Source organism: Dreissena polymorpha, chromosome 16 (genome assembly GCF_020536995.1).
Source record: "Dreissena polymorpha isolate Duluth1 chromosome 16, UMN_Dpol_1.0, whole genome shotgun sequence".
NCBI lineage: Eukaryota > Metazoa > Mollusca > Bivalvia > Myida > Dreissenidae > Dreissena > Dreissena polymorpha.
The window spans coordinates 38797970-38942148 of NC_068370.1; the positions used below are offsets into that span (position 1 = coordinate 38797970).

Sequence of the window (144179 nt, forward strand, 5' to 3'; positions counted from 1 at the left end):
TGTACATGTAAATAAACGCATGTATTGTATGTTATAACAATACCATCTCGAAGCGTAAAGCTAAGGTTAATTAAGTTAATATTATGTAACTACCAAACCATATTTCAAAGACATCTCTGATTTAAACAAACAAAAACGTGTCACAGTTCGCTTAATCTCATCGTGGTGAACGTGGATTAAATTATTTCTTTGACCATTTCAGCAACAGCAAGTTAATAAATATTCCGTGTTGTCAATACATGTCAATACATGTCAGAAATGAAATGCTAATTAGTTCTAGAAGAATGAGCGTAAACTACGTGATTTGATGCATATGAAAAATACTGGCAGCCCATGAAGTAATGTTTGTCACAATGCCGATTTGTTGATATATTGAAAAGTTATCGATTCAATATCATTCAAACAAATATATTTATATTTATCATTACTTCATAGGCATTTGCAGTGTGTCTGAGTTGAAGGCTTAACCATAGGTTGCTTCAATGTCATCAAAATGTATAACGCTTAGATGACCACACTTACATTATATTTACAAGAGGTATTATGCGTATGAGCTTGTTGGCCTTTGTATGGGTTTTGCATTAAATATTTACCAAAAGGCGATGAGACAAATACATTGATGTTTTATACAATTCGAAATTGTATTTATCGGTCGTGTTTGTAAAATATCAGGGAAAATTGTATCGTTACATCGATAGTATTATGTTATCAAAAGAATCAAAAGGTGAAAGATTGTCTCTGAGGAGCGTAGATTCCAATGTGTCCATGTTGCAGAAATATCAAGAAATACTCACTGGTGGTGGTTATTCCTTTAACAATCCAAAGATCGGAAACAATTTGCTGATATTGATTAACAGTGCTTGCCAAGACTTTACTCTTACCGTCCAAGACAGCAAATTAGTCGTCATCTGTTCGAGCTATATCTTTATTTCATCAGCAGTGTTATTCGTATTGATTGTTTTGTGTGTTTTCTAAATGAACTTACATTATATAGTTAAATCGTTTTTTGATTTTACCTTTACTATTATTTTAAAGGGGTTTGATGTGTCGCGACATCATGAATTTAGTATTTACTTTATTGTTGAATGTTAGTGGTTAGTGACGGTTTGTAATTTGCGTTGCGTTATTGTTAATGGATAAATGTGTAGAATGACATGTGTTGTTTATAATTAGATAGTTATTATTGAGGTTGACAGTGTTTCTAAACATCAATAATTTTCTATAAAAAGTAACACGCGTGGTGAAATGGAATGAATATCATAATGCGTGTTTAAAACTATCGCATACTATTACCAGGGCAAAGACTGAATAGAAAATGAGTAAACTATGGGTATTTCAAACATTATTATGAATTAATATACCATCATATCCATACTAAAAGCCATAATGCGGACTGATAACCATGATGATGCTTAACAGATTAACACGTAAATCGAAGTCGACCGTTCGTTTATGAAACTACATCATAATTGATAACCAAAAACTACGAAATGGAATTTTGAAATAATCTGTCCGTTCGTGCTTTGTTTACCCCTACTTTAACTCAGTCAAATCATTAAAATTTATATTGCGGAAGCGCTTTACACGAATACCATAGAAATCATTTGACTTGGGTATAATGTATTCGTTATTATATCATTATTGTCAAATTAAATCCGTTTGAATCCGATTTGTAACTATACAATTGAGGCTTCAATTTGGCACATCTTATGTCAATTGTTTAATTTTTAGAATAGAATTGCCTGTTCTTGATTTATTGATATTCTAACTAAACATTTAACCCCATGTCGTTTGTCACATTTAACGCTTTCCCAAAACTGACAAACAGCCTTTTTATTATACAAATTCAATAATATTCTGCATTTTATTGGTCTTTTAACTGTCGAGAAATCTACTCCTGAAATTGCTGAATTTTCGATATTATTTCCGATTGTTTTCCGTATTATTTCCAATGTTTGCCTTCTAACTCTTGATGCGGTATATCCTCAAAATTGGTATTGGCGGGTGGTCCCGGTGATACATCACAACTGCATATTTTAAAGCGCTGTCTAAACCGTAAGTAATTCACCAATATAGAACATCCATTAAGAGTAGTTCACCAATATAGAACACCCATGAAGAGTAGTTCACCAATACAGAACACCCATGAAGAGTAGTTCGCCAATATAGAACACCCATGAAGAGTAGTTCACCAATATAGAACATCCATGAAGAGTAGTTCACAAATATAGAACATCTATGAAGACATAGCGGGGGCGTGTATGCCTGTTCAATCATTTTTTTAGTAGTGTAAAGTAATAAAATTCTGAATAAATTAGCAGGCTGGTAAGAAAAAATATATATTATTTGTTGAAAAACAACATTACAATTATATTTAGATAATTGTTTACCTGTAATATTTCCTAAATACGTAAATCATTATTGAATGTTGCCGCCGTGACGATAAGTAAAGGTGCATACAACGCGTATGATGTGTTTTGTAAAGTGACGTGATAGCGATACACAACTCATCTCAAAATAATACTTGGTTCTAATACGAATAATATTGTTTTATAGACAATTTGCATTCACAACAATGTTTAAACAATCAGTTGTTGAATGCATGTACTTTTATATCAAAATCGTCTCTGAAATGCTTTGTTTATAATTCGAACCGAGGCTTATTGATTTCTACATTCATTCAAACAATTAGAATACTGCAGTTTCCAGTATCACGAGATTAAATATTTGTTAGCATTTTGATGCAAATTCACATTAATTAATTTCAGGAAATGCACAGAGTAACATGCACCATTTGATATTCCCTTGTCGAATATACATTTCGCCTATGGCATGGCAATACTACAGACCGAATCTTATAAACTTATGCTAACAATCTGGTGTGTCTGTATATACTATTTCGACGTAAATACCATATATATATACAAATATAGGTGAGAGGATATGTGTAATTCAAATTATCCGTTAATAAAATTATGTCAACAGTAAGTCATTAAATCCAACAGATATCCAATCAATTTAACATTGAACGACTTATGTAAGTTAAGGTGCATGTATTGAAATAGCAGAATTGTAAGCATACAACTTATCATGAGAGGTTTCAAACTTAAGTTTTTATTACCAACACCAAAAGGGACTTAGATAATTAGGAAATGGAAAACACAAACGGTTTGATTGGATTGTAAAAATATAAACAGTTGTAATAAACATTGTAAATTGTAAATGTAAAACTTTGATTGTGTGTATATTGTGTATTCCGTGTTATATAATTTTCTATGTTTGAAATTTATTGAATGAGTCGAAAATTACTTTCCCTTCAGTATGAATTTGCCGCTAGAGGCGCTCTAGAAGCACGAGGTTTTCGTGCATGGTTAAAACGTGGTCAGTTTTCGTCATTCAGCTTTGGGAACTCGCACGGTATACATGTTATTTTTTAAAATAATGTGTTAATATTTCATATTATGGAAATTATATATGAAATTGAATAATTGATATATGTATTGAACTAAATTTACATAGAATGTCACTGTATGATGACTGTTAGAAAGATTGTATTATGTGATGTATGTTTGACGTTTTGATGATGGTTATTATGTTAAGTATAATAATAAATGGACAGCCGGTATGCGAGTCCCTGCGGCTAGTACCAAAAACAGAGTTTTTGTTTGTTTGCTATATAGGCAAAGGAGGGATGTAAGGGAAGAACAATTATCACAGATTTGACGATCAAAAACTCGCTATACGGTCTAATGTATTATTGAGCGGTAAATTGTTTACGTAAAACATATACCTTAAGTACTACGGATTTAAAAATGAAACAATGCATTTGTTCAATAAACATTAATATATTGCAGTTAAATAAACGTTATTGTAACGCTGCAATTTGTAAAACAAATATTAATATTTTGAACGAAAAATACATTCATATTTTATCGACAAAACTAAACAATACAAATGCATACAATTTCTACCAGACTATAAATTACTAGCAATCAATTGTCAAATAAAAACGATGATATGATCTAGCTTTCTCTTGCACTTGCAAAAGGCTTAGCTTTCATGGAAAATATGTTGTCAAACGATTTATGGAAAACGTCCAAGACAATCCAGAGACTCATGTATTCATGCATATTTCTCCCATGGCAAGGAATTTATTATTTACACGTCAACCACCATGCATCAGCATACCAGCGTTGATAAAGTATTTGAGAAAGTGAAAATATCCTGAATGTTTTTAGGCGTTTGCATGGTGGTAAAATGTTTTACATGCAAATAACGAGCTAAATGACATTGGTACAAAAGTACTTTTGACACTTAAGGGAAGAGATAAAACAAATCAATATCAAAGTTGTCTCATGTTTATGTATAAGAACGTGAATTAATAATGTTTTCCGTGCATTTATTAAATATCAAACACATATTAAATACATTTTATATTTTGGTATAGTGTCAACGAACCTCGAGACATGTTTTGAAGGCAAAGAACATTACAATATCACTATTTAGTTGCTTTATGACTGGTCGAAAAGTGTTCCTTCGTTAATTGGTCATTGGAAAAGTTGGAACCAATTTAAAATGCTTAGTCTGATTTGATCTGTTGGTTATGGAAAATACGATCGATGTTATTCAATTACAAATATCTCGGCAGATATACAAAGTTTAAAAACAAATACACCGTATTTAAGTGTCACTGAGACATCTTCGGACAATTACGTTATGCAATAAACGTGAAGTGACATCTCAGTACATGAATATTTTGATATACAAAGATACATCTGAGATCACGAGAATTTTGATATACAAAGAGACATAGAGTATGTTCAGAAAATCATCCATCCACTGCAACGCAGGTTTATAATCAAGGTTATGCAGAGTATGACGTCTTAAATGGAATATAACAAAATAACTATGCTGTGTACTGGACATTTTATGTAATTACGTTATAATAAATTGTAATGTATTTTTTTGATGTCTCATATAATTTTCTTAACAGACATATTGAACAATAGCATTGTGTCTTCATGAAGAATGAGTCAAATCGACATTAAACGTTCAACTTATAATTTGAAAGCAACATGTATTTCACAAAAAATATTTGCATTGCACAAACTATGAATACAAGTTATCACACAAATTGAATTTACATTCCTAATATGTTATTAATTCAAATCGCAGTTACTCAATAGCCTAATGTATTATACATTATTCAAAAGTTTCATAATGCATGTGCGGAATAAAGGACACTACTGCGGTTAATTTCAAAATGGTGAAAATCAATGGGTGCATATTATAGTCTTACCTCCACAATGAAGCGACGATGTACATCGAATTATTTTTTCTCAAATGGCGCGAAAGATTAGTTAAAAATCAGTTTGAAGCGCAACCAATAGTAAAACGACACATATTCATGACGTGATCGTTTTGGTATGACATTGAGTTTAAGCACTAGTGTCCATTGAAAATATTCATGAACCCCTCTGAAAGTCGTGAATTACGATCAATTATATCGTAGTCTAACCAACAATGTGCGTTTATTTAAAATAAATATATAGAAGAACTCAATATGAGCTAAATACATAACAGTCACTATTATTTTAATTACAGTGCTTGAATATATATCTAATTAAAATAACACTTGTAACTGGGTTGATTAAGATTTTTTCATTTTCTATCATATTAATTACATATACGGGAAACAAGCTTTCTCATTGATCAAGCTCTTTTACTATACTGGCTAATCTTGAAACCCATGAAAATATAAACATGAATAAAATTCATCCGATTATATCTATAGTTTTTAACTATTCCTTGTTCAAGCTGCCGTAGCCACGATGAGTTATACTTATGTGATTATAATGTTAAACGTTTATGGTAAAGTTATAAAGGCTGTAACTAACGTGTAAATATTTGATTGTTTCTAGTTATTTATTGCATAACCAATTAAATGAAATTCCTACTGCATACATGTATCACTTTTACCAATGCCGCCTTGCTATCTAATATTATCTTTACGGTTGATGTATAGTTGTGTAATTACTATAAATTTAAATCAAGCTTTACCATAAATTCGAATACCGGAATATGTAAGTTAACAATATTACTTGGCAAGCGCACATTTGCATTTTTGTAATTCTCGAAAAAGTAAAAGAAACATGTATTATACATGCGATGCGCAACTCAAGTATCCGATAATGTAGTTACCATAATTGTTTCAAGAAAAGATCAATATTTCTTGCATGTAGAGCTGTGGTTAATTAAGAGAGACTGGTTACTCCTTTGCCGAACGTGAAACCGATAACTTGAAATGTAATACAGCGTGTGTTGAGATCGAAATACATTAAAGGTTAATTAAAAGTTGTTTCTGAATAAAACAAACACCGAGTACGGTGCAGATCGATGGTTATTGTGATATAATAAAGGTTAGGTTAATTCTGACTTTCAAATTAATGTTAATTTACGACTAATCTTTCGTATTGAAAGTCAGCCAGTGCAATGATAGATTGGCATGTTTAGCTTATAAATAACTTTCTCTTATTGATTGCGAAAATTTGTTAAACCTTCTGTTTCACCGACCAAGTTCGAACTTTTCGAGAATTTGCCATTATCTTTGTTGTCATTAACTATGTGCATATTATCAGAAGAAAGTGTTTCACGTATTGACTGTATATATTTTACAAAAGCTTGTTCTAGAATTTTTGATTTTAGTTGGCAACAGCAGACTATTGATTATTCAATTCGACTCAATATTCTGAATAGTCGGATGCCTTAGATGAAGTATCCAAGTGAAATCACGTACGTTCTCAATTTTCACTTGAGTGGGTTATTGATGATTTATTCTCACTGCATATTTAACAACGCTGTCTCGACTTATTGTTCTAATTCTCACTGCATATTTAACAACGCTGTCTCAACTTATTGTTCTAATTCTCACTGCATATTTAACAACGCTGTCTCGACTTATTGTTCTAATTCTCACTGCATATTTAACAACGCTGTCTCGACTTATTGTTCTATGTAATGCCGGTGGATGAAATACACCATAAAGCTGTGTTAATTCAAATTAGCATATAAAACAACATTAAACTGTGTACGTTTTTTTAGGAAAATGCACATTTACATTACATTCAGAGAGATTATTTATTTTTATACTTTCGAAAAGCATTTATGTTTTTTGATGTGGCTTTCATTTGTAAAGTAAATATACATACCACGAGTCTTAGTTATTACATGTTAATATAAATGATAGTGATACAATACTGATCTCAAAATAACCGTTGGTCCTACTCGACTACAAAAATAATAATTTACAAAAGAAATGTACGATTCAACAATGCATTATTTTGATGCAAGTAAAATCACTCCAAATTGTTTGTCTTGCATTTTTAGTTTGTCATCTGTGCATATCTATACTGGAATACGCGAATGCATTCGAATTCATTTAAACTATAGGATGTTGATGCAATTTCCATAAAAAGCAACCAAGTCATGCGAAAATGTTGCAACAATGCATACCTTACCCGTATACATTGACATATGTATAGGTAAATTAAAGCTCACTTATTTTTCAATGTATATTTTTGTATTGGGATGTCGTGCTGCAAGTAATCTATGTTTTTCATTTAAACAACGTTTTATTTACTATAAACTAAGATGCAGAATGATTACTTAAGTACTCCAATTTGTAAAAATGTGGAATATCACGCTAGCAATTGTTCCAAGAGTATATATTCTTAGAGGTGATTTGGTTATGGCTTATGTGTGACGTGAAATAGTGCAAGCCACAACAGACACATAGTATTTGAGCTAGAATATTATATCGTTTTTATATACACTCCCATACTTTTATTTTCTGAAAATGCAGTATTTAAGTATACTAATTGTTAAAGAACAAAGGCTTCGTAATTTTATTTATGCAACAACAGTATTATAGGCAGTAAAAGAAGTCCGCATAGTGAGAAAATTAGAAACCAAGAAAAAAACATGAAAAAGGAATAGCACAATAAGGATTTTGTATTCAGTCCACACTTCTATCACTGGTTAATAAAGCATGTATATTGTTAAGATTAAAATCAGTTTAAATCACTTTGCAAATCGTTCTGTTGGTAACTCTCTGGGTGTGAAGGTTTCAAGGTGCTCTACCATAGCAATAGGCAATCTATTATGTATATGCTATCAGTGTAATTGAAAACAATTGAACTGATTTAAGCATTTTGTCACATCAATTATCGTGAATCAACAGAATGATGCTGTTGGACTGTTATATGTTCAAGTAAGTAACGTTAATAATAAAAAATTCCTGTTTGTGTCTAGCCGCATGCTCGATTGTAAAAGCAGGTCGCGGCTCGCAATATCATAAACTGCCACGAGCTCTCATAATGCCTTTAAAACACGAAGAAAGGAAATAAAATGAAACCAATGCATGTTTGTGTTGGCATAAGTCCCTAGTCAACAGTGTTCCAGATAACAAACGATATAATTTTAAAGGGGCGCGTTGTAGTTCAGATATGTTCAGTAACAATTTAACTCTATATGATGTTGTATACAATATCAGCGTCAAAATTTACCGTCGAATATATTACAGTGTCTAACAAATCGACTCAATTTGATTGTTGTACGATTCAACACATATGACATTGTAAATTGGCACTAGCTGTGCTTCAACAACAGTGTCCAATAGCACAATTAGTATTGTATAGACCAAGCAACAGATGACCAGATCCTGTGTCCGCTCCTGCAGGTAAACTTCGAGCGAGGAATGACATTTACGCAGTCCTCTGATCCACACGTTTTAATGGTTCCGATCCAACTGAAAAAGTGTGTATCTTTAAGAAAAACATCGGTTAAAGCATCAATAGTCACCATATGTTATCAATGGAGTAACTTATTAAAGTATCGAGACGGCTTATGACGATATTTACATGTAATGACATGCGGACGTACAACACATAGCCCGATTTATGAAACTCGGTAAAACGTTACGACGCACGTATTAAACAGAGGATATTAATTGATAATCGCCAAAATAATAAATTTAATTGAGTATTATGCTGACATTATTTTTATACGTAACATGCCTTTTATTTCAGAAACATACTTATTGTCCACTTGCAGTTAGCAAGAAATTCAGTTGTCGATTAAAATTTGCCGTTATTCCAAATAAGACATGACATAGATTGCTTTATATCTTATATATAAAATCTTCCATTAAAAAGCAATTCTTCGAGAAAATTCGCCTATGTGTTTTGGAAGTGGGTCTGTTGTTATAACGAACACCGAAAGTGCCTGAAGTTATTTGTTAATGGAATACAATAAAGGTTTGTGTCGATGGTCAATTATTGACAGTGGCTGTTCAAATTACAATTTGTAAATTTAACACATAGTTTGGTAATGAGCCTTCTTCACAAAAAATGTTATTTCGGACATTGGGTTTCTAATATTATACTAAATTATAATAAATATTACTAACTATTACAGATTGGGCGCTCAACAACTATATAATAATACTATACAACTTTCTAACTAGTGAAACATCATACATAAATACAATAGCTATTGTACTGTGGACTCGAAGTCGCGACGACACATAAGTTCAAAATCGGTAATATTTCGATGTTTAATACATGTTACATAACTATGAAATGTTTAAAAACGTACTTGTGAGTTTAAAATAACAATTAAATGTGTAATTTATTACATATTTTAATCGGCAAAACTAAATGACACAAATGCATGCAGTTTGTACCAGACGATAAATTGATTACGAAAGGTTTCATAACAGCACGGTGGTAAGATGGCGCTTTGTATGTAACTTGCCATATTTGAAGCGGTCATTGGCAATCAAATCAATTCTTGGAAAGCGTCCCAGACAATCTTGTGATTCATACAGTTCATAAATATTTCTACCGACTACTGGAAGTTATTACTCACACATACACCATCATGATTAAGCACACTGATGATATCGATGATCAAGTAATTTAGAAAACGACAATGTTCGAGATGTTTCTAGGTGTTGACATGCTGGTTAATTTATTGCGTTACAGTGAACTCAAGGGCTAATTGACAATAGTTATGGCATTGCTTGTAAAGAGTAAACTTGAAATGTGATATTTCATGTTTGGGCAAGTGGCTTTACGTTCAGGGCAAGTAGATTTTCTATGTACTTGCCCAGCAGGGCAAGTTAGTTTTTTGGTTAATGTTGAGCCCTGTAAGTAAATTGTTTAGTTTGCCTCAGATGGTTTTGTTACAAGGACTAACACGCTGAACAAAAAAAATCTGATTGTGAACCTTGCCGAACTGCGGAATTTGAGATGTAAAATCGCAATTATACGTAGAATGTATCACTTTAAAGCAATATGTGTTTGCAATGCATAATCGCAAGACATAATTTACAAATATCAGGTATGAAACATATTAAATGTGCATTCCTTATATGTTATTGATTAAAATTGCAACTATACATTAACCTTAAACATGGTACTTAAATAAAATCAATGGATGCCATTGCGGTTCATTTCAAGTTGTATGTTTCGTGTAAGCAAATACGGTTAAACTTAAAAAAGGAAAGGACTTAAGCCTTAGTGATGTAAATTGTATAAAACATATATGCCTTGAAAAGTTAATTAAAATATCTTTGAAATTGTATCAGCCACTAAAAATAACATAACAATGACGTGCTAGTGTCGTTATACACTCGTTTTTAAGCACTTGTGATCAGAAAACATAAATATGCCCACCACTGTAAGTCGTAAAGTATGATCAATGTATCGTAATCACACCAAATATTATTTTATTTTAATTACGTTTATAACATAATGCATTATGAAATCAAAATATTGCTGTGCCAGCTGTTTAAAAAAAATGCATGGGTATATTTTATTGAAAGAACAATGAACAGTGGGTTGATTAAGACTTGATCATTTTCCTACACGTTTCACGGCATATGAAAGTCAAAACCCGAGGCCTTTTTGAGCGTCGAATCGAATCTAACACATGCGCAAAAGTTGTACAGAAATAGGTGTTATGGGAAAAATCGTTCAATATGATCAACATGAAAAGATCTTAGCTCGAGAACAATAAAACAGGCCATACGTTAACATGCGTTCTTGTAAATCTATAGTTATCAACTTTTCCGACTGAGTTCTCGTCGCCGCATCCCCTCTACGATGAGTTCAACTTATGTGTTTATTATGGAGATATTGCACATTCAAGGAAAAGTTATGCATGCTGTAATGTTCGTGTGTCTGCGTGTTATTAACTTTGTAAAATAGCCTCAGAAGATTATACATTTATACCTTCATGCACGTCTACATTTAATCACTGCTTAAACTGGTACCTTACAGTATCTATACGACTTTACATTTGTGTAATAACTGTGAATTTGAATTAACCATTCGGGATTTTCGTTACTAAAAAGTTGTCTTCCATTCGGGGAGGTATCACGAGTATCCCGGGTAAAAAGCGGTCCGTCTAAAATGCGTATATGACTCATATATGTAATACATGTATTATATAAACATTATGAAAACTTATACAACAAAACATATGTGTTGTCGGCGTGGTTATATTGTTTGTGGTGTGTAGCCCTAAAACAATCTTCTGACACTTCGTCATGTTCGCGGATATGAATTTAGAGTTGGAAAAATGATTATGTCTATTAAATTGTTATATTTTGAGACAATACTATCATATTTAACACATATTGTGTATTTTTTGTATTAAACATTGAAATAAACATTGCAGAAAAAGTGTCGATATTGCCTGTATTCATCCATATCCGCACTTTTCGGTCATATCCGCGGATATGAGTCATATACGCATTTTAGACGGACCGCTTTTTACCCGGGATACTCGTGATACCTTCCCGAATGGGAGACAATTTCTTAGTTACGAAAAGACCGAATTGCGATTCTGCTTAATAAGATGTATGTGAATATATCAGGTGAATTTATTACTTGCAAGCGCGTAATGCACGTTTGTGTTATTCTAGATACACTAAAAGACACTGAAACTATGTATACAATACACATAACCAGTATCAGAGGTATTACTTTCCATGAGATTGACTATGAATAATCATCAATATTCTTGCATGTAAAGCTGTGGTTAATAAAGAGAGCCTGATTTGTCCTTACCTCAAGTAAATAATACAGCATGTCTTGAAATCGATTAACATGACGTTCGTTTTAAAACAAACTAGAATTAATCTGTAGATCACTGGTAAAAGTGGTATACTTATAAAAGTTTGGTTCTATCTAAGTTTAAAATAAAATAATGTCTATTTGAGGACTTATCTGCTTTTGAAATAAAACAAGTATTATCATAGATTGTCATGGTATACCTGGAAAAACGTTCTCTTATTAATTGCACAAGTGACGTTAGACTTTTCTCTCACCGACAAAGCTCGAACAGTTTGATAATTAACCGTTAGTGTATAAGTCATTAACTAAGTGCATTTCAGCAGAGGAAAGTGTTTAACGTATTGAGTGTATACATTCATACACGGGTATGCTCTATAATACTTGATACCGTTTTCAAAAGAAAACATGTGATTATTTAATTTAAGGCAATATTCAGAATAATCGCATGCCTCCGATGCGATTTCCTATTATAAACCCGTAATTTCTCAGCAGTTCTCTTGAACGGTTGTCTTGGTGATACATCATCATTGCATATTAAACAACACTGCTTTAACCCTGAGCATTTCCGCAAGTATCCCAAATCCATAAATACATGGTGCGCGCCTGCAATTCTGTTAAAACCAATTGCAATATGAAATACTATATACAGTTGTGGTAATGCAAATAGGCAGATTTTAAAAATTACAATACCGTTTTATACGGGTTAATCAGGAAATATTAAGTTACCTGTCCAGCTGTTTATATACTCTGGAAGTAATTTAACATCGCTAAATGTTGTTGCTGTGGGTTACGCTTGTTAGGTAGAATGCATGCCACGTATGAGGTATTTTCTATGTAATGTGACATGTATCACGATTATTTTGTGTTGTAGGTCGGGCATGATAATAATATGATATAATAGAAACTTATTTTTGAAAACGTTGATTTAAGAATCGAGTATTTCGATTCATGTACATTTATTCCGAATAAGTGTCCTTCATGTGTTTTTGCCATTAGAAACGCAGCACATATATACTGTAAGACGCTAATTCATATTAACTATTAGATGTAGTTGGAATTTCCGTAACAATCATACTTGATCATGAGACTTTATATTAAAAAGCATTTTTCTGGCAATGCACACGATTGAAATTAGTGAATTCATAGAACCGACGACATCTGATATTCTCTTCTTGGATATTTCCTTCTCCAGGCGACATGAAAAGAATCCTAGCCGTATCTTATAAAAGTATGCGGAACCTCGCGGATGTCTGAGAAAACGTTTATACACTGAAATACCTAATAAATATTACAACAAGTCGCCATTAAATTTTAGTGTTGAATCATATTCTTGAGTCAATAAAAGCCTCTGAAATTTGTTAATAGGGTTTGTATGTAATTAAAAATATCATATTTTAAATGGGTCATTTAATGTGTTCGCGAATCGAACACCATGCACTATTCATTGTGTCATTGGTAGTCATATCATTGCTTATTTCAAGTTTGTTGTTTAAAAAAACATTCCTCATCACCATTTCTTGATGTGTTGTTACAGCAACAACGTGTTTGTTACGTAAAGATTTTTTTAAAGTAAACCATATAGCACCTTTATACACATTGCGGGGTTACCTGCAATACAAGACATAAGAATATTCGATCGCTAGAATATTTTTTAAAGTTTTTGAAATAAGGTGTGTATTACCGTTATACGATGTATAATATGTATGTATAGCTCATTAAAAGTACAGCGTTTATGTTTGCAATTGCCTGTCGATTGGCAAGGAATGTCATATTTGTTTATTAAAATGCTCTAAAATACAATACATACTTAAAATTACACCCATTGTTCCAAGAGTATGTATTCGTCCGTTGACTTGTGTTATGGCGTATCACGTGAGATGATCCGCTTGTCCTATGACTCAAAATCGTGCAGGCCACGACTTAAACATACACCTATCGTAATGAGTAATACTCCTGTTATTTTTATTCTGAAACGTAGTTAATTATTCTAATATTATGTAAGTTATTTCTTAGTGTATATATGTTGCAGCCACGATGTTGTATGCCAAAAATGCTTATGTGCTAATACTTAATCAGAAAAAGAATAGCGAATATGCATTCCCCTAATTTATAAAGCTTTATTATGTTTTCAAGATTTGAATCAGACATACAATGAATTTAACATAGTTATATTTGGAACATTATTGGTATACATGTTTTAATGTGTTCTGCTATTGGAGTTTGAAATGAATATTCTAGTTGTAATCAGAATAATTTAAACTAATAGCCTAATTTCAATATTGTAATTTCTACAGACAATTGGGAGTGCATGTTTGCATACCAATTACCGTTCATCAACAGACTCGTGTTAATGGTGTGTTATATGTCATAGTGAATGAAATATATGATTTATGTATGTGTTTTGCTGCATAAAAAATTGTCAAATCAGATGGCGGTGCGTAATATGCTGAACAGCCGAAAAATACGATAATCCATATCATACTTGACGAAAATAAATAAAATCACATATAAACAATAACTGTTCATGCTGATGTATTTGCTGCTCCAACAAGGGTCCAGACAACGTACGGTTTGGTTAATGGAGCACTGTTTAGAGCTCTAAGTAAAAATTGCATTCTTACAACATTAACGTCAAGTCATAATAAACTTATATTAATTATAATATATTGTTCTAGAAATCCTCGTTCATTTATTCTTGGGTGCTAAAATACATATAATATATTGGAATTAACTTGTTGTATTTCAGCTACCGTGTTTAATGAAAAATGTTGAAGTGTACAGTATTGTATAAACAAGTTTAAAGATAACCTTATGTGTGATTCTATAAGTCGACATCTTGCTAGAAATGGCTTTTCCCTAGCCTCGGATCGATATGTTTAAATATGAAGACGTATATATCTCTAAGAAGTATACCGGTTTAAGCATTGATTGTCATGAGCTGTGATCAATAAAGTAACGAAAATTAAGAATAACTGGACGGCTGAGGATGCCAATATACTGTCATTAAGATCTACAACAGGTATCTCTGTTATGTATTATAATACGACACATGTTCGTTATGATGCACGTTGTTTATGAATCTAAATGCTAAGCACCAGAACGCTAAGGTCATATGAGTATCCTTTTGATATAATGGTCATCTGTTGTACGCCCTTTATTTCGGAATCATAATCGGGGATTTTACATTTCCACTTACAGTGGGCAAGAAATGCAGTACTCTCTTCAAATTTGACATACGTCTTTACTAAGACATCGGCTAGATGGCCTTTTATCTTTGATATGCACACTCTCTAAATAACAATATTTATCGAGAATGCGCCCATGACTGTGTCTGTTGTAAAAATCGAAAACGACTCCGATAATTACAAAAAGGCATACAAATACGGTTGGCAGTTCACATCGTCGTAAATGTTTCACCTATGATCCTGTATTTACAAGCCGTATTCACTAAAATTGTCTTGTCGAACATTGTGTTTCTTATATCATATAACATTATATGTATTAAGTGGATTTAGCGTAAACAATAATTACATATTCGATGATCAAAACATGTACATGTATGTGCGGTAAAATGTCTAAACTGTTTATGCATAAGTAAAATACTGAATATACTTTAATTATATTCAGAGCTGGGACGACACAATATTTTTGCAGTTTAATAGTCGTACTATAACTATGGAAGGAGTAAAATGTAATCTTGGTTTTAATAATAAAAATGAAATATGTTATTCATTCAAGTTTTTATCGACAAATTAACACGCTAAAAACCACGAAGCTTCTACCAGAAAATATGTTGAAGCGAGCAGTTGTCAAATCAAAACAAGGCTAAGATCTAGCTTAGCTCACGCCGGGTATGCGAATACTTCGTTGACGGATGGCACTTCACTAACAGAGAACAACAAAAGCCAAGCGCGAGAGGTGAGTTCTTCAGCTTTTTTGTATTTATGTTCTGTTTATTTGGTTTTTAGACACAGAACATTGTTTGGGTGATTAATGGTATAGCACTTCGTATTGCGAAGAAAGAAATTCGCGGAAAAACGGTGAATTATTAAAAAAAACGATAAAATTCCATCGATAATCAGCATGAATTGAATGATCAGTATTTTTACAAAATAAACATACTTGAAAATAAATCAAGAACGTGCTTACTATTCGAAATAAAAGATCAATATATCCAGTAATGTTACAACATGTTACATTTTAGTTTACTAATGTTTTTGAGAAAATTCAAATGTTTTAAGAGTCGCATGCACATTTTTCATCTGCACTTCGTTTACCGATCATCTAAAAAACAATGGCTCTTCATTTCCCGACATCTAGACACTTTTTTCCAGATATAACACACTCGTTTTTTTGTGAATCAAAAATGCAGAATTCGCTGTGGAATACTGTTAAAGTAAGCAGGCAATAAATATAAATGTATGTACTTAGTACGCAAATAAAAAACGAATTACCGAAGCATGTTCTTATCCCTTTGAAATATGATTATGATTTGGTATAAATGTGAAAGATAAATGTTAAACAAATTGGATATGTCTAATGAGTAAAATCTATATGACCATATATTTTAAATTACGTTCTAAACGGTTGATCTAAAGCATTTATCTTTATGTCCAAATGAAGGTACTAAGGTTATTTACTTATATATTAGATAGCATGTCATGAATAATCACTCCGCTTAGTTCAAACATGGGCTATCACTCCGCTTAAACTGCGTCTCAGAGATTAATATCAGCAGCGATGCAGGTCCGAAATTCTATTGGAACTTTTTGGCTCAATGCCAGTAAACGAAAATAGCAATAAAAGAACGGGCGGGGTCGATTTAATCACACGACAGTGATGTAAAAAGTTATGCATATCCGTCTTTGTTTTTAATATAAACACAACACATGCTGCATATGAAGTTGCATAAAAGTGACACAATTATTTATTACAGTATGAGTGAATCGGTGCTTATGAATGCCGCCGACGGTTCGTTGTTGGACATTAGTTTACTTCAATAGTTTTCCCCTCATTCTCCAATCTTATGGGAATTATCCCTTCGTGGGACTTCGACTGGTACTTAAGCAATCCAGTTTCGCTTTGAAGAAAAAGCTCTCTGTATTTTAAAGTCTGGCATTTGTGGCCTTTTACACAATGCTCCACAATTTCCGAATATTCATCTGTTTTGTATGTAGGTGATGTACAATAGAAGCACCTATACTTCGAAAGAGTCTTCTTATCCATGGGTTCAGATCCTGTGAAAAGACAAAACAAGAATACATTTGAAAGAACAGACGTGACGAATACCCCCACATGCCGCATTGACACAGAATATTTTACGCGTTGTCTTCATACAAAAACAGCGGACTATATGCTCAATGTTTAAAACGCACTTAGTTTTGACACCGCATAGCCCATGTTTGAACTTTGCCTATACATCATCAAAATACAACTTCTGACCAAGTTTGGTGAATATCTGATGAATACTTCTTGAATTAGAGAGCGGACACCATGCTGAATGTTAAAACACGCACCAAGTGACCCCGTAACCTAGTTTTTGGCCCGGCATGGCCCATGTTCAAACTTGGCCTAGACATTATCTTAATACAACTTCTGACCAAGTTTGGCAAATATTGGATGAACACTACTTGAATTAGAGAGCGGACACCATGCTGAATGTTTAAAACGCACTAAGTGACCCCGTGACCTAGTTTTTGACCCGTCATGACCAATATTCAAACTTGACATAGACATCATCTAGATACCACTTCTGACCAAGTTTGGTGAAGATCGGATGAAAACCGAGAGAGCGGACACTTAATACGGACCGACCGACCGACAGACCGACAGACAGACAAGTTCTATCCTATATAGCACCCTAAACTTCGTTTGTGGGGGTATACTAAGTGCTGACTCCATAATATGACATTAAAACATTTTATGTACGCATTCCTTTTTTCCAGAATCAGTTGTTTTTACGATTTAATTTTACCCGTGTTTCTTTTAACTCAACCAATACAGTGATTTAGGGTCAGGTGAATCGCACTTCGAGCAAACGTTAGCGTTGCGTGAAGGGAAGTGCTCCCTATAAGCAGGGCTCAAAATTAAGGGAGTTTTACCATTCTCTTTTTAATTTTGTTGCTACGCATAAGTATCGTCTTGATGATGCGATTCAAATAAGCACAACCGACATAGGATTTTATGAAGAACAAATGTGTATTTGCCTCATAAAGACCCCTTCACTACCGTTATCTAGAGCCCTGCTATAAGTAAAATTAAACACGATTGTGTTGATCCGCATTATCCGTTGTATTTTCATTTCTCTGAATCTCAAGTTACCAATAAAAAACAAGTTCATTATGTACACATTTATTTAATAATAAATATTATCTTATTTGAAAATTGCAATTATTATAAACATAGTATAAATTAATAGTAATGTGATTTTTGAAAATTATATTTTCAAAATGTTTCGTATTAATAGCCATAATATAAATAAATGCATTTAAGGTAGAAGATAAAACTCAGTTATTAGAGTGCCCGCTTTGTTAAAAGTCTCCGTAATCTGAAGTGCCCTTTATCGGTAAACAAAGTGCCTGCAACTTTATGTATGCCACCTATTACAACATGCACTATCTTTGTTTATATTTCATTAAATACTATCAAAATTTCAGTATTTGAAGCACAGTGATTACTCTACATGCTGGAATAGCGAACAATGTCTTGCAATAATTCTAAGTAGTTTTATTTTGTTAAAATGTTTACTGTTCATCCAGTTTATGCTGTTTTACGATCGATTTTTCTATTTTTTGGGCAAAACTGTACCATTCTTCCGTGAAATTGTGTATTTCCAATACAAAAGGATACACCATTTATCAACTCGACCATGTGTCTTGTCTTAAAAACTAATCTTTAGGATATAACTTTAAATAAAACAGAGAAACTTACCTCTCGCGTGTGGCGTTTGTTGTTCTCTGTTAGTGAAGTGCCATCCGTCAACGAAGTATTCGCATACCCGGCGTGTAGCTGGTAATTAGGAAATTTAATCAAAGCGCTGAAGGCACTGAAGATGTTCGCTATTGCATAATTTAACACGCAATTCATTTTTCAAAATCAATCGCAAGTTTGAAATGAACACACGCCATTCAACTTTAAAAAGTGTGTGTCATAGCGCACGGGTCGAGTTTTGTGTGCACTTTTTATCATCCTTATTATTTCATAGAAATAACTAAGACAAAATAAAAACAGCATGCTTTTTTGGAAGTTCTGAAAGCAAAGAAAGTATGATGAAAATGGTAATGAGAACTTAATATAAAGAAAATTTGCAGTCACCATCATATTAAAGGAATATTTTTTCTAATATCAAATGACTATCTCACCAAGAATATAAATTCATAATGAAAGTTCCGTGTACAAAACTTTTGATTTTTGACACCATATACAAATTCAAAATATACAATAATCTTCGTATCTTGTATATGGAGGAATAAAAGTATATAAACATTGCTGTTTATGCTTTACTTGTTACCCGAGCAGTTCACACGGTGTCAACAACGCTAACATAAACATAGGTATAGAGCACTAATGCGCTTTTAGGCGAAGCTGTTTCAGTTTTCATCTTAGTGACTTTAACATAACGCCAACAGACACGCATGAATATTTTCGAATATTTAATAAGCTGATTCGAGATACAACCTCTGAATTTTTGCTACATCACTGCGTGTGTGCTCAATTCAAAGGATGTAGCACTGTTCAGTGTAAGGAATTCCGGACTACTCTCTGTATGCTCAAACGACACAAATTGTGGCCCTGTTACAATTACGCGTTACAATCCATCTCGCAGAATTTCAATTTCGCCTCCAAGATGAGAAAACAATCATTAGCGAAATAGTATAGTGTCACGATAAGTGAAAATCGTTTAATTATCATACCACAATGTTTGCCGTACTTGGTCAGCACGTCTGGAAATCATTCCTTAATGCGTCGATAGGCTGCCATTATTAACAAGTTTGCTATTTTGAATTCAATTTTGTATCAAAAAGCATTGTTTTAAAATGTGGGATTTTCAATTCGCAATGAGATTTGTAATGACCCTCGTCATGCGAAAATGAGTCTTATTCCATATGCGCCCATCATATAAATAGCCCACTCAGCTATCCCTCCTTCTGGTAAGGAGAAACATAACATATTGAGTGATTTTAAAGCGAACAGCGTCGCCTATGGCCTGACTGCGCAAGAGCACATGTTGGGTTTAACAAACGCTTGCCGAAACGCATAAGACCCATTTTCGCATGACGGCGCTATTGACGTGTGATTTAAATGTGACGAAAGAAAACTGCGTTTAAATCAAATATAAAGTGATTTAAATGTGACGAAAGAAAACTGCGTTTAAATCAAATATAAACATACGATATATTTCGATAATGAAGAAAGATACTCATAACAAGGCATATGAGGACACATATGAAGTGCTCTCCCGTAGTATATTTTTTATTTACTCACACTAATGTGTGGTTTGACAATGCTAACACACATTTCATGCGGTGAATATGCAGCTTACAAGTGAAAAACACAACACAATAGTTTAACTTTTGTTTAATTGTATTCAATTATTTAGAAAAGTAAATTGCTAACTTTATTTCAAAGTCGGCGTATACGCCGACTACATTTTTAAAAGACATGTATTGTTATAAATATATTTAATATAATATATTTAGTTGTTTTCGGTTTTAGCGATTATAAAGCATTTTCGAGGTTGCCTATAGTATGCCTGAGTAATTGATGAACTCATATCCAACTGTCAATGTATTGAGAACTGTGAATATAAACAAGCTAACCCTTCTACTAAGCTTCGACTATTGCGTTGCTAGCACCCGTAAATACAAAAGATCGCCGCTATGTGTTGAGAACCAAGAACGCTTTCCAGAAATACCCGATGTAGTAGTTTCAACGAGGTTATGAAACAGGTCATTCGTATTATTATTATAAATTATTTGTTATATTCGGGTTAAGCGATTATGATTTTTTTTTAGTCTATCGTATCGCTGAAGTTATTGTTGAACTTATGTTCAACGTTTTATAAATTGAGAATATAAATAAGCGTCAACTTTTTCCCAAATCTCTCAATTTACGACCTGTACTACGTCATTGAGTTGTATGTGAGAGCGTAACCTATTGCGTTGTTATCGCCCGAAAACTTTCCTTTGTTTATCGACAGGCGCATCTATTAATAGCCTCATATCATGAATGCCAAAACACCCGCGAAAAAGAACCACGTGACCAAATAGGACGCTAAACGCAAATACCATGCGACTACGACTTTAATTATGTAAGAACGCTCCGCAATTCCTCTGAAGCCGGGGCCTTGTGATTGCTTTTACGTAAAGAATTGACCTCTAACTGAAGTAAGCAAAGGAAACGCAGCACCTAATTGACCCATTCCTTCTATGTGCGAAGGCAGATTGAATTTTACTAATGTACGGTTTGCCTATTATAACACACATTATAATGCGGTAAATATGCGACTAAAAGTAAAAAACACTATAATTAAACTTTTGTTTTTAATTAAGTTATTTAGAAACCAAAATTCCAAACCTTATTTCAAAACAGCAAGACTACATTTTTTTTAGAGAATATTCTTGTTATATTTAAACAAAGACCTATCAATATATACAAAGATTGGTAACATCCATTCAGACCTATAGAAATTATCGGAAATTCGAGCGGCGGAACCGAGATCTAGATCACGTGACATCAATCGAGCAGACGACGTCATTTTGAAGCCGAGTCGTGTAAACAATTGCCATCATCGTTATCGTTTTCACACCTGTCTTTATTGACTTTAAGGTTAGTATTATCGAATATCAATTAACCACCCATCGCTGTATTGTATCAATAAGTGTTAACGTCAATAATTAAGCTAATTACGATGTAACTGTGCAGATAATTTGGTTATTATATCGCTATATTGAAATACAACGTAGTGGCAAGCGGGTGGGGGAAGGTTTCGCAAATCAGCTTCTTTCGACTAGTTTCCATAGTCATTTACGAGTAAGCTTAAAACAACTGAAAACTAAAGAATGTCTTGAATGTATTTAACTTAATATCTTCGCCATAAAAAAACCTTTGTTATAAATTTATATAATGTATATTGATAGGTCTTTGATTTAAATGTTTTTTAACAGTTTCAGCGATAATGAATCATTTTTATGTTGTCTATCGTATCCCGGTAATAATTGTTGAACTCGTGGTCAACGTGTTATTAATTGAGACCTGTGAATATAAACAAGCGTAACCTTATACTAGTGCGTAATTCTCACCCGGACTCCCCTTTGTTTATCGCCAGCCTCAGATTTATGAATGAGATGAGCGAAAATACTACGTCACGCAGACGCAGCAGAAAGTGGACTATTTTAATCATTCATAAACAATCTCCTCCGCGACACGTGCAATACGATCATTGTTTTTTTTATTCTCTTCTATAAAACACCATTCGAAACTATTGCATTTAACACGATATTAATATAATGTTTCCATTTGTGAATAAACATAATTGGAGAACTCAAACCTCTTGCATAAATTATACAACTCTTTCTTCGCGCGTAGTGTAAGCGGGAATTGGGCTAATCATACCCAGGCCGTATCGACCTGAATTTTACATCAAGCACATTAGACGGTCGCTAAAGCGACCATCTAAAAATCACGAATGAGTTAATTACATACAAATCTAATTGTGTCATGAACCGGTATCAAAATGGGCATACATAATAATGTTTGTGCAAATAAATATCAACCAAAATGTATATACATGTTTTATTTTTTTTTAAATATATAATTTATATATCATATATTAATAATGATAGCATTATAGAATAAGCTTTTTGGTGCTTTATGGTTGGTCGAAAATTACAGAAATGGCAGAAAGCTACGATCGATAGCATCGTCATGCAATTTCAAAGTGGTGCATGTTTAATTGTTATCCCCACGCTTTTAAAAACGTGGGGATATTGTATTGATCTCCGCTTTCAGTCCGTCTGTCCTGGACACTATCTCCTCCTACACTATTAGCACTAGAACCTCGAAACTTACACATTTGGTAGCTATGAGCATATCTGCGACGGTGAACTATTTGGAATTTTGATCTAAGTCAAACGTTATGAGTAAATAAATGGGTAAAATGGGTAAAAACAATCTATTTTTACTAACATCATGTGACGCACATGATTATTACTTTTGACCCAGGGGTCAGATCAAAATTCGAAACAGTGCCCCGTCGCGCATATGCTCATAGCTACCATGTGTGTAAGTTTTAAGATTCTAGTGCAAATAGTGTAGGAGGAGATAGTATCCGACCACGCCCACCCACAATTTCTTTTAAAATAAACTCTTCATTTATTCACCAATTGACATTGAGGATATTTGTTGGATTCGGTAATATGAAAAAAAATTGGCATATGTTTTCCGTACCCAAAATGTTCGTACTTAAATTATGTTCGTACCACAAATTTTGTTTTAAAGGGACCGTCTACCGCGATTTACGAAAATATTATAGTTTTAAAATACCGCATTTTGACAATTATAAGTTTATATTGATTAAAATATCACGATTGGTATATTACATTACTTGAAAAAAGTTGCTAAGTTTTCATAATTTTAGTATATTCGGTAATAAATTTTACTGGGTACAGGTACCAGGTAACTACCAGTTTACTTTAAATAACGCAAGTACATTGATCATCATCGTCACGTGGTCACCCAGGAATGCAAATTGTGCATGCGCAGTGAATTATATATATTTTATATATAAAATGATCGATCTACTTCCGTTATTTACAGTGTGTATATCGTTATGTCACCTATTTTCGCGATGTACTTTCGAATTCACATCGCGAAATTTTATTACTGAATATATTAACTTTTTTCAAGTAATGTAATGTACCAGTCGTGATATTTAAATCAATATAAACTAAGAATTGTAAAAAAAAAAGGTATTTTAGAACTTTTCTTTTTCCGTCAATCGAGTTTGACGGACCCTTTAACATAACTTCTTTTATTCATCAATTGACTTCAACTTATTACTGAACAATCTCTTATGAGAACACGGTCTATCTCGACCATCCATGTCCACATTACCCACCGCAGGGCCATTGATAAAAGTAAAGGCAGCTTGGTTCCCGTCCTCTTTCAAATTTATCGAGAGTTCCAAGGGTACTACTTCCCCGTACCCTTTCATTTGTTTTGTACCCAAAGATTTTCGTACCCAATTTTTTTTGGTAATCACAATTTTTCATACCCAATTTTGTTTCGTACCCAATCTTTTTAGAACCCAAATTTTGGTTTATACCCAAATTTTTGTTTGTACCCAATTTTTTTCCGTACCAAAAATTTGTTTCGTACCCATCTTTTTTGGTACCCAAATTATTTTTCGTATCCAATTTGTTTTCGTACCCAAATTTTTTTCCTACCGCAATTTTGTTCCTACCCAAATGTTTTTCCCTACTCCATTTTTTTCGAAACTAATTTTTTTTTTCGTATCCAAATTTTTTTTGTACCCACATTTTTTTGGCATGTTTTTTTCGTACCCTTATTTGTTCGTACTCAGATTTGTTTCGTACCAAAGTATTTATCGTACCCCAATTGTTTTTTTGCATTATTTTTTCTACCCAAAATTTTCGTATTCAGATTTGTGTTCGTACCAAAAATTATGTTATAACATAACTTCTTTATTTATTCACCAATTGACTTCAAATGAATACTGAAAATCTCTTATGACAACACGGTCTTTCTTGACCATTCATGTTCACATTACCCATCCCGGGGCCCCACCAACATAGGCCTTGCCTTACCAAACTTGCCTTTAAATATAACATCTATGCGGCGTGGGGATACGCGTTGGCCTCTGCCGCGCCACTTCTAGTTTTATTTGTATCACCTAACGAAAATTCAATTACAAGTATTCGGCCACAGATACAAACGGCAACAACAAATGGCTTGGGTCAGTAAATAGATGTCATATAGACATAACCGGGCAATAGTCGTAGACGTACACTGCATTCTGATATTCGTTATACTATGCTCAATGTTATGCAGCCTATGGTGTCGCTATGAACGCAGAAATCGACTTAGATACGTCTGCTATTGGAACGTAATTAAAACAACGCTTCGCATGCTAAATATTAATAGTGACACCAGATATAGCAACATGCAGATCAATAAAATTGTGCATCTTTATCTTGACTTACAACAACTTTGAAGTTTATAAAGAATATGTAAAATCAATAGTTTACGCAGTATGTATAAATTGAAAGCAACATGGATTTGAAATAATATTTGCAATACATGCAATATAAAAACCACTTTTAACACAAATTGATTGTGCAAGACTTGCATCTAGTTTAATAATCACAACTTTACAAAAACCCAATCTTATAAAATAATAACACATTTTAGAAAACCAACGCATACGTTGAATAATGGTTTAGACCATACTCTTAGCTTTACGATGAAGCCGACGATCTCCATCGAGAAAGTGCTTTTTTATGCCGCGATATGTTAGTCAAACCAGTTTTAAGATAAACCAACAGTTAAAAAGATACCATAAAAAATGACGTGGTAGTTTCGGTATACAATCATTTAAGTACTCTATATTATATGACATAGGTATGCACACCACTGAAAGTCGTAAAGTACAATCGATTATATCGAAATCACGCCACACATATGATTTTGTTTAAAATTTGTTTCTACATAATTCAATGAGAACTCAAGTCATCGCAGTTATTATTGTTTTAAATCAAATGCATGAATTAATATTTGATTGATACAACAAGTGTTGGTCGGTTGACTGGTTCACTGCATAGGAGAATCCCTATCCGAATCGCAAACATAAGCAAAATTTGTACAGGAATTGAACTGACGGTAACAATACTTCTATGTGATCAATAAAATGTGAGGAAAGCTCTTTATACATAATCGTTAAGCTCGAGAACCATCGAACCGACACATAATAAATATTCTGGTCGCCGTATTTCCACTGAAAGCCACGATGAGTTTTACTCATGAGTTTATTAGAAGATGTTAAACATTCATGGCGAAGTTCGTTTGGCTGTAACTATCGCGTATATGCGTGTTAGTAACCTGTTATATATAGCCCAATTAGATTATAAACGTACATACACGTATCACTTTTCGGCTAGTGTACTATTGTGGTATTATTGTTAATTTGAATTAATCGTTATCATATGAATTTTTTATATTTATGGATATTTCACATAAATATATTACTTGGCAAGCGCATAATTTCCATTTTTGTTATTCGTGATTAAGTAAAAGAAACTGATAGAATGCATTCAATTTTGCGCGAAACGAGTATCAGATGTATAAGTTACAGAGAGCTTGAAAAGATAATCAATATTCTTGCATGAAAAGCTGTGGTTATATAAGATAGACTGAGTATTGCTTTGTCGAATGAGCAATCGAGAAAGCCAAAAAGCAAAACAGCGCGCATTTACATCGATTTACATATAGGCCTACGTTTCATTAAATATCGATGTAATAAACACTACATATGTACATCGATGGCGAATGTGGTATTGGCTATAAAGTTTTGGTTATATTTTAATTTTAACCCGTGTATGGTTGAGGACTAAGTTTCCTTTGAAAATCAGCAACTGTTAAAATATATCGTTATTTTAGACGTGTAACCAATTTTCTGGTATAGATCGCGCATGTTCTTTGATGTTATGTAATAAGATGCGCACTGTTTCTTTAAATCATATTTTATCAGAGAAAACTGTGGGGGTGGTAAATTTCGTCGAGATAAATTTCGAAGTGATAAATTTCGGTTAAAGCAGAAACGAACCCATTGTAAAAATACTAGCTTTCCACTGTTATGATATGTTTCGTTTAAAGAATGTATTTTAGCAAAAATCCAGTTTAGGCGAAAAGTGTCGTCCCTGATAAGACTGGGCGAACGTCACAGGCTAATCTGGGACGACCCTTTACTTTTATGCATTAAACCCCTTTTTATCAGAGCACGGCCCATAAACAAATAGCAGGGAACACAGAAAAATGAAGGATACTTCAGAGGACTTCAGACGTCTTCACCAAACATCGACAGAATTGGATATGAAGTGGGTTGTTTCAAATCCTTATTAACATGTCGTTGCTATTGGTGTCGCATATGATTTATAAATGCATTATTGATTTTCTCCTCAGTTAAACAATTATGCGCGGTATACTCAAATACGCACGTGCTATCAAGCACCGAGATACAGGCGCTGATTAATGATGTACTTGAAACTGAAGACAGACAATTAAGTTATCATTTAAAGATACCGTTAACGAGTTTGAAAAGCTTTTAGTTTATTGGAATATTAGTTATCTTTGGATGAGTGTTTATTAACAGATCGATCAGTAAAGAATGTATTACAAAGCTATAATCTGATATTTCAACGGAAATATCATTTGTGCAAGTCAGTCTGGCGCGTTGTTACTTGGCAAAAAAAGAAATTCATTCCAGATAGTTACAGGTGTTTCATTTACAAACGAATGGTTAAATGAGCTCATGCTTCTTCTTTGCGTTTCAAACTGACATAAGGGTCTTGGAATTGTTGAAGACAAAAAAATTACTTCCTATTTTACAATATTATAATTATAATTATAAAGTGGAACTGTTCAACGAATTACTGTAACAACTTTTAAATGGACCTTTTTAAAGGGACCACAGATTTGGGCATGTATTGAAATTTATCATTAAATGCTTTACATTGATAACTGTAAGCATTCGATCTAAAAAGCTCAAGTAAAAAACAAACAAGAGTAAAATTAAAGAAAGAACAAAAGTGACCCTCAACTGGACTCGAACCACTGACCCCTGAGGTAAAAACCTAATGCTTAGACCACTCGGCCATCCGTGCTCATATAGAACAGAACAGAACTTTATTTCGACTTGTACATAGTACATCGTCTGTCTTAGCCATGTTATATTATACATTTCAAAATGTCAGGTGAAAAAGAAAAGTGGGTGTACAATAATAATAAGTGTACATAACGTTTTCATGACAGTTGTTGGAAACAATATAATCAGTGATGTATTTTATACTTTATATATTAAGCAGTCCTCGTAGTGTAAGAAAATGTAATGACAACAACAGATTTCTCCAAATTATTCAATCACTTCGCGTTGCAACGCTTTATAATTTTAGGATTTTAAATCGTCAAAAGATGCATATAATGGATATTTAAGAGCATGGTAAATGTTATGTATTAGTGTTACATCACATATATCATAACTACAACGACAATTTGCAAATTTGAAACAATTTATCCTTAATTTGTCAATTTACTAAAACGTGAAAAGCTCCATTTAAGTTATACTAAAACTATGACTATGATTTAATACCCAAAGTTATTCACACTAAAAAATTATTGATTTAAAATTTAATAAAAAAGGTACTGAATAAGAATTCTAAATTTTAAAGCTTGAAACCGTGTCCGTATTTAACAGATGGCACAGAGAAGTACTTTCATGTGTTATGTATCGTTAATATCCGAGCGACATTCGGAGCCCCCATTCAATTTTATGACACGCCGAATTTGCAAGTTTGTCATTCCATGTTATTATGTGCTATATTTTTATAGTGATTTTTTTCGTTAAGTCGTTTATACTTAAATGCATATGACACGACTGTGATTTTCGGTGATTTGTATCGCACTTTTGTCATCGCTTTTGTGAAAAATAAAATATCGGGCAATTATAATTGTGTGCGATATACCGGTAAGTAACCGAAATGCCACCGTCATGAAATATACCTTATGTATTGTAATTACGAAAATATACATAAAAATAAACAAGAATAACTGATACATGGATTCATATCTTACCACAGTATCAAGATAAAGATTATGATCGTTTGTTGATCCGTTGTGAAAAAAATCGAAAGAATATAATGTGATAAATGTCTAAATCGAATGAGAACGATATGTGTCATCGATTTTACATATAACCGTACATTCCGTTTACGACCGTTAGTGCCAAGTATGTCGCTGAGATAAAGTATTGCTATTGTAAAGCAAATTGATAAAGTGCATAACAAAAGAAAAGACTGCCAAAACCAATCGACAAATCGACACTACACACTTAATTAATTGAGACTCGTTCTCGAAACACGGGCTTTATGCATGTGCGTCAAATTTGTCCCAGATTAACCTGTGACATCCGCACAGGCTAATTAGGGACAACATTGCCGCCTAAACTGGAATTTTGCTACGTAGAGATTCATTGAAACGTAAAATTCCATAAAAGCGGAAAGAGTCGTCCCTGAATAGCCTGTATGGACCGCTAATCTGGGACGGCAATTGACACACGTGAATTAAGCCAATTTTCCCAGAGATATATCTGTATTATACAGTTACAGCAAATTCTGTCCCAAGCGTTTCAAGGAAATAATCATTTGCAGTCGTGCATAATTGAAGTGAACTGTATCGTCGGGAGATTTCTTATTGCAAATGAATCACACGCGTAAGTTTATGGTTGGGATATTTTGTTTACTGGTATGCTCTGTTTCATCTGTCACATTGAACGCTTTAAACGTTCTAAAACTTGTTCGAAACATGGACCAAACAATGACAGCTTAAGACGTTGTCGGAGTTAAACACGATTGTATGTGTCAGTTCACTGTTAGATACAATACTTGCTTTGTCAAAAAGATGTTTTTTAAACATGACTTGTATTAAGCATTAAAAACCATTCGTTATCCAAATTGATGCACAAAAGCAGTGTGATTTTATATTAAAACACATCTTGAATTAATACATCATCACGTGGATTTGTTTTTGGTATAAACAATTGTAGAGTTTCGTAATGATTTAAGCTTTATGGTCTGATGATAATTTGAAATGTTGCAGGATTATTTTACATAATATTGCCCTACGTATCAATGTATTGTGTGCATTAAAGGGGCCTTTTCACGTTTGGGTAAATTGACAAAATTGAAAAATTTGTTTCAGATTCGCAAATTTTCGTTTTTAGTTATGATATATGTGAGGAAACAGTCATACTTAACATTTACGATGCCCTAAAATAGCAATTTTATTCATCTTTTGACGATTTATAAACCCGAAAATTATAAAGCGTTGCAACGCGAAACGAATTAATAATTTGGAGAGTTCTGTTGTTGTTGTTATATTTTGTGAAACTACGAGGATTGGTTATATGAAGTATAAAATACCACTGTCATTGAAGGAAAGATAGCCGAGTGGATTAAGTGGGAGATTTTTTACTCCAGGGGTCAGTGGTTCGAGCCCTGCTAAGGGTTACCTTTTTTTCTTGTTTTAATTGTATTCTTGATTTTTTTTTACTGGAGCTTTTTATAAACAATGTTAACATTAATCAATATAAAGCATTTAATGACAAACTTCAAAACATGCCAAAATCTGTGAAAAGGTCCCTTTAAACACGTAAAAACATGTTTGGTGTAAAATATACATTGAATCATACATCCCGCAGTGAACACTGTAACGACGATATTTCAGATATCTTTATTCACTGACGCTGGTTACAGCAAAACTTACTGTCCGAAGTCTTTCCATAAGATACAATTTCCGGTGGGTTTAACATACAGTGTAGCATTTCTTATTATATATGTAATTCAAATTTGCATTAATGAAAAATAACTGCTGTTTACCTAGCAACTCTCGTTATTCTAGGAAACTTGCAACGTTGGTTTTAAATCATTAATTTGTGTGTAGTTTACTTATTGGATTCAAAATTAAATATTGTTGTAAATAAATGAACTCGTTTGTGTAAAATCAAATGTTGTTGTATATTGTCCATTATTATTGCAACAAGCAAATGTTACATAATTGGATGTCATGTTGTGCAGAAAATGTTATCTTAGTTGTTAAAGTGTATATGTTAACCTGAAACATATTATGTTAAAATCACTTCATATTTTGTTGTTCATAAATAAGTAATTACGTAAAGTGAAAACTGTAAATTTTGGAACAAACAGTACATATGGATAATTAAGTCTTTCTTTAAAACGTGTACGTGTTTTTGTAAATCAATTGTAACAATATATATAACGAATTAAATGAAGTCCTTTAAACAGAAAAAAAACTTTGTCGTGTGTATGTTATAAAACTTATTATGGTACGAACATTAAAAGCGACTTTAAGGATATGCAGATAAGTGGACGCCAGCAGCAGGCAAATATGGCGAAAATGATGAAAGAGGCGGACTAAAGTCTGCGCTTCTCTATGAAGCCAGCGATGTGCACAACATACATTTCGGTCTTGCTCTGTGAAAATGGAGTTCAATGCATGTGCGTAAAGTATGGTCCCAGATTAGCCCGTGAAGTCCGTACATGCTTATCAGGGACGAAACTTTCCGCGTTTATGGTATTTTTCGTTTAAATATAGTCTCTTCTTAGCAAAAATCCAGGTTAGGTGGAGAGTGTCGTCCCTGAATAGCCGGTGAGGACTGCACAGTCAAGTCTGTGACGACTCTTTACGCACATGCATTTAATTCCCTTTTAACAGAGCGCGGCTTATTTTTTTTATTAACCGTTAAAAAACATAGCCATTTTATTTATACTTCTCATGAACAGTACTCAAATTATTGGCCACAATTGTTACAAATTAAATTCATTAATGTTATATACTTTTTAAAATTAATATACGTGTATTGGTTATGTGTTATTTTTTTAAACAATACTTATTTTTCAGATTCATATATAGTTTTGTTGGAAGCAGACTTTAACATGAAGCATTTAATTGCAAAATAGAAAGCACATTTTTGGGGTCGTAAATTAAGTTCACTCACCTAGCCCTTTATAGCTGCCCAGTAATTTTTGAAGATTGATGTCCCTATAAAACGTTCAAAGTCCATGTTTAATTGAAAAACCTAAGTATGTCTACAGCAAAATTTAATACAACACTTCGTAATGTACTCTATGTATTTGGGTTAGTGGACGCCTACGCTGTCTTTTGACACCTGTGTATGTTATGTGAATCAGATGTATTTTGTTCATAATAATTAGCCGTGCCGGTATATTAATTTGTACCTTCTTTATCAGTTTGTATTAATTCTTTATTTTGTCTTGCGGTACTTGCATTATGACTTGCGTTTTTTGTCATTTTATGACTAGTTTATTTATGATGAGCGAACTCTTGAATGTGTATTCTGCTTTCTTTTGTATGCATGTGGTTAATTCATTATGAGCAGTGGAATTTTTGCAAGGGGTTTTGCTGTATATATTTTGTTTCTTGTTCTTTTCTTATGACGCTTGCACTCTTTATTTCGTCTTGTGTAATCTGTTATATGTTTAGACTTTAGAATATAAAGAGTTGCACAATATGTAAGAAAATGCCAAACGTTGTGTCAGCGTTTATAGAAATAATTCGACAACATTTCTCGTTCTCGTCAATACAAGAGCTTATCTCAATTATTGTTTCCGTGTTCGCAAATGACTTACAAACTTGTTTTGAGGAAATATATTATGTCCAAGGGACAACCATATCCAATCATTCGCACATCGACAATCGTCTTTCTATACTCCTCTATGGAAATAAAAGAATATTTATTGAGAAAGCGATAAATAATTATAAAATAGATAAATATATATGCATACAAATGCAACAACCAATAAACTAATCATAAGTACCACAAAAACAAAACTAAAAGTATTTGCTTAAGGCAGGCCATCACGATGTGAATATGTAACGTCAGTAAAGAAATAGTGGACGAATTTTAAGGCGTTTTAAGAAGTGTTTTATTTGATAAAATGAAATAACTTAAAGCTAAGCAAGCAACCAAAGCTGTATGTTGCCTTATAAAATAGTTTTAATCACATCACGTTCAGATCGTTTTATTTGACATATTTTGTTAAAAGATATGTTTCTGTATGAATGTTAAGTGCATGTATATGGAAATAACTATGTTTTAGAAAAAAAGTCTGATATATGGCGTGACCGATGTTTTACCTTTGCATTTATATTTATATACACATGAGAAGTTTTGGGGCAAAGTAAGTTATCCCACCGTGTACAAACGTGTCAGTCACTGTATATATCATCTTCTAAGTTAATATATGTAAAATTAACGATTGAAAGATAATGATTTTGAAAGGATGAAACATATTTTTAAAATCTAAATGAACAATGGAATGACCAATGTATGGAAAAGCCACAAATATCTTTCATAATAATCACCTGAATTGCGTTGTATGAAATACTCGTATACAATATGCCCAAGTGCTTTGGGTGGTGCAGCACAAAGAAATAGGTCTAAAAAAACAATTCTAATTGCGGAAAGAGTATAGGTCGATGTGCAGTTGAGCATCATATTTAACATTTAATATGTTACTTGTGGTTGTCTTGTGATAAGTGATCAGGATCATCATCTTCTGCTTCATGATATACATCGGCAACAAAATTGTTTTAATGAAAATGTATTATAATGTTCCATACCTGATTCATTATAAAAAGCTAGTTTGCAAGCGTGAACATTCGGAAAAAATATTAGATAGGTAATGTTGTTTACATTCAGCATCATAATTTACGATTCAACCGCTTTGTAGATTGCCTGTCAGACTTTCTTTCTATCGGACTTTGGTGCCTCCTGACACAATAAAAGTGCTAGATTGATCCGACTTTTAACACATTTGTTACAGACTTACCAAAACCGGGAACTGTGAATCTGGCCTTTGTATTTTGAAACAGTTTGTGCCGAAATGAGAAGAATATCAGCATATAAGAATGACAATAAAGGAAAAGCCTTACTGTCGGGTATAGCTCTAGTGTTACCGATAGAGTGAAACCACCAGTACGCCATTGTAATAAAAAAGCTTCATACATAACACAGATTGCACAAATCACACAGAAAAGAACACTAGTCATAAAATGAAAGCACACATCAAAATAAAAACAATGACACTCCTGATCGTCCATACCATTAGTCCTAATAAAGAATGCACGCTGCATAAGAAAAGAAGCACAGATTATACTGAAGAAATCGCTCACCACGGGAGATTCGCATAATGCTTGCAACTAGCGCACTTAAAATCTGCTTATGATATATAAGGTTCCACGAGCATTTCAATGAGAAAAAAAAACAAAAAACATTTGCATGTAGAACGGTCTTTAAGTATAAAAGATTGGGTATCTGTAAAGCGCATGTAACTCTTTAAAACAAAAACAAATTCCGATACAGTTCACATCTGAGGTTTTCTTTGTATCTAATACTAATCACAAATCGTAATATTTAAAGACACTTCTCTGATATATCGAAGACATATCATATCAGTGTATCGTGTGTGTGTTTTCAATTAAATGCTAAGAGATAATTATCAGTAACACGATCGACTCTGGGAAGCAAATGTAATAATATGTTCCTTCTAGCGGATATTAAAGTTTTAACTCGAGCGATTGATTAATACGTGATTGTTAGTTCATATGTAAACTAAAAGCATCAGTTCTTCTCGTAACTTGTTGCGCCCCAATATTGCAAAGGAACCTTAATATTTAACAGACCAGGAACATGTATTGTTTGATGTGATTTAACTGCTTGTCTGCAGCGAGTTCAATACACTTGTTCCCTTGAATTGCATCAAGTTATTCGCTATAATAGTGTGAAATGACTTAATTTGTGCTAGCACGGAGCGTAGTCCGTGGTGCTAGATTACGTTTTCAAATATTTGAAATACATCGCTTTAACACATTTTAGTTATGCTGATACTGTTGTATGAGTTATCAGTTTTTAAACATGTTCAATGTTGTATTGCTAATACATTATAAGGCGACGCGACGATTTTATATTGATACAATTTGTAATTAAATGGCATGATCGTATTGCCAAAAGAAAATGTTATAGGCCAACATTGCTGTGAATTGATCAATAGCATTAATTGGGCAATCATAAAATCATTTCCGCAGCGCGTAGAATCTTTCTTGGAATCCAATCTTTTCGTGCCGAAGCAAGACAGGAAAACAATCACTGAAGCTGGTTATTATTATCCCTCTCCCAGACTTTAGAACAATATTCTCTTATTGATTGAGTATATTTGCCAAGACATCTATCTCTTCAACCAAGTTCGTAAATGAGCCGTAATCTTCGGTGTCGGTTCAAGTTATATTTCATCAGTGGAAAGTGTTCCACGTATCGATTGTTTGTACGTGCTTGCTAAATTATCTAGCCCCCTAGTGTAATTAACTCGTGTTTTTATATTTATATTTAGGAATATCAATGCTAAAATCGTGAAGATTTATATAAACTTTCAGTTATTATTTGTTTTTGTGTTTCTGAATAAAAGCATCGAATATTATACTAAATACGAACATTTTGTTTCTGTGTTTTCTCTCGTTATAGAACGAGCACACATGTTCGATTTCATAATTTGAACTTTAATTCAGACGTAGGTATCTATCTGTGTACGGTTGTGTTACATAATATATAACAGCGTTCTGTAATTATGAAATGTATAGTGATCGCAACGTTGCGTCGTTGAGTATTAAGTCATTTTAGTTTGATCACGATGTTAGGCCTTGTTAGTGATAAGTACTGCTTGCCATTGTACACATTTTGAATTACTTATGTATATAAAACATTAAAAGGAAAAGTACGGACCATTGTTTGCATCTTTATGAATTGTACATTACTGGTGCTTTACCTGTAATAAGTGCTATTAATGTCTTGTTTATATTTCATTTTCAAGTAATTGGCATGTATATACATATTGTAACACCACCGACATTTAAAATCATCTGGCGATAGATGGGAAGCTTTAGATAAAGAAATAACACATAATTCGTATCGCACTGATTAAGTATCACTATTCCAATGCTTAAAAACACATGTGTAGAGAATTTGTATCGATCAAGGGACAACACTTTTTAATCGCTGAAATGCATGATGTTAGTATCAGTAATCTACCTTTATGTAAACAATACGTTTCCGTTTTTAGTTGTGAGCGTTAGCTCACGACTAAATTTACAGAGCATGTTTTGCCAATCAGTATGTGCTTAGGGACAGGGGATATATTTTTGACCAAATTTCGAGGTCCGAAAGGCCACAAACAGTCAAATCCATTTCATCAATACAGAAAGTGACACCACAAAGCCTTTTGTGTCAGTGTCATAACAACGGCAACATACATTGAAAATGCAACCAAGGACACGGCTGGCTTCTTCACTTGTGAAACAATGGCCCTTGATCTTTCCCTCCACCCACCTCATTTTTAATGAAAAATTGAGAAATTTAACCCAATTCATGGCATGCACAGTACATTCGAACAGAATGCAATCCTAGTTTTTGCTACATTACTCATTAATATCATCCCTGTGCTGTGTTTATTTACCTAGAAACGTGTCTCTCATACGTTTAGATTTTTCAAAATTTACGTTCAAAGTTCGGTTCTGTTTCTGCAGCGTGAAATATTGACTTCCGCCAAAAGTGAAAACCTCCTTTTTGAAGATTCATAATTTCCTTGCTAGGGAGCTGTCGCTAGTTTCAATGTTTTTTTCAAAATATTTGACACATTCTTTCTAAAACCTAACACAAGAAATACATCTTATAAATACCTAATTGATTTTTAAAGACCAAAGGTAACTCCTACCCTAAAAATATGTAATTTTCATGGACCCTCCTTTCACTGATATATCCCCTGCCACCTTAAGAAGCCTTAGCTACGCTAAGAACCGTAACTCACTATGCTAGGAACGATTACCGCTGCCTGTTTGAACTGCAGACGACGAATGCTTAGGAGCGTCTGCATCTACTACTGCAGTGAGTGTTTTTACCAGCTTGTAAGACGACATATGGCTAGTCTAGTGTTTATCATTGAAATCTGTAAATATTTACATATTAGCTGCTTTCAAGGAAAACGGGGCTTAATGCGTGTCAACTAAGATTATTAGCCTGTGCACACTGATTAGCCTGTGCAATGCGCACAAGCTAATCAAGGACGATTATTATTATAATTATAATTTTATAAATGTATATGATTAATGAAATAAATAATAAAAACATAAGGGAATGGAAATAATAAAAACAAAACTGTGTTTTCAATCCTTTATTTATTATACATGCATAAGTATTCAAACATTTAAACAAAAGAGCACATACATAGATAAGGTACCTGTTAAAATACTACTAGCATATTTTGCAAAGTTTCTATCGACCCTGGGAATAAAGACCACCTGTGAACAAAGACCACAACGACCAAATCCCTTGAGTGGTCTTTATAGACAGGTTAGACTGTATTTTAAACTTAATTTCTGTATATAACATGCTCAATGTATTATAAAGATTACTTATAGAGTCGAACGTGTCAGTAGACATGCAGTAATATGATAACTTTAACACTTTCTTATATTTAATGCATTGCCATTTCTATTCATTTAGCAATATCTTCATTCACTTTACTATTACTAATATTTAGCCAATCTGATCAACTCCACATGTCTCTCTAAGTATGTCGTCAAATAAATGATGTTCATGTTTGTATAGGGTATAGCATTGCACACCATAAAGATTTAGTATACTGTAACTATCGCGAAATACATGGTTGTATGTTAATGAATATCAGAAGACAATGTAATTTGTTTAAAGCGAGATTATACGATTTTTTATATGTTTTAGATTGTAATATATTGATAAAATATGTTACAATAACACAAAATAAGCAAGAAAAAAATATACATTGAAGATGAATTTCATGAAATGCAGCAAAGACAAATTTGCGCCCGAGCCGATTGTGACGAAGATATTTCGTACATGTTTTCTTACAATAACAAAAGCATTCGTCTTTTTATTTGGTGTTCATGTGTCGTATGAATAGATATCATTGCAGGAATTTAGAATGAGCCGTTAAACTCAATTTAGATTCACATCGTACATGCATGATCTACATGCTGGCGAATTCGACTGTACAGCCTTTTCCGATTTCAGAATTAAATAACCGGCTTATTTCGCATTTTTCGACACATGTTCTTCTTAAGTTTTATTTTAATTTTTATTGAAATACATGTTTAATAAATTTTTCCACATTTTATATAAATTAATAAATATTTGACAAAATCGTATAATCTCGCTTTAAGTGTAACAGGATGAATGGTAGTAGGTTGCAATGTAGTTAAAGAAGAGGAAGTAGATAAGAGTAAAGCAGAAGAAAATGTAGCAGGTTAAATTATAGCAAAAGACAAGGTAGTAGGTAATGGTATATCGAGACTTTGTTAAATGTTACAGTATTGCAAAAGATATGGTTCTAGGTTACAGTATAGGGAAGAAGACGATAGTAGGTACAATTTGACGAATTATAAGGTCGTAGATTAAAGTATAGAGAAACACCCGGCAGTAGGTTAAAAAAATGTGGTGTTTACACTTACTTATTAATCCAGTTTAAAAGGGCGTATCATATAAAATACTAGTAATGACATGCTATGTAGTGAATGTCTGAATAAATAAAAACGATGATGCATATCATAATGGATTATGTCACACTTCCCATGAAACACTAATGTCAGTTCTTACTCCTATATAAGTGCTTGTGTATTTGACATCTGAATATTATTGTTTTGTTAAATAACATGAAGAAAATGTTGTCAATTTATATAAACAACTTTGAGAATGCCTATTGAAGTCAAATAAATAAGAAAATACCAAATATTTTTATTTTAATAAATAAAAATGGTTGAAATTATTCATACACAATTTGCAATTATGCATAATTTTCTTCGACTGAAACGTTCTTATGAACCTGCCTGAATAAAACTACTAGGCAAATATCAACTTCAAAGGAACAATGGTGTTATCTTTTCAGTGATATGCTGATTACCTGTGCAAGAGGAAAATGAAACCAGACAGATTATGGACTCAAATTCAACCCAGAAACAAGCTAGGAACTTGCAGTCACTGAGTGTTCTTGTTAACAGTCATGTGTTCGATGCTGCAACAATATAAATATTATAGCTGGCTCTGGACTCAAACTTATGCATCTTAGAATGATCATTGAACGTGATGGTCTCAAGAACATTTTTATAATGAATAACTCTGGCAGTCAGCCCAGGGTCACCAATGCCAAGCGTCTTTTGGAGACACTTATTCCAACCTGTCGAAGTTCTTAAAAAAAAAACATGACAATCATGTATTTGTTTTGTTTGTCATAATAAGTTTAATGTTATTACTAGTATCACTACTCATTGATAAATTGATAAATCTATTTTCCTTTAAACGTGTATGATTGAATGATTAAATGTTCCTTGTTACTTAATTAGTAATGTTTTTATTTCCCTGTAACATTTTTTGAGTCTTATTCATATCTAGGAACGCATTTCACGTGCAATTTCAAACTAGGTTAGCAAATCTTACTGCACTGAGTAGGTTCCATGTCACAAATGATATATGAGATGTATGCATGTTAATATGTTTAGGCGTTTATTATAGGCCTTTACTTTTTTTTATCTATTTATATTAATTTTTGAACATTTAGCTCATCTTTATGCTCACATATAAAAATCTCAAATGGCGTTTCTGGAAAAGGGGGGTACCCTTGATTGTAAAGCAGGAACTTTTCGTTTTCACTGGTGACCCCCATTTGTTTCTTTATTTTTCATTCAAGCATACATTGAAGAAGATTTCTATGTTGGAATATTGTAATTTCCTTTTGCCATTTTTTGACAATTTATTTAAAAAAGACTCGTGACTAGAGATTGCAATTTTTCTCGTTTTCCGAAGGATGATGACATCACTTGTTTGTTTATATTTTCTTTATTCCTTTTCTCACATGTTATAAACTATCATATTTGTATATATTATGCATTTATCTATTAATACATACTAAAAAAGTGTTGTTTGTTCAATATTTGGATTAATGAGAGTGACTTTTGTAAATACATGGTTCAGAAAAAATGGAGATAAAAAATTTGGGGGTTCAAAACTGAAAACGTCCACCAAAAATTAGTGTACGGTGAATTGTATTTAAACTTAACTGATCAATGCGGAATACCTCAACACTAAGAAATATGCGAAGAAAAAAAGGAGAAAATCAACATTTTCCATTAGAGTGCTAATACCTTAAAGTATAGCAAAAGACAATGTAGTTGGATTACGGTATAACGAAAGACAATTTAGTAGGTTGAATTATAGCAAAAACATGGTTGTAGGTTAAAGTAAAGCGGAAAACGAAATAGTAGATTACAGTATAGCAAGACACGAGTTACCTGGGTTTTCGATGGTAGCATAGACGATACGAAACAGTTTAGTAAAGTGCAGAGTGAAATTAGTAAGTTATAGTCTAGCGAGAAACAAGTAAGCAGAATCAAAACGTAGTGGAAGACGAGATATTAGATTATACTGCACCGGGAGACGAGTACATGTAAGTAGGCTACAATGAATTTGGAGACAAGTTAGCAACTTATAGCGTAGCGGAATACGACATCCGATTTAGTAGTTTATGGTTTACGGAGTACGGGGTACCAGTTAGAAGGTTATAGTTAAGCGTGCATTAAAACGTAAAACTCATTAATTGGAAAGCAATCGTATCAACAACAGAACCATTTATCATCTCGTAAAAGCAAAGTGTTGGACGGTAGTCAAATATAGTCCGGATCCGGATTAACGTAATTACTTTCAACGTATTAACTATGGCTTGATTGGTCATTGTCGGCTCGGGTACTACTTACATCTATCTCGGTTACTCTTAAGTATACTTACATGTACCCCGGGTACGGTATATATACTTAAACGTACCCGGTCGATATTAGACTGTTCCCGAGTTGTAATCCCGCCCCAAATCCGATGTCGTAAAACGCGCTACCGATTACTGTTATCTTATCTTACCGTTTGTTATCTTAAAAAAAAATTCTCTTTAAAAACTGCATCAAGGTGCTTTTGAGTATGATTTTCGATAATATAGAGGCCATTTACCAAATCTAAATAGCCGACAACGACCGAGTAAGCGTTAAAATTTCCGGGTACGTTTTAGTATATTTACCGTACCCAGGGTACATGTAAGTATACTTAAGAGTACCCGGGTACATGTAAGTAGTACCCGAGTCGACTCTGACCAATCGAGCTTAACTAAGCCAGTTACGCAAGCTACGTTAGCGACACAAACTTGCTTTTAAAATTATGTCCAAAAAAAGATTAAAGGATCGTAATCGGAAACATGCGTGCCGATGTTAGAACAATGCAGATAATATGTACTGTTTAACCCATTTATGCCTAGTGGACTCTCCCATCCTTCTAAATTGGATCAATTTATTTCCAAAATTAGGAATGTCTAGTATATTTATTTCTATATTTAGAATTTTTCATACAGAAATTCCTTTGAGAAAACAGCGCAGACCCTGATGAGACGCCGCATGATGCGGCGTCTCATCTGTGTCTACGCTGTTTGCCAAGCCTTATTTCTAGACGCTAGGCATAAATGGGTTAATACGTAGCAGTGAATGAATATTATACTGCCGCTTACTAAAATAGCAAAGCAGCACTTACATTGCTGACATTGTGTGGAAAAAAAGTTATGTACTGAAGAACAGGGAAACGAATACATGGTAACATGATTATGTGTGATCGAAGTACTAAGTGTTCATGTCCGAAAATGTAGATGCTTAAAATATTTCCCAAAATCAGCGTCCGAAAGTTTAGAGACACACTAAAAATACATAATGATTTCGATGTTCCTATTCCTGTGCTTTACATCAAATCTGAATAATAGCGCGTGCTTGTATGTACCACATTGTTTGGTATTGATAACAAAATTATATGTTTGAAACGAATTTACAATAATTTCGTAGTGTTTTACTTTGTTTTACAGAAATATATGCTAATGTGGTATGAAACTGTAGTATGAATTTTTAATTTCCATGTAAACAAACTGTTTTTTTTTTATTCGTTGTCTATTAGACTTAATAATTTGTAGCGGTAAACATAAACATTATCTAAATACCGGTAACGCCAATGTTACGGTCTAGTGATTTCTCGCATACATCTCGTAGGTTTTATGACCGTTATCAGGCTGTAAAACACATAATTGGTTGTGTCACCGGGAGAACGCAAAAATAGGTTGATTTCTGATTAAAATGAAAGTGAGAGGCGCTAATTATAGGGGCATATCTGGGTTTACGTCAGAAAAATCACAAAATAATTCGTTGCTTAAAAGAGGATGTCCGAAAGTGAGATTTGGTGTAAATGCTACATGTTATTAAATAATACTGTTGTAAAAAACATCCTGGATAATACATCAAATATTATTTCATGCAATATTCAATAACTTAACACTGTTTTAGAAAACAGACTCAAGGACTGGTTATTATCTCGAACCTATAATTTTTTGCATGTAAAAATGCATAGACTTTAATTGTTCGCCTCCTAGTTAAAGTTCAACACTTTATGTTGGCAAAGTCAGAAAAAATACAAATAAGAAAAAACTTCGGCAATTCTTAAGAAAAAATATTTTACATAAATTTAAATGTTTTATGCAATACATGATTTAGAAATAACAAAGTGATGTCAACTTAAAATTATTTGCTATGAGTGGATATATATCTAAAATATTATTTTTACTCATCTTCAGCGGGGAAATAACAGCTTCGAAGAGTGGCGCTGCCAGCATCATCTGGGCCAATATGTACCTCTTCCTGGATTCATCACGTCTACAGGTAAACTGAACGGTCTGGTAAATTGAGCGTGACGTGTCAAAAATAGACAAGAGCATCAACCAATCGCACTCGAGAAAAGAGATCTCAAGCGGTGTTTATCACACGATGTTCTCTGGAATCTCGAGATAACACTACGCCAGGATAAGAACTTCATGGCGGATTAAGTTAAATACCTACACAACACACTTCTACCCCTTTGTGTTGGGATTTAGGTGTACGCATTAGGCCGTTCCAGTCCTGGTTGTTTTGTTTTACGTTACTGCTGTTCAGTTGGATTTAAACTTGAATGGAAAGAACGGCTGCTTCACGAAGATATTAATTTCTGATTACCTAGCAAGAATTGGTGGTTGTAGAACCTGGGAACATCTGTTTGGTGGAATATAATCAGTAGCGCGCTGGCATAGGATTGGGAAAATGCGGTGGTGTGTGTATGTGCGGTGTGTTCTATGTGTGTGCCTGGTGGTGCGGGTAGACGCTGTTCCGCTGCGTCTGTTCTACCCCTACGGAGAGTCGCGTGGGGACGAAACCCTTGACAGGGGCGATGACGTCAGCTCACAGGAAATTCAGCTTACGACCCCTATGTTCTTTTACGACGGGTTTTACCCAAGTGTATTTGTAAGTATATCGTCAACAACTGCTAAAGAGTTGATTTTAGACAAAGATCAAATCCAATAAACAGCAGTTATTGCTCCGTTTCGGTCCTATACCCTGTTGGGTAAAATAAAAAAATGCTCGAGATTAAACAAATACGAAATAACCCCGAATTTAACAAATGTGCTCAATAATGGTTAGAAACAAATGGGTACATTTCAAAGATACTTATTGTAATATATATGTCATAATTGCTGGCGCATTTGGCTGTATATAAAATGGTTCACAAAACGTCTCATTCATTATACTGAAGATCATATACTTCGCTATGGTTCGTTTTAATTGAATAAGTAGTAAAGGAAATAATAAAGAAGGCTACAAACTAATTGCTATTAACAATTCGTCACTACTGGTATATTTTACCGCATACGAATGCTTTTTAAGGCAGTTGAAAACTTCGAAGGGATTTTATACGTTTTTGGCGTTTAATATGTTAAGTTTATTGTTTACGTTAATATGCAAGATTAACATTTCTTAACTGTTGTCATTGTTAATCGCCCTATTGTGGCTGACATGTATACCAAAGAGGTGTGTTATTGAAGTGCGTGTTCTTGTCATATTATGTCAGTTACCTGCCGGGATGTACAAACACTTATCCTGTATAACACAAAGGCGACTGTATAATCTAAGCTTATAGTCTCGATAATTCCTTTATCGGATAGATTGGAGAAGACAAATCTTGTATTTACAAGTTAACAAAGAGAAAGAAAACGCTTGCGCATCGAATATGGGTCTAAATAGACCTAAAACCATGAAGGGATTGTACCTAAACGTCCCATGTCTTTAACGATTTTAATTTGCATGATTTTACGTATTGATCACATGCCATACCCTGTTTCCCATGTAATATAACCAGTACATATATTTTTTATCTTACACATGTAATAGACTTTCTTAGCGTTTTCATTGACTTAGTTTTCATTTATTGACCAATCGCATTTTGTTATTTTGCTGAAATGACGTTGCAACGTCAAATGACGTCGCGAAATTCTGGATTTATCATTATGTTTGCGTAAATATTTATTTTATTTGCTCATTTAAAAGCATGTGATAAAAAAGATCTGACACTCGTTGTCATATCATACCATATTTCATCAAACTCGTCCAGGAATTTCGTTAGAAAGCTCGCCAAAGGCCTGCTTCCTAACAACATTTCTGAACTTGTTTTATAAAATATGGTATGATATGACAGCTCGTGCCAGATCCTATATTTATTTGATTTAAACTTGTTATACCGCACATCGATGTTTGCTTTAATCTCAATGTCTGCCCATGCTCATTTTAAGCTCGGCTGTTTTCAGAAAAAAACCGAGGTATTGTCATAGCCAGCTCGTCGTCCGCCGTCAGCCGTCCGCCGTAGGCGTGGTGCTAAAACCTTAACATTGGCCCTAAAATCAAAGTGCTTCCACCTACAACTTTGAAACTTTATATGTAGATGCACCTTGATGAGTTCTACACGCCACACCAAATTGTGGGTCACTAGGTCAAAGGTCAAGGTCACTGTGACCTCTAAAAAAAATCTGACAAGCTTTCGCAGCCGAGCGTTGGCACCCGTTATGCGGTGCTTTTGTTATATTTCCATCGGAAAATAATATTGCTGTTTTTCAACACATTAAATTCATTTTAATACAATAGTGTTTCACTAAAGACTGGGGCAAATATGAAATGGGCCGTTTTGATCCGACACCGGTAGAGTATCTACTCAGTATAATTACATATCCGCCATCATCGCCATTATTAGTATTTATTATATTGGCATTTGTCTCATCATGACAAAAATGCGAAAATGTCAATGTTCATTAGTATCATCAGTTCAAATCATCTGAACAATCAGCCGCATAAAATACTTAATCTTCATCATAAGCACCATTATTATCGTCAGTCAGAAACATAATGATAATAACAACCATCAGCGCGATCATCATCATGATCATCATCACCACCACCATCATCATCATCATGACATTATCATCATCAATATCATCATCATCTGCAATCTGCATCATGATCATAATCGTCAACAAACCTAAGCAGCAGCAGCAGCGTCCAAAAGGCAAACAATTATGTATTTCAAATATCTCCGCATTAAGTAGGACAAAGCATTCGTATTAGAACGAAATACAACGTGAACATTACCATTGTAAGCGCTTCTGTCTGGAATTATCGGAAATAGTACAAATAATGATAACATAATTTTACAACGGGACCGTGCTCTGTGAAAAAGGGTTTTAATGCATATGCGTAAAGTTTCGTCCCAGATCAGCATTTACACAGGCTTATCAGGGACGACACTTTCCGCTCTTATAAAAAAATGTTTAAAAAATGTATCTTCCTAGCAAATATCAAGTTAAGGCGGAAAGTGTCGTCCCTGATTAGCCTTTGCGGACTGCACAGGCTAACCTACGACGACACTAACCTTTATGCACATGCATTAAACCACTTTTTCACAGAGCACGGCCCTGAATATATATCAAGATTCAGATAGCTGAAAGGATCATAAAATGCTTAAACTAGTTAAAATGGAACAATATTTGTAATAACTTTTGTATTTTTTTCAAATAGATGCTAAAATGAATGAACGTATTGAACATATAAAATATTGCAACCTTTGGCGAATATACATTTGCGATTGGACAAAACTCCTCTACGTACCGATTCGGAAAAAAAGCGCGGAAAAAAAAATAGAAATTCGGAAAATTCGCGTCGTGAAATCTTCAGACTGTGAAATATGGGTCTTTTAAATTGCTTGGTATGAACAGGGCAAATCAAATAAAATATTCGTTGATATGCGTTTTAGCTCTAATTGTTAAGTTTTATTGCTCATTGTATTTGTTAACTTGCTGATAATGGCGCGCTTTTGAACCAAAATTGTCATAACTTTCCTTCCTTTTGGGAATTTTTCAGACGGCGATTGGGACTTATGTAGTTTTTCCTCAAATGGGAAATTGCCTTATACGGATTCCTTATAAAGGAGGAAACACATCGCTGTACAAATAAGACTATTTTGAGAATGCATTATATATTGTTAGTTTTCTAGTCGAGGAAAACATGCATTAAACCTTGCGAATATTTACGATACAATGAAAAAATTAAACCACCAAAAGTACGATCTCTGCAGTTCAAAAATACACATCTTAGTATATAGCCTATAATATACCCATAATATTTTTATTCGTCGGAAAAGCTGAGTTTCAGCATAATTATAACCAAGTACCAGCAGCTATTGATAAAACTTGAATAACGTCCAGACGGTATGCTGTAGACGAGAATAAGTACTTTTGTCATAAAGCACCACAACCCGTGTAGCCCCGCGGTCTACAACACCAGCAGATCCTTCTTACAATTAATTGACGGCCTGCTGTTATTAATTAATTATTTTGGGGCGCGTGTGGAAGGGGTTTGTAGGTGTTTAATAGAAGATCTGTTATGAAATATTATAGGTCAAATTTCGTCTGGTAAGCCACTTCGGCTTTGTGGTTCACTGGCTATGAAACAGCTCACATAGTGTTCGTTTGTTCGTTAAAATCAAATAACGAATATTACAATTATTCATAAAAGCTGGAAACAAGTCACCACATCGAATTATAGCAAATGTTTACATCAACAGGTATGTCTATCTCCGTGGTTTATTCATTTGTTTTACAAATAAAATAATCAAAATGTCTAATGGATGAGAAATAAGCGCTGGCGCATTCTATAGAAAAATAAGATACACAGGAAGGCTGGCACTCGGCTGTCTGGTGAACCACCTGTCGGCCGGGAACGCTACGTGAATTATTTAATCTGTGGAGTGCATTGGGTTATCGGAGTATTCATGCTGGTGTGCCAGACGCGCGCGTGTGTATAATTTATGTACATTTTGTATATCAAGTTCTTGAGCAACATTCATGAGTGTCTGTTTCTGTGACTAAGTTCAATACATGTGGTTGCAAATAATGGCAGCTGTATTATAGGGCTTAGACATACTGAAATATGATATGGTTTAGGGAGCGGGTGGGGGCTGAATAGGGGCAGGTTGATTGTTATCGTTAACAATTGGGGGCTGAATAGGGGCAGGTTGATTGTTATGGTTAACAATCGCCGAATGGTATTCTGTAAACATTGTACATTAATACCTTGTGCTGTTTCCACTAATACACTTATATTCAATAATTTGTTCAGTTTATTCCGCTCTATCAGAGAAGTAGATAACTGTTATCTACTTCTCTGGCTCTATTTCTTTTGTACGAATGTTAAAGAATCTATGATTCGGACAAGATGCAAACGTTTTGTTAAAGGGGCCTTTTCACGTTTTCGTTAATTGACAAAATAAGATAAAATTGTTTCAGATTCGCAAATTTTCGTTGTAAATATAATATTTGTGAGAAAACAGTAAAATTTAACATTTACCATGCTCTGTCTGACATATGCATTATATGCATCTTTTGACGATTTAACAACCTGAAAACTATAAAGCGTTGTAACGCAAAACGATTGAATAATTTGGAGAGTTCTGTTGTTGTAATATTTTGTGATACTACGAGGATTGCTTATATAAAGTATAAAATACCTCAATAGTGTGTGAGCACCGATGGCCTAGTGGTCTTAGAGATAGGCTTCCGCCTTTATTCCAAGGGCCAGTGGTTCGAGCCCAGTTGTGGGTTACTTTTTTCTTTCTTTAATTGTATTCTTATTTTTTACTAGAGCTTTTTAGATCCTATGTTTACATTTATCAATATAAAGCATTTAACGACATACTTCAATACATGCCAAAATCTGTGAAAATGTCCCTTTAATGCAGCGACTTGTATATGTTGAAAGCAGTCGTTTGATGTCGTTGGCGATTTAAACAGTACGAAATTTGCAGATCACACAGGCAAAACGTCGATTTTTTTTAATTCATTACATCACTCCTTACAAAGGTCCACACGTTTTAAATGTGTTGTGAATGTATGTCTCTGAACATTTGTGGATGAAAAACTATTCTCTGAAACGCACAACACTGCCCGAATTTTTAAAGCAATTCGAAATACTTTATGTGGAAACAAAATTGGCTAATAATATCCACGTCCGTTGTTACACCGGGCAGCGTTAATCTTGTTTAAGCTTGGACATGTTCTTGAAGATATCATAAAATGTAAAATCCGTTTTTTTTTCTGAGGATTAAATCTATATGATGGTTTAGTAAAAAAAAAACGTAAAGACATTATAGTCAAATTTGAAAGCAATACATGGATTTTGACAGATCAAACCTTAATCAAAGTTTACATCGTTCAAGTGCCAGTCGAACTTAACCCATTTATGCCTAGTAGACTCCCCCATCCTTCTAAATTAGATCAATTCATTTCCAAAATAATGGATGTCTGGTAAATTTAATTCTATTTTTAGAATATTTCTTACAATTCATTTAAGCAAACAGCGCAGACCCTAATGAGACGCCGCATCATGAGGCGCCTCATCTGGGTCTGCGCTGTTTGTCAAGGCCTTTTTTCTAGACGCTAGGCATACATGAGTTAATGCTCGTGCAGGACATTTTCACCTCCTACACATAATTGGTCATGCTGAAAACTAGCAATATTGTATACAACAAATAATATACCCTGTACGAGCATTGTTTCAAAAGTCACGCACCTTGTAAAATGACCCCAGCATATGGGAACAGCATCAACAAACATCCACAGAACTACCAAGCATGGTGTTAATATTAATAGTTTGCACATGTTATCAATTAAGCGTCCGTTTTCAACTAGTTTCTCATCATAAATCAATTCGATATCTTTTATTCGTTAATAGGCTTCATAACATAGAATAAGAATGGGTGGTCAAAATGGATTTTACATTCAAAATGCATTGTTTTCTGTCATAACTGTGCAAGATGTTGAAGCAGTGGATATACGGGCATGCTGTTCCCGTTGCATTTGTCTAGGGATTTCAGTGAAAAGACAAACGCTCAGTTATGATCAATGTAAGCTATGTCGCGTGTGAAACAATTTAATCTATGTCGCATGTCACACGTTACTATGCAAACATCAATTGTTGCAAAACTGTACGTCCATGTTGGTTTAGTGAATAACACATTTCTGCTCACCATATTTACATTTTATGCGTACATCCACGCTTTTTTATGTCTCAAGGTTAACTCAAATGGGCACCTGTCGTTCGAGAGCGAGTTGCCTGGGTACCAGCCCACCATGGTGATGCCCCTGGGTCGGGAGATCAAACTTATAGCCGCCTACATGGCCGACATCGACCTCAGCGACGCCGGGCAGGTCTTCTACAGGTGACCATTAGTTTATTATAACTTGGACTGTACTGCGTAGATAGGGGCAGTCTATGTAGAAAGTTAAGCTCGAACTTATTTATTGTAGTTGTTATGCATCGAAAACTTTACTTATGCGTATACGGACACTTTCTCGTCCGTTTCTGGAGAGAACCTGTGATTTTTTTTTTAAAGGGGCCTTTTCACAGATTTTGGCATTTTTTAACTTATTCATTAAATGCTTTATATCGATAAATGTAAACATTGGATCGTAAAAGCTCCAGTAAAAAATCAAGAATAAAATTAAAAATAGGAAAAGAACATTGCCCGGGCCAGGTTTCGAACCAGTGACCCCTGGAGTCCTGCCAGAGTCCTGAAGTAAAAACGCTTTAGTCTACTGAGCTATTCCGCCGAGTACATACATTAGACGTATTTATACCTTATATAAGCAATCTTCGTAGTTTCACAAAATTTAACGACAAAAACAGAACTCTCCAAATTATTCAATCATTTCGCGTTGCAACGCTTTATAATTTTTAGGTTTTAAAATCGTCAAAAGATGCATATAATGGCTATATTAGACCATGGTAAATGTTCAGTATTACTGTTTCCTCACAAATATCATAACTAAAACGAAAATTTGCGAATCTGAAACAACTTTTTTCAATTTTGTCAATTTACCAAAGCGTGAAAAGATCCCTTTAAGTAACATTACTATTCAAAATCAACGAAAATTTCGTTCAATTGTTCGTACAATAAACTTACACCAATTAGAAATCAGTGTTCCTTCTGGCAATAGCCAAAATTTCAACGCTAGATGTGGTATGATTACAAAGATTTGTGTAGATACAAAATGCTCGTTTATTGTTTTGCATATCTATTCATACGACACATAAACACTAAAATGGTATTTGTGTGTCGTATGAATAGATATATTCGCGGGAATTTATTGTGGTCATAAATTATTGGCTATTGCTATAAGAAACACTGATTGTTAAGGTGTTAACTTTATTTTACGAAATACTTAACGAAATTTTCGTTGATTTTAGCGTTATAGAGACTTTAATAGCCGTAAAAATGCTCTTTGATTTGGAAACGAATCCAGAGCCTCTCAGTTGCACATCGGACCGTTATTAAAGTGTTATTATGAGCATTTTACACTGTTGAATTGAGCTGAAAAGAATAATCTGGTCAAATGAGTTAGTTAAAAAATGGTTACTGACCAATATCTTCAACTCATCTTGCTTCCTTTTGTTTATAAAATATATATATTATATTCGATATTTTACATGACTGATGAGTCCTCTAAGCCAAAATGATCCGTAAAACAAAATAGTGTCTTTGTGTCGTATGAACGAATCTGAACTAAACCGTAATTTAGATTCACATCGTCAGTTGTCAAAACGAAAGTACGGTTGAAATTCAAATGTATTATTTTTCTCTTTCCGGGATATTAATTTAGTAAGTTGATGCTGCATAAACAAATATAAGTGTATACAATGTATGCAGTCAAAAAACGCCAAAAATAAACAACGGGCCTTTTCACGTTTTGGTAAATTGACAAAATAAAAAAAAAATGTTTCAGAATCGAAATTTTTTGTTTTATTTATGATTTTTGTAAGTAAACAGTAATACTGAACATTTACCATGTTCTAAATATTCTTGATATGCATCTTTTGACGATTTAAAAACCTGAAAATTATAAAGAAACGATTGATAATTTGAAGAGTTCTTTTGGTGTCGTTATATTTTGTGATACTACGAGGATTGCTTATATAAGTATAAGTATAAAACATCTACCAAATGTGTGTTAGAATAATGGTGTAATAAAATATACTATATATTGAAGTTCAAAATATGACTTTTTTTCAACTGAATTGTCCGTTTTAAAATAGAATGACTCATAAAATACATCTCTCATTGTATGAGCACGGATGGCCGAGTGGTCTAAGCGTTGGACTTTTACTCCAGGATTACAGTTTCTAGCCCAGTTAGGGATTACTTTTTATCTTCCTTTATCATCATTTATTCTTTTTTTTTACTGGAGCTTTTTAGATCCGATGTTTACACGTATCAATATAAAGTATTTAATGACAAACTTCAATACATGTCAAAATCTGTGAAAAGGTCCCTTGAATAAGGCCCGTACGGTTTTAAAAATATCTATGTCCAGACCATAATCATTAGTCTATGGTAACAAGGCTTTTTCTGTTATCTTAATCGTCGTGTGGCATTAATTACACAACTTAACATAACTGTAAGCTTCGCTCAATATTTACGTTCAAACATTGTGTTTACCCAGTACCATCTGCATACTATTCTGCATCAGTATTAGCTCAATTTACCACATTGACAGGGCGATTGTGCTCGCTTGCAGTTGCCAATTATGTGTTAAGAACAATAGAGACTCTGAAAACGGCACTTATGTGGTCAACATGGGCATCTTTTTTCCGTCACAACTAAACTCTCAGATCTTATTGTTTGTTACGTATAAATGTGAATTTTCTTTATAAATGCATTACCCTCATCGGCAGAGTTAGGAAACGGTTGGGACTTTGGTTTGGGCATGCCTCGCTCACCTTGCTCATGGTGCGAGTGAATGTAATGTGTGCGATATTGATACTTTTAAATATCGAACCAATAGTCACAAGATACCAACCACTGACTCTGGGCGAACACATCACACTAAGTCTTTTTAATTTAACATTCTGTTGAAATCACATACGAACTTATCTATATTAATTTAAAAGGACTAACCTTTATATAGAAATGAGGTCGGCATTTATTGATTATTACAGTACCTAAGAATTAAATGTTTATTTTTAGAAAATTTGGAGATTTGAATTTGATTGCAGCGATTTTGACATGCCAGGGTTGGCACCAATCGACCGCCCCCGGTTTTAACCGGCGGTTTTTACCGGTTTAAACCGCCCGGTTAATACTCCCAAAGTGGTCATTACTGGTCAATACTGGTCGATTGAACTTTACCCCTAATTTTGATTAATATTCCATGCTTAATTAACAATATTGATGATATAAATTAAACAGACATGTTGGCATTAATGTCTTAAGCTATTAATACCCACTATTTTATACCTGTTCATGCAATTTGAAGGCCAATCTCTTAAAATTTTGCAAATAAGTCAAAGTTGGTCAACTGGATTTTTCTGGTTGATTGACAAAAAAATCAATTCTAATAAATTAAGAATGATCAGAAAATTATGTGCTTGATTCAACACGAACCTGTCAATTACTGTGTATTACTTGTTCTTCGTGCCCCGCTGTCCCCAGTCTTCTCACAGTCTTCTCACCTATACAGGTTAGGGCACCCAAAACGGATAATAGGGCCTTAAATGGCACCTTTTTGACACAACCCTTACTTGTCATGTATTCTTGCCTGGATTTCTTTAAGTACTTTTTAAACAAAATAGTGAAACCATATTTTATTTTCCATTGATAAAAAAAAATAAAAATAAAACATAATTTGAAAAAATTATTAAAAGAAAGAAATAATTGACAAGAGTCTAGAGTAGACCCACAATTGGTAAACATTATTTGTTAGCAAAATCAAGAACTTTGATTGCTTATTCATTTGAAGACCAATTGAACTTTAAAATATGAAAACCCTCTTAATACAGAAAGGAGACAAGTTAGAAGTAACTTTTAAATTAATAGCAAGTTATCTCCTTTTGTGTGAGTGAAATGAAATAGCCTAAGGGCAGATTTGCTTCATTGTCACTTTCAGAGACATAACACTGCATGCATATTATTACCAATAAAGGCTTAGGGGCCAGATTTATGACCCTAGAAACCACACGAGTTCTGGTTGTCATTCTGCCTATCAAATAGATATATCAATAGATCAGTGAAATACTATGGTAACTACAATTGTAATAATACTTTAGTAACAGATGTGATACACTGAGATAAAATTATTGCCTTAGTTCTTTTGTAATTGAGGCCGTTTCCATAAATAATAAAGAAGTAATTTGTTACAGCTTTAAAGATTTTTTTTACAATAAATAACTCAAAAAAAGTTTATCAATTACAGAATAATGATTGATTTAATATAGAATAGCTTATATTCTTCCTTTGTCATGTTTAAATGCTTTAATTTTCAATCGACCAGTATTGACCAGTATTGACCGGTTTTCACCGGGTATTGACCGCCGGCCCGGTCAATACTCAATTGACCGGTCAATATGCCAACCCTGTTACATGCTTATGACAATCAGTGCTTACCAAATCGTGTATATATGTGTTGATTTGTGTTGTATTTTCGTACTTTATGTTAGTGTTATTTTTTCATTTCCACAGAGAAACCAACGACGAGGCCCTTCTACAGAGGGCGGGCATGGACGTGCAGGCACACTTCTCACAGTTTCCATCTTTTGAGCCCCTCGGTCTATTTATAGCAACATGGGAAGGCGTAGTACCGTACGGTAGCCAGAACACCAGCCAAGTGAGTATAAACACGTCCCAAGTGGTATTGGTTTACTTGAGCTAAGAATTGTTAAGCCTCGCTCTGGAAAAATCGTGGTTTAGGCAGGTCCGTATAGTGTCGTCCCATATTTACATGTGCAGTCTGCACAGGCTAATCAGGCACAGGTTTTTAAATCGTCAAAAGATACATATAATGGATATTTTAGAGCATGGTTAATGTTCAGTATTACTGTTTCCTCTCAAATATCATAACTACAACGAAAATATCCGAATTTGAAACTTTTTTTTTATTTGTGTCAATTTACTTTTACTTGAAAAGGCCGCTTTAAATACATGACGCATACATGTATCTAAAACCGTCTCTATAACGCTCAAAATCAACGAAAACTTCGTAAAGTAGTTCATAAAATAAAGTTAACGCATAAACAATCAGTGTTCCTTATAGCAATAGCCACAATTTTAACGCTAGATGTGGTATGATTGCATAGATTTTTGTAGATACAAAATGCTCGTTTGTATTTATTTGTGACCACAATAAATTCCATGCTAATTTCCTGCGAATATATCTATTCATACGACACACGAACACTAAAATGGCACCATGTTAAAACCATAATGAAAACGAGCTTTTTGTATCCACAAACATCTATTTTACCAGACCACATCTGGTGTTGAAATTTCGGCAATTGCCATAAGGAACAATGATTTTTGATTGTTAAGCTTTATTTTACGAAATATTGTACGAAATTTTCGTTGATATTGAGTAGTAATGTTACTTTAAGAACAGCTCTAAACCTTTATTGTTTATACGAATCAATGACAACAGTTTAATGTTCATTGTCATTGCTTTTATATGGTCATAGCTAGGATTTTTAACAATAAGGCAAACCACTTCCAAAAGTTTTGTTTTCACTGATTACCAAGAAGACAAGCCTCTAAATTTAAGTAAGACGCTTTGATCATTTTGATTTTACGGTCTTGGGCTCATTTGTTGATGATTAGTAACATGTTCTCACGTGGAATGTCCCTTTAGATTATTTATATATAGCCCGTCGATGAAACAAGTTTGGCAGACACATTCCATATCGTCACGACCCCTTTTATTGGCGTCGCACTGAAGTGCGGCGACTAGTATGTTATACGTTTTTTAGCTCACCTGAGCACAACGTGCTCATGGTGAGCTTTTGTGATCGCCTTTTGCCCGTCGTGCGTTGTGCGGCGTCAACATTTGACTCGTTAACTCTCTAGAGGCCACATTTATTTCCAATCTTAATGAAGTTTGGTCAGAAGATTGGTCTCAATGATATCTTGGATGAGTTCGAAAATGGTTCCTTTTGCTTGAAAAACATGGCTGCCAAGGGGCGGGGCATTTTTCCTTATATGGCTATATATGACTATAGTAAAATATTGTTAACACTCTAGAGGCCACATTTATTGTCTGATCTTCATGAAACTTGGTCAGAAGATTTATCCCAATAATATCTTGGATGAGTTCGAAAATGATGCCGGTTGGTTGAAAAAAATAGCCGGCAGGGGGCGGGGCATTTTTCCTTATATGGCTTTAGTAAAACCTTGTTAACACTCTAGAGGCCACATTTATTTTCCGATCTTCATGAAACTTGCTCAGAAGATTTGTCTCACTGATATCTTGGATGAGTTAAAAAATGGTAACCTTTGCTTGAAAAACATGGCTGCCAAAGGGCGGGGCATTTTTCCTTAAAAGGCTATATATGGCTATAGTAAAATCTTGTTAGCACTCTAGAGGCCACATTTATTGTCCAATCTTCATGAAACTTGGTCAGAAGATTCATCCCAATAATGTCTTGGACGAGATCGAAAATGATGCCGGTTCGTTGAAAAACATGGCCGCCAGGGGGCGGGGCATTTTTCCATATATGGCTATAGTAAAACCTTGTTAACACTCTAGAGGCCACATTTATTGTCCAATCTTGATGAAATATGGTCAGAAGATTTGTCTTAATGATATCTTGGATGAGTTCGAAAATGGATTTGGTTGCTTTAAAAACATGGACACCAGACGCGGGGCATTTTTCCTAATATGGCTATATATGGCTATAGTAAAATCTTGTTAACACTCTAGAGGCCACATTTATTGTCCAATCTTCATGAAATTTGGTCAGAAGATTGGTCTCAATGATATCTTAGATGAGTTCGAAAATAATTATGTTTGCTTGGAAAAAAGGCTTCCAAGGGGCAGGGCATTTTCCTTATATGGCTAAAGTAAATTCATGTTAACACTCTAGAGGCCACATTTACTGTCCGAACTTCATGAAACTTAGTCAGAAGATTCATCCCAATAATATCTTGGACGAGTTCAAAAATGATGCCGGTTGGTTGAAAAACATGGCTGCCAGGGGGCGGGGCATTTTTCCTTATATGGCTAATGTAAAACCTTGTTAGCACTCTAGAGGCCACATTTATTTTCCGATCTTCGTGAAACTTGGTCAGAAGATTTGTCCCAATAATATCTTGTCATCTCAGGTTAGCGACTTTGGGCCTTTCTGGCCCTCTTGTTTCGCTTATGGGAGAAGTTATTTTACGGATCAATGTATATATTTTTGTTGTCATAATATCTTGCATAGTGGTGATTTTTTGTGTAAATTAGTGTAAATAAGTACTGCATTTGTGCCTATTACATTTACTACAACATTTATTGCCAATAATGCAAAGCTAATTCTTTTAATTAATAACTGATCACAAGGACTGGGCAATAATAAAAGATCACAGGGACTGGGCAAATGCGCGGACGGTGAAACTTTCTGGTTTTGTATAAAAACAAAACTTCTTTGTTCCACTATCCTAGCAACCACCTAGTTACTAATAAAGGCGCTATAGAGCGCGACGCGCGACACGTATTACATGTATCAATTGTAATAATGAGTCTTGATAAAGGAAGCAGCCGCTTATCAATGAGGAGCACCATCACAGCACCCCAGTCTCATTACTATCAAGTCCTCTAACAGGTTTTTTTAAGAACCATATATAGAAGGCCGCAGGGTTGACCCGTATCTTGCCAGTGATATGGACCCTTTTGTATGGACCTTTAACCCCGCTCACTATCCAGCGTTAAAACTTCCGGGTTTAAATTAAAACCGACTATTAATAGCGTATTAATATCTTAGTTAGAAGGTGATTTTTCAAGCGGTTCCGCAATGTAGTGGTTACAGGTATCCGGAGAAGCGCCCCCCCGGAGAACTGCCCCCCGGAGAACTGCCCCCTTATTTTAAAGGTGGCGGAGAGGTGCCCCCCCATCAAATCGGTAGGGGCGGAGAACTGCCCCCCTGTCAGAATTTAGTAGGCGGATATCTGCCCCCCCCCCCATCAAATCTGTAGGGGCGGAGAACTGCCCCCCCCCCCCGGTGTCATATTAGTTATTAGTTACGTAGTGAAAACAATACTTACGGGTAATTTTACGTTATCGCCGTACACATTTTATCCGGTAACAATTTAATTTCAGTACAAGTATATTACCATTTATCGAACTGAATAACACAAATTGTCTAGAGGCATGTGATAATACTGTTTAAGGCCCTTGGTGCGCATCTGCACCACTCACTATACATGAATGCCATGTAAAAGTCGTGTTTTAATAAGAGCGCGAAACATAGTCGAGATCCACACAGGAAACGCGTGCGTGTTAATACTGGCCAACTGTCGCAACTAAATATAGACGTGCAACCCAGTACTTATGGAGGAAAAGTTACATCGGAATTAATTTACATTATAAAGGTAGTATTGACCCATGGAAAAAAACGTAAATTTACGAATAAAAAAGGAAATTAATAGGCAAAGCATTAATTAAGCTGACTTGAAGAAAAAAGTAGAGTGAAGTCGAATTTATAATCAATTTATTTATGTTGTTTAGTTAATTCATGTGTCATACAAAATAACATACATAAATCAGTGTCCGACAAATTTCTTATTTTTCAGGTAGCCCACTGGGCTACCAATAAAAATATTTGGTAGCCCATAAAATTTTCCGACAAAATGATAAACGGCAGGTTTTCATCTTTATTTTATTTCTTCATTTACATATACATAATATGTATACATACATATACATAATACAGCAAGTAGTCTGATGTACACAGTCAATATCGTCAATCAATGTTACAGTACAGGCACCGTGTACTTAAATGTAAATGTACCAAAGAAAATCATATACTACATTTAGATATTACATGTATGTGTACTTAAATTCGGACAGCACGTTAAGTCGGAAACGTAAATAAAGCGTTTAGATGATCAATACGATTGACTCGTATGGTGTTAATCAATGAAATTGCCCTTTTTAACAACAAATACCGAGTTTCAAGAAATCAAGAGTATTAAATCATTTATTTACTTGTGTCCGACTTTAAGTACTGTCCGAATTTACGTATTGCATCCGTATGTTACGACACTTGTTTGCAGTCAGTATACAATACAATAATTGTTTCAATAATGAAGGAACTGATACAGCGTAACGGTAACGATACAGCGTGTTTACATTATATTTTATTAAGAGGAAATGTCAATGCCAAATAATTCGCGAGATAACCCGGTACTTTAGTTGAAATTCACAACGATACTTTTAATGGAAATTAAATGATCTCAATGTTGTACCAGCTACGAAATTTTAATTTACAAATAAATACACTAACGCCAATTTTCGCGCGCTTTTTATCTGGACAAAGAAATTCATTTATTAAATGTACATGTAGAATTCTGCAACCTAAAATAGCTGTACACAACGCGTGCAAACCGTGGCAGGTGATTTACGCATGTTGCAATACAACGGTCTTGATTGGGAGCTTATTTCATCATATCTTTAAATAGATCGATATGACGAAATTCATTTGACACTTTAGAAAATTTCAAACGTTTTTGTTTATGACTCTTATCGTCTATATTACCCACCCATAATTTGGTTTTAAAAATATAAATCGGGCATATATGGGATTATTGATTAACAGTCGATTAATCCAATTATTAATTGACAATACAAACTAATTAGCAGGTGTCAACCGCTTTCACACCGTTGTTATTAATATTCATTTTCGGTTTCGTTACCGTTTTGAATCATCCGCTATTGTTTTGATTTATTTAATGTTCGGCGTCCTTGGATATTTAACGATTTCAAAAACGTTGTCGCTATTACTCATTGTTGCGGTTAACAAAGAATTCCATACTGCGAAATGATGTTGCATCATGTGCGCCAACTATCCAACCGGCTCTCATTATATTATTAACAGACGACAAATGTTGATCTGATTGGGTGATTAAAATACACTGTTACTGTTTAGGACATTACCGCAAGTGATCGGTGACTGATTACATAATTGATTGCACTTTGTTATCGGATTATAAGCAATACACAGTGTACAAACACATGGTTAGCGTGTTTATTCTACGTATGTCTGTCAATAAACCGGGCTACCGCTCTTATAGATTTATAGTAGCCCGGCGGGCGTCAGCTGGAAAATTTCAGTAGCCCGATGAAAAATTTCAGTAGCCCCCGGGCTCCGGGCAATGGATTTGTCGGACACTGCATAAATACACACATAACACATATTACGGCAACAGTTTGCATTTTGAGCAGATCATGTCGACATGCCAACAAACAAAATCGGTAACAGTTGCTTTAATTAGCAGCTAATTAGGCAGGCAGAGAACTTGTTACCGTTAACGAAAAGCACCGCGATCTTTTAATTGGTAGACCGGACCGACCTTTATTGTTAAGAACTTGTTAGCTTTGAATAAAGCCGCATACGGGTTTATTATATTGAACCGTCCAAATCCGTAATTGGCGAAAACAAACAAATAAATTATTGTTTTAAGCTTGCATAAGGATGGATTAAATTGCATGCTAATTGTTTGTTTTAATTACGGGGAAAATATAAAATAATTCAGCCGCGAAAACTTTTTATTAGCAAAAAGTGATTTGTTTTTCTTTGTTCACATAGACGAAAATCCCGTGATTATCAAGATGGCGACGTCCATGCCGAGGCAGGTATTTTTTTGCCGTTTTATAACTTTTATTACTTGTACAACTTTATATTACTTTTGAAATTTCACTCAATTTCCAGACATAATAGCAAGAAAGTTACTGGCGTTATTGTCATTATAATACTCGCTTTATATATCGCCGCGAAATTTCATTAATTAGGGGGCACTTCTCCGGGTCATCAATTCTGACAGGGGGGGGGGGCAGTTCTCCGCCCCTTATTAATCAGCAGGGGGGCAGTTCTCCGCCCTATAAAAAGACAGTGAGGGGGCAGTTCTCCGCCCAGTGAAAAATCTTTGGGGGGGCAGTTCTCCGGGGGGGGGGCACTTCTCCGTGGTTACACGCTCGCTTCACATGTGAGAGGCCTAAGGTTCGAGCCCCAGGAGAATCAAATTATTGTATTTGTGTTCTATGTTAACGTTTTGTTTTGATGTAGACATTTTAGTTTAAATAAATGTTGTTTTATTGTAATCATTTTTTGTTTTTTTTTATGCCCATGAAATATATGTGTTAGAGGGTGGGGGTTCGTAAACACATTAAAACTTTTACAGTGTTTTCATATCAATGAGTTACTCAACCCCTATCGTAAATAAGCAACGAAAGAATAAGTTCAGAATCATCTCCCCTTGAAGTTGAGAAAAATATGAAATTACCCTTACAAGATGAAGCAGATTTATTAAAACCTACACAGTTCTGTTCCTTTAATGAAAACTGCACACAGATGCCAACAAAAGGAAACCAATGTAAATAAAATGAACTATGAAATATTTGGGAGTTACACAACACAATCATAGATAATGGTTATTTGGGGGTAATAACACAACATCATAGATAATGGTTATTTGGGGGTTATAACACAAAATCATAGATAATGGTTATACCAGTATCTTTTTCTATTTTGTTTAAAATAATCGGCCAATATATTAATATTTACAGTATTAAAAAAATCGTTCCATGTAACTTCATTGAGTGCCTTTTACACTGAAATTCCCGACGACCTTTAATGCTTTGCATCAATACTTATCTTGTTATTTTTGCAAATCTCACAACTGTCGTATGAACACAGTATATGAAGGAATTTTTGTTTAGGTCAACACATTCCAAATCGTGGTCGCCTCGGACGCGCTCAACTCCTTCGCAATTTTCAATTATCTGGACGGAGGTCTTGTGTGGTCACAGAGCAGGGGCAAGTTCGCCGATTCCGGTAGCCGTGATCCCCCGGCGCAGGCCGGATTCGACTCCGGGGACAGCTTGCACAAGAAACTGCCTCATTCCGGAACTGACCAAGTCACGCGCCTTGCTGTGTATGCCCATCATATTTGTTACTCGCAAATGAGCCATTGTATTGGGATTTGATCGACAATTAACAACTTTGTTATATGGGCAATATTTCCTTAAGAGATCGGTCACCCATTCAAAAATAGCACTAATTTATCGTCTCGAATGTTTTATTTATTCGACTTTCTGGTATATGCAATACGTTGATTTTAGACGATTTCAAATATGTATAGTGGCAAATCTTTTTGTTTATAGATAGAATCCCCCTCAAACATGATATGCATATAACATTGAAACTTTATAATTAATTTTATTTTACCGAATGCAAGGTCAAATGTTTTCCAATAAAAATATGAATTACCCTTATATCTGTATATAACGACTTCTATGCTACGGCTCAAACTTTTTTCAGCGACTCGAACGCGAACTTGCCCGGCATGTGGATGCACCACATCGGCAACACCAAGGGCTCCAACGTGGCGGCAGCCGACCTAAACACCGGCGATGGTCAGTGGAAACAAATATAGTATAACAGTACCATCGCTCAAAAACACAATCAATAAACTGCATATGTAAGATTCACATTATAATACAATGCGACGATCTCGTTCAAAGATCCTATTTATGTGGATTAAACCTATTAATTTGTTTTGATGTGTAGGATTAAACGTATAATTGTGTTGGTATTCGGTGTTATATCATCACTGAAAAGGGAGACAATATTACCACATCTATGTGCGTTTGAGCGCATAATTATTTATATAAGTGGCATTTTCCAGCATTATCACAGAAAATTAAAACAATTGTGCCCAACTTTGTCTTACTTTGTCTAACTTGTCCCGTTATTGAGCCCGGGACCTAAAGGAGAAAAAACTTACGCGCTACCACTGCACTACTACATATATAATATATAACAAAAAAATTTGGCCATGCTCTGTGAAAAGGAGGTTAACTGTATGTGCGTAAAGTGTAGTCAAAGATTAGCCTGTGCTACCCGCACTGGCTAATCTGTGACGACACTCTCCGCCTAAACTGAATTTTCGCTAAGAAGAGACTTTCTTTAAACGAAAAATACCATAAAGGCGGTGTCGCCCCTGATTAGCCAATGCGGACTGCACAGGCTAATTTGAGACGATACTTTACGCACATACATTAAACTCCCTTTTCATAGAGCACAGCCCTTTATAGTGTACATTTTCTAAACCGGAAAGAGGTCCCTTTAAAAACTGATGCAGCTGTGCGAGCGATGTAAAGATGTATTAAATTGATATTTTTCCACAGTTTACTACTAAGTATAACATAGGCAGCTCTAAATAATGGAACGCAAAAACTGTCATATGCTGAGAGAAATTGACTAGACTTAATACAAACTTTACTCAACAGAATGTATATTGGACTCAACATAATGCCAACTTAACCCAACATCCAGTTATTTATCCCGTAACAATTGTAAGTTAAAAAGTCCCGTTAAAGGTAACATATTTTTTATTTAAAAAAAAAGGATTGTTAATCTGCCTCAAGTCTGAAGGAGTTGATTTTTTTTTTAATGTGTGGGGCAAATTCAGCTTTGAAGAGATTGTGCTAACTTATTATGAGCACGTATCAGTGCAAAATATGACCGAATTAAGTCTAACTTTTAATATGTTCATTGCGGTAATATTTTAACCGATTTATCACACAATTTCGTGGATTGTGCGAATATTATGTAAATGTGATACCTTTAAATATTGTTAACGAACACTTCTTTCGTCAATTCCAGACTCTTTCTTGATTTAAAGATATAATAAACTTCAAACATTTCTACGGATTATGTTAATACATTTTACTAGTAAACAATGTTTTCTTGCACTTTGATTATACAATAGTATAACTAGAGCGTCATTTGCCCTTGAAATAAGTGAATTCATAATCGTCATTGGCGTTTGGCGAATACTTATTCCATTTATGCCTAGCGTCTAGAAAAAAGGCCTTGGCAAACAGCGTAGACCCAGATGAGACGCCGCATGGTGCGGCGTCTCATCTGGGTCTGCGCTGTTTGCTTAAAGGAATTTCTGTACGAAATATTGTAAATATAGAAATAAATATAGTAGACATCCCTAATTTTGGAAATAAATTGATCCAATTCAGAAGGATGGGAGAGTCCACTAGGCATATATTGGTTATTGTATGAAAACTGGAATGATTTCGTTGTTTTAAACTCTTCTCGTAGTTGTGATATTTGAACCTCAAATGGACCAGAACACATGTCACAGTGGCAGACGACAGTGCCACACTGACGCGCTCTGTACGGACTACGAGACGGGTTTCTGCTGCCACTGCGCACCGCCAGCGTACGGAAACGGCCGGCAGTGCGTCCAGCCGGGTAAGTCTTGTTAACACGTATAGCGCGCAAATGCGTAAACAACCAACAGTGCGAATAGCTGTTTAGGTCTTCTTAGCATGTATAACGCTAACGTACGAAATCGGCCGACAGTGAATATAGCGGGTAAGGTCTTATTTACAAGTGTATCGTAGTTTTTTCTGCTCTAAACATGTATGTGTAATTATGAACACATTTTTCTTTGTGTCGCACTTTATCTCTTCTATGTTCACATCAATATCTACAAACTGAAATACTTCGAGTAGACAGAGCAATAGTTCGAGTAATCAAGTAATACTTAAAATAGACGATTTGTACTTCGTATGGTTGAACATACCGTTCGTTTACGGCTCTGGTTTAACATCGCAGAGGCCCCACAACGCCTGGGTGGAAAGGTTTCCGGTACGATCAACGGCGTCGCCTTCAGCGACCTGGACATGCACTCGTTCGTGGTGACTAAGGACGGGCGCGCCTACACCGCCGTCAGCCGTATCCCGGCTGAAGTGAGCGTCGGCCTGATGACCTTGAATACAATCGGCGGCCTTATCGGCTGGATGTTCGCCCTCATCGGGGGACCGGGTGCGAAGAACGGATACATGTACACGGGTAAGGCGAGCTTTCTGAAGTAGCTAGATTTCAATGCTTAAAGGAAAGTCAATAGTTTTAGACTGTTTCAGTTACTAATTTTGTTATATATAGGACTTTTCTGTGTTCATATTTAGAAGTTTAAATAACTTTCTTCTTATGTAACCATTAACGTTAAACAATCTTACCAAGAATTGTAAAATACAAACTGATTTGATTTGGTTTACCTAATCTTTTTTTAAACAATCCAGAGTTTAGAAATATACGCTTTTTCTTTGTTACCGGTACTAATCTATCTTGATTTCACATTATGACCTATGACATAACAGAAGCTATGTTTAATAAGTATATCAGGCTTCGCTTAGGATAATATGAGACGCGTTCTGATAAAACTGAGCATAATGCATGTGCGCAAAGTGTCATCCCAGATTAGCCTGTGCAGTCCGCACATGCTAATCAGCGACGACACTTACCGCCTAAACTTGATTTTCGGTAAGAAGGGACTTCCTTGAAACTAAAAGTACCATTAAAGCGGAAAGTGTCGTCCCTGATAAGCCTGTGCGGACTGCACAGGCTAATCTGGGATGACACATTACGCGCATGCATTAAGCCCAGTTTTATCAGAACGCGGCTCAATTATATAAGCGATGTTTGCCGATGCATTAATAATTAAAGCAGAGAACCGAACTTAAAAACCACTCTAAAAATCATATTAATGATGATATACAATGTGTAATGATATATGTGATTGTTGTGTTTGGCACGTGCTCTGTTTCTCAGGCGGAAGCCTCAACAGGACTGCGCGTATCCGGTTTCAGAGGGGTGGAGAAGTAGTAATCACTCAGCGTTTCCTCGGGCACAATGTGCTCAACAACATTCTTATGGAGACGAACGTGCGCGGAGACGTGCCGAATTTCGGAGAAGCGGACAGAATCACCGTGGACGATTACAAAGAGGAGTACCGCAAAGTCCGTCGAGGTACATTATAATTATGTTTCGCACAGAAGATAATTAATTTTGAGTCACCTAAGAAGTTAGCCGAAGTGTTATATATTAGTTTTAAACCAAAATGAATGGCAGAGAGTCATGCTCACACAGATCCGCTGGGTTATCTTTTCTTTATCCTAATTTATGTGTACCATTGAAATATTATACAAGAACGGTTTCCAGTACATTCAAATATGCATGTACATTTGAAGGTATCGGATAATAGTTACAATTGGAAAGATATTTACACAAAATAAAAAAGGAAAAAAGAAATTATAATTTTTGACGTTATGGTGTATGATTCATCAGGGAAATTGACACTCATTTCATTGTTTCGGAAGAGAGTTCCTTAATTTAGAGCTACAAATAACTCGATGAATTCATTTCAAGCATATCGACCAATAACGCAGAATTAAGTCACAACAAGTTCGGATTTTTCTTACTATAGACAATATAAACCCCTGATATCATTTTCTCACTAGGCGTTATTGAGTCGACGTCGGATCGCACGTTCCGTCTGAACGAAGTCGCGTATCAGTACTCCTGGAACCAGACGATCACATTCGACGAGTGCGAGCACGCGCCCGCCGGTCTTGATGGCGGCGGCAACTACATGCGCCTCTCTGTGAGCCGGAACTACATCAACTATGACCCGAACGAGCGTGTGGTGCGCTACGCCATGTCCAATAAAGTGAACGCCATGACGGGTAAGTTGGTGTAAGCGATCCATTGATAAACGGTTAAAGATTTTTTAATTTTTATAAGTTAACAATTAATCAATTATTAACGCAGCATATGGACATATGGAAAAACAATCACAAAAAAACATTCGTTTAGCTATTTAACGAATATAGGAATATTATAGGAGTATGTAGTGTCGTTTGTAAAAGTATTCAGTTTAAGTTTATACAAAGATCAAACCATTCTCAAAATAGTGTATTATTTACATTTCAATTTTTTAATTGGACAAAATACTTTTTTTTTAAATCTATGTAGCAAAAGCACTTTTGATTTTAACAACATTGTTTCACATTTGTAAATTAAAACATGTATTTCGAATAAGTAAATGATAATTTGGAATGTAATTCTTATTGAGACTGGCATTATTTGAGTCACACCAGTACGATGTTGTATGTAGCTCCTTTTCGAGTGTCACATTGTTTTTCCATTTCTTCAGCATTATAGCATAATTAAACAGTCATAGTACATCAATAATTAATGGAATCGAACTGTAAAGCGTTTGTTTCCCACAGCGTCCACTAGGGCTCGCTTTGCACTTTGTTCAGCAGCCATTTGCTTCGCGGCCATTTTGCCGTACTTTTTGTTCAGATAGTCTTTCTTCAGTACAAAGTCATTCAGCGAAACGAAGTTTCCGAAACCTGTTTCAAAGTCGTATAGTGGAGTGCAACCTATGTCGTTAATCAAGTGATTGGCAATATGCTCTAATCCCATTAAATTTATGCGTATATTTTCTTCGTTCACAACGCAACATTCTTTCGATAAAATATTAATCTCCTTGTTGAAACAGTTCGGAAAAAACGCATGCTTTTTGTCCTTGAATCCCTTCACCATTTTCTGCATATCGTCAATAACGGCCATCAGGCAGTCCGCGAGTTTGTCATTCGTCGCGCACTTTTCACAATGATACAGCACGAGTTGTTTTATCACGTGATCCGTAAAGTATTCCGCTTCCGGTAATTTCTTCTGCCCGTATCCCTGCACGAGGAATTGGATGATCTTGTATAGGCGCTTGTGGTTTTCTGATAATCCATTAATCAGCGATGTCTCCACATGCATGAAATTCCATTGAAAGTAGTCGTTAGACTGTTCGATAGGAAATAAAACCAAAAATCCCGCCTGCTCAAGGCTTTTCTGAAAATACTGCGATGTTATAACAGTCTTGTTCATTAATTTTAGACTTTTACTTCCAATGCACGGTGTCAAAACTATAGTTATAAGCTTTTCTCGTCTCCAGATAAATTTTAGTTCTGTAGCTGTGCCGTTCTTTACGACAGCCTGATCTTCCATTATATCCAACCGACCCGTTTTCCTGAAGAGCGTCGTTCGTGATTTCGTTCTGAGAATCTCAACAGCTTTTTGTATTCGATCATAGAACGTCGTTGCGATCCCGATATCGCTACTCAGCCGTTTCTTATCGTCAGTTTCGTCTGTTGTACAGTCGTCCCATCGCATAGCGCAGTTTTCCGTCACGAAAACTTTCAGAACCTTTTCATTGCCTTCAGAACATTCCGCGACCTCAGCGATATTCTCGTCTGATATGTCATCTATTTCAATATTAAAACATATTTCCTCAATGGTGATGACGTCACAACTGTCGTGGAATTTCCCAACACGCAAAACATCCTCTGGTTTTACCCTAAAGCGCCTATCGACGCTGCCGACTTCTGTCACTAAAAAGTCAACAAATTCTTCAGCAGCGCTGTCGATGTCTTGCCGTTCTTCTGCAGTGACATTCAAAACCAACACATTTGCTTCAAGGTCATCGAAGTATTTAGATAACCGTACATACAGCCAATCTTCAAATGCTACTTTAGTCAACTCGTTTACGCTCTCTGTATTAGTTGAAGCACGCCCAACGTTTTTGTTTTCCGAATTACGCCCCTTAGATGAATTATTTGTGGAGTTATCGCCAATAGCTGCACGCGTCTCGTCGAATTCTTTATTTTGTCCACTTGATTTACCCTGATCTTCAATGATGACACTTCGCCGACCTGTTTCATGTGGCTTGCTGCTGCTTCCACCGACCCCCATGCCGTATTTTCATTGGCGTTACAGTCCATATATCACAACAAGAGACTAACACATGAGCGTCCTGGCTAGCTCTTTTCACTTGTAATATCTGCAGAATTGTTGTCTGATACAATTTGTTTGAAATTGTATTCCAATATCAAATAGTTAATAAAACAATCAAGATTTTCACAGAAGTGTCGACAACATAACGCATTATTCTAAAGTATAATGTTTCCTTTAAATTATGATTATTTCCAGTGATTATAAAAATTCATTACATTCTTCACCTGGAGGTCTATGAATCCTTAACGAAATGGAGATCGTGAGTTGTTCCACAGATGTAATACCATACCAATTCTGCATTACATGCGTGACTTATTTAACAACAACAATTTAATTACTGTTAGTATGCTACTCACTATTATTACACGGCGTACACAAGTTGCATTGTTTGTAGAACAGTGTAAGTTATGTTGTAGGTTTGACCCGTTCAATTTTTCTAATTAGTTCATTGTTATTAATCTACTGAAAGTTAACACGCCGGTGTCCGATTACCGCCGCTTCAGTCATGGTTCTGTCCTTCTGATTGCGATAAAATAGCTCGTTTATACTTCGTGTAAGAAGGTTAAATCCCTTTGTGCAGTTGAGAATGTTATACCAACTTTATGTTGTGTATGTAAGATGTTACTTCCTTTTTATGTCCCCCACTATAGTAGTGGGGGACATATTGTTTTTGCCCTGTCCGTTTGTCTGTTGGTCTGTCTGTTGGTCTGTCTGTTTGCGCCAACTTTAACATTTTGCAATAACTTTTGCTATATTGAAGATAGCAACTTCATATTTGGCATGCATGTGAATCTCATGAAGCTTCACATTTTGAGTGGTGAAAGGTCAAGGTCAAGGTCATCCTTCAAGGTCAGAGGTCAAATATATATGGCCAAAATCGCTCATTTTATTAATACTTTTGCAATATTGAAGATAGCAACTTGATATTTGGCATGCATGTGTATCTCATGGAGCTGCACATTTTGAGTGGTGAAAGGTCAAGGTCAAGGTCATCCTTCAAGGTCAAAGGTCAAATATATGTGGCCCAAATCGCTTATTTTATAAATACTTTTGCAATATTGAAGATAGCAACTTGATATTTGGCATGCATGTGCATCTCATGGAGCTGCACATTTTGAGTGGTGAAAGGTCAAGGTCATCCTTCAAGGTCAGAGGTCAAATATATGTGGCCCAAATCGCTTATTTTATGAATACTTTTGCAATATTGAATATAGCAACTTGACATTTGGCATGCATGTGTATCTCATGGAGCTGCACATTTTGAGTGGTGAAAGGTCAAGGTCATCATTCACAAGGTCAAGGTCATCCTTCAAAGTCAAACGTCATATAGGGGGACATTGTGTTTCACAAACGCATCTTGTTTGAACTGTAATATCACATTAGAGGAACGCTTAATTGTGCCGTTTTGAGATTACCGGTACTCACAATTAAAAATATACTTAACGCAGCCACTCACGCTAATCAGGAACGACACTTTTCGCCTAGACTGAATTTTCTCATTGAAGGGACTTACTTCAAACAAAATAATCATAAAAGCGGACTGTGTCGTCCCTGATAAGCCTGTGTGGAATAAACAGACTTATTTGGAATGTCACTTTAGGAATATTCATTCAGCTTTTCCATGGCGCCGCACAAATGTGCTTTCTCAAAACCTAACATCTTCTTCCGCTCCAGGTTCCGACCCCTGCCAAGAGGGCGCCGCCTCGTGTGACCGCAACGCCGCCTGCCTATCGGATGGAGATACGTTCCGTTGCGAATGCAGGACAGGATTTATCGGGGACGGACGAACATGCCAAGGTGTTTAAAAATGAATGATTTTACTTACAATACAATTATAGACATATTCCTTGCATATTAATACATTATTCTGATATATATTATCAGATAAATAAATGCAAGTTCGTGAGTTAATCCACAGGTATTGGGCGCGTGGCCAAGTCACTTTACACTATCAATATGTCATAGAACAACTTTTTTCATCAAAAAAATAAAAAAACAATTCTGATATAATATATATATCATATCAGAATTGTTTTTTTATATTATATCAGAATTGTTGTGTGTTTTTTTTTATGAAAAAAAAATGTTTTATGACATATTGATAGTGTTAAAGTGCCTTGGCCACGCACCCATTACATGTGTGTTAATCATTACACGTTTGATAGCTTATGAAGCCTCTGGGGTAAATCTACAGAAATTTTCATTCTGTTTGATCCAACCCTTTTCGCATTTATATTTATACGTAATTATGTCTTAACTCTTTAACAATAGGTAGTGTCCAGTGTTTAAGTATCAGGAAGTTCATTTGAATTTATGTCAGTTTAAATGCCTGAGCTATATTGTAAGGACGGGCGTTTTAATTACAAAGGCGTGTTCACATATTGACGAAATGAATATTTCACAACTCTTCTCAAAAATTCAAACAACAGTTAATAAAACAATGTGCACGCTTATGACATAGACACATACTGAAGTACGTTTTCGTGTATGAGTTAATATCATTTGAAAAAAAAACATGCGTAACAAACCCGACACAATTGAACTATTTGAAGTGTTTCTAGTGTTATCGTTAATTGATGTGGCAACACGTGGAATGCTGTATAAGATATATAATACATGTTGCATTACAACAGCTTCGATGCAAGAAAGTTCTCTTGTATAAAGGACCCGGGTTCGACTCCTGTTGTTTAAGTTTATTTGTTTATTTATTTTCGTGTAACTATACTTGAACTCTTTGGTAAGACATTTTAAAATCTACTGATTTAAGGCTTGTACTTACAAACTTAAAAAAATGCCAGATTCGGTGATCAAGTCCATTTAAATTGCCGTTCCAGACCTAGACGAATGCGCCACTGTGAACACGTGCGACGCGAACGCGGACTGCGTCAACACCGTCGGCTCCTTCACGTGCCGCTGTCGCTTTGGCTACGTCATGACCGGGCGCACATGTACACGTGAGTGTGACGTCAATTGGCGTTCAAAAAAGATTATCTGACATATCGTAATGGTTATTACGGAATAATTATTTCTTGAAGTATATGAAATGAGGTTTCCCATAATACGTTTATTGATACAATTTCTCACACTCTTTTATTAATGTGAACATTGATGACGCTTCGAAACGATTTATCATTAATAGTAATACAAACATTTAACCCTTTCAGTGCGGGAACCGAATTTTAAAGGCCTTTGCAAACAGTTTGGATCCAGATGAGACGCCACAGAACGTGGCGTCTCATCAGGATCCAAACTGTTTGCTATTCTGATAGTATTCTTTGGAAAAAAATCGAAAAAAATGCTAATTTTAGAAATTCAGCAGACGACATTTTAGCAGACGACAAATTTCCCAGCATGCAAGGGTTAAATAGACATATCTACCGTAATATATCATAGCAATCCATCATTGACCCAAAATTACTAGTTCCCTTATCTATTATACACAAGATAGAGCGATTCAGCTGTCAAAGTAGTTAACCATGGATATTCTCTTGCGTTTACGAAGTTTCAGTTAGTGTGATTGTTTACTAAGTGAAAGTTGTTGGTCCAAACTCACTGTTTTATCGGACTTTGATTTATCAAAAATAATATATTGAGACTGAAGGAAACCCCGGTTGATCCAAATACTGAAATTAAATCTTCTTAGACCACTAAAGCTTTGATAACATAAAACAATATTATTTATTTCTTGTGACAATGTATAAGAATCAGTCTGTGAACACTTGCCCAAATGCCGACATTGTTTTTTTTATGATAACGGGTGTTGTTATCCGTGATTTATCATATTTGTATAAATATAATCCTTCGGAAGTTTTTCTTGCTTACTTTGATGGAAAATATAGTTTAGATCTATATTTTTCTTTATAACAGTGCATGCAGTTCTAATAATGTTCTCTACTTCAGGCGATGTCGCGCTCTGTGGTGGCGTCGTATGCGACGACAACGCAAACTGCGTATTTAATGACGTCACAAACACCCCGATGTGCGAATGCAAAGTTGGTTTTGCCGGAGACGGAAAGACTTGCAAGTCTGTTCGTAAGTTCAAGTGGTGGTTTTGTCGGTTTCACAAACTTTAGTTTATTGGTTCCTATCGTATAACAGATCTTTCTTAAAATGTAAGGTATGGCTGGACGTGGACGTTCGTGTTAAGAATTTCTTTAAAATGTAATGAAGTTATAATAGCCAATTAGAAGACGGTTAAAAGTAACAAATATCAAGAATATAAATATGCATTTCGTACATGATCAAGTTGTGACGCACTTGGAGAGTGCCCATGATTTCATTACCATTCAGCACATATCTGTTATATCATATATGCGATCCCAACTACCGATCTGTTATATCATTATATATGCGATCCCAACTACCGATCCGCTGCAGATTTTGACTGTAACGAGGCGGACATTTGCCACGCGAACGCAGAGTGCGTGTTCAGCGACGTAGAGGAGCGGTACGTGTGTGAGTGCACTGACGGCTTCAGCGGGGACGGTCAGTACTGCGATAGGCTCGATATTGGTGAGTACGCTCCCTTAGTTCTACGTTAGTCTTTACATTATATTATTTAACCCATTTAAGCCTAGCGGACTATCCCATCCTTCTATATTGGATGAATTTATTTCCAAAATTGGGATGTCTCGTATATTTATTTCTATATTTAGAATATTTCTTACAGAAATTCCTTTAAGCAAACAGCGCAGATCATGATGAGACGCCGCATGATGCGGCGTCTCATCTGGGTCTTCGGTGTTTGCCAAGGCCTTTTTCTAGACGCTAGGCATATATGGGTTAAGTCTTTTTATTAGGACCAAGTACATAAGGTCTCTGCAACTGCTATCTTCCATGTGCATGCTTTTAGTAATGAGAGCTTATTAATATAACATCTTGTATTGACAAATTGCAAATAAACCGTTGTTATTTATTTCAACATCACTCTTGTTTCTGTAGACCTATTGTCACATTTGTCGTTCCATTTAACTTTACAATTTGTAGATCTAAACAATTCGAACTTTCATGTACTAGTATTTACCATTTGTACTATCGAGCACCCATATACAAATACCGTATATCCGTTACAAATGCACCACACCAATGGTTTGCAGTCTTAATTAGTACAATTAAACAATAAGCAAAGATTATATTTTATCATAAGCTCTTTTTAATGCTTAATACGCCGAATATTATAGCAAAGTAATCAATGTATAAATATTGATCTATCGACAGAAAATCGCTGTGACGAGTGCGACAGGAACGCCGAGTGTATCTATGACATCAACAACCTCGTTTTTCGCTGCGTCTGCAAGCAGGGATATACCGGAAGTGGAACCACGTGCACAAAGATTGATCAACCAGGTAGGAGCTATGCTACTTTATAATGTTTCTATTATTATTATTTTAGCCGTTACATTCTTCTTCTATGTTCATTCTGTATTTTCTGTGGACGCTTTTAGTATTTAAATATACATGTACATGAATGTAATTTATTGTTAAAACTAGCCATACTAAAAATCCTGCATATAATAGTGTTATGCTTAAACGTTCATTACGATAAACTCTATCTCACTTTTAACGAACGTCTTTTGTCTCATCCATTTCTAAACGAGCCTTGTTCTGGGAAGACTGGGCTTAATGCATGTACGTAAATTGTCGCCCCAGATTAGCATGTGCAGGTACGACACTTACTGTTTGCATTTTATGTTTCTTTTAAAGTCAAGGCGGAAAGTGTCGCACTGGATAAGCCTTTGCGGTCTGCACAGGCTAATATGGGAAAACACTTAACGCACATGCATTTAGTCCATCTTTACAGAAAGAGGCTCATATAGTTTCCTCCTCTTTCTTAAGACCTCGCGGCTTGTGACGACTGCCATCCAAACGCCGCCTGCGTTTTCAGCCAGGACAGCCAGCGGTATAGGTGCGTCTGCGCGGTCGGGTACCAAGGTGACGGCACTCGCTGCTCGCCCGCCTACGACTGCCGCTCGGGTAACGTGTGTGATGTCAACGCCCGCTGCGACCGCGACGCCAGTGGCAATCATGTCTGCGTGTGTGAGCGAGGATACTACGGTAAGTCGGCAACGTGGTTATAGTTTAAGGGCGCTGCTTGCTTCTTTCTGTTAAATGTCTTGTGCACCATTGAAATAGTATACATGTAAACCGTTTGAGAACGCTGTAGTGCGATAAAGCTAATAACGTTAACTTTTAAAATAAAGTGACCACCGGGCATACAAAGTGTAATAGGACAAACATTGTTTTTAGTTTTATATATTTTAAATGCAATAAGAATAAGATAAACTTTTGGCTCACAATTGAAAATTTACTATATACATGTTGTATACTTCACGTCTTAATTACTGTTTACAAGGTGTTCTTTTAAAATAAATGCATGTGTATTTAAAATAACGCTTTCATCAGTACGAATAAAGAATGATGGTCTTTTCTTCGCATACACAGCCCCTTTCGTACACATCTAATGATACGTGTAGCAAGTGAAAGTACCGTACACTAAAACATATATTTGCTCTTTCATTGCCACCAGGCGACGGTCGGCGCTGCGAACCGGAAGGCTGCAACGTAGCTAACAACTGCGACGTGAACGCTCGTTGCGTGACTGACCCGCGTGACACGCGTCGCTACATTTGCCGCTGTAACCCCGGCTTCTCCGGCGATGGCACCGTGTGCATCATGAGAGGTAACCTTATTATACTCGTATTTTTTCCTATCACCACATTTTAGAAGTGTTTCACGTATTCATCTCTTATACTTGCCTATGTTTTACAAATCCTTACTTTGTTAAGACCGTTTTCATGATATAATGCCCTGATGAAAAGTACGACGAAGCGTCGCTGCATGTAACATTGACGGATGTTGTTAAATATTCTTTTAAAGCTGTCGTCACCATGCCGGTGGTACGGCATTGCTATGCACATTGTAATTTAAAAAAAAAGACATTGTCGGCTTATCTGATCTTGAATTGTGGTGTACACTATTTTAACGTGTGTTTACAGTGATCGCATGTAACGAGGTGAACAACTGCTCCCCCGACGCTCAGTGCGTTTACGACCCGCAGTCTAGCAGCTATAGGTGTCGCTGCAATAGGGGATTCGAGGGCGACGGCATCACATGCAGATACAGAGGTAACTAACTGGGCAGTCTTTGTCGATCTATGCGGGTTACTGGTACTTATTGTACCGGTTCTTATTGTACCCATGCCATATACATGCCACAACTTCTCTGCTTAAACCAGATTAAGGAAATACTAGTACTTTATGGAAGGGTATTTAGGTAAAAATTACATCCTTCGTTATGACTGTGTCATGATTCTTGATGGTACTTTTATTTTATATGTAGATACCTTTTCATGCTTGATGACACTTACATCTTGCCTGATGACCAATGTCTATTTACATTCTGCTTCATGTGTACTGATGCAACATTCTTGTTCGTAAATTGCATGCTGGGTATATGTATGTTGGTTTGTGCAGAGAGACTTGTGAAATAGGGGCAAAGCACAATGAAATCAAACATTGATGCGTTTAATAAATTAACGCGATGGCAAGATGTGAGTTTTACCCAAGCACAAAGCCACATACAATCATGCATGATACAATGATGTCAATTGACAGTCGTTCCGAAATGCTACGGACGACTACGGAAATTTACGGCTTATACCCTTTGTGTGGTATTTGCTATTGAAACGAAATTAACCGCGTGTTTGTAGACCTTACTTTTTTTGTTAATAACTAATCGTAATTTTTGTACAGTCATTTACCTTCAATAACCAAAGAATCTCTATGGATATATTTCAATATATGTGACAAATACATGTATGCGGAGCTCCTGATAAGACGCTTAAAGTCGTAGAAAATGAATTAAATTTAGTAAAAAAGAAGACTTAAATTCTGTGCGTATGTTTACACATTGACAAAATATAATAAGAATTCAAAATGTGTGATCATGCGTAAATCTCTATATCAATGCATATTATGTAAATATTTTAGAAATGAGTTCTCACTCGTCTAGGTCCTCATTAAAATAATGAAATCAACAGCACTTGAACGTTATTACGAATTACAGACCATCTTAAAAACCATCGAAAAGAAGGTATTTTGTCGGTCAATCTCTTTCACATATGAAAGAGCTGTTGGTCATTTGGAAGTCATGCTATGCTGCTTAAAGTACATATAGATGCGTGGCTTAATTTACATTAAGCAAAATAAAACACTAGGTATTTGCCACGATTCATAAGAGTCAAATATATACAAGCAGTAAGAGCGTAATCGGTGCGCAGAACAAGACTTGCTTATATAGACTTGAACCTCTTATTGCTTTCTTTCGAAATAATTTCATGTCTCCGATCTTATATGCAATATGCCTGGTGTTTTTTTAAATGCGGAATAATGCTCCGTTTTAGATCCATAATAAATGAACGCCTCACTATTTTCTAAAATTAACACCGGATTAATGTTCACAGACATTTTTCATACAGAATTGATTGTAAATCAAAGTACTGGCAGTACTGGTGTGACGATGCTTTTGAAGAGGATGGATATAAAACATCAATTTAAGTTTATCTATATCACCACAATTGTGTATGTTGATACGAACATTTGGGTACGATAAAAAATTTGGGTACGAAAAAAAATTTGGTACGGAAAAAATTTGCGTACGAAACATTTTTGGTACGAAAAAAAGTTTAGGGGTACGGGGAAGTAGTACCCGTGGGTAACTTGACCCATTGAGCGAAACTGGGAGGCGGGTCACATTCTTGTTCATTAAGTATGGCAATACCTTCATGATGATTCTCGAAAGTAGGTATGAGCACATAGCCGGACCATGTGAGCTCAATCGTATGAGCACTTGACTATCCGAGGTCGCCCACGAACATATGGATAAGTTAACTAATAGCGAAATGACCTTATACATGTATATGCTGAAATCTAACAATCGAACGAAATATCAAACATGGTATGTACACTTAGGTGGTTGTGTAATTTCTGTTAGAATATCGTATTCAATATGTAAATTTTAAATGATTGTGCCCGCACTTGAGTTTGTTGCCTTGTTTGAGTCTAAACGCGCCTAGGCTGCACCCAGTGTGTGTATTTGTGGTTTTCCAAGGTAATGAGTTACCTCCGCGCTGAGGCTGCATAATGTTGGGACCCGGAGTGTGTCCTAGCACTCCTACCTAATAAGATTAGATTGACGACAGTTGGGACGAATTTTGAATGATAGCTGCAATTTCCAGCTATTTGTTTTGTACTGAAATACTTTTTAATTTTTTATATGGTCAAATGCTGCGGGGGGGGGTGAGATAATCCGGAAAAAAAACACCTGTCCGGAATGGTGACCACAAAACTTACAAAATATAACATTTCGCCGGGAGCGGGAATCGAACCGGTGTCGTAAAGGTGAAAAATCGAAACGTCCTTACCACTGCGCTAGCGGGACGGACAATTACGGAAAGAAATGTTGTTTTATCTATATATATCATAGCAGTGCAGCGTTTTCAATTTGCAGGTTCGAAATTGTTCGCATTCTTTAGTTTTGTGATCACGTAAAAAGTTAATTTTACATGTTTTTATTCGCAATTTATTTACTAAATCGAGAACAAATATCAAACAAAATAGAGAACATATATAGTTGTTTCATTGGTCCATAAAAATAAAATGGATGTAAAATTACTAATTTGAAATTAACGTTCTGATACACTTATTGAATCTGTTTCCCCAGGATATGCTGTTCTATTAAAGGGATCTTTTCACGGTTTGGTAAATTGACAAAATTGAAAAAAGTTGTTTCAGATTCGCAAATTTTCGTTTTAGTTATGATATTTGTGAGGAAACGGTATTACTGAACATTTACCATAGTCCAATATAGCCATTATATGAAACTTTTGACGATTTGAAAACCTAAAAATTATAAAGCGTTGCAACGCGAAACGATTGAATAATTTGGAGAGTTCTGTTGTTGTCGTTTAAATTTACGAAACTACGAAGATTGCTTATAAAAGGTATACAATACTAAAACGGTGTACACACGGCGGAATAGCCGAAAGGGCTAATACGTTTTAATTCAGACTAACTCCAGGACTCCGGGGGTCACTGGTTCGAGCCCTGGTACCGGCTACTTTTTTTCCTTTTGTATTTTTTTTCTTGATTTTTTACTGGAGCTTTTAAGATCAAATGTTCACATTTATCAATATAAAGCATTTAATGACAAACTTCAAAATATGCCAAAATCTGTGAAAAGGCCCCTTTAATATTTACCTTTATCAACACGAACGACAACTCTGCTAAGAGAATGTTATCAGTGAAAATCAACGAGCAATCTCTTATGCAGTGGCGAATGCCAAGGGAAGTAACTGAAAAATCGAGTTATCTCAATCGGACTGGCTCGGTTTTTTACATAGGTCGCCATTGTGAAGATTTTTTTACTGGTTATCAAACCTTGGACGCTGCTGTTCCAGCATCGTCAAAAATGACGGTTAAAGTCCGTGCGTGGGAATTTTTCTTGTAACCAAGAGCGACGTCAACGTTCATGACAGACCTGTTTATATAACATTCGTTTATTTTATTTTTTCCAATTTGATTGAAAATTATGTTCCATGATATTTTAATAGTAGAAGTAGTTGTTTTCCCAAGGAGGGGTACAATAGTTGTACTAGACCCGTTTACTTGTAACTTTAAGGTTTCACTTTATACCACAGACATAATATATTATAGACATAAAATGATAAATATGTGTTTATATATATTGTAATTATAGCCTGGTAAACAGACTAGAGAAATCTGAAAGTTACACGCACAGGTCTGTGGCAATGGGGGTTGGGCTACAATGCACATCGGTAGATGACGTCTACTGTAATTATTTGGACGAGTGATGGGCCACACTTCCAACACATCAGCCCCGTTATGTCCTGAATAAAATACATGTACATTTTCATGAGTACCAACTGCAACTTACAAATATAAAAAAACATTCACGGCAGTCAGTTTTATTGTTAAGGCCTACTGGTCTTGCAATAATAAACGTATATAGTTTAACGGAGATTATAAAACAAAGGGAAGTAATTCAGCTTATCCAGTATGGCAGTTCGGATGTTTTCGCTTTTTTCCGAAAAGCAATTTATTCAACATACGGAAAATAAACGTGCGCCACCTGCTGTCATAATTTGGTAACTTGCATTCTGCTTAGTTTCATCCTGCTTACTGCCTGTTGCTTACTGCCGTTGTTAATGACGCTTAGTGGTAAAACCGATTATGACTGGTTTCAGGAATATATACTTACAAACATAGGATAGTCACCAAGCATGTTGCAACAATCAAGTATCACCGAAAAGACAACACGCATCTTGGAATTGTCATGAAGCATATTAGAATAAACATCAGGCATAATGTAAATATTCACCATGAATGATGTAATTTTGCAACAATCATCAAGTATAAACGAATAGACAACAAGCATGTTGGAAATGTCATGAAGCATGTTAGATAAACATCAGTCATGATGTAAATATTCACCACGAATGATGTAATTTTTACCTAAATACCCTTCCATAGTACTTGGTCGTATATATAACTTTATGACCAATCAGCAAACATGATATGTCACACGGCATATAATGTTAATAATTGTTTACATCAGATTATGTTTGTGTATACGTGTGATTGCACTTAATTATAGCATCATGCTTTCTTTGGCTAAGATGCTTATGCGTATTTGGTTTATACAGATTTCTTTATTAGATAAAAATGTATAAAGATCCAACTTTAAGCTGAATTTGATAAGGGAAACTCTGTACAGTGGCTAGATAACTCTGTACAGTGGCTAGATAACTCTGTACAGTGGCTAGATAAGGGAAACTCTGTACAGTGGCTAGATTTCATCAACTATTGAAACATATGTATTCCTGTCCTTTGTTCTCACGTTTATAACTTAAAACGTCGCTTTTTATACATTCTAAATTTGCGCCACATAAAAAGGTTTTATCAGTACTTTAAATCGTTGCTCTGGTTTATTTAGCTAACCTTTCGATAAAACTTATATCAAATGCAACTAATATTCTAATCAAGTACATGTATTTATGAATTTTTAGAGGTGGACTGCAACTCCAACCCGAGCATGTGCGATCCCAATGCCGTCTGCGTGGAGGCGGAGGGCAGGTACTCGTGTATCTGCCGCCAGGGTTACCAGGGAGATGGACGAAGATGCGAAGGTAAGAATGAGCGTTTAACCCATTTATACCTAGTGGACTCTCCCATCCTTCTAAATTGGATCAATTTATTTCCCAAATAAGGGATGTCTAGTATATTTATTTCTATATTTAGAATATTTCTTACAGAAATTCCTTTAAGCAAAAAGCGTAGACCCAGATGAGACGCCGCATAATGCGGCGTCTCATCTGGGTCTACGCTGTTTGCCAGGGCCTTTTTTCCAGTTGATAGGCATAAATGGGTTAAGATCGTTTCAGAATCAATATACTTTAAAAATCGATACATAACTCAGACGCTGACCTTTTTGCACGGCTATACATTTATTATATACCTATGCATATTCTCTCTAAAATAATGGGTTATTTCAAATATACATTACAAGCTTTCGACTGAATTCCGTATTTCAATGTTTTAAATCCGTTGTCGTAATCGACGGTTGGGGAAGCGGACTACTTTTTATGCGTTATTTATCCTAGATATCTGTTACGTTCCAAAGCGTAATTTGTACACACGCACAAGCAAGAACATAATGATAAATATTCGTTGCGTCTTTTCATATGATTTTATTTCTTGTTATTTGTGTTAACCCATTTATGCCTAGTGGACTCTCCCATCCTTCTAAATTGGATAAATTTATTTCCAAAATTAGGGATGTCTAGTATATTTATTTCTATATTTAGAATATTTCTTACAGAAATTCCTTTAAGCAAACAGCGCAGACCCTGATGAGACTCCGCATCATGCGGCGTCTCATCTGGGTCTACGCTTTTTGCCAAGGCCTATTTTCTAGACGCTAGGCATAAATAGGTTAATTGCACTAAGGTAAATAATAAATCAGAATATTACATGGCAGACGTGTTCCGATATATTGTATGATAACTGTGTTCCATCGTAATTCTTTCGCATTTCGGGGTCGTGGAATATAAAAACCAAAACAATAAATTGGTGCGATGCTTACAGTATTATTTTTGTTTTTATAGGAATTCACGTGTCATCAACTTAAATAACATTTTAAAGAAATCGACCTGTATTCGAAATTTCGACTTTTTGCTAAATTCTTATTTTACTCAATGTGCTGAGGTGTTTTGTTTATACACAACATACACAACGCATAAATTCAAGTTCATGTGAAATTTATGTCTCCTTATTAGTGACCATATAGCGTACAAACTAATCCTCTGTCTCTGTCCCAGCTCTACCGGATGTGGAGAGTTATCTGGTCTTCTCCCGCGGCTACTCCATCCACAAGGTACCCACGAAACAAAATGGCGACCACTCGGACGGCTCCCGAGTATTGTACCTTCCTGGTGAGTTGTATATGGACGACATGCTATAATTGGTGTGACAAAACGTGGGAATTTGCATTGAAACGTGTACACATGTTCCTATCTTTCACTGTCATATACTCCTTAAAGACGCTTGTTTCGCACACACGAGCACAATGTGCTAATGGTGATCTCTTGTCCTCCGTACGGCGTTCGGCGTCAACATTTGCCTTTTTAACACTCTTCGAGGCCACAGTTATTGTCTGATCTTTATGAAATATGGTCAGAAACTTGGTCGCTATGATATTTTGGACGAATACGGATTACCAAAATGGTTCCGTTTTGTTGAAAAACGTGGCCGCCAGGGAGCAGTGCATTTTTCCTTATATAGCTATTGCAAAATCCTGTTAACACTCTAGAGCACACATGTATTGTCCGATCTTAATGAAACTTGGTGAAAAGATTTGTCCCAATGATGTCTTGGACGAGTTCAATAATCGCTCCGGTTGGTTGAAAAACATTGACGCCAGAGAGGCGGGCCTTTTCCTTTTTATGGCTATAGTAAAACTTGCTAACACTCTGGAGGCCACATTTATTTCTTCTAATGATATCATGGATGAGTTCGAAAATGGTTCCGGTGTGTTGAACAACATGGCCGCTACGAGGTGGGGCATTGTCCTTATATGGCTATAGTAAAACCTTGTTAACACTTTAAAAGTCACCTTTTTTATAGTCCAGCATTTAATTAACTTGTTCAGAATATTTTATTGTTATTTTATCTTGGATAGGTTCGAAAATGGTTCTAGTGTGATGGCCTCGAGGAGGCGGGTCGTTTTTCCTTAAATGGTTATAGTAAAACATTGCTAACACTCTTAAAGTTACAATCTTCATAAAACTTGGTCAGAACAGCTCCTATGTATCTCAGGTGAGCGACTTTGGGCCTTTCAGGCCCTTTTGTGAATGTTTTATGTTGAAAGGATTGTACAATTTCCATATACATGACAGCACGAGCGCGCAAGTTAAACTTCTGCAACCATTTTTGCAGACGAGCTTGCAGTGGCAGTAGCGGCGGACTGTGCCGAGCAGAAGTTCTATTGGACAGACGTGAAACATGGTCGTATCTCGAGGGCGGACCTCAATGGCTTCAACAAGGACGTGGTTATAAATGGTAAACTTGTTACGTTTTTCTACTATCTTTGTAGATATTTTAAGGAAAACGCATAGCAGATTTTTCTATGACAGTTGTTTAATAAGTGTTATTCGGCAGTCGGTGAACACGTGTTCGCACTTATTTACATTACGTACTCATACAAATGACTAAATCGATTATTGGAATTGGATGATGTTTTATATAGAATTAATTTGTTCTCAGATCTCTTGTTAATATACGAATAATCAGGTAAAGAAGGTGCATATAATTGTAAAAAACTGTTTGAACTTTGGGATGAGTAAAGTACCTAAAGATGTATTACTTTAAAATATTCACGCACTGTGGCACACTGAAAGTATATGTGCGACATTCGAAACCGAATCGCTTCACTTAAAGAAAGCTATGCCGTTATAAGTATAAAAAACGTTCTCATGTGATGCATCAATTTGATTTATTTACAGGATGTTTTAACTATTTTTCCAAAATAATATGTAAATCAATAATTACGAAGTAATATTAAACGTGTGACAATATGAATAAGCCGTTACCTGTTTTTGTTTTCACGTAGTAGCTTTCTTATGAACAAGAAAATTGTTTCGTTGTCAGGATTTAGTTCACCTGAAGGGCTTGCTGTTGACTGGATGTCGCGCAACCTCTACGTCACCGACTCCACCCTCGACCTCGTTGCAGTGGTCAACATGAACGGCACGTATCGGAAAACGCTGATCAATACTGAGCTGCGCGACCCTCGGTCCATCGTCGTGTCACCTATGCAAGGGTGGGTAGCACTCTACAAAAAAGCATTATTAATGGTTGCGTTCTGTATCGATTGTAGGAATGGGTGAAAGATTTTTGTATTCCGATTACAAAACTCGTGCATTTAAGGACGATGTTTAAATTTGAACGTCTAACAGTTTATGATAGCAACATTTCTTTCTAAGCTCAATGGTGAGCTTGTGTGATCACCTTTTTCCGTCGTGCATCGTCCACATTTGCCATGTTAACATTCAAGAGACTACATTTATTTCCGCTCTTCAAACAATGGGCATGTCTTTTGTGCACGAATGCATTGTCGACCATACACCCGAAAAGTATGTTCATTCGTATTCGTACACTCTAATTTCGGTGATGTTCTGGTACAATTTCTTCTGAACTTTCATTCTTGTTTTTCAACCATCAATGTTGTATCTGTTAAACATTTTTAATTAGATCCGGGCCCGAATTAACCATCCCATTAGTAGACTTAAGCATATATAACAGACTTAGACCCACACAATCTTACTTAAGAGTTTGAATTGATGCACTATTTTTAAAATGCGGTGTGAACTGTTAAAATAATATTAAGAACATTACAGTTGTAAGAATTATCTTTATTCCTACACTTTACGTCTAAGAATTGGTTGGTTAATTTTGGCCCTTATATACTTGCAATAAATCTGCTTACAACGTGAGTTTCATGCATATCGCCGCACAGGGTCATGTTCTGGACGGACTGGTTCCGGAACAAGCCGGTCATCGAGGCGGCCTACATGGACGGCTCCGACCGCCACGTGTTCGTAGAGACCGGTCTGGGACTGCCAAACGGTCTCGCGTACGATCCCTACTCGCGGCAGCTCTGCTGGGGAGACGCCGGCGTCAACAAAATCGAGTGCGTGCAGTACGGGAGCTCGGCGGCGGGACTTGGGCGCCGCGTCGTTATGGAAAAGGTTCCCTACCCGTTTGACCTGGCTATATATGGCAGCGACATCTTCTGGTCGGACTGGACTATGTGAGTTAATTCTTAGTAAATATGTTTTCAATATTTAATTAATGTTATATTGAATACAAATTGTGTGATTTATCACAAGTCATCCGAAGGTTCGTTGCTGAAAATAGAACAGCATAAAAAATCAAGAAACTCAAACATTGTATTAAGAAAATGTGAAAACCAATTTTAAGCACTACACGTTAAGAGTAAAACGTTCTATTGTTTAAAAAAATCTTTTTTAAACAACACCAAACTAACAAAACTACATGGACAAATTGTAAAAATAGTTTATATGCAAAATGAAAATTATGTTCTTTTGAACTTGTTTATCCATTGGAGAACATACTGTTTTCTTTCTATAAAACAGACTTTGATTTAAATTGTGACAATTTTTTGTTCGTGTACATTTCCAGTCGCGGCATACCCCACGTTGACAGGGTGACGGGAGAGGAAGGCAAGCCGCTCTCACTTCCGGTTGGAGGCAACGGGCGTCTGTACGGCGTCACCGCCATCGGTAGCTACTGCCCGGCAAGAGAAAGTCTCCGTATGTATAATATATGCGTTGATCATTTGAGTTTTCGGCAATTAACTTTGGCCCTGTCGTTTCCTCTTTAAGCATACATCTTACGACACATTTGACATTTGTAATTTACGAATGATTTTTAGCTAACAACAAATAGTCCTACTTATTTTAACATTCATACAAATGTACGCTCAATGGAATCAATAAAATAAAAAACATGTGAAAGATTGAACGAAAATGTACAGAATTGCTGAAATGAAATTATCATTTAGGTTAGAGCTTTGAACGTAAGTACTTCATAAAATATTGAATCTCAACTTACAATTGTCATACACTGTTTGATTAGATTACTAACACTTAAACTCCGCCTTCCTGTCCTTCTTACTGTTTTTCAAACAACTTTATTTCATTTCAAAAACTATTTGCAACGGTTTACTTCTAACATATACAGGTATAACTGGAAACAATCTTTGATTAAAATGAAGATACTCTTGAAGTTAGTAGGTAAATTGCTATTATCCGTAGAACATGCAGCGTTATGTTCATCTTTCAAATGCTTCTTTCGTCTTTCAAAGCTTTCATCGCTGTCAATACATCTATTGCATTAACATGGGTGATTTGTGTTTGCATTTACTTGTTTTTAATACCGTTTTTTTCTGATCTGTATATTGGCTCCATAAATTGCACGTTTACCTGGAGGCACGTCATATGTATGAGAAATTCTTTTATTTGCATGTCCGTTGACAGATGTTGAACGTTTGCATTATCATTTTGTTTCGGGTCACTAAATTTCGGGGCGCTAAACGTATATTTCTGCTGTAAAACATATTAGCATATTAATACGCAGGTTGGATATGGACTATGTTATTGGTGTTGTTAGTCCTGTGTATACTTTTTCTTTTTTTGTAGAACGCTTCGGCTGCGCTTTGAACAACGGCGGCTGTAGATATCTCTGCCTCCCTAAACCAAATGGCGGGAGAACTTGTTCCTGCCCTGACGACATCGATAGCGTCACTTGCGAAGAAATCGCGACTCTTACAAAGAAAAAAAAGTGATCTACGGACTTTGTTTAAAATGCTTTTTAACTTACTAGTTTCGCCAATTTTGTTTTCTTACCAATATGTATACATTGTGGCTTTTTAATCTTGATTTAAGTCCAATATGTTTTTACATTTTTATACATTATGTTTTGGGAAATATTTCTGAATGATATGTCTTTTCATTTGTGCGGGTAGTGGCCAGTACCAATACCAATATTGTTAACCAATATATACTCGTCAGTAAATTTGCATGTAAATTCTAGATTGTCCTTGTCACATGATACAATGGTGCATCTGTAGTTCGGGCGATGGTGTACGTTATTGAACATTCTGTGCGATAGATGCTGTCTACTTTTTCATTTAGATGTACATATATTTTCACGTACGTCTATGTGGAGGGTTTTCTTTGATAGATACACCGTACATGAAGTTCATAATGTGTTTTTGACTGGTACCACTGTCGTTGATTTCATACTATAACATTAATACTATTTAGAGCGTAATTAGACTAATGTTGAAAAGGCCAGTTCTTTGAAGTTTGTTGAGAACAGTTTTTCTTCTTCTTTCAATTGTATATATGTACATGTTTCGTCTGCGTTATATCACGAGTTACATTTAAGGAATCTACTCATATAGAAAGTATCTGATTGTTTGCAATTTTATCACTTTTCCAGTTGATCTAATTTAAAAACAGTGCAGATATATTGAGGAGAAAAAAAACAACGCATATAATTCAGTGCCGTTCCCAATTAACATACTGTTCGTGTGCCAAATTAATCTAATTTTCAGTCCAAGTTATTAAAATATGTTTCATTGTGGAAAAACGGGCTTACTGCATGTTCGTTAACCCTTTCAGTGCGGAAACCGAATTTTGAAGGCCTTTGCAAACAGTTTGGATCCAGATGAGACGCCACAGAACGTGGCGTCTCATCAGGATCCAAACTGTTTGCTTTTCTGATAGTATTCTTTGAAGAAAATGCTTATTATAGAAATTCTGCAGACGACATTCTAGCAGACAACAAATTTCCCAGCATGCAAAGGGTTAAGTGTTGTTCCAGGATAGCATTGTAGTCTGCACAGCCTTATCAGGGACGACACTGTCTGGTTTTATGGATCCAGTCTTGGAGGTAAAACTCGTTCCTGATTAGCCTGTGCGAGCTTCACGTGCATTTATTCTAGTTTTCCCAAAACGCGACGTAAATAATATTTTCTATATGTATCCAGGTTATCATTAGTATGAATTAAAGCTCCTATGTGAAAGCCTATTGATTTTGTTAGGTTAGAATGCTTTTATTGTATATTTATATTATGTGTTCTCTGTCGGGACGAACAGCAACAAATACTATTAATTGTTACAAGTATATTTTTCCTGGTATAATACATTGGCCACTCAATGTTAATTTATGACCGTATAGGCTTGCAGAAAAATGTATTAAATATTCTAGTTTACATGTAGTTATAGTGAAGATGGTGTTCTTAAACATAGTAGTAAGTTTGTTCTACGTATTGCCAATCAATTTCAATTTCAAAATAAACTTTAACGTATAATAAAATGTTTTGGATGATTTTGTCTTTCAACCTTGACTGTTGTTGAATCCTAATAATCAACTTTTCGAACAGACAAACAGAACACCAAGTTGTGCTTGCCAATATGTTTGCATGAACGAAACCAACATTAATGTCAAAGTAGCATCAGTACGATACACTTGTGTTAATTGCCAAAATGATTTGTCACAAACAAGGCACATAATCCGCATCGCTGTGTCCGCTACATTAAAGAGAAAATAACGCGGACATGTGAGAATCACATACTTATATGCATACTCTTCATGGTGATCACACATTACACAATTATAAATCACATAAACAGAAGAGGGAGTAGTTCGCTTAAAATTGTATAACATTTTAGCGCGCGAGGCGACCGACAAAGTGACTCCAATGATATTCTCCCTTTGAAGATTACTAAATTATTTCTATCTGCGTCTACTACCGCGCGAACGTATGAACGCAAGTCTCGCTTAAATAAGTTACTGATAAAAGATCAATATGACATCATTTGAAATATATAGGTCAACATTAGGATTATTTAATTGTGTCGTTGATATGTAGTGCTTTTAACAATATTTAGTTCGTTTTGTCATAAGAAGAAAACTACCATCATATTGTTCGCATTTTACGTTAATGTTGACGTCGTCGCGTAAAATTTTACGTTTACCATACTATATATGTCATTGAACGTCATTGTCGTAATATACATTACGCGACGTCATAACGCATGGCAACGAAGTTCAATATATATGCGTATTGCGCAAACGACCGAACTAAACTTAATTTCATGCTAATTAATAAATAAGTAAAATGGATAGCTAAATCAATGCCACGAGATTTATTTTCAAGCCAACGTTGTTCCTCCTATGGATCGGGTTCATAGTATAAGGCTCTCTCGGAAGATGGCGCTAGCATACGTGCCGGGGCATTGCCATCTGTGTCAACAGGCAAATGCCAAGGTCAGGCGACTGAAGTGCGGGCGGCACAACTACTGCCGGATGTGCGGGGACTTAGATCCTCGTTTGGTAAAGGGTGACTACTCGTGCAAGGTAGAAATTTCATGAATCACATTAAGAGAATAATTGTTATGGACCAAGGCTTTTTTTATTACTTTGCTTTGAAATTATGCTTTATAATTATCAACTAAACCTCCTAGACTTGAATAAACTACGATGGACACAACTTGCTACATGAGTTTTCGTAGTAAATAGTCTTTTTATTTGGGACGATGATAACATGAATTGTACACGGGCCATAAACGGCTATTAAAAAAAACATCGAACATACAATTTGTCGTTAAGTCCACAATATCAAAAATCTTGAAAAAAAAATGAACTAAAGACTTCTTCACTTCTTCATTAATTAACTCTGCGTTAGTCTACGATGCTTAACGCGACGGGCTTAATAGTCACAGGTGCCTTCTTCCTCCATATACACCAATTTCGCATAAGACGTTAAAACAAAAGGTAGAGTACTAAGTGTTGTGCGTTAGAAGGGAGTTGACTGCGTCTGGAATGGCTGTGTTTTGTCGCGTCACGCAATCCCGGTTACCAACTTACACACTTATTCGAGAAATATGAGACGCGTTCTGAGAAAACTGGGAATAATGCCTGTGTGTGAAGTGTCGTCCCAGATTAGCTTGTGCAGTCCGCATAGACTAATCAAGGACGACACTTTCGGCTTGTATGGTATTTTTCGTTTAAATGAAGTCTCTTCTTAGCAAAAATCCAATTTAGGCGGAAAGTTTCGTCCCTGATTAGCCTGTGCGGACTGCACAGGCTTACCTGGGACGACACTTTACGCACATGCATTAAGCTCCTTTGCCTCAGAACGCGACTCATATATGCTAGTTCTCACCAGAAGTTGTGCTGATCAACCTACCCTTCTGTTTTGGAAATAAAAAAGGAAACAAACACTTAAATGTTAGGCCTTACACAATAGTAGGGAACATCGAACGTAACTCAAGATGTTCTTTGAGACCATTAAAACGTTAAAACCCTTCAATATAAGCCTAAAATAGACATTAATTTAAATAATATTTTACTTAATTTCAACATACTTTATATACATAACAAATACTTCCAAGTAAACAGACAAAGTATGAAAGAAATTAATTAATTTTTCAAATAACTGTGTTTTGTTTAATAATTTATATTAAACAATGATTTTCAATGACATGCTACATATGTTACTTATATAAGAAACGTGCGACTTATTTTTGTTTCAATATGCTGAAAAAAATTCTTATGTTTTGTAGAAATGTAGTGAAAAGCTGACCAAACGCACCGTAGACAGAAGAGCCGCCATCGACAACTTCCTGTTCGAAAAAGCAGGATATGACGTCAATTATGATCAACCAATGACCGACGGTACATTGAAACGGCGTTAATTGATAAACATGTACATGCATAACCTGTCGATTTTTTTTAAATAAAGACTACATAAATACACTACACAATAGGCCGGCATAACATTGTATTATATACGATCATTAAAAGGGGTGCTTAAATACAATATTTTGATGATTAGATTAGTAAATATGCATTAAAAAAATTATTATTAAAAAACCCCATTTATTATAGCATGATACTCACCGATATGATATTGTATATAGCATGATACTCATCGATCTGTCTAAATAACTAAAATAAATGCCTAATAAATAATATCAAAGTTCAAACATAGCTTATTATTGTAATAAAAATTAGAGTGTCGGCAAAATGCCTCCTTAAGTCACTTGTTTTCACTATTAAAATGACGTTACACTGAACGTTCGTTGAATATATTAATCAATTACAATGTAAACAAGTCCAGAACCAGAGCAAAACAGACGCAAATAAGATTTATCATGTAATTGGAATAATATTTATCGAATCTTTTAAAAAGCGAGCTGCTTCGCAATAAAGTGATTTTCCCGACTAAAGACAAATGTTGATCTTCAAAACGGTGGCTGTTATCGAACTCGGATAACCGCTGTTCATTCCATACACTTTAAATTCAAATCGATGTTAATTTACCGAAACAACATCATAAATATGATGTAATATATTTATATTGAAGTATAGTTTTCAAAAACAATCATAGTATATGTAGCTTTTTACAAATGTGCGTTGTATATTGTTGATATGATGTTTTTCTTTTTTTTTAACAAATAGATTTACCTGAACAAACCGACCTCGATGGCAATAACAGCGAATGGGAACATCTTCTGAAACCGTTTCCGGTCGGCGTCCGGAACTCTCGCCCTGACGATACTCAAGACCTGCAGCCGATACCACGCAAGAGTTCATTCCTACACCTGACTCTGCCGTCTGCTCAACAAGAGTCGTCTCATTCCAGTCCCAGCCCTGTGCAGCCGACACGTATCGAGGGAACGGTCACACAGTTGCTTGGCAACGATAAACCTTCTAATAATAGACGGTATGCTTCAGAGAAAAAGGCGGACAAGGCGTCGAACTCCTCGTCGGCAGGGAGCGACGTAAGCGAAAAGTCGTTGGAATCGGTAGAAGATTTACTTCCTTCGAAGCTAACCCCGTGTACGTATGTATGAATATGACGACATGAGTAAGTGTATAGACAATAATATACGGCTGAACTGGGCCTGACGTCTGTAATCGGCAAGCTGCCTATATAACAGCCCGTGGGCAAAGGGAGATTGCACTGAACTTTGTTTACGTAATCATAATATTTATGTCGTGATGAAGCCTAAAAGTATCGCTGAAAATTAATATACAATAGTTCGATACGAAGTAGCATAAACGCGAAAAATGCGTTTCTACGAAAATAAATGCGTCATAACGCAAATAAACGCATTGTAGCGCTAACAAACGAGTAATGATGCTCAACAGGAGTAATAACGCCAAACTGAAAGGCGTCTAAACGCTAAAATATGCATAATAACGCTAAAAATGTCGATAATAAAATGTCGATAACATCACAAACAAAAAGGGATCTAATTCAGTCTATTTTGTTTGATATAGGTTCTATAGAGTAGACAAAAACATGTAATTTGTTTTCTATTATAGCATTTAGTGTTAAACTGAGTTAAACTTATTAAGATGAAGAAACAGTATTATTTATACATACAGCTACACAATTATATAGATTCTTTGTCGTCAACAGGTACCAGTGACAACCAAGTGTGGAAGCCAACAGACTGGTACAACCTTCGTAGGTTCGAACCCAACCCGAGTGAAGTGGAGAGATGCTCGTCGCCTTGTAAGAGTAAGTGATGAAAACAGACCTTGTGCATTATGAGGGTAACGATGAGTACATGTTGTGTTCTGAGAAAACTGGGCTTAATGCATGTGCGTAAAGTGTCATCCCAGATTAGCATGTGCAGTCGGAACAGGCTAATCTGGGACGACACTTTCCGCTTTAATGGTATTTTTAGTTTCAAGGAAGTCCCTCCTTACCGACAATCAAGTTTAGGCGGAAAATGTCGTCCCTGATTAGCCAGTGCGGACTGCACAGGCTAATCTGGGATGACTTTTTACGCACATGCATTATGCCCAGTTTTCTTAGAACGCGACTCATGTATTCTGATTACCATGTTTCAAAACAATTGATTTAGTTTGCATCTATGTACATAACGAAATGTCAGCATTTAGCGTCCCACAACCACGCACACACTAACGCTTTCATGGTATTGCTTTGGATTAAACAGTATATTGTTTGTTCTAATATTTATGTAGCAGTCGTGTGAAATATACATAATTTATAATGTTTCCATCATATTTATGTTGTATTCCATTTTTCAACCGCATTTTTATTTACCACAATCGCTGAGTGGCGTTGTTTGAAAATGTGAATAATGTCACATGCAATCAGCGAAGCTCCATACCAAAATGCGTTCCGTGGTCTCATTTACGGCATTATGGCTCCTCAATAAAGTATACGGATACATAGGCATATATATATATTCCTAAGGCCCATTTTCGTATGATGCGCATCAGTTACTTTTGTACTTAAGTCAGAACTTCCGAGAATAAATTTTACTCTTTTCGCTTTTAGACAAGATGTGATGAGCCGAGTTTTCATAAAACTCGTCTTTGCTTAGTTTTTCTTTACGAACACATTGAGTTTGCATGACACATGGCATTGATTATACATCAATACGTCTTACTCCTGCATTGTAATGCGTTCGGTCTATACTTACCTTAAAACTCGTTTGTATATACTATGTATGATAATATTAAACATTAACAGGCGCATACATATAATCAGTCGGTTCAACATTTGCAGGCGTGCGGCCCAGAAGCGCGCCGAGCTGGTGTGAAGATGTCTTCCCACGAACGGACTCTCAAACTGAATCGGAGGCCTTGCGGAGCGAGATTGGTGACATCGAGGGTCCCGGCTTCTCGGCCTCAAGTTCCCGGTCGGGGTCAGGCTACTCTCTGACGTCATCGGATGACGAATTCCGGAAAAACGTCCTTGATGACTTCTGGGACTCTTTTGTTTAACTGTATCTATAAAAAAGCGCATGTATTGTGACTATTATTAAGATGAATATTTAGTAAATTAAAATGCTAGTAATAACATGTTTTCATGAATTAGTTTGTTATTACGTACATGTTTATGTAATTTTCAGCGACACTGATTTACTACAAGAGCCGAACAATACTCAATCAACGACGGACACATGGAAAAGTTTTGCTTTACATGCAATTAACACAGTATTCATGCATAACGTTATACATTGAGCACAAAATGCATGAGCATCGATGGCTGTTCCGTAATTTATGTTAATTATACGTTGTAACACAAGTCAAACACACACCACAAAAAAGTATATATATAAAATATATAAAACTCTCTCTCTCTCTCTCTCTCTCTCTCTCTCTCTCTCTCTCTCTCTCTCTCTCTCTCTCTCTCTCTCTCTATATATATATATATATATATATATAACTATATATATATATATAGGCATTGTACAGTTAGTTGTTATTCTATGATTATTTTTGTATCAATATCTTGATTTTTTTCTAAAAGTGCTACGTTTGTAAATCCATTGATAAATTCAGTATGAGTAAATATTAAATTCCGATTAATTAATTCTGTAAAAAGGGTATAGGGAAAACCACACAGTCATTTATGAATGGAATTTAGTTTCAATTTAAATTACAGGTATGTGTTGTTTGTATCATTTGAAATCGATGCTATGTGATTTTAATAATATCGCATGTAATGTATTTAGATCCTGCAAGAAAGATTGTCAATTGTTCATTATACTTTTCATTCGTATAATTAATTACAAATACACGTCATAACCATCACATACATGTTAGTCAGTGTTGAAGTTACGTACGTCATATTGATACTTTAGTGTTATCGTCATATCCAGTCTTCGAATATGTCATCGTTACCATAACCGTCGTAGACGTCATTGTCGACGTAGTATTTGTTCACGTCGTCGTCGGCATTTTTCATGTTGACGAAATAAATATTGAAACCTGACGTGAATTACAGTGTTTCCCCCAAAGGGTAATATTGTCAGACTCAGACATAGTCGGGTCCGACAGACATACTCCTCCCCTTGTGGAGGGACCCGTAAATCTCGAAAACATATCTCAATAATGATACATCTATACACCTCTATTCAGACATAAATGTGCTATACAATAGCAATAAACGATTAAGTATTTGCGCTTTATATTTAAACTATCAAGGAGTACATTTTTTAAATACCAACGTTTCATAAAAAATACCAACACTATTGTTATCTGCCACTGATATTATTTATAAAAACTCGCATTTGGGTTTTCTTAAGCGTCTTGTCAAAAGTCTTTCGTATTTTCAAAAACGCTCGTTATTATAAACTGGATATGTTTTGGGACTATCAATATCAATAGCATTTACACACTTAATTTTGACATTAATTAAAATATCATTTGCTTCATCATTGTTAAAAAAAGCAATCGTCGTAAAATCAAGCTTGGTAAAACGTGGCTTTCCAAAAAAAAAACCGGTCCATTAAATATTTAACATCGTGCTTTTTTGGGGATTTCCATTGATTTTTTGTAAAGAACACAATACTCCCGATATAATTGTGTTTTTCTTAAATATACAATTATTTTGTTTTATTTTGGCACTGTTGGCACTGTTGGCAAATATAAATCAGAAATGCTGTAAAAAAGCATCGCCAATATGACAGCATGTCCGTTAAAAGACCGACCAATCCACGTTATAATGTGTATGCATTTTATTTGTAATATTTAATTATGTAGTAAATACACATTTTGTACGCATTGACATGCGCTTAAATAATCGATTACACCCTCACCGCGTGATCTATCCGGCTATTTCCTTGACGCGTGGTCGTGCAGACATAAGCTGACAGCGTCACGTCACGTTACGTTATACACTTCCTTGTGACAATCTACACCGTTATGAAACGTCAGACCGATCCTGATGTCTCGTATTTAAAAGGCTTTTCAACTTTCTGTACAGACTTATTCGGATTTGATCACAAGCATGTAAGTCAATATTCTTTTTTTTTCGTTATCTGTTTTAATTCAACGTTGAAACTAAAATAAATAACATCGCTTAAATCTATAAATTTCATATTATGTATAGTTAGTTTTATTAACAAGTATTTATTGAAGTGTGCGAAATGATAGTGTAAATTAAATTTGATTTATACGTCTTTGTTCGCTACTTTACATTGTTTACACTTAAATGTTTTAGTCGTAGTGTACATAGAAAACACATTTTTTACTTCGAAGCGCTCAACAAAATATTTCAAATCCGTAAACAAACAGCGCATTTCACTCAGTGCTTTTTTCTATTTTGTAATTACCTTGTAAGCTTTCAGAACAAAATATTGCACACAATGAACGAATGTTTCACCACAAAGTGTTATAATGTAACACACGCCGTGTGTATGAAGTTTTTTTGTATAAAGAAAAGTCTTTTCTTAGCGAAAATCTAGTTTAGGCGGAAAGTGTCGCCGCTGATTAGCCTGTGTGGACTGCACAGGCTTATTTGGGGCGACACATTACGCACATGCGTGAAGCCCCTGTTTCCTCAGAGCGAGGCACATAATACAAAAAGGAGAGCAGAGTTAATGTAAATATCGAAAATCCCCATCTGAAAAAGTAAACAATATAACAGCATAAAATTGGACTATGGAGGGCCAATCAGTTTAACAAACTAAATGCAAAACTAATTTGTTTTCATATAAAGTTTTAATGTGTTTTAATTTAAAAGTCTGTGTAAGATAATTAAAGACGGGATGCACACCGCAACCACTCTCGCCTTACAATTTCTATGTATTTTAATCACGTTACCCTTTGTTGTAATTTTATTTCCAGACACAATGAAGCTTTATCTAATCGCGGTTATTTTGCCGGCTGCCGCTATGGCCCAGCATTTAATGGGAGGACAAAGTGGTTGGGCCGGTAACAAGGCAAGCTTGGTTGGCGGATGGGATAATCGAAATGGCGGATGGGATAATCGCAATGGCGGATGGGACAATCGCAATAGCGGATGGGACAATCGCAATGGTGGATGGGATAATCGCAATGGCGGATGGGACAATCGCAATGGCGGATGGGACAATCGCAATGGCGGATGGGATGATCGCAATGGCGAATGGGACAATCGCAATGGCGGATGGGATAATCGCAATGGCGGATGGGACGAGTTTGGTTTTGGTTCCAAGATCGGTGGATTAGACAGCGGCTATAGCGTGCAGGGACACGGAGCTAGCTTTGGGCTCGGGAGCGGGTTTGGTTTTGACAAAGCATACGGTGCTGGTATTGGAATCGGAGGTGGTCTTGATTACGGAAAGGGCTTCGGAGCCGGTTTCGGTGGTCTCAGCCTGGGGGACGGCTATGGCGTAGGAAAAGGTATGATTGCGCCAGTCGGCTACGGACAGAGATTTGGGTTCGGTTTCGGTGGTCTTTCCAAAGGAAAGGGACACAGGTATGGCAAAGGAAGCATCGTCATGCCAAGAGGCTTCAAGAAACCAATCCGTAAGTTATAGAACTAATTTCTTGTCAGTTTTAACGTCCGGAATTCTAGTTAAATTTAATTAAGTTATATAGTCGCGGACACTTTACAAAAATACGTTTAAGGCGAAAACATGCATCCATCACATTTTTAACTATTTTACAATCATGTACACATCGTATTTGCAACCAAAGAGAATATAAAACTGGTATGAATATTAATTACATTTACCTCACAATAATATTTCATACATAAATAAAGTTGCCCAGTTCGGATTGATGACGTCATTGTCCTTGGTTACAGTTCCCGTGATCCCAATCCCCCAGGCCCCTCTTCATCCGCCCAAGATTCTCTACCCACTAATGGACACGCCCAAGTTTGGTAAGTAATGGCACCGAGGCTTGGCTGATAACAATTGTGTGCACCTGTTATAATTTACAGTTGGTAAAATTCATGTTATAATCATACAAATAAGGATTTTTAAAGAGGTCGTATTATTAAAAAAAACATAATAATATAAAATATATAAATATTAAAGAATGGCATTTCATAAACTCTTTGATGTTTAAAACACACAGACGCGCGCGTTTTTTTGTAGAACAAATCCAGCGCCTATGAGTCAATGGAACATATAACACCACTTTTAAAGACTCTGCTTAAATTGTATAGCTATCAATACGTGGGTCATGTTGATAATCGAATACTTTTAAGCTCTTCCTTTTTACATCGATATATTTTGCAGGAGGCCAGTTTGCTGGCGGTTTCGGTGGTTACGGACTAAGTGGTGGCTTCGGTCCCGTCAGCCGTGTCTCTGGCGGTTACGACAAATAATAGACGAAATTAGTATCTTTGGTATCAGCAGCGTTGAGTGTGTTAGTGCTTTACAACCTCTGAGACTTCAAATGACATCATGCAGCCACAGTTTCCTTGGACTGTATAAGGTATCTTCTTAGCAACATTACGCTTATGATAAGACGCACTATACATAAGGACCAATTATGCGGCGGCGTTTATATATATATATATATATATATATATATATATATATATATATATATATATGCCATTTTATTTAAAGATTATGTAAATATATTGATGTCAAAAGTAATATTTTCACTATATTTAACCAGGACATTCTAATCATTGAGTTTTGTAGCCGAAATTTTGACTCACATGTGTCACTTTTTAATTATTCCTCTTGTAATCAAAGCATGTCCTACTACCTGATAATTAATGCACCTTTTTAAACAAAACTATAAATATCTAAAAAAAATGTGAATCTATCGTATCGCTGTATGATTAATATAGCGGTTTGCAAGTGTGTTCGAAGCTACGGTGTCGGTACAATTGCACGAATGAAAATAATCACGTATGTCCCCATGAGCGTAATGCGCTTCAAGGTGAACTGTAGTAGTAAGTCACCACCCGTGGTCGTCTTGTGGGGTTCGCTGTCAGCAACTAATACTTTAAGTCATATGACATGCAACCGCTTAGAAAACATTCTTATAAAAATATTCATACGGTTATCATTTTCCGAACTGAAAAGAATTGGCAATAATTAAAATCTTCACTTTTTAAATTGTTTTAATTTGTTAAGAACACATGCGCATAATGAGCTTGATAAACTACGTAAGTCAGTTGCCGTCCGTCGTCCATCTGTCGTGGTTAACCATCAGCGACTAACATTTAAAAATAATTACTTGAAACTGCAAAATGAAAATTAACAACTCAAATTACTCATGACTTCGACCTTTTACCAAAATGATTGATGATAAATCAATATAGTGCGAAATATAATACAGTAGTCAAAAGCCGTCATAATTTAAACACAGGTGAGAGACATAAAACAACCATTGCTCTCATGTTAAAAAAATTCCAAGCATGAACGAGTCATGATATGCTTTTATCTTCAAATTTGACACATTTGTATTTGCCAATCCGATAATAAGTGTATACGTAACTCAAAAAAAAATATTTCGAATTAATTATGTATGATTGTTTCTTGGCTGTTTACCATAGTGTTTCAAATCATATTATCCGACGCCATAAAAGCGGATTTATAAATACAAATTGTGTTGATCTTTTTCTCATACGTCACTGGTTGAATATGAAAAACGTTAGCAAAATCTGCACTATTACTTCCTTAAGCTTTGTTTAAACAAGGTTACCGCCGGGGCATTTCTATTCATATCTTAATCTGTTTTAATAGTTTGTTATGAAACTACAAGAAGTGCAGGATTTCGAAGTAATTTTGTCAGAAACGCTACTTATTCTGCATTTTTACACAGTTATGTGATTCGTACACAACATTAACACCGGGGCGGTTTCTTTCGCATTTCATAGCAATATCGAACACATTTAAAAAATAGCTAGTCTGAAACTCAAAAGTTTCGTATGAGTCCCTCTGTCAAATTGTCTTATACAAGTGGGTTTGTACTCGCTGAACATGGTGCGAGTTTGTTTAACCCATTTATGCCTAGTGGACTCTTCCATCCTTCTAAATTGGATCAAGTTATTTCCAAAATTAGGGATGTCTAGTATATTTATTTCTATATTTAGAATATGTCTTACAGAAATTCCTTTAAGCAAACAGCGTAGACCCAGATGAGACGCCGCATCATGCGGCGTCTCATCTGGGTCTACGCAGTTTGCCAAGGCCGTTTTTCTAGACGCTAGGCATTAATGGAATAATAAACATTAGAAATTTCATAATGCTAGCTTTCCGAAGACACATTGCCTGATTGATTATAAGGTCAAAGTAATCTACCTCTGGTTATTTACTGTCGTATACTAAAACATTCATTCAAATCAGTTTAATTCGTTAAAACAAAAACTTGAGGGCTTTGATTTAATTTCTTCACTTATTCATCTAAAAAAAGTGAAACAAGTCTTTTGTATGGGGCAGACCGAAACTACAAAAGGTTAATAAACGAGTACATAAATTTTAATTGAAAATCAGTTTTTCTGTAACAAGACTGGTTGGATTTTGTTAAAAATGCATTGCATTTAATTCCTTTTAACTAAAGATATTTGAAAACAAATGTTGGATGGCAGTATCCGATTTTTCGTTGTGGCTCAATTTAAATGTTCGTGAATTTTCCTCTGTGACATGTCACAACGGCAATGCATATTTAGAATACAATTTACCAAACAACTTCCAATAAATTCTCAGAGAGCGTAATTACGTTTTAGTCAAGATGACGACGACCATGCCGGGACATGTATTTTGTATACCCTTTACTACTTTTGTTTATTTTTAAATGACGCTCACTTTCAAGCCATATAAGTACCAACGTGATAAGCGGTTAATGCGTATTAAAATTCGCTTTATATTTCGACTTTATTTGCTGCGAATGTTCATAGTGGTGCTGTAATTAGGTCATCTCGCTTAAAAATTCGCAGCCAGTCAAGTCGAGCTATACAGCGAATACTCTATAAACGCTAGTAACTTTCTTGCTGATGTGACTGGAAAATGAGCAAAAAATAATACAAGTAATAAAGGGTATAAAACGACGAATATACGTGTCTCGACATGGGCGTCGCCATCTTGACTTTCACGTGATTACACCCTCTGTTCTTAACGTGATTGGCGATTATTATTTTTTAGCTCACCTGAGCACAACGTGCTCATGGTGAGCTTTTGTGATCGCCTTTTGTCCGTCGTCCGTTGTGCGGAGTCAACATTTGCCTTGTTAACACTCTAGAGGCCACATTTATTGTCAAATCTTCATGCAATTTGGTCAGAAGATTGGTCTCAATAATAAATTGGATGAGTTTGAAAATGGTTACGTTTTCTTGAAAAGCATGGCTGCCAAAAGGCGGGGCATTTTTCCTTATATGGCTATATATGGCTACAGTTAAATCTTGTTAACACTCTAGAGGCCACATTTATTGACCGATCTTCATGAAACTTGGTCAGAATATTCATCCCAATAATATCTTGGACGAGTTGAAAAATGATGCCGGTTGGTCGAAAAACATGGCCGCCAGGGGGCGGGGCATTTTTCCTTAAATGGCTAAAATAAAACCGTGTTAACACTCTAGTGGCCACATTTATTGTCCGATCTTCATGAAACTTGATCAGAAGATTTGTCCCAATAATATCTTGGGTGAGTTCGAAAATGGTTTTGGGTGCTTTAAAAACATGGCCACCATGGGGCGGGGAATTTTTCCTTATATGGCTATAAATAGTGAAATCTTGTTAACACTCTAGAGGCCACATTTATTTCCGAACTTCATGAAACATGATTAGAAGATTCATCCAAATATTATCTTTGACAAGTTCAAAACTGATGCCAGTTGGTTGAAAAATATGGCAAAATTGTAAATGTATCTATGTTTAGCTCACCTGAGCACAATGTGCTAATGGTGAGCTTTAGTGATCGCCTCTAGAGGCCTCATTTATTGTCCAATCTTCATGAAATTTGGTCAGAAGATTGGACTCAATGATATCTTGGATGAGTTCAAAAATGATTATGTTTGCTTGAAAAACATGGCTGCCAAGGGGTGGGCATTTTTCCTTATATGGCTACATATGGCTATGGACAAATTTTGTTAACAATATAGAGGCAACATTTTTTGTCCGATCTTCATGAAACTTGGTCAGAAGTTTCATCCAAATAATATCTTGGACGAGTTTAAAAATGATGCCGGTTGGTTAAAAAACATGGCCGCCAGGGGGCGGGGCATTTCTATAATATGGCTATAGTAAAACCTTGTTAACAATTTATTGGCCACATTTATTTTCCGATCATCATGAAACTTGGTCAGAAGATTTGCACCAATGATATCTTGGATGAGTTCGAAAATGGGTTCGGTTGCTTTTAAAACATGGCCACCAGGGGGTGGAGCATTTTTCCTTATATGGCTATATATGGCTTTAGTAAAACCTTGTTAACACTCTAGAGGCCACATTTATTACCATTCAGCATGAAATTTGGTCAGTAGATTGGTCTCATTGATATCTCGGATGAGTTCGAAAATGGTAACGTTTGCTTATAACACATGGCTGTCAAGGTGCATGGCATATTTCCTTATATGGCTATAGTAAAATCTTGTTAACATTATAGAGGCCACATTTATTTTTCAATCTTCATGAAACATGGTCAGAAGATTTGTCCCAATGATATCTTGGATGAGTTTGAAAATGGGTTCGGTTGTTTTAAAAACATGGCCACCAGGGGGCGGGGCATTTTTCCTAATATAGCTATATTTGGCTTTAGTAAAACCTTATTAACACTCTAGAGGCCACATTTATTGTTCAATCATCATGAAACTTGGTCAGACAATTTGTCCCAATGATATCTTGGATTAGTTCGAAAATGGTTTCGGTCGGTGGAAAAACATGACCGCCAAGGGGGCGTGGCATTTTTCCTTATATAGCTATAGTAAAACTTTGTTAACACTCTAGAAGCCACATTAATTTTTGATCTTCATGAAACTTGGTCAAAAGATTTGTTTCAATGATATATTGGACAATCTTGAAAATGGTTCTAGTTGCTTGAAAAAACATGGCCAACAGGGGGCGGGGCATTGTTCCCTAAATGGCTCTATAAATGTTCATGAAATTTTGTCAGAATATTTGTTTAAATGATATCTTGGATGTGTATGAAAATGGTCCTGGTCTGTTGAAAAACGTGGCTGCCAGGGTGTTCACTAGTCATGAAAGTTTGTTAGAACATTTGTTCTAATGACATCTTGGGCTGCATAGAACAGGTCAGTTCCTTTGAATCTCAGGTGAGCGACGTTGGGCCTTTTAGGCCCTCTTGTTTAAAGACTTAAAAAAAAATAAAAACATTCTGCTGGTAAGAAAGCTGTGTCTGGATGATTAAAGTTAATTTACTGGAAATAGTCAAGCATCGAGGAAACACGGAAATTTAAACATGTTATGATATTTTAAATTCAGATAAGCACACTTATGTCACTTTGGCGCTTTTGTTAAATATTTACATAATAATCAATTTTGGTCCACATTAATATACTAAAAATTTCAAATATAATGGTTAGATTATATTCACTTCAAGTAAATAGGGTGGGATGTATTTAACATATTACCATGTAAAAATGTTTATTTGTAGACATATTAGTAAAAACGGCCTATTCACTGCATCGGGTTCCGATTGGCAAACTTCTGTTCAAATCATTTTATGGGGACATCAATGTATAAATGTATTATCCACGAGCTGAACATGTTGGTATCGTTATAAATAATACGTATTATGATGTTTAACAATCATCCAGCATCAAAGTTATTCGGTAGTTTTATAAGTCATATTTTCGATTTCGCGATCGTGCGTTAACAGTTAAGTGTTTCAATTTTTCAGTGATATAGCGAGCTTTATTTATTGTTATTTTGTAAGATACCACGTGGTTTTTTATGAGCTGCTTTATGCGGAAATGTGTATTATGCCATAATCGACCAGCGTAGCTCCAGCCAAGCATGCGCCGTTGCGCAATCTCAGTCAGAAGCTATCCTCTTCGCTATAAAGTTTCGGAAAGTTTCGTGGTCTCATAAACGGACAGCGTATGTCTTGATTAGTCTGTGGAAATGCGCGGGATTTTCTGGAGCTACCCTGGTTACATATGGCGTCAGACATATGTTTTAAATAACGCGGGTCAATAGTGAAAATACTTAACTGTTTAATACACAGCAATCTGAACAGTCATGTCATGGATTGACTGTTTCTATTGTTTTGCTTAAGTTCTTATGTTTAAGTTCTTCTAATATATAATGCCTTCATTATAAATTATTATATGACATAAGGATAATTTTATTTCATTTCAGAATAATTTGTTATATTATGTACGGTTTAATTTCTGTGTCTAAGCTTATGTGATTCTTTTCTTACGATAGAGCCAGTCAGCTTTAGATTATTGGAATTAACATTTAAGTTATTGACCCTCTTGTCTAGTTTGTTTAACATGAAAAAATAATCTTCCTCGTGTAAATAGTGTGTAAATATATTTATTGAGGTGACTCCTTGGGTTTTTGTTGTTAGATGTATTACTGATACGTGTGTATTTACATTATTTTGATTCTTTTCTCTCTCTTTGCTATTCAAGATTATGCTTTTCCATAAATGTCGCATTGAAACATTATTTTCCACATAAACCTAGTGTTTTAGGTTGAAATGCTTGATCATATTTTCGTAATATATTTTATTTTGCAAACAGATTGTTGTTTTTCAATTTAATGAATTGTTAAATATGATTGAACAAAATGGCCCTACATTTTAATAGTGTAAGAAATCTGTATTTTAAGTATTTTGTCACTTCTTAAGACTGTTCCATCCTCTCATGGCGATGGCACTCTAGTTTTTTTTTTTTCAATACTGATTTTGTTACATGATTTCTTTCATTATTTCCAGGTCTTTATTTAATCTTTTTGAGCAGCAAAAGTCTTAATTCTATGTCGGTCCAGATGTATAGTGTTTTTAATATTGTGAATTATATTGACTGTCAAATGATAAAATGTTTTTTTAAGCTATCCATTTAAAATACGTTTCCTTAAAAATATTTACTTATATCATTTGTGTGTCTTTATCAAACGTCTTTTCATCTTTAAAGCGAGAATATACGATTTCAATTTCAACAATTATGCTTGTAATCTTAAACCGACACATAAATATAAAAGGAGAGTGTTACAAAAAGCAACACGTTTACTGATATTTGTTACTGTTTACGTGTCGAATGAACATAAAGTAATTTTCTACTGTATATAGGAAAAAAATTTGCGATTAAATAAAACTATATTTTCGTTTATTTCCCGACAATTCTTCTTCTTAACGTTTATTCTATTTTTCATATTCATTGGTGCTTTATCTGGTTGGGAAAAGGTAAAAAATCGTAAAAAACGCTTTAAGTCCGCCATGGTTTATTATTTTAAACATAAGAGTACTATTGATATAAAATTGTTGTAAAATGAAAAAGGAAACTATTTCATATTATCATGTTTGAATGTATGTTTCTGTGTTAAACTGTTTTTTTTTGGGTCTAACTTTTCTTAATCAATGAAATATTTTTTTCTGAAGTTACGTCATATTATGTTTATTCATCAATTAAAAATGGGTACAGATCATGATTTCAGAAACTTAAAAAATTGCAACAACCAAAATCGATGTTAAAACAACATCTTCACAACAATATTAGTTTTGCTGCACATGTGAAGTTGGTGTTCGTGCATAAAAGTAAATGCTTCCCTATGGATTTATAAATATTAACTTTAGTGTATTAGTGAGATTTTATCCAATTATACGGCCAAGTTTCTAATTCCGTATATTTTATTTGATTACTTTTTGAATTTGCAATATTAGATGTACATTATAAAAATAAAAACATCAAAAAAGACAATCTGCATAATCACTTTGGCATTTAATGAAATCCATTGGGACGTCTACTTATTGTAAATATTGAATGTAAAATAAATCATCCAAACTGATATTTGTTTTGGATTTTTTTTCTATGTTTTGATTTTACACAGATTCCAAAAGCCTCTAAAGAAATAATAAGACAAAATTTGTGGTCGAAAAGGCATAAGCTGAAATACACAGTTAGTTTACTTGAAAGCGTTGATGACTTACCCGTTTCGTTTACACACCGTTGAATCGACTAACGCAACGTCTGTGGTTCATCCATCGGCTGAGCTAGTAGATACATGTCGGTTAAAAGTGGAGTGTAAGTATTTCCCTTTTCTTTATATTTTACGTATTGAATTGAGCAGGTCTCCGTGTGTTCTTTGAGAGCATAAGTTAAAAGGACTTTGTGAACATAATCCACACCTTCCTAGCTGCTTACTTTTAAAGAAATCCATTAGAATGTGGTGAAAAATCAAACAAAAATCACCACTCTCTCAGTCAAACTCTAATTACACAGGATTTATACCAAAGATAAATATGAACAACATTTTATTGAAATCTGTAATCGTTTGTCTTCGGTTATTCCAAAATACAGCATCCCACATGAACACGAAACATTTTTATCAACGTTTAAATTCAAATGGGGTTTGAAAAACGGCTCAAGACAACGGCCGTGGCTACTTATTAGAAGGTCGTGCCAACGGGTACGAACATAAAATTATGCTCATGCCATCCACAGGTGGTTAGCGTGTGGCTATGATATTAATTAGTGAAAACATCATATCATAACGAACAACCAACTTTTCTGAAGAAAAAAATTCACTATCAAATGAAATAATTTGTTTCAGAAAAGTTGATTTTTCGTTATAATATGATTATTTATCAATCAAAATGATAATTTCACTAAGTAATATCATAGCCACACACTAACCAACTGTGATGCAATCGACTGAGGCAATGGGAAATGACATGATGAGATGTGGACGTTACTCCTTGACCATATTCGATAGAAACTTTCAGATATTTGATCACAAAAAACAGTTTTAAGATTTTCGTTCGTATTTTGAAATATAATGAGATGAGTGAGTGGATTTCTTTTTAAATAATTCATACTTTGACCTTATTGACCTTATTGAAAGTCACTTACACGCAATATGTCTCCACATCATGTAGAGTACACTTGACTCTCGCTATGCCGAAGTCGGATATATCGAAGTAATGGAAACTTCGAACTTAAAAGTTCATTCTCTTCTTAAATTTGAGATACAAGGTTTTTCTTAATTGAAACGCATGAATGCATTTACAAACTTAAAGACAGCTACATGTAGGTTGAAAGTAATGTTGAAATCTCCTACTGGAGAGCTTTTAGCATCGTGTTTCACCTGTATCTAGTTATAACTAGTCAGAAGTGTACGTCTTATAATTCGGGTTGCTAGAATATATTTTATCTCGAAATAATTTGTATGGTTTTTGAACTTTGACATTTCGAGATTCCACTGTACTTCGAAGAAGATTGTCAAATGTGTTTTACATGCGTTGTACTATATGATTTCCTTCTATCCTTTTGTTAAAATAGCGATAATTATGGAAAAACTCTTATTACGAGCTAACTTTCGATTTATATCGGTTGCGGCTTTCTTTCAAGATTATACTATTTGGAATTTAAGGACCATGGATAATTCATTTGTGATTTTTCGCGGTATGACTGAAAAAAGTTGAAACTGTATAGAACTCACACATTCAAATAAATTAACAAGTTGAACGTTTAATTATCACGCAGATACGGAATCCGATTGTGCCAACTATAATCTCGCCCTTCTTTCATCAAGGGCGACATAAGACACACAAAGCGATACACGATATTTTACGCGACACACGAAGCGACACACGATATTTTGCGCGATAATTAAAGCGACACAATATATTTTGCGCGCCATACGAAGCGACACACGATATTATGCGCGATATTGCGGTATCAATAACGGGTTCAATAACAGCTTGCTCTTCAGCGTCCATAGCAGCTAGTGAATCTGAAAATATAATCGTATAGCTTGTTGTGAAAGCAAATATAATCATATCGCTTGTTGTAAACGGTAATATAATTATATAGCTTGTTGTGAACGGAAATATAATCATATCGCTTGGTGTAAACGGAAATATAAGCATATAGCTTGCTGTGAACGGAAATATAGTCATATAGCTTGTTGTGAACGGAAATATAAGCATCCTATCGCTTGCTTGGTATTTCAATACCGAAATACACAAGAAAAACCGAGTTTCGAAGGATTTTACAGAAATACATATTAAATAACGGAAACTCCTGAGACATATCGCATTTAATCCGTTATGAATGATGTAATTTAATAAATGTCCAACTGAAAGCATCACGAGGTTACAAATACGCACTAATGAAAGAGACCATTTCGGAAGAGAGTAGGAATCATATTCAAAACCACACCTGTTTTATAACTATTTAAACGTCTTCCAACGGGAACACATAAACAATTCCAATCCTGACTTACCGCTGTTCTGTTTAATACGGATATATGTCTACCCGGAAAAGAAGGGAAGTAACCTACATAGACAATCAGCGCGATATTGCTGAATTTTATATATAATAGCAATTGTGTTTTTTAATAACAGTTAGTTTTTCCATTAATACAAGTTCCATTGGGTAGTAAATATAAGTATGTTCTTCACCGGCAACAAGGTGAGAACACCAGTCGTTATAAATATTAAGGATTTACACAATTAATTTTACCCAATCTGTATACGTCTTCGGCATAGCGAGTGTCAAGTGTACTCTAAATGATGTGGAGACATATTGCGTGTAAATGACCTGTTTCAAAAATGTCAAAGTATGAATAATTTAAAAAGAAATCCACTCACCAATCCCGTTTTATATCAAAATACGAATGAAAATCTTAAAACTGTTTTTGTGATCAAAATATCTGATAGTTCTATTGAATATGGTCAAGGAGTAACGTCCACATCTCATCATGACATTGTCGATTGCCTCAGCCGATGATATGGTCATTGTTTTATTATCGAAGCCGTTGGCATGACCATCTAATAAGTAGCCACGGCCGTTGTCTTGAGCCGTTTTTCAAACCCCACTCGATTTTGAACGTTGATAAAAATGTTGTGTGTTCATGTCGGATGCTGTTATTTGGAATAACCGAAGATAAATGATTAAAGATTTAAATAAAATGTTGTTCATATTTATCTTTGGTATAAATCCTGTGTAATTAGAGTTTGACTGAGAGAGTGGTGAATTTTGTTTGATTTTTGACCACATTCTAACGGATTTCTTTAAAAGTAAGCAGCTATGGGAAGGTAGGGATTACAAAGTCCTGCTCAAAGAACACACGCAAACCTGCTCAATTCAATACGTAAAATATAAAGAAAAGGGAAATACTTACACTCCGCTTTTAAACGACATGTATCTACTAGCTCAGCCGATGGATGAACCACAGACGTTGCGTTAGTCGATTGAACGGTGTGATTTAAGTTGTGTGTTTTTAACAATATAATCGCTGAACGACATTTATTATCGCTATATGTACAGTTATATTTACAGTTAGTTTCCCTTAGCATTTAGCTGATACATATTGACCTTATTACTGTTTGATTACTTCTTACCATTGATTACAACGGGAACACATTAGCCAGTCGCCGACCTTGAATATAATTGTAATAAAATCAAATATTTAAGAATTAAAAAACACCCCTATTTAAAAACTTTAAGATTGTGTTTCACAAGTAAATATCTGAACTGATACAAACAACTATTTATACATGAAATGCTGCATAAACTTTGAGTATGTTCACAATTGTTGAACTATATATGACTAATGCAACCAGCAAAAAGATCGCATTATGATACTTTGAAAGTCTTCTTGAAATTCTGGATTGGCCGATTAAAATAATATTAGTGGACATATTGAAATGTATGATTTATATCACCTTAAATGTCAAATATTTAACAGATTTGGAACGTTATTTCGCATAGGTTTTTTGATGTACAAACGCTTCTGAGATGTTTAACCTTACGATTTTAGTGACAAAACTTAAGGTATGTTGAGTAAGTAGTTCGACAATTTGTATACGAATAATGTTTTAATTATAAACACAAATAATATTTAATAGAAGTTGCTATAGGCACACAATATCTGAATAAATGCTAAACATGAAAACCCACATGAGAAGGTAATATCTGCATCCGTTTGACTTATCTTGCACGCGAACATGCAATAACATGTAACATGTCTATCCTTTCCTTAATATGACCTGTTCTAAGCCTCTGATTATGCTCTAGTTGTATCGGTCGACATGTAAAGTTTGGTCTAGTATTACTCGTGCGTTATGAAAATATTATAATTCAACTTATGTATTGTATGTTATTTCAAGTAGTGGTAAACAACGCATTCCCCTGTGTTGAAATCTAGCCAGGTCCCGGAGGTCACATCTATATTGACGTATATAGATGTGTATTTTTACAAAGCTTACTGAAACCTCAAGACCGAAAGTTTGGTCTAAGGTTTTTAAGGGAGATTATACGATTTGTATATGTGTTAAATTGTAATATATTGATAAAAATATGTTACACTAACACAAAATAGGCAAGAAAAATTATACATTGAAGACGAATTTCATTAAATGCAGCAAAGACAAATTAGCGCCCCGAGCCGATTGTGACGAAGATATTTCGTACTGTAATAGACGTCATGATGGCGAGTTGTTAATAATGTTTTGGGTCGTTGAATAGATGAACGAAAGCTTTTGACGGTTCACTAAATGTTCTATTTTTCCGTCTTTAAAAGTCTGGATCACCAGGCACACTAAACAAGTTGAACAACATTTGTAAATATTACGTGAATAATTAAGTACATCTAAGGCTCACCCTTTGACAGTTAATTTCAAGTTATTGTAGTTTGGTTATACTTGGAGTTTAAATTTACGATTTATTTAGATTATATTTTATTTATCTTATTTTTACTTTTTGATGTTGGTGATTCAGAGATGGAAATTTGAATGACACCGCCTTCTGAGGCTCGCCTTTATATAGACAGTATCAGCCAATCAGGTTGCACATAACAAAATCTGGACCAATGAAAACAATTGTTACAAAGTAACATTGGCGTTCTAAAATAAACATTTCAGAGAAAATTTAGCTTTTGATGGGAAACTATAATTAATTACAATTTATAATGTGGCGTTTACTTGATATTTAGAAAGAACAATATTTAAGGAATAAAATGGCACCACATATGGTTTAAATAGACCAAAATATGATATCAAACGCCGGTTTACAAAATGGACAGTGACAGCTTCCAAACAAGATGGCGGATGCGAATTACACTTGACAAGTAAGTTGAGTTCAATAAAATGAGAAAAACTGCATTAAATGCATTTACAAAAACAACCCCGTTTAGCCATCAGGCTTAAACAAAAACATATTATATTAATAAAGGGTGGCCTGTTCCAACTTATATAACTAATATAAGCAAAATCTTAAATAACAGCATGTAAATAATTACGTTTGTCCCAGTAATAAAACCACATTTCAATATTGGTTAGGATATAACCGTTATATAAATATATTAATTATGCCTCATTGAACTTGAGCAAATGCTAAGCTACGTAAGAATAAATTACATCATTCATTTGACCACAGTAACATACAATAAGAATAAATATCATGACATTATTCATTGGAATAATGTTATTCAACTGTTAAATAAATACAATGTAATATATTAATTAGACCAACTATATTTGTGACAAGTTACACTTGTTACATTCACCCCCCTGTACCTTAAAGAAACTTGTTTACTTATATCTATTGAAATGATACATTTTAAAATTTGATTCATGTCTTGTTATTGGTTGAACTTGACATTGTTATTTATTATAAATGTTAAAATAATATTTCCATCCCCTCTATCACAGTCAGGAATTCGTCTGTAGATGTGTCCCGATGTCCAAAAGTCTGTTCCAGCATTTGAAGGATGAGTTGGTTTGTGTTCCTTCCTTTCACCATATCGGATAACAGGCAATAGTTGGAGATTCGCATTCTTCTTTCGGAGCTGGTCCGCGGTTGGGGAATGGTGCCAGGTAAAATTAAAAAGTTGAACTTATCCATGATTTGATCAGGATCTGTTACTGGAATCCCTTCTACTGAGTCCAACATGTTGGCCACATGTTGGGCAACCGCCAACCTTTTTGCCGGGCTCATCAGCCGCCAGTCTTTTGGACGGTTGGTAACCGGTCCCAGTTCCGCCTTGCCGGAGGAACAAGTGGCATGCAACCCCATGTCAGGAGGTGAAGAGCCCTCTGCTGTAGGGTCATTTCCTCCTGCATGTGTTTGTTCTGTTCCTCCAGCAGAGGCGTCTCTGGGAGAAATGTCTCCACGGGTGGCCTTGTCTTGGCTGAGTTGAATGGGAGGGCCGGTCCCTCGATTGGCGTAGCAGTGTATACTGTGGTCTCTTCCATTTTTGGGAATGGTACAGGGAGTCTTCCTCCTGTGGGGAGCATGGCCGGCTTGGTAGGGCTATAAGCTTCAACCCCAGGAGTTGGACTCCCTGATTCTTGTATGGTTGGGGTGTCTGCTGTTTTCCCCTCTGCTAACTTCCAGCCCGCCTCCCAGTCTTCCATTTTCTGAAGTTTTGGGGCCTGTGAAGTCTCCCGCCACACCTTTACTGCTTCTCTTGCCTCCTTGGCCGCCTGGGTTGTGAATACGAGAGGTTTTACAACCTTGCTGTAGTCCTTGGGATATAGAGCTAGATAAAATGCTCCGGCCTCCGTGAAGATGTCCTGATTTAAGCCATCAGCAATGGCCTCGTGCCAGCGCCCAACATGTCGCTTCAAATCGTATGGGCGACTCATAATGGTTGGCACGTCCTCTACACACCATGGGCAAATTATGTCCAACCGTTGGTGCTCCGTCCCAACATGGTTTTTAAGCTCTTTTCTTGAATGTAGAGCCGCAGGGCATAACCAGCAAAGTTGCTGTAGCATCTGTAATGTTGTAAATATTATACATGTAAAATGTTAGTCTTGTTTTTTCCATTAAAAGACTAGTTTTCTTTTAAATATTGGTCATTGCAATCCGTTTCATTATACTATAATGTTTAAATGCTAAAATATTTGTATATTTAGCATAAGGTCAATTCAAAAAGTCATTGTACATTGCATAGTTATAATAGTTTTGCCTGGTGATCACTGTTCATAATATAATAATTTCGATTTTTCAGGAAATCCTTCATCTGATGGAATTATACACTTCCTCAAGTAATATTTTCTCCTTGAACCACGATGGCCGTCTTAACTACAAGTAAGGAACTAAAAAGTCTCATAGTCATTATGGGTAGCTAATCCAATACAGACTAGAGCAAAGAGTCGGTTGGCCAACCTAATAAAATAAAATAATTCCATCCTAATATGCCATTGGTACCTATTTCATACTTCTCCCCATTACTTATGTGTACATTCACTTCCTCTTAATTCCACAACTGATTTCCTTTCCTTCCACAAGTGATTTCCTCTTATTATCATTTAAATTTTAAAATTTCATAAATAACATTAGAATAACTGTTCAATGAACATGAATTATAACTCTTATGTCAACACACACAAAAGCTATGTTCACAGTTTACATTTCACATAACACTGTTTATATTTAAGTTGTCATTTTCATTAATGACTTGAATACATTTACTGTACTATAATGTTAAACATAAACATGTAGTACTAATGTTATCAATATAAATTCGATATACAACCAAATGTCTTCAGTTATGTAAGACTGTCCACCTTAATGTTACTTATTTATATTCCTACTGTTGAAAACCATTTTGGCAAGTGCGAGCCTTTATATTTCATTAAATGGTCGATGTGATAAACTCTTGACTTTTTCAGTTTCCCCTTCTTAACATAATATGTAAGATCGTCAATACGTTTAATTACAAGAAATGGCCCCTTCCATTTTGGTGTTAGCTTAGTGTCCACTCTAGTCCGTTTCGAGGGATCATACAACCATACTGCCTGCCCTGCTTCTAACTTTCTTGTTTCCGACTTTAAATCGTAATGCTTTTTCCGATAAATTGCGGCCCTTTTTAAGTTAATTCTTGCAATATTGTGTGCAGACTGTATTTTATTTTTAAGGTGTTGCACATATTCATGTGTGTCTTCTTGGGAAGTTGATTCTTCTTCCGGTGTGCCGATGACAACAGCCATGGGCAACAGGACCTCTTTTCCAAAAACCATTTTGTTTGGTGTGAGCCCAGTGCTGGCGTGAGGTGAAGACCTGTAAGCCATTAAGACTTGTTGTAAATATAAATTCCATTCAGTTTGGTTTTCCCTGCAGAAACTAGACAGCATGCATTTTAAAGTTCTGTTAAATCGCTCGACCACAGCGTTTGCTTGTGGTCGACGTATTGAAGTTCTTAATTTAGTGATTCCTAAAAGAGAACATATCTCTCCAAAAAGCTTTGATTCAAAACAGGTTCCACAGTCAGACAAGACAGAAAGAGGTACCCCAAACCGCACAATGAAGTTGTCCACCAATGCCATGGCCACTGTTTTGGCAGACTGGTCTTTAATTGGCACAGCCTCTACCCATTTTGTGAACCAATCACTTATTACTAGGATATACTTAAAACCATCTTTGGTTTCAGGAAGTGGTCCAGTAACATCCACGCAGACCTTCTCCATTGCGTTGTATACTGGATTTTGCCCCAGTGGAGCCCTGACCTTGGGTGCTGGTTTCCGAGAAGCACACACATCACATTGGTGGATGTACTTTTGAAGGTCATCTTTCAACGCTGGCCAATAACAACACTGCAGAATACGAAAGAGGCATTTTTCTAAACCAAGGTGGCCCGCTGAAGGTAGGTCATGATAATTGTGCATGGTTTGTTCTTGCAAACTATCTGGCACGATTACTTGTAATGTTACAGTATCTTCTTCATCATAAAATTTACGGTAAAGAACCCCAGAAACAATTTTAAGTCTTTCCCACTGGCGCCAAAGCGTTTTTCCTTTGCTGGAGAGTGCAGTGATATCCGCCCAGTCTGGCTTTATGCCTGACTCAACACTACTAAGGATGGGCATGATATCAGGGTCTAATAGTTGCTTTTGACGGAGCATATCTGGTTCCCAATCTGTAGCAGTTGTCTGGTCATTATCAGCTTTGCTACTGGATGCTTGTTCGGTGCTTTTCTTGCTGGCAACCATGCATGTTGGGTCTGAGCTGTTACATGAATGGAGCTCAGACTGTGCTTCTTGCCGAGCACAAACTTTGCATGGCACACGAGACAAAGCATCGCAGTTGGTATGGAGGCGTCCTGGTCGGTGTTGAACTTCGAGTTCGAAACACTCGATTGCCTCGAGCCACCGAGCAACCTGGCCAGTTGGGTTCTTTAGACTCTTCATCCAGCTGACTGCTGCATTGTCTGTTCTTAACAAGACTTTGTGCCCCAGGATGTACGGTCTCCAGTGTTTTACTGCAGTTACTACGGCCAATAGTTCTTTCCGCATTGTGCAATATTTTACTTCATGGGTGTTCATGGTCTTACTCATGTAGGCAATAACTTTTTCATTACCCTCATGGATTTGCGATAAAACACCTCCCACACATGTTTGGGATGCATCTGTGTCCAAGATATAAGATTGGCCAGTTATAGGATAAGCCAGAACAGGAGCTGAGGTTAGTTTATCTTTTAAAGTTTCGAATGCACATTGACACAAGTTGGTCCATTCAAATTTACGATTCTTTTCACAAAGCTTAAAGAGCGGTTTACAAATCTCGCTGAATCCTTCAACAAACCGTTTATAATAAGCTCCTAACCCTACAAAACTGCGGACTTGTTTGACCGTCCTAGGTACCGGCCACTCTTTAACAGCTTTTACTTTTTCTGGGTCTGTTCTTACTCCCTCTGCTGTGACCACATGGCCCAGGAACGGAACTGAGGTTTGTAAGAATACACATTTTGATGGCTTTAATTTTAATTTGGCTGCTCTTAATCGTTGGAACACATGTTCAAGCCTTGTAAGGTTTTCTGTTACTGTTTTACTTGGTACAGTAATGTCATCCATATACGCCACACACTCAATCCATTGGAGACCTCTTAAAACTTCTCCGATTAAACGGCAAAACGTGCTGGGTCCCACAGACATCCCAAAGGGCATCCGCACAAACTGAAACAAGCCAAGACTGGAAGCAAAGGCACTTATTTCTCTGTCTTCTTTGGCTATGGCAATCTGCCAGTAGCCTTGGGCCATGTCCATTGTGCTAAATAGACAGTTACCAGCCAATGCATCCAGGCACTCGTCCATCCTGGGTAATGGGTAGGAGTCCCGTTTTAGTACTTCGTTGACTTTTCTGTAATCTACACAGATCCTCGGTTTTCCATTCTTTTTATTTACTATGACCAGATTACTGCACCATGGACTTATAGATGGCTCTATGATCCCGTCAGATAACATTTGTTGGATTTCGGCCCTTTCAGACTCCTTTCGGATGGCCGGTATTCGTCTAACTTGTTGTCGAATAGGTTGGGTGCCTTCTTTAAGAACAATTTTATGCTCTAACAGGTCTGTGAGACCCAAATCTGAAGAGTCCTTCGCAAAAACATCCTGATATTGTATTAATAATAATTTTAATTGTTCGCTTTCATTTTCGTTTAAATTGTTAGAACTTCTTTGAAGTAAATCATTAAGAAAGTCTGGCAATACGTTATTTTGTTTGTCTACTGTGTCCTTAGTTATGCTGCGACATTGTTCAAAGTTTTCTGAATTGTCTTCAGTCACTGACATGCAAGTATCAAAACTGTTTTAGGATATAATGTTACACTTTCATCACTGTAATTGACGATATTTAATTTGACATCGTTCATTGTTTCAGTCTGGATTACACCCGAGACGAGCTGCACAGGCTGATTTTGAGCGACTGGTTCAACTAAGGCTACTGGTGACAAGTGTTCCTGACTAGGGATTTTTACAGACACCCACATGCTGCTATGTGCCGGTATGTCTACTTTTGTGGTTACCAGGACTCTACACACCATTGATGATTTTCTTCCCACCCAGCAGTGAATTTGATCATGCCTAGTTTGAATTATATATCTTTCATAATCTACTTGTTTAACATATTTTAACATAAAGTCTTGACCCAGAATACCATCTGGTGTTATGTCACAAACTATAACGTTTTGTTGATATTCCCCCTCCCCAAGTTTAAAATTTACCGTTGCCACCCCATGAATTAAAATGTTAGATCCTTTAACGTCTTTCATTGAAAAGTCTGCTTTTGTTAATTTGGGTCGTATATTGTCGTTAATATCATTAAATTTGCTAAATGAAAGTAAGGTACAGGATGACCCACTGTCAACTAAAAGATCTAATTTTATATTTCCTATTTGACAAGAGGTATAAAATCCATTGTCGTAATTGCTTGTACTTTCTGTTGTAGTTGAGTTGCTTGATGGCTGCTGCTGGGCCTTTTTTGGTGCCATCAACGAAGACCCTACTGGGTTGACGGCCTGCCGTTTTCCGGTAAACCTACGACAGTCGGCTGTGTGTACGGTGCCTGGTGAGGTGCTGGATACCCCATCCTCTGTGGTGCCTGATAACCCATTGAACGCTGGCTGTTGTAGACTGGTCGCTGACGCGTGGGGCAGTCTCGAATCATATGTTGTGGCGACTGACAGTTATAGCACAGTCTGGGACCAGACCTTGCATTACTGTATGGAGGCTTGTTGTTTGTGGATTGACCCATCATCAGCTTCCGCACACATTCTTGTAGGTCTTGTACCGCCTTCTCGAGTGGCTGACTCGACTTGTCGACTTTCGCTTGCTGTTCCGGCACATTTTCCACCATATAAATGGATGCTTTACGTCTAGCACCGCCGTCCACGATGCTCTCGTACATCTCCACTAGAGCAACCGCCTGCGTAACAGACTGGCAACCCTCGCTGATACACTTGAACTTAAGTTCTGGGCTGATTGATTTGTACAACTGGTTTAGCGCAAGCATCTCATGCGCCTGATGATCGAGGCCTGGGTATGCACGCTGAGTCATGCATTTAAGGTCATCAGCCAGGTTAGCTACAGATTCTTCAGGAGATCTCTTACGGGACTCCAAGCGAGACATCCACATTGGTTGTTGACGTGCTCGACCAAACCTTTGGCCCAGCTTATGTGTAAGCCCCAGGTATGAGCCACGCTCTTCCTTGCTGATCGTCACATAGAAGAATTGCGCTTGACCGCGTAGGCTTGCAGCAAGGGTTAAAACTTTCTCTCGGGGACCCCAGTTACCCAGCTCAGCACACAACTCGAAATGATTGAGGTAAACCTCCCAATCACCATCGCCGTTGTACACTTCCGGCTTCATGGACACTGTTGAGCGTTGACGAGCAGGTCGGCGACAATACAGACGAGGAACGTCTTCACCAGACAAGATTGACCTCTCATCGTCGGATGACGATTTCGGTAGCTCACGAATGTCGTCTCCTTGTCCACGATTCATTATGAAGACCTCTTCATCATCTGATTCGGCCATGATATTGTTAAATTACGATTTGCTAATTAAATTCTATATACAAAATGATTATCTTTAATAAAGAATTATATTGTGTTGTGTTCACCTTTGTTTTAAATAATGCCTAATATTCTATCAAATTATTTCATTGTTCTACTTCATTTACTTCTAAATCCGCTGAATTAAAAATAAAGTTGTAAGTATGGGTTAAAGTTTCAATAGCAAAATTTTTATTCTTAAGAACAAGGTAAGCTTAACCCTTACTAATAATTATTATGTTTCTTTAATTGTAATGGTACTCAATTATATCAATTTTATTACATGTAAATACGGTAACGTTTAATTATCACGTTTGCACTTTTTATTCTATTTGCGTCGATTGTCCCTTTAACCGCTCCTCAAACTGGTTTCCCACGTAAAGCTATTTTTAGAACGCTTCATGCATAAATAGCTTTCAATGACGTCTGCAGGCGTAGGTAAACTGTCCCGTTGATTTACAACGTTATTTCTGGACAGAGATCCCCAGTTCTGACACCACTTGTAATAGACGTCATGATGGCGAGTTGTTAATAATGTTTTGGGTCGTTGAATAGATGAACGAAAGCTTTTGACGGTTCACTAAATGTTCTATTTTTCCGTCTTTAAAAGTACGGATCACCAGGCACACTAAACAAGTTGAACAACATTTGTAAATATTACGTGAATAATTAAGTACATCTAAGGCTCACCCTTTGACAGTTAATTTCAAGTTATTGTAGTTTGGTTATACTTGGAGTTTAAATTTACGATTTATTTAGATTATATTTTATTTATCTTATTTTTACTTTTTGATGTTGTTGATTCAGAGATGGAAATTTGAATGACACCGCCTTCTGAGGCTCGCCTTTATATAGACAGTATCAGCCAATCAGGTTGCACATAACAAAATCTGGACCAATGAAAACAATTGTTACAAAGTAACATTGGCGTTCTAAAATAAACATTTCAGAGAAAATTTAGCTTTTGATGGGAAACTATAATTAATTACAATTTATAATGTGGCGTTTACTTGATATTTAGAAAGAACAATATTTAAGGAATAAAATGGCACCACATATGGTTTAAAAATACCAAAATATGATATCAAACGCCGGTTTACAAAATGGACAGTGACAGCTTCCAAACAAGATGGCGGATGCGAATTACACTTGACAAGTAAGTTGAGTTCAATAAAATGAGAAAAACTGCATTAAATGCATTTACAAAAACAACCCCGTTTAGCCATCAGGCTTAAACAAAAACATATTATATTAATAAAGGGTGGCCTGTTCCAACTTATATAACTAATATAAGCAAAATCTTAAATAACAGCATGTAAATAATTACGTTTGTCCCAGTAATAAAACCACATTTCAATATTGGTTATGATATAACCGTTATATAAATATATTAATTATGCCTCATTGAACTTGAGCAAATGCTAAGCTACGTAAGAATAAATTACATCATTCATTTGACCACAGTAACATACAATAAGAATAAATATCATGACATTATTCATTGGAATAATGTTATTCAACTGTTAAATAAATACAATGTAATATATTAATTAGACCAACTATATTTGTGACAAGTTACACTTGTTACATTACATATGTTCCTGCAATAACCGAAGCATTCGTCTTTTTATTAGGATCGGAGTTAGTGTTCGTGTGTCTTATGAATAGATATCGTTGCAGGAAATTAAAATGATCCTTAAAATTAAATTTAGATTCACATCGTGCATGCATGATATACATGCTGGCGAATCCGACTGTACAGACATTTTCGATTTCAGAATTTAATATCTGGCTTATTTCGCATTTTTGACACATGTGCTTCTTAACTTTTATTTTAATTTATATTGAAATATATGTATACTAAGTTTTTTACACATTTTATATAAATTCATAAATATTTGACAAAATCGTATAATCTCCCTTTAACACCTTACTTTGAATCTCTACCTTATGTTCAAATCATGCCCCTGTGATCAAAATTGGCCAAGCCTGCTTTTTTTCTATAAGCATATATGGTGAAAACTTAAACACATTTTTGACCAGACACAAATAATGAGGTGTACAGTTTGGTATTTAACTATCTATCTATCTCTGTTTACTGCCAACCGCTCTTTCGAGTATTATAGGCAGATATGGACACTGTCGAGTCCGTTTCATGGGAAGAACCAGTACTTGGTGTCTATGGAGGAGATAATGAGAACGCTCCCCGAGCATGAATCGAACCCACGAACTCCCGATCGCTAGGAGGACACCTCATCCACTACACCACCGCAACCTATCTGTTATTATATACTTATTTTCTGCTGTGTTCACACTTTGACCCCTTTTCAAAACTGTCGACACCCGGTGTGTTGATTGCTTTATAAAGACTTTTGCTGTAAAAAGATCTTCTCTTAAACCACGAGACACAAAGGTTTGATATATTGTGTCTAAATCACACTATGGTCCTCTTGTAAATTTGTTCAAATCTTACCATTGAGGTCAAAACTGGCAACGTTATAGCAACTTTATTAACAAATAACTGTTAAACATTTTCCCTCAGAAACCTCCGGGCCTAAATGTGCAATGTTTGGAACAGACCAGGGTATAGCTTTCCTCTAATAAATGTGTTCAAATAATGTCCCTGCCGTTTATCATGTCTATGCCTTGGGGTCACTTGAATATTATTGACTGTATTTGCAATATAACTTTTTTGCTCACATTTTAGAACACAGCCTTTAAGGAGGAACAAATTGGCTGATAAAAAAATGACAGACACACGCACAAATTGTTTGAAGCGTAAAACGGGTCTATTTATTTCTGTATGGAGATACAATAGTTTCATGCTCAACATTCGTGGTTTCATAACGTAATACATGCTCAACATTCATGGTTTAATTACGTAATACATAGTTTACAAGGTATTTCAGTATCCCTATCATGTTTTAATTAGCCAATTTAGTAGTTGACAACGTATCTACTGGTGGGATATTGTCTCCCACATTTCATTGGCTGATGAAAAGGTCACGAAAGGTGAAAAGCTGGGATGAACAGCTACGGAAAAAATAAACAAGAAAAACTTACCCAACCTTAACTGTGTGTGATGTTTGCATACATGAGTGTAAAACTTGGTGAATGGAACTATAAATGTTTGAGAAATTAAAAGTAAAAATACAGGCGACTAAATATTTGTGATGTTCAGCTTTTCTACATAATACCATTATACCTAACGAAAACAAATTAGTGAATTCTAGGAAAGTATGCCGCAGAAAATTAGCCTGATAAGCGTCCATGTCGCGTGACCTTTTGAACTTTTCTGGTAGTCACAAGCATGCAGTTGCATTCTAACGTGCTGCCTTTGTAAACACGATACAATGTATTTAACGATTTCCGGACAGCACGATCGTTAATGACGGGCGCCACCTCTTTTTGAGATGCATTAACAAATAAGCCAATGCACCTTCCGAGGTGGCGCTCCGGCCCGAATGTTTTGAAATTTTATGGATAACTTCACAGGTAGATTAGGCTGTATATGTTTTAGCATTCCTTTTCATATTGGGCAATGTAGTAAGATTCATCGAAGATTAATTCATTCAAAAATTTACATAAACATACATTCTAAACCCATTTTAACACGTGAGAACCTTTATAAATTGTGGCATGGTGGAGTTTTAAAAAGCATGTCGATTAGTTTTACCTGTGTGATAGCAAATTTCCAAACAATTAAATCGCTAACGACATCAAACGATTGCGCACAACATATATAAGATGCTTTATGCACAAAAATAATGGCTTCTTGTCGACGTCATAGATAATTTTTCCTTTTTCCAAAATTGATGGAGCCAAAGCTAAGGAGATGGCGCTAATGATAGGAGGTGGCGCCAATGCAGGATGTATCAATTAACAGTCGTATCGCAATGACATCATCAAATTACGTACATTTGATATATAATTTTATTTGTTATATTTACTTTATTTTTCAACGTACAAACGACGGCCGAAATCTTTACAGAAAATAAACACATTATATAGTAAATCAGATGTAGTTTTTTAATATATAAGTTATCGACTCAATTAAGCAGTCACCAACATGAGTAAAACATATTATGAGATTTATACCAAAAAAATGTAATACTCAATAAAACCAATAACTAAATTATCAACATCATCAAAAAAGTTCATCGACAGCAATTTTTGTATACAGTATGATAATTCACAAAATAACAAGGGCTGTTTGTAAAACATGCATGTCCCCCATATGGGCCGTCAGATGTAGTGATAGCCATTGTGTGAATATGTTTTTTGTCACTGTGACCTTGACCTTGTGACCTGAAAATCAATAGGGGTCATATGCCAGTCATGATCAATGTACCTATGAAGTCTTATGATCCTAGGCGTACGCTTTCTTGAGTTATCATCCGGAAACCATTTTACTGTGTCGAGTCAACGTGACCTTGACCTTTGACCTAGTGACCTGAAAATCAATAGGGGTCATCTGCGATTCATGATCAATGTATATATATAGTTTCATGATCCTAGGCGTAAGCGTTCTTGAGTTAATCATCCAGAAACCATTTTACTATTTCGGGTCACCGTGACCTTGTCCATTGACCTAGTGACCTGAAAATCGATAGGGGTCATCTGCGAGTCATGATCAACGTACCTATGAAGTTTCATGATCCTAGACGAAAGCGTTCTTGAGTTATCATCCGGAAACCATTTTACTTGTTCGAGTCACCGTGACTTTGACCTTTGACCTAGTGACCTGAACATCTATAGGGGTCATCTGAGAGTCATGATCCATGTACCTATGAAGTTTCATGATCCTAGGCGTAAGCGTTCTTGAGTTATCATCCGGAAACCATTTTCTGTGTCGAGTCACCGTGACCTTTGACATAGTGACCTGAAAATCAATAGGGCTCATCATCAAGTCATGATCAATGTACCTATGACGTTTCATGATCCTAGGCGTTAGCGTTCTTGAGTTATCATCCGGAAACCATTTTACTGGTTCTAGTCACCGTGACATTGACCTAGTGACCTGAAAATCAATAGGGGTCATCTGCGAGTCATGATCAATGTACCTATGAAGTTTCATGATCCTAGGCGTAAGCGTTCTTGAGTTATCATCCGGAAACCATTCGGTGGACGGACCGACCGACATGTGCAAAACAATATACCCCCTCTTCTTCGAAGGGGGGCATAAATATAAGATAATACTTATTCTTGATACGATGAGTTGTGTCCTTAAAACAACTTTTACTTATTAAAAACGCACGTGACTCAAATAAGCTGAGGTGGTCAACTTAAACAAATAAATGTAAGTCCTTTAAACATATTAGAAACCATTACATAAAATGCGCCATATTTAATCAAAGTACTGAAAGTACTGGTTTGACGATGCTTTTGAAGAGGATGGATATATAGAGGATATTTGTTGGATTCGACGGAATATCGATTTTCCCAGAAAAACAGCGAAAAATATCTATATTTTCACTGTTATTTTTCACTGTTTAAAACAGTGAAATACCAGTTTATTTCACTGGTATTTCTGTATAAATCACCGGAAAGCATAAAATAAATAAGCATCCATTTAAGTTAATCAAAATCACCACAATTGTGTAATTTGTATTGCTTGTCATTTATCCGCAGGTCAATAGTTAATGGTTGTGGAGCAATCGTTTTCGTTCTTGGACACTACACTCCCTTCAATGAGATTTATTTACCTAAATATCTCATATTTGACTAACAATTCTTTTGGGTGTAATGGTCCAGACAACTGGATAAAACAGCAACAATATGCTAACCCATTATTTTTCGAGGAAAATAATTGAGAATTCCTGTGCTTGTCCCCAATCACAGTATGTTGGGGTATAATAATAGTCAAATTTTGTTTTTCTTCTCAAAAGATTGTCGTAGACTATAAGTTGAGGAACATATCATCCAAGACTACAACTTTTAGAAAGCCATTTTTTTTCATTTATTTGTATTGTTAAACAAGGTTTTGTAACAACCTATACTATACATAGGTAGCTTTAACAGCACAATGTGGCTTACCCGAAACTGATTGTTTCCTAGTGGTGTTAACTGTTTTTTCATGAAGATCTAGAAAAAAGACATTGTGAGTATGAACAAACTATTTGCGTCTATCCGATCAGTTGAGCCTCGTTACCGAGTTCCTACTTTTATTTATTTGAACATTCTGATCAACTGCCATGACGATCAGGTAAAAAATGTAAGTGTTAACATAGATTTTAATGATTTTAGTTATTGATCAAATGCTTGGAAGCACATGACCCACTTTTGGAACGTGACCTGTTAATCACTGAGACTACCCCTTGTGACCTAAATGTTGAAAATGCTACCTTCAAGCTTGACTTTGAAATCATTTAAAATAATGTTCTAACCAATTTACAAGTGGATCAGAGACAGAATGTGACCACTAAAGTATTAACAGACCTTTTCTTATATTTGACCTAGTGCCCTTATTTTTGATAGAATATGAAACCCAAAATGACATAGAGGTGAATAGTTTCATAAGAATCTTGCAAAAAGGTGACACCCAAATTTTAACATTGTAAAATGATATCTTATTTGTTCACAATAAACTTTGGATAAAATACAACAGACACAGAGTGATAACAAAAGCTCACCTTGTCACATCATAACAAGTGAGCAAAATGACCAAAACTATAACATCATATAATTGCTCAGTTACTTCCAATAACAATAAAATGTTACTTTTGAAACAAATACAAAACCTTCTCTTTCTTACTACAGGCTGTTCTAAAACAAGATAGCCCTGTAACGCTCACCCAAAACTCCTTCTATAGTGTCGAAACATTGTGTATGATTTGACTAAGTTGTAACCTAGCTTTAGCCTGCACATGACCAACTTGCAAATTCAGCTTTTGATTTGATTAAGAATGACATTGTAAGCAATTTTCATGAAAAACAGGAAGATAATGTGACCTGTAGAAAGCTAAAGAAAGTTTTCTATATTTTGACCTAATGACCTAGCTTTTGACAAACTACCAACTTTCAAACTGAAACTTTATTTCATCGAGATAACATTCTGTCCAATTTTCATGAAGATCTGGAAGAAAATGTGATCTCTGGAGTGTTCACTAACCTTTTCTGTGATTTGGTTTGTTGACCTAGTTTGGACCAAATATGACCTACTTTCAAACTTAACCTAGAATTGACCGAGATGAACATTTACCAACATAAGACAAACAAGGGCTGTTTGTAAAACATGCACGCCCCCCATATGGGCTGTCAGTTGTAGTGGTAGCCATTGTGTGAAAACATTTTTTCCACTGTGACATTGACCTTTGACCTAGTGACCTGAAAGTCCATAGGGATCATCTGCCAGTCATGATCAATTTACCTATGAAGTTTCATGATCCTATGCCTTACTATTCTATAGTTATCATCAGGAAACCTTTTTACTGTTATGAGTCACTGTGACCTTAACCTTTGACCAAGTGACCTGAAAATCAATAAGGGTTATATACCAGTCATGATCAATGTACATATGCAGTTTAATGGTCCTAGGCGTAAGCATTTTTTAGTTATCATCCGGATGCTATTTTACTGTTTTGAGTCACTTTGACCTTGACCTTTGACCTAGTGACCTAAACATCAATAGGGGTAATCTGCAAGTCATGATTAATGTACCTATGAAGTTTCATGATCATAGACGTAAGCATTCTTGAGTTATCATCCGGAAATCATTAAACTGTTTTGACTCACTGTAACCTTGACCTTTGACCTAATGACCTGAACATCAATAGGGGTCATATGCCAGTCATGATCAATGTACCTATGTAGTTTCATGATCCTAGGCCTAAGCATTCTAGTCACTGTGACTTTACCCTTTTATCTAGTGACCTGAAAATCAATAGGGTTCATTTGCCAGTCATGATTAATGTACCTATGAAGTTTCATGATCCTAGGCCTAAGCGTTCTTGAGTAATCATCCGGAAACCATCTGGTTGACGGACCGACTGACGGACTGACCGACATGTGCTAAACAATAAACCCCGAACTAGCCACATAAGAAATGCAGCATAACACATTATTAAAGTAAAAGACATCTTTGCAATGATATCTTTTCTTCAAATGGTAAGATGAACAAACAAGAGGGCCTGAAAGGCCCAAAGTCGTTCACCTTAGATAACAAGATATTATTGGGACAAATATTGTGAACAAAATTCATGAAGATCGGAAAATAAATGTGACCTCTCGAGTGTTAACAATGTTTTACTATAGCAATATAAGGAAAAATACCCAACCACCTGGCAGCCATGTTTTTCAACCAATTGTAACCATTTTCGAACTGATCCAAGATATCATTGAGACTTATATTCTTGCCAAATTTTATGAAGATTGGAATATAAACGTGGCATCCACAGAGTTAACAAGGCAAATGTTGACGGCTCACTACGGCCATAAAGCGATCACGAAAGCTCACCATGAGCACGTTGTGTGATTACACTCAATGCGTTCAAATTTTTTCTCACCGGCTTTGCCATTGACCTTTATAGTATGGATGGCTTTTTTATTATTTATTGCTATCATGTACCTGCAATATTGTGTGTATGTTTACAATACACAAAGCATATGACATAAATAGACTAATTGAGCTTATAATAATCTGATTACTATAGCCAGGTCAATTAAGGACTTAAAAACATTTTTGTTGTACTGATTTCATGAAGACTTGAGATATTTAAGCACATAGAGTTTCAAGATATGGGATTATCCACAAATAAAAAGTATTTTTGATCTGTTTTGTGCAGGCTCTTTTTCCATGACTGTCAAAGTGAAATTTCCATGTGAAAAGGATGTCAATTTTTTCATTCAACTATTGTGTATAAAGGACGGTTCTGCATATAATTTGCCATTTTGATAGGAGATGACCAGTGTGACAGAGAAAAGGGATATGCATTTGAGATCTGGTCAGGACTCCATATAAAAGTGGTTATATTTAAAAATGTTTAATTACCACATGACCACGGACTCTAGATCTCCGTGACATGACTAAGGTTCTAAATTAATCTAGTATGAACATTTGAACTATATCTTTTTAAAACAATTAAAAAATAATATTTGATGTACAAATTTAATCTACCAATGTGTACAGATATTAATTAACATATATTTTACTGTATTGAATGTATGTACTAGTTAAAATATCCATTAGAAAAAGAGATCAGGATATGAAATATTCATTGCCTGAAGCAAAATCCCCGGAGCTATGTTTATATATCTTTAAACACACGGATTAAAGAAGTAAAACAATACATTGATACAACAGAGGTAAAATCATCCCCTCTGAACAATATGATACATAATTATGTATCATATCTTTTTATCTGGATCTGAATAGGTACAAAGCAGGATGTTTAGGTGTGCGCGAAGCGGGAGAGATACAGGAGTTACTTATATTTTGGATTAAATTTAATTCATTGAAATTCATCACTGAAGTTACAGTATGATCTCATATGATATAGATGTACATGATTGTATCAAGCAAAATATATTAGATAATTATCAGTATTAATTCACTGTCATGATTTCAGTATCATTAAAATGATTTCAGTAAGTCTATCATTCATATGCATCAATTTTGTAAATATCAATATAAGTATACTACATGAAAACATTTTTGAAACAAGGGCTGTTTGTAAAACATGCATCCCCTCCATATGGGCTGTCAGTTGTAGTGGCAGCCATTGTGTGAATACGGTTTTTGGCACTGAGACCTTTACCTTTGACCTAGTGACCTGAAAATCAATAGGGGTCATCTGCGAATCATGATCAATTTACCTATGAAGTTTTATGATCCTAGGCATAAGCATTCTTGAGTTATCATCCGGAAACCATCTGATGGACGGACATACGGACATACGGACCGACATGTGCAAAACAATATACCCTCTCTTCTTCGAAGAGGGAATAATAATACAGTAGCATCTACCAACAAGGAAGGCAACTTGTTATGTTAAAATTTGGCAGTGTATAAAAGAGGTACTTATTTATCTCGCTAAACATGGGCCTAAATTACGTTTTAAAGCTATTTTCTGATTGGATTAAACAGTCCGAAATCATCCAATTAATAAAGTCGAGATATTTATCTTGCGCAACATGCAATGCTATGCCGCATGCAAGCTATTTATAAAGTAAATATCGTAAATCAAAAAGTTTATGGTTTTTTTCGCGGTCATAGACAGTGTTCCTGGCTGAAAACGATGCAATATTACTTTTAAATCATTCATGCATTAGTTTTTAGCAAGAAAGAGAGAATAGAATATTAGTTTAAAACATATTTTTTTTATTTTAATATGTGTCTGCTACAATTTAACGAGTGGTTACGGAAATTACCGATTGTACAGATGTATCGACAGACATATGCAAAACCAAAAAATTGCTTGTGTCACGGGACGCCATTTATGCTATTGTTGAAGTGGTGTAATAACAATTGAATCAAAGTTCTATTTTTATATTTTATTTACAATGTACTCAACTAAACTTGTATGTGTCCACATTACTAAAAATCTGTTAATTGCTACTCGCTTTCAGGCATCCAGTTCTTAACCTTCCTAAACCCTCACTGACTATCATCTCAATCCCTAACTCCCTTCTCTCATCATTCTGACACACCCCTAATTCCTTTCTTCCAATCAAATCTTATTATCTTAATATGCATCTTTCAGTCATTGGTCACATTCATATCTTTCACCCATCCAACTGTCACTCACAACCTTTTACATAACTATTACCCCCTATAATGAATAAACAAGAGCAACGTGGACAACATGTCATTCAAAACAAATAAAGAAATAAAAGTATCATGCCAAAATACTCAAAATATAACAATAGTGTCAATGCCAATAACCGTTAAGATTGCTTAATAAAGTCTTATTAATCCATTAGCATACTATAATCATTATATATTGCAAAATATTGAATCAGTTTCATATCTTATGTGCAATATTAATTAAAACATTATTTATTTTGTTCATTTATATGTATACAACAAAGTTCAAACTTCATATACAGCACATTTATAATGTTTATCCCTTTTTCACCGATATTTTTGCTTTTAATGCTTAAATTGTCATATTTTATTTCACATCATGATAAATCATTATCTCCGTATTTAAATAACAGTCTGTGATGTGATTGAATAAATTCCATGTTTTATATATATGTTTATCTTTACAAAACACAGTCTCTGTATCTTCTGATTTTGTTATTTATCACTGTCATTTCTTATTTCATGTCATACATGTAATACTCATAATAATATGGGTCTTTATTTATTTTATATTTAAGTACAACCATATTATTCCTTTTGTTATTCTACGAATGCTCATTATATACATATATCTATTTGCAAACCCAGAAATCGCATATCTATCACTTCATCGAGGCAAGAACACATTTAATGATTTTGTCATAGACACATTTCCTTTTGATTACATCTTCAGACTCACTCCTGACTAATCCTTAGCACCGCCCATTTATTCAAGAATAAATCTACAAATTTTATATTAGAACATAAATATAAAGTAACAACCGCTTAAACCTGCGACTTGCACTTATGCCAATAATATTATGTTCTACTAAGCACATGGATGTCATTACTTCACATGGCTTATACCTTTGTGATTGATCACTTATTGAACAGTTCATAAACTGCATCCTTTTTTTGTAGATATGCTATTATTACTTGAATCCCACATTAATGCTAATAACATAGAAAATAAAGTTGAAAATAATAAGGTGGAATAAAAGTGATTGTAAATGTATGTATCGTTTCCCACCAATATAATGAATTAAAAGCTGCTGCAGACTTTAATTAAGAATTTAGATTACATGTACATTTCAATGATTATGTCCCAACTTGACTATTTAACACCCTACCATATGTTATTGCAGTGGAAGGCTACTATGTTTCTATTTGTCGCCTATCTCAGCGCGACAACTTATACATGTATTATGTGTCTTATACTATATGTGTTGCCTTATACTATTCCACTATTGCTATCATATCCTTCAATAACACATAAAACGAAAAAAAACAACACTGACTATTTACAACTTTATATCCAGCAATCTTAACTAAAGTTTATTTGGAGTCTTAATTTGGTGTCCCTGACTTGTCCCGCGTTGATCACCAGAATCCGTACTCTCCGCCATCTTTGCAATGTTAATAAGCTCATTCATTGATTTTGGCTCCTTCATCAACACATGGCTCTTGATTCGTTTGCCCAGACCATAAACCGCCTGGTCCATGATTTCGTTGTCTGTTTTTCCTAGTATGCGCCCACATGTTTGCACTTCTTCTAAATATTGTTCAACATTTTGACACCCTTGTGTCAATCCAACAAATGTCTCATATGTTTTAGTCCGGTTGGCATTTGTGTCAAATCTTGAAAAAAAATGCCTGTTTAATTAGTCCATAATCATTTTTGGTCTCCTCGGATAAGTTCATGTACCAATTTTCAGCTTCTTTAGGCATGGGCATGCACAACTGTACACATTTTTGTTCGTCATTCCATTTATTCGCTTTTGCTAATGCTTCCAGTTTTTGTATGTAAAGTTTGGCACTTTCGCCAATTTCAAATTTTGGAACATTATCACTCATGTTTCCTCGAGGCATTTTGAAATATACAATGTCTATACAAATACACCAGTCTTGACAAATTAATTATCCGAAATTCTACCCACTTAACAGTCGAAATGATACCCGTATTCTCCACCATTATGTCACAGGACGCCATTTATGCTATTGTTGAAGTGGTAATATAACAATTTAATCAAAGTTCTATCTTTATATTTTATTTCCAATGTACTCAACTAATCTTGTATGTGTCCACATTACTAAAAATCTATTAATTGCTACTCGCTTTCAGGCATCCAGTTCTTAACCTTCCTAAACCCTCACTGACTATCATCTTAATCCCTAACTCCCTTCTCTCAGGATTCTGACACACCCCTAATTCCTTTCTTCCAATCAAATCTAATTATCTTAATATGCATCTTTCAGTCATTGGTCACATTCATATCTTTCACCCATCCAACTGTCACTCACAACCTTTTACATAACTATTACCCCCTACTATTTCACACATGTGTAACCGTCTACCACTTAACCTGGTGGAACTACTTCCTATAGGTGTCCTTGAATTCTCTTTGATGATTATCTCAGGGTCTCTGGTATTACCACACCAATATAATTAAAGACAACTTACATAATTACCAACATACTTGAAATATAAACTAATGAGCATCATAAAACATATTAAATATACTTTCATAACTTGACCCTGGTTACACTTGCATATTTCAAGTTTATCAGCCTTCAAATTACCTATTAATCAAATAAGAATCGAAAATATTAAAATATAAACCAGTAATGTTCATTAACACCAAAATCTTTGGGCACAACCAACATATTTTTGGAAACCGTGACGTATTGTTTTTCGGAAACCGACGATCGGTAATTTCCATAACCATATTGAAAATTTCATCACTGACAAGTTTCGTTTCTAATGTTTTTCTCAAATATTCTACCACAAAATTATTGTATACCATTACACAAATGAATGACAAGTAATCATTCCTTGATTTTGGGGAGGGACACTGTCTATAAATGCTTATAAAAACGCATTAAGGCTAAACTTAAGTGCATAAAATATTGAAAAATAAATCATAATTCAAGTGTAGACAAGTGTTCGTTTTATCCGATATATTCATTCATCCACATTGCTCAGACACTCAATTATATTGGAAATTATTACGAATATCTGATAAAACTTGCATTATTTATTTTTATCTTTAAACTTCCATTTCATAAATGTTTTTTTATAAACGTCGTCAATTATTAATTGTATATAGATTTCTCTATAGTTTGAAAAACATTTAGGCAAATATTTCTCATGTAAGATAAAATGCAAATCATTAATAATAAAATATTCCCTTTTAATCAGTAGTGTAATACCCTGTATCCGAATACTATATACGTCCGAAATATTTACACTTAAGAATGCCTTACCTGTTTAACTTTAATAATCCAAATTTTCCTTGTTGTTATCTGGTTTAACAACCATTATCAAATGTTTGTTAAATCCAGTTAATGCTTTCTCCATTATTGAATATCCATTACTTGTAATTTGAATCGCCAGCATTGAATCGAACGCGGGTTAAATGTTCCAAAATGTCCGCCATTTGCAATGTCGAAGGTTATGACATAGCAAGTTAATTCTACGCGAATAAGTTATATCTTATCGAAGAAATGTGTTTTCCCAATGTTTATGTGTAGTATTATGACCTGTTAACTGTTTTATTGTTACAATGTTACTTATACAGTTAGTAGTCCTGTCAGATATTAATGCTGGTGGGGAACTATTTCAAGTATTTTCGCGCAATGCTTTCGCATTGCTTTCACTATGTGTTAGATGAAATATTATTATTATGATTGAGAAATGTAATGAAAGCATTGTATAGTTATGCATAATATTTTCTGAGCTTTTTATTGATGTAATGCTTTCTTGTTAGACTTGCAATGCTGTTAATGCAAATGTTGTTAATGTTGCTTAAACCGTTTTACATAGTTAAATACTTTCATGAAAGTCTGGCTCTGATTGGTCGCCAGCAACGCCCAGCCTCAGCAACTGCTTATAAATAGAGCTGTGGTTGATGATGAAGTCAGTCGTAACTCACTAGTCAGTAGTGACTTGACCCAGAATAGTCGCTCATTACTTAACAACCCATTTAAGATGTCGAAAGCCAACAAAGGTAAACACTAACATATACGACTCACTTACCTACGTTTAATCTACATCTGTACGTCATAGTTCTGACTAGTTCTAACTGACATTTTGCATCTGCATTAAATACTATTTAGAATAACTATAAAGAGTGACGACTGATTTCATCGCTTTATTTAATCTGAACTGCTGTTCAAATAGTTAATATCATACTTGTTGTTTAATTAACCACTCATAGTACTGTTTATATGGCAAACGTTAAGCTTCTGCCCAAATAAATAAATAGTTACAGAAACCATCCTGACTTCTTTTTAATGCGTTTGAGTTCTGAATAAATAAAATGCAACATCATCGATACCGCTCGGCTTACAATTTTGGTGTCAGAAGTGGGATACGGATAGATTTTTAGCATCTGTCCACGGCTCACACCTTGCATTTTTTTTCACTGTCATATAATAAGTGAACAACAGTAATTAAATAATAGTTTATTGACAATAAGATTAATAACCTTCTGGTCTCTCAAGACACAATACAATTTTTTATCATGGCCTCTTCGCCAGATCCCGATATATCTTTTGATATTCAACGCACACATGGGTCCGCACACGAGGAGTCTTTACTAAGGGAAAATGATATTAATGAATGTAGACCGATATTTCGACGTGAATGCAGGGGTGATCAACCAATAATCACGGGCATCGTGCATGAAAGCACTCCGTATACCGGAAGTGTAGAGACCCGCGACGCGTCAAATAACAACAGGCACGCAGCGCAACAGAACGCCCCCTATACCAGAGACACTCCCGTCACATATCAAAATGATAGACGATTTGGGCACGGCGACAATGTTCCACACGCCTACATGTCATCACCACACCACATGCACGTTAAACCAGACACTTACGAAGGCTCTGGCCCCTTTGAGTCTTACGTGTCACACTTTGAGGACTGCGCTGAATTGAGTGGGTGGGACATGCGAACTAAAGTGTTGATGCTTTCCTCCAGTTTACGTGGCACTGCCAGAACGTATTACATGTCTCTCCCAGAACAGGAACGCCGCGATTACCGCATATTGTCTTCACGACTTAACAATAGATTTGGCACCGCAGGAAAACATCAATATATGTGGTTAACAAAATTCGAGGAACGCAGGCGTGTGAAGGACGAGAGCATTTCGTCGCTAGCACATGATATACGTCAGCTCGCACAAAAAGCATACAGTGAATTTGATCACCGCTCACAAGAGCAGTTAGCGTTACACCAACTGTACAAGCTGATCCCCAATGACATGAAATGCAGATGCATTGACCGTAACTGCACTAACATAATTGAGGCCGTAGCCGTCATTGAGCGCTACGAGTCCATCCTCGGAACGTCAACAACTAATATTAGGGCATGCAATGTTGACACTAGTGTCGAATTGGCGTTAAAACAAATAACCGATAGACTTAGCAACCTCGAGTCCCGCAACTCTCCACAATCAGTACCAAAGAAGTGTTATGGGTGCAATTCTACTGAACACTTCTGGAAATCGTGCCCACAAAACATGAATCACACAAGACGCCAAAGCCCACATTTTAGACACCCATCTGGTCGACCACAGCCGCAGTCTAGACCACAGAACAATCATATAAACATGTCATATAACACCAACCGATCGCACTACGGGGGTCCATATCCGCATGTTCATCAACACGGACGGCAACAGAATGCCCAACCGCCACAAGAATACGTGAATGAGCGACTGCTACATGCAAATCGTTCGCGCAATGAAGACCGACAAGACTCCAACGTCCCGAGCACCAACACCATTGATACCCACACTTACACAAGGAATGCCACTCCCAACGACCAGGAAAACTAGTTGCCGTCGGCTCCACGGGCCAGGAGTCGACGAAGTCATTTCAACGGCCTAAAGATAATATTCCTTCCAATAATGTGCACACTGCAAGATCGGGATCTCAATTCAACAAACTTGACAACGGATTTTACCTGACGACTCATGTTGGGTCGGTGGAAATCAACTTTTTAATAGATTGTGGTGCTACAACTTCTCTCTTGTCTGAGAAAAGCTTAAAGAAATTTGATCCTAAGAACATTTTTCACGTCCGTCCCCAATTAAACGTGCTTAAGACAGTAAACGGTGAGGCCATGAGAGTTGTTGGAAATGTTGATCTATTAGTTCCTATAGGAAACGAGTGTTTTGATGTGTCATTTGTGGTCTGTGACATAGAGGCTGATGGGATATTAGGTCAAGATTTTCTGAGGGCTAATGTTGATAGCATCAACTACAAACGTTCATGTCTCATGATGGGTGGTGATGTAGTACCATTGTGGACTGGTGGTCAGGCTTTGCATATCTGTAGAGTGGAATTACAGCAAACAGTTGAGATTCCTGCGAACAGCACGATGATGGTTCCTATTAAAATTCCACAAAAAGAGCATTTATCCGAGCTTGGTTTGGTTGAACCATCTTTTCATTTGATGGCTACAAAAGAGATAAGCTTGATGGGTGGTGTTGTGAGCATCTCTTCTGATCCAGTAATGACTGTACTTAACTATGGCAATTCATCTGTCAGACTGTATAAAAATACAAACCTGGGGACATGTGAGTCTTATTTTGAACCTCCTATGCAGCCTATTGAGAGGGTTGCCTGTGTCCAAGAACAACATAATGAAGAATTTTTGCCAGACCATCTTGTTGACCTCTATGAGAGGAGCTCTCAGCACTTAAATGATCAGGAAAAATCCGAATTTGTTGATCTTCTGTGTAAATATCAAAACGTATTTTCTCAGTCATCAGAGGATATTGGCCTCACTAATCTGGTCAAGCATAGAATTAACACAGGTGATGCCGTCCCAATCAGACAACCACCTAGGCGTCTTCCTTTTGGCAAGAGGGCCATAGAAAAACAAGAAATTGAGACAATGCTTGACAGAGGCGTCATTGAACAATCCTCTAGCCCATGGGCATCGCCTATCGTATTGGTCACAAAGAAAGATGGCAGTTGTAGGTTCTGTGTTGACTATCGCAAACTCAATGAAGTCACCATAAAGGATGCCTATCCTCTACCTCGTGTTGACGACTGCATTGATGCCCTCTCTGGTTCTCGTTTCTTCTCCTCATTAGATCTTAACTCAGGATATTGGCAGGTGGCTATGGATGAGAAAGATAAAGAGAAAACTGCTTTCACAACCACAATGGGATTGTATCAATTTACATTAATGTCGTTTGGTATGGTAAATGCCCCGGCTACTTTTGAGCGCCTCATGGAAAATGTTCTGAGGGGTTTGCAATGGGTTGAATGCTTATTGTATATGGACGATATCATTGTCCCATCCAAGTCAGTCCATCAGGGCCTTGAGCGACTGGAAAAAATCTTTCAACGGCTCAAAAATGCAGGCTTGAAATGTAAACCCTCAAAATGTATCTTTTTTCAGAAGCAAGTTAAATTTCTTGGGCACTTAGTTTCGGAAGAAGGTGTTGCCACCGATCCAGCAAAGATATCAGCTGTGAGAGATTGGTCAACTCCAAGAAATGTCAAGGAGGTCAAATCTTTTCTTGGACTATGCTCATACTACCGTCGATTTGTGTCTGGTTTTGCACAAATTGCAAGGCCCCTGCATAAAATATCTGACAAGGGTACTGCTTTTCATTGGACTGAGGAATGCGAGCGTGCTTTTCAGCACCTCAAAACCTCACTGACGACATCACCCATTCTCGGATATCCAGTCCATGACGCCCCGTTTGTCCTCGACACTGACGCAAGCGACTTTGCAACGGGTGCTGTCTTGTCACAACTGCAAAATGACAAGGAGGTTGTGATTGCCTATCACAGCAAAAGCCTCAACATACATGAGCAACAGTACTGTGTGACTCGAAAAGAACTTCTCGCTGTATTAAACGCCTTCAACGCCTTTCATCATTTTCTCTATGGGCAGTCTGTTCTTGTAAGGACTGACAATGCAGCTGTGTCTTGGATGCGCAACCTAAAACAGCCAACAGGTCAGGTCGCCAGATGGTTACAGATCTTGGGAACATACGATTTCACTGTTGTACATCGGCCCGGGACACAACATAGGAATGCAGATGCCTTGTCACGAGCTCCATGCAGTAGGTGTGCCAAACAACAAGGGATCACGGAGACTTTCACACATGAAAACTTGATAAATGACGACACTCCATGTGGAGAAGAAACATCTCCAGTGGTTAACACTGACACTGTGCGAATGATCACAAGAAGTCAGAATGATCCATTGATTGTCTTCAAACAGACATCCTACCCAGTTCAACAGTGGTCCTTGGGTGATATCAATTCACAACAAAAGTTAGATCCTTCGCTGCTCTTCATAATACAGTCACTAGAAAGGTCATCTATCCGCCCTTCTTGGCAACAAATCTCAACTCAGAGTGAGTGTGTCAAAAGTCTCTGGCGAATGTGGGACCGGCTTTCTATCACTGATGGATGTCTAATGCGTTCTTGGTTTGAGAAGAACAAATCTTCACGCCAGGTCATTGTACCTGCAATAAGGCGCCAGGAGTTGATGAGGTACATGCACGACATTCCTTCCTCAGCACATTTGGGTACTGACAAGATGCCTGATAAACTCCGCCAGACTTTTTATTGGCCTGGTATGACTACCGATGTGGAAAAATATTGCAGTCAATGTCACAGCTGTGGCGCCCGAAAACCACCTAAGCCAAAGAAGGCTCCACTTGGTTCTCAGCCTGTCCTCGCCCCTCTAGAAAGAGTCGCTCTTGACATTCTAGGTCCTCTGCCTCGCAGCGAAAAAGGCAACACGTATGTTCTAGTGATCTCTGATTTGTTCACTCATTGGACAGAGGCCATAGCCATCCCGGATCAGCTTGCTGAAACAGTAGCAAAAACGTTTGTGGATAATTATGTCAGCAGATTTGGTGTCCCATTACAAATTCACACAGACAGAGGCACAAACTTTGTGTCCAAATTATTTGCAGAAATGTGCAAGTTACTTCAAATGCATCACACTTTTTCAACTCCTATGCATCCACAGTCAAATGCTTCAGTGGAAAGATTCAATCGCACACTAGGGACCATGCTTAGCATGTATTGTCAAACAAATCAAAAACTATGGGATGAGTATTTGCCTCAAGTTATGATGGCTTACAGATCAAGTACCCATAAAACAACTGGTCAAACCCCAAACAAAATGGTTTATGGAAGGGATGTCGTATTACCTGTTCAGGCATTCATCGGTCTTCCACCGCAAGACTCGGGCAACACTGACTTGGAGGCCACAGATGACTACGTGAAAGAGCTTCGTGAGCAGCTTGAAGAAATCCACTCGCTTGCTCGGGTCAGCCTGAAACAGAAACAAGAGTATCGGAAACGCCATTATGACCTTACAGCCAAGAGTAGAGCTTTCAAAACAGGTGATGCTGTATGGGTTCATGACACCTCTCGGAAACCTGGAGTCTGTACTAAACTGGGAGCTAATTGGAAGGGCCCATACATGATAGTCAAAAGGATAGATGACCTCGTTTATCTAATCAAGTCTTCTGCCAGCGGACCAATTAAGTCAATTCACATTGACCGTCTAACGGCATACAAGTGCACAAACCTACCAAGTTGGTTAATTGACCAAAGAAAAACACAATAGATGTTCACATGACAACCAAGAATTATTATAATATTATTTATTAGCACAATCAGGCCTCTTTAACAGTTTTAAACCACAATATTTTTTTTTTAATCCATAATCCATGTTTACAAATGACTGATGTTCATCATAGATGCATACAACATATCCTTATATCCAGGAACTCTTTAAAGTTGTTAGAGATGAGTCGATCTAAACTCTAATGTATTTTCATTGAATATTGTGTGTTGTTGATTCCTGTAGGAGAATAATTTTTTTATGCTTGTGTAAAGTTACCTGATAGTCCGGACGACAATTCAGTGGCCTGATCAACCACAGGAGATTTGTCTTAAGTTTTGTACGAGGCTTTTCATTTTTGCAATGAGATTGCGTAGACGTGAGGTCCGCAATGCGTTTTATTTCCTGGAATCAACAATAGATAGAAAACAATGTTAATACAAGATCTAGGGTTTAAGAACAGATTTTTTTATTATAAGGAAAGAGTCCTCTGGATGGATACAATAAAGCTAGGAAAGCTTTTAAAACAGGGATAGTTGTACATAACAGCATTCATATTTAATGGCGATGGATTCAGTTGTTTTTGTTTAATACAAACAATTTAGGATTAAAATTTGGTAGTCTATTATTTACATATAAATATATAACAATGTTATGTTGGTATCATATATCACACTACAGGCAACACCATATTAGAAACCTTGAATGTTTTGTATATTGCAGGCAAGACCATCCACAAATGTAGTTACTGCTACGAAATATTTACTTGTCACCGGGATGTGGTGCACCACACCATCAAAGCGCACCAGTCCTGCGAATTGCTGTGTCCATGGTGCATTAAGGCTGAGCATCTCTTCCGTTATCCCGCGGATCTCAGCAGGCATACCCAACATCAGCATCTTGAAGTCTACCACTCCTTGCCCCCACGAACCCTGACAGCAGCCAACTGTTTCTACTTCTCCAAGGTGCCAGCACAGTACATGGAACTTTTTGTTGCTGTGTCTGTATTCACGTCCCTAGAAGCCAGTTCGCCATGAAGAGTGTTGCCCAGTGGTGCACTGGTCGCACTCCTGGGGCCTCACATTGGATGACAGGTTGGCAGCTTGCCAAGTCCACCTCCACCAATCCCCAGATTTCATCATCATCAGTGATCGCCTCTTCATCTCAGAAAACCACTGACCACTCCAAGACTCCTTCATCCACCACTTTACCACCGTCCTTCCCCCTCATCTTGAAATCTATCGACATTTCGAATGGGGCCGTCAAGATTTTCGTTTCATCGGAAACCCACCTCTATCAGGTCAGGCTGCTTCAGCAGGCTCGTAGTAGACCCGAGGTGATAGGGAGAATTGTGACCCTCTCCGCTACAACCGTAGAAATGTTTATCGCCCCACCTGCTGCAAAGTTTGAATTGTGTCCTGATGACGAAGCACGGAAACACATCTCCAAACTGCTTGCCATCGACGCAAATGATCTAACCACAGTCCGTCAGATGCCCTACACATTGAAGAGGTCCCTCCCAATCCATACAACCCACATAGCCAAGGAGATTTGTGCCAGTCCACTGCCGCCTTCTCACCCACCTACACATCCATCGAAGACCCCATCCATCACCCCTATTCCGCAACCTGTCTCACCTGTTTCAGATCGTAGTCAATCATCAACATCATCCTTGCATGATCTGAAAACACCATCACCTTGTTCTCTAGGATCTCCTTCACCAATCGACCTTGAGAATACTACCCCTTCAACAAATGTCCATGCAGCCTCCAGCACTCACACAACTACAACAGACTCCAGTACAACTGCTGCTGCGACCATTCCCCAAGTATCTCCGTTGTTTTACAGACCACCTCCAGACTGCAGTACTCCCTTACTCTACGTCCCATCATCATGTGCAACGCCAAGTTATCATCCTACAACGATGACATCCTTCAGGCCCGTACAAGCAAGAGTCCGCTTCGCACCACCAACTGTTCCTTCCTCTCCTTCAGCCCCCATCTACATCCCCACTCCTAAAAATAACGACCTGCAACAAATGGCTCGAAGCCTCTTGTCTACTGGAAATATGCCAGTCCTCCCTCCAGCACCCAGAGAATGGAGTCTGGTCCCTGATGAAAGCATTCATCTGACCCCCTGTCTATCGTGGCCACCAAAGAATTGGACATCATTTTTACCAGAAGAAAAGGGTGTCCTCACTGAGTATGCTGCTGGTGCGCTGGAAATGGCAAGCGGAATTCACCCGATCCAGCGCCAAGTCCTTTTGTATAAATACAGCTATCTTTCACTGACTGGAGCCATGATTCCTCCAAACAAGGACACACAAATGATTTTCTTCAACTTCAAAACAGTTCGGGACATTGCTCTTGGGATAAGTACCTTCCCAAAGGAATTCCATAAGCAGTTTCTTGAATGTCTTCAACCTTTAAGTCCTGTGGACATGGTGAAGTTTGCTGCCGTCCCATTGAGGCTAACGTCTGAATAAAACCATTATGTTACCTTGCTGCCCTGATTCCGATGTCCTGCTACCTTGCTGCCCTGATTCCGATGTCCTGTTACCTTGCTGCCCTGATTCCGATGTCCTGTTACCTTGCTGCCCTGATTTTGATGTCCTGCTACCTTGCTGCCCTGATTCCGATGTCCTGTTGCCTTGCTGCCCTGACAGTTAACCGACGCCCTGCCAAAGACCCTGATGCCCTGTTGCTGTCCTGATGCTCTGTTCCTGCCTTCTGACGTTTCGTTCCAATCCTGCCTGTGATCTCTGATGCCATGTGCCAGTTTGCTGATGCCTCGCGAACTGACATTTCAAAATTGATTAATTATTTGCATAGACATTATTGTGTGTGAGTTTAAAGTATGAGCTCATACTATATTGTAAGTATGGTAATTGATTAAATGTTTATGTGTAATTAAGTGTTTTAAAATAATATTTTGAGATATTCTGTTTTCAATAAATAACTTTTATTGACTTTTTTTTGTTTGTTAAAGAACGTAACCTTTAATTGGGTAAAACAAATACATTTACGTGATACTAGTTCTTGCATAATTGTTCTTGAGTCTGCAAACTAGGGTGAGCTTCATAAACTGTGTCTGAAATCAAAGCACTGAGAGGACTTGATTGTACCTGAAACAGAAATGTAGTGTTATTTATGCATTGTTATGAATGTGTTAATTGTTCAGTAATTGTTATTCTTTCATTTCAAATTTGTATATATCTGTAAGTTTAAATTTTTACTTCAAACTTCAGGAGAAGTTTATGTCTTTAAGGTGGGGGAAGTGTAATACCCTGTATCCGAATACTATATACGTCCGAAATATGTACACTTAAGAATGCCTTACCTGTTTAACTTTAATAATCCAAATTTTCCTTGTTGTTATCTGGTTTAACAACCATTATCAAATGTTTGTTAAATCCAGTTAATGCTTTCTCCATTATTGAATATCCATTACTTGTAATTTGAATCGCCAGCATTGAATCGAACGCGGGTTAAATGTTCCAAAATGTCCGCCATTTGCAATGTCGAAGGTTATGACATAGCAAGTTAATTCTACGCGAATAAGTTATATCTTATCGAAGAAATGTGTTTTCCCAATGTTTATGTGTAGTATTATGACCTGTTAACTGTTTTATTGTTACAATGTTACTTATACAGTTAGTAGTCCTGTCAGATATTAATGCTGGTGGGGAACTATTTCAAGTATTTTCGCGCAATGCTTTCGCATTGCTTTCACTATGTGTTAGATGAAATATTATTATTATGATTGAGAAATGTAATGAAAGCATTGTATAGTTATGCATAATATTTTCTGAGCTTTTTATTGATGTAATGCTTTCTTGTTAGACTTGCAATGCTGTTAATGCAAATGTTGTTAATGTTGCTTAAACCGTTTTACATAGTTAAATACTTTCATGAAAGTCTGGCTCTGATTGGTCGCCAGCAACGCCCAGCCTCAGCAACTGCTTATAAATAGAGCTGTGGTTGATGATGAAGTCAGTCGTAACTCACTAGTCAGTAGTGACTTGACCCAGAATAGTCGCTCATTACTTAACAACCCATTTAAGATGTCGAAAGCCAACAAAGGTAAACACTAACATATACGACTCACTTTCCTACGTTTAATCTACATCTGTACGTCATAGTTCTGACTAGTTCTAACTGACATTTTGCATCTGCATTAAATACTATTTAGAATAACTATAAAGAGTGACGACTGATTTCATCGCTTTATTTAATCTGAACTGCTGTTCAAATAGTTAATATCATACTTGTTGTTTAATTAACCACTCATAGTACTGTTTATATGGCAAACGTTAAGCTTCTGCCCTAATAAATAAATAGTTACAGAAACCATCCTGACTTCTTTTTAATGCGTTTGAGTTCTGAATAAATAAAATGCAACATCATCGATACCGCTCGGCTTACAGTATGTTGGTGCATCGGTCAATAACAATATCACTTTGAACATTGAATTATTTAAAAGTTATAACAAACATTAAATGTTCTTCGAACAAATGATTCATAACACGTATAACAGATTTATAGGAAGATATTAACAAATCAAGGTTGCTAGGTGCCCGCCTAGAATGGGCCTGTTAGTATGGAAGTACTTGATATATAAATTTATTAGCCTGTCGGTGTTGTAAAGACATAAAATATTTTATGAATGTCTCAAAGTGTAGAATTATTTTGCATTTAGTAAAAGAAAGGCAACATATAACCCTTTAGTGGCTGACAAGAACTTGTGGCTGAATACAACTAAAAGGAGGCATTATGCTTCTTGAAAATAAAAGTAAACATCATTATATATGAATTTTCTGAGCAAAAGTGTTATTTTTAGTGAATAGGGGAAATACATTTTAAAGAATAAACAAAATAATTATAAATGTTTTTGCGAAGTGCATCAAAGTATTATCATAGTACCAGTTTTGTTCTAAAAATCCAGTAACATTTTTTAAATTTCATAACCCCTTGTTGCATAAAAAAAATCATGAAAAATAGAAATTTCAGAGTAACCTATTAAAATTAAATAAAAATGTTTTATTAGACCCTAGATTTTATTTTGCAATCATTTTTCATCATTACAAATGTTAAAAAAAAAATTGTTTCGTGCTACTCATGGTACCAGTTTTTTGTCAGAAAATTAATTACATTTTTTTTAAATGCGTTACCCCTTGTTGCCAAAAAATTCATAAAAAATATAATTTTCAAAGATATCCTTTAAAACAAAATGAAAATGCCTTCTTTAACCTTAAATATTATTCCTTCAAGCATTTTACATCAATTATTTATGTTTGAAAAAATCATTGGTTCATGCTAAATACTGTTTGATATACTGTAAATAATGTAACTACACATCCAAGTAGTGAGTCCATCAAACTATTGCAACCGAAACACCTGGTGTGCCAAGGCACTAGCCGAAGTCAAATGCCTTCTGACTTAGTGCATTTCACTATTTATATTTGTATGCATTTGTATGTGTTTGAAAAAATGTATAATCTTAAATAACATCTTCTGACCATGCATGTCCTAGATTTCAAAATCCAGGCCCTGGTCTGACACATTGGTAACATTAACGTTAAACTCTTACCAGGCTTTTGAATTTAATTAGCCAGGTCACAGGAAAAGGGCAGTCTAATCAGTATCCAATTAAACTATTTGTCATTGTCAGAAAACCGCTCTTAAGCAAACATCTTTCAAGCAACTGCAGGCTGAACTGGATCTAAACGGGCCACAATCGCCTTAATGTCTCTTTTACTGGGATACAGTTCATTTAGCTTTAAATGGATCTTTTCACGTTTTGGTAAATTGACAAAAATTGAAAAAAGTTGTATCGGATTCACAAATTTTCGTTTTAGTTATGTTATTTTTAGGAAACAGTATTACTGAACATTTACTATGGTCTAATATAGCCATTATATGCATCTTTTAACGATTTAAATATTATAAAGCGTTGCAACGCGAAACGATTGAATAATTTGGAGAGTTGTGTTGTTGTTGTTTAATTGTGTGAAACTACGAAGATTGCTTATATTAGATATAAAATACGTCAACCATTTATACTTGGCAGAATAGTCGAGCAGGCTAATGCGTTTTTACTCCAGGACTAAGGGGGTCACTGGTTCGAGCCCTGCTGCGGACTACTTTTTTAAAAGAATTTTATTCTGGATTTTTAACAGGAGCTTTTAAGATCCATTCTGTACATTTATCAATATAAAGCATTTAATGACGAACTTCAAAATATGTCAAAATCTGTGAAAAGGCCCCTTTAACATA

The 144179-nt window shown here is 35.8% G+C and overlaps 6 protein-coding genes and 1 long non-coding RNA gene across 7 annotated transcripts; 5 read left to right on the forward strand and 2 right to left on the reverse strand.

Annotated features, from left to right (window-relative positions):
• The first annotated feature begins 42910 nt into the window (after window positions 1-42910).
• On the forward strand, window positions 42911-87603 carry LOC127861777 (nidogen-1-like). The gene is made up of 24 exons (XM_052400458.1): window positions 42911-43397; window positions 49547-49692; window positions 53989-54133; window positions 61211-61425; window positions 61812-61906; window positions 63609-63761; window positions 64128-64364; window positions 65124-65321; window positions 65813-66037; window positions 69819-69941; window positions 70979-71098; window positions 72045-72176; window positions 72522-72656; window positions 73362-73490; window positions 73980-74198; window positions 74671-74823; window positions 75140-75268; window positions 80230-80349; window positions 81541-81654; window positions 82658-82780; window positions 83369-83540; window positions 84237-84530; window positions 84923-85053; window positions 85942-87603. The coding sequence occupies exons 1-24, from the start codon at window positions 43197-43199 to the stop codon at window positions 86085-86087; spliced, it is 3855 nt and encodes a 1284-aa protein (XP_052256418.1). The 5' UTR covers window positions 42911-43196; the 3' UTR covers window positions 86088-87603.
• Window positions 87604-88325: 722 nt separating this feature from the next.
• Window positions 88326-93164, forward strand: LOC127862619 (uncharacterized). Its single transcript, XM_052401823.1, has 5 exons — window positions 88326-88669; window positions 89878-89989; window positions 90776-91156; window positions 91743-91844; window positions 92865-93164. The coding sequence occupies exons 1-5, from the start codon at window positions 88487-88489 to the stop codon at window positions 93080-93082; spliced, it is 996 nt and encodes a 331-aa protein (XP_052257783.1). The 5' UTR covers window positions 88326-88486; the 3' UTR covers window positions 93083-93164.
• A 2815-nt stretch (window positions 93165-95979) lies between these two features.
• On the forward strand, window positions 95980-96463 carry LOC127861778 (uncharacterized). The gene is made up of 2 exons (XM_052400459.1): window positions 95980-96376; window positions 96441-96463. The coding sequence occupies exons 1-2, from the start codon at window positions 95980-95982 to the stop codon at window positions 96461-96463; spliced, it is 420 nt and encodes a 139-aa protein (XP_052256419.1).
• An 85-nt stretch (window positions 96464-96548) lies between these two features.
• LOC127862629 (uncharacterized) lies at window positions 96549-97361 on the forward strand. The gene is made up of 3 exons (XR_008040709.1): window positions 96549-96595; window positions 96876-96953; window positions 97315-97361. It is a non-coding gene; the product is annotated as an uncharacterized LOC127862629 (long non-coding RNA).
• Window positions 97362-111163: 13802 nt separating this feature from the next.
• Window positions 111164-112533, reverse strand: LOC127861779 (uncharacterized). The gene has a single exon (XM_052400460.1). The coding sequence runs from the start codon at window positions 111944-111946 to the stop codon at window positions 111164-111166; it is 783 nt and encodes a 260-aa protein (XP_052256420.1). The 5' UTR covers window positions 111947-112533.
• Window positions 112191-114466, reverse strand: LOC127861780 (uncharacterized). Its single transcript, XM_052400461.1, has 4 exons — window positions 113911-114466; window positions 113472-113751; window positions 113102-113234; window positions 112191-112256 (listed from the first exon to the last, which is right to left on the reverse strand). The coding sequence occupies exons 1-4, from the start codon at window positions 114464-114466 to the stop codon at window positions 112191-112193; spliced, it is 1035 nt and encodes a 344-aa protein (XP_052256421.1).
• On the forward strand, window positions 113709-117166 carry LOC127862627 (uncharacterized). Its single transcript, XM_052401837.1, has 3 exons — window positions 113709-113817; window positions 115833-115955; window positions 116400-117166. Exons 2-3 carry the CDS (start codon window positions 115940-115942, stop codon window positions 116828-116830), a joined length of 447 nt encoding a protein of 148 aa, XP_052257797.1. The 5' UTR covers window positions 113709-113817; window positions 115833-115939; the 3' UTR covers window positions 116831-117166.
• The last annotated feature ends 27013 nt before the right edge of the window (window positions 117167-144179 follow it).

What these genes read in the sequence shown, in the direction of transcription:
- LOC127861777 (XM_052400458.1), top strand. Translation starts at nt 43,197, where the DNA reads ATGCGGTGGTGTGTGTATGTGCGGTGTGTTCTATGTGTGTGCCTGGTG. An exon ending in GTAGCCAGAACACCAGCCAA is followed by an intron (nt 54,134 to 61,210) that starts GTGAGTATAAAC and finishes ATTTTTGTTTAG; the next exon opens with GTCAACACATTCCAAATCGT. An exon ending in CGACCTAAACACCGGCGATG is followed by an intron (nt 61,907 to 63,608) that starts GTCAGTGGAAAC and finishes CTCTTCTCGTAG; the next exon opens with TTGTGATATTTGAACCTCAA.
- LOC127862619 (XM_052401823.1), top strand. Translation starts at nt 88,487, where the DNA reads ATGGATCGGGTTCATAGTATAAGGCTCTCTCGGAAGATGGCGCTAGCA. An exon ending in AGGGTGACTACTCGTGCAAG is followed by an intron (nt 88,670 to 89,877) that starts GTAGAAATTTCA and finishes TATGTTTTGTAG; the next exon opens with AAATGTAGTGAAAAGCTGAC. An exon ending in TCCTTCGAAGCTAACCCCGT is followed by an intron (nt 91,157 to 91,742) that starts GTACGTATGTAT and finishes TGTCGTCAACAG; the next exon opens with GTACCAGTGACAACCAAGTG.
- LOC127861778 (XM_052400459.1), top strand. Translation starts at nt 95,980, where the DNA reads ATGGCCCAGCATTTAATGGGAGGACAAAGTGGTTGGGCCGGTAACAAG. An exon ending in TGACAAAGCATACGGTGCTG is followed by an intron (nt 96,377 to 96,440) that starts GTATTGGAATCG and finishes CGGTGGTCTCAG; the next exon opens with CCTGGGGGACGGCTATGGCG.
- LOC127861779 (XM_052400460.1), bottom strand. Translation starts at nt 111,946, where the DNA reads ATGCTACAGCAACTTTGCTGGTTATGCCCTGCGGCTCTACATTCAAGA.
- LOC127861780 (XM_052400461.1), bottom strand. Translation starts at nt 114,466, where the DNA reads ATGCGGAAAGAACTATTGGCCGTAGTAACTGCAGTAAAACACTGGAGA. An exon ending in TGTTTCTGGGGTTCTTTACC is followed by an intron (nt 113,752 to 113,910) that starts GTAAATTTTATG and finishes GTTATTGGCCAG; the next exon opens with CGTTGAAAGATGACCTTCAA. An exon ending in AAGAAGACACACATGAATAT is followed by an intron (nt 112,257 to 113,101) that starts GTGCAACACCTT and finishes CCTTACTTGTAG; the next exon opens with TTAAGACGGCCATCGTGGTT.